The 122926-nt window shown below is 42.2% G+C and overlaps 1 protein-coding gene and 1 long non-coding RNA gene across 2 annotated transcripts; one reads left to right on the top strand and one right to left on the bottom strand.

Annotated features, from left to right (window-relative positions):
* Positions 1 to 16164: 16164 nt before the first annotated feature.
* PTGS1 (prostaglandin-endoperoxide synthase 1) lies at positions 16165 to 106477 on the bottom strand. The gene is made up of 11 exons (XM_056537954.1): positions 106360 to 106477; positions 106200 to 106268; positions 55486 to 55602; positions 51565 to 51705; positions 50434 to 50577; positions 41957 to 42138; positions 38808 to 38891; positions 34432 to 34678; positions 26768 to 27054; positions 21269 to 21416; positions 16165 to 16629 (listed from the first exon to the last, which is right to left on the bottom strand). The coding sequence occupies exons 1-11, from the start codon at positions 106364 to 106366 to the stop codon at positions 16271 to 16273; spliced, it is 1785 nt and encodes a 594-aa protein (XP_056393929.1). The 5' UTR covers positions 106367 to 106477; the 3' UTR covers positions 16165 to 16270.
* On the top strand, positions 55050 to 82584 carry LOC130290383 (uncharacterized). The gene is made up of 4 exons (XR_008847590.1): positions 55050 to 55167; positions 57200 to 57304; positions 80829 to 80942; positions 82335 to 82584. It is a non-coding gene; the product is annotated as an uncharacterized LOC130290383 (long non-coding RNA).
* Positions 106478 to 122926: the final 16449 nt, after the last annotated feature.

Here is a 122926-nt window from a genome sequence, read left to right as displayed (position 1 = left end):
CTGACAGGTTCGCTTTAAACGAACGCCGGGTGCATCAGCGCCAGGACTCCTGCGATCAGACATCTTATCCCCTGTCCTTTGGAGTACCCCTTTAAAGGGGTTATCTGACCTTTAAAACTGTTATCTCATACTGATAGCGTATCACCCTCCCAACAGCCTCTTTATTGTTTACAGCTGCTCAGCTTTCTATTACCATACATTGAGTAGTGGCAGTGCAAAGGTGAAAGACTATGGATCTCCTTCCAGTTATACATGCTTGGATGTAAAGTCTGTGTTCAGGAAACCTTATGGTCCATCCTCACTGGCGGATTTTGCTATGTATCTTCCGCAACTGATATTTAGCTTTGAGTTTAAGCTGCTTATTTTATCATTGACTTAAACTGCTGAAAATCTGCAGCAAAATATGTAACAATCTGCAGCAATATGCCCATGTGTTTCCTGCTGTGAGTTTAAACGGGGATGGGCTCTCTGCGGTCTGTCTGCGGCAGACTTTTGGCAGCGGAATTTCCTCCAGCAAAAATCCCCACAGACCCCATTGACTTCAAAGGGGTCTGCGTTGAAAATTCCGTTACTGAAAATCTACTGTGGAGAGCCTGCCCTGATTCAATTTTGCAGCGGTAGATAAGAAAGTTTAAAACAGGTTTCTTCATTTGTGCATTTTTTCCGTGATTTGTGGTAAAATTGTGGTGCTGCAACTAAACACTCCCTGTAAACACAGCCTTTTACTTCTCGATACGGCACTTTTTAGGCCCTTCTGTGCACACACATTTGGAAAGAGAGCAGCATGATCATTGCTTATTGCAGTGCCATAACTTCCATTACTGACTGATGTAATGGCTTTAGCATAGCAGTCATCAAATGGCCTTAAAACGCTATTTCAGTAAAAAAAAAAAAAAACTTTTTTTTTCATATCAACTTGCTTCAAAAAGTTAAACTGATTTGTAAATTACTTATATTAAAAAATCTTAATTCTTTCAGTACTTATCCGCTGCTATATGCTCTACAGGAAGTTATTTTCTTTTTGAATTTCCTTTTTGTCTGACCACAGTGTTCTCTGCTGTCTCCTCTGGCTATGTCAGGAACTGTCCCGAGCAGGAGAGGTTTGTTATGGGGATTTGCAGAGAGCACTGTGCTCAGACAGAAAGGAAATTCAAAAAAGAAAAGAACTTCCCATGGAGCATATAAGTACTGGAAGGATTAAGATTTTTAAAATAGAAGTAATTTACAAATCTGTTTAACTTTCTAGCGCCAGTTGATTTTAAATAAAAATGTTTTTCACCGGAGTACCCCTTTAAGGCAATACCATTTTCCATGGCTGGATGCAAAAACTAGCTATGGAACATAATATAAATGGCAGTAAACATTATGCATAGGAAAGAATTGCACAGAATTTTTTTTTAATCCCGCTTCTGATAAATTACTGGCCTGCTGCCGCAAGGTGTTTGTCATACTGAGACTGCAGTGTTTTAGACTAAATTAGTGGTTTCCCAAACAGTGTGTCTCCAGCTGTTGAAAAACCACAACTCCCAGCATGCCCAGACAGCCTTTGGCTGTCCGGGTATGCTGGGAGTTGTAGTTTTGCAACAGCTGGAGACACATGGTTTAGAAAACACTGGACTTAATCACATTGCATTGTACAGAGGGAGCTTGTGTCTGTTTTATGAAGCCTATGGTTCAGGCAGCATGAAATAACTGACAGGATCCCTTTCAAGCGTACCCGTCAGATCCAACAAAAAAAATGATCACTCAGTACCTAATCCTGACCATGTACATCTAACTTTTGTGTCTAGCACCTTTTATTTTTTGTCATGTATCAAAAGAGGCATGGACTCAAAGGACAGGGACATAATACTCCCCCTTTATAAATCATTGGTACGGCCTTACCTGGAATATGCTGTTCAGTTTTGGGCACCTGTCCATAAAAGGGACAATGCGGAGTTGGAAAGGGTGCAGAGACGCGCGACTAAACTAATATGGGGAATGGAACATCTTAGCTATGAGGAGCGATTAAAGGAGTTACAATTGTTTAGTCTTGAGAAGAGACGTTTAAGGGGGGATATGATAAACGTATATAAGTATATTAATGGCCCATACAAAAAATATGGAGAAAAACTGTTCCAGGTTAAACCCCCCCAAAGGACGAGGGGGCACTCCCTCCGTCTGGAGAAGAAAAAGTTTAGTCTCAAGGGGCGACACGCCTTCTTTACCATGAGAACTGTGAACTTATGGAACAGTCTACCTCAGGAACTGGTCACAGCAGGAACAATTAACAGCTTTAAAACAGGATTAGATACATTCCTGGAACAAAATAAGATTAATGCTTATGAAGAAATATAAAATCTCATCCCTTCCCCAATATCGCGCCACACCCCTACCCCTTAATTCCCTGGTTGAACTTGATGGACATATGTCTTTTTTCAACCGTACTAACTATGTAACTATGATTACACTTTTAATTTAGCTCACTAGTCTGAATTGCTCTCAAGGGGAGGGGGCGTGGCCCCACTATGCAGGTCTCCGCCCCCTCCCTCAGTATGCTGTCTGCTCACATCTCCCCTAGCATTAGCAAAACTACAACTCCCAGCTTGTCCTCACTGACAGTAGCGGGACACAGGATGACAGTGGGAGGATTTTTCCTCCAGGTATGAGCCCTGCGCTCACAGCTGTCAATCAAGGAAGTGTGTCCATGACATAGGTGATGATGCATGGACACAGCAGGACTAGTATGTGGCAGGGGGGGGGGCAGTTGTTTGACCGGCTTTTTCAGTATGAAATACTGAAAATGTTCTAATGAAAGCAATCAAAAGTTTTTGTATCTGACAGTGTTCATTTAAGGATTTTTATGTTAGTGCTATAGGAGTAAATCAGATCTAGAGTATATAGGTAATACATAATGGTCCTGATTTACTAAGACTGTTGTGTACATTTCTTTGTGGGTTTTAATTCCCTACAATTTTTTTCCACGGTATTTACTAATGTTTCCCAACCACGCCCCCTTTCCTGATGGTCACGCTCCTTTTTTGGGTTTTCTCAGTAAAATGGAGAGTTAGTCGTTTTTTTTTTTTTTTTTCATTTCTGGCACACATTCTGGTGCAGACAGAATTTCCTGCGCACAACCCGGGTTTGCAATAGTAAATGAGGGTCAATGTCCCTTTGAACTTACTGTATGTGCACATCCAGCTGGTATGATGGAGAGTTCTAATTCAGTAAATAGCAGCTGGCTGATCTCAAAGTACTAGAGGATTAAAAAATTAAAAAAAACTTTACCACTAGTATTAGTTAGGGTTTTGGCAGTCACTATCTACCATAAAAATTAATTTATAAATAATCTCTTGTGTTTAAAGTTAGTTTTATTAACTTGCAAGTTTGTACAAGAAAATTCTGTCTTAGCTATTTTGTTTTATTATAACAAAAAATCATAAAAAGAATCATAAATCACTAATCACAGGACATAGCTGTCTGCTATCTGATGCTGTGCCATACAGGACAATTTACATGGAGATCCTGAATTTCGGGGAAAAGGAGCTAAAATGGATGATCTTTGCACTATTTATAACATTATATTAGGTGCCTTGTTACACATTTCGACACACACAGTTTTTTTTTTTTTCTGCCTCTGCAAAACCTCTTTAGATTATTACAATCTCCAGGAAGTGATGGAGTGGAACCTTTTAGCAACCAGGGAGCTGCATACAGAACCTTTCCTGTGTATAGTATTAGGCTATGTTCACATGGTTGAAAATGTGCCGAATGTCCGGTCGGAAAATATGGGCGAACATTCCGCACATTTGCTTGATTTGGCAGCACCAATGGCGCATTAAAATGCAACGTCTCCAAAGATGGCAATGCTTTTTCCAGTGGAATCTACAGAAACCCTGAACTAAGGATGTCCCAGGATTGATACCTAATCGGATACAGCTGGGCATTTACAGACTATTAGGGTACGTTCACACGAGCGGATCCTCAGCGCGTTTTACGCTGTATGCTGCCTTTACAGGTGCAATCTGCTGCACAGTATACTCGCGGCTGCCCTCGGCCTAGCTCAGGGAGCAGGGCATTTAAAGGGCATTTTCCAAACCATGTTTCTCCAGCTGTTGCAAAACCACAACTCCTGGCATGCTGAGGGTTGTAGTTTTACAACAGCTGGAGGCACACTGTTTGGGAAAACACTAATTTAGTCTAAAACACTGCAGTGCAGTCTTTAGGATATTTCATTTAAAGCTAACTTACTGACCCTACTAGGTATCCCATATAGCCCACATAATGTGGCATTATGGGCATTCATGTGCTGATTCCTGCCTGTGCTGGTGATTAGAGATGAGCGAACTTACAGTAAATTTGATTCGTCACAAACTTCTCGGCTCGGCAGTTGATGACTTTTCCTGCATAAATTAGTTCAGCTTTCAGGTGCTCCTGTGGGCTGGAAAAGGTGGATACAGTCCTAGGAGACTCTTTTCTAGGACTGTATCCACCTTTTCCAGCCCACCGGAGCACCGGAAAGCTGAACTAATTTATGCAGGAAAAGTCAGCAACCGCCGAGCTGAGAAGTTCGTGACGAATCGAATTTACTGTAAGTTCGCTCATCTCTACTGGTGATGTATCATCAATCCAAGGATCAGTATAACTGGTATAATACAAATAATACAGTCCGCAGCACTCACCATAAACCTGGCTTTACTCAGCAAATGGTCAGGATAACACAGGTGGCGATTGCATGTAATTAAAAAAAAACATTGCATGAAATCTGTAACATTCTGCAGATTTTATGCAGAGAAATAAACTGGTTACATTCTGTTGATTTCTTTGTGTGAAATCTGCAGCATATGTAGCACTTCATGTGAACATATCCTAAAACACGAGCTGGGGACAAAGTCAAGGAGGCGGCTCTTCACAGACTCCTCCTTGCTCCATAGGGTTTGATTGTCAGGTCTTATCCTATACATGAATAAGGAGTAAACTGTCAGTCAAGTCCAGCAGGGTGGGGAGAAGCCAGCAAAGGAACCCCATTCTTGACTGGAACCTGTGTCATGTTGTCCGTGGTTCCCGCAGCATGCTTTTTCTAGATTGTGGATGCTTTTGAATAGCTTTTCCTATTACTAATTTGTACTTATTATGGTGGAAAAACACTTCATCTCTAGGTCCTTATTAAAAATATGTTTAGTTTCTTTTCTACAGCCTTTTATGATTTGCTTTGTGAGCTCTATTTTCTTTTTTTACATGTACATGGCTTAAAAGATCCTCCCCAGCAGACTGCTTTGTATCTGTTCTCCTCCATGTATGCTCTCCCCCCTATCCACAATCTGAGCTAGTGTGTAACTCCCTCCCTGTTGCTATCTAACACTGATAAGAGCAGAAAATTCATCTGACAGCTTTATCTTATCTTTTTGTGAGAATCGGCTAAATGCAAGGAAATTTTTAATGAAAACTGTTCAGAAAGTTGCTTCATTGTGCATTCAGGTAATAAATGTCTATAGCCCTTAAAGGGGTAAAAAGTGATTTAAAAGTTTCATATATGCAAATGTGGTATTGAAAAAAAAAGTACAGATCACGGCGCAAAAAATTAGCCCTCATACCTCCCCATATACGGAAAAATTAAAAAGTTATAGGTGGTCAAAATAGGGCACATTTTTTTTTGCGGTACAATAATAGAAAATTATGTAGCCATGGGTATCATTTTAATTGTATTGACCCACAGAATAAAGAAAACATGTCATTTTTACTGTAAATTGTACAGTGTGAAAAAGAACCCTACAAAATTAGCAAAATTGTGGTTTTTATTTAAATTCCCTCCCTAAAATTTTTTTTTTTGGGGGGGTTTACCGTGCATTTTATGGTAAAATAAGTGATGTCATTACAAAGTACAATTGGTCACGCAAAAAACAAGCCCTTATATGGGTCTGTAGATTGAAATATAAAAGCTATGGATTTTAGAAGGTGGGGAGGAAAAAACGAAAACGCTAAAATAAAATTGGCCTGGTTCTTAAGGTCAAAATGGGCTTGGACCTTAAGGGGTTAAGTGTTCCCTTAATTTTTTTTGAGCAGTGTAGTATAGTGGAACCCAGGCACTGTTAGAATGGCAATGGTGGGGGATTGGCAAGGTAAATATTGGGAACCCTGATAGTCAGCAGTATGGGAACAACACTGATTTGTTGTTTTTTCCCCACTAATAGTAGAAATATAATATATTTACACCCATTAAAAGCATTCATTGTAAAAGCATTAAAGGGGTTATCCACCATAAGGTGATTTTAGTACGTACCTGGCAAACAGTAATGGACATTCTTAGGAAGGATCTGCGCTTGTCTTGGGGCTAAATGGCTATGTTGCGAGATTACAATAACTCTGTGACTAGCTTTTTGTGAACTAGTATTTCCTTTTTGACTTTTCTTTTTTTTTTACTACAAATCCCACAATTCCATTTTCCTCCCTCCCACACATCAGCCACCCCACCCATTGAAACATAAATGAGCTGCTTCCATTCAAAAGACCTGTGGTTTTCTATCAGGGTGCCTACAGCTGTTGCATTAGTTGCTGATCGATCTTCCTCCACCCATTTAAGCAGACAGGATCCCTGTCATCAGCTGACTAGTGAGTCAGGTCTCGGCCGCATTGCAACCTGGGAAAAATCTGACAACAGTCAGTTTATATGCTGGGAAAAATGAATATTGGAGTGAAAATCACAGAAGGAAACCGTCACACACACAGGTACAGACACTATATTATGAACTACACTAACTTTACAGCCATTGTAGCATAGTCAAATAAAAAAAAATCCTGGAATACCCCTTTAATTTTGCACATAGATGTTAGCTCAGTCAAAAAGGGCCAACAGCAGTCGCCAAGCTTTTGTTCATATTCTTTTCTTTATGTGGGAAAAGAGATAGAAACTACCTTGTTCTGTATTCAAATGCAATGTAAAGCCAAATCGTATTTGCATGATGTTCTCTCCCAGAACGTTGTGTTTTGAGGCAATTGTGTATTACACTCTGTGTTCTGAAATATTTAGCAATCCCATGGAGAATGAATGGAGCGCTGCCCACGAACATATAGAGCACTCCATTTATCCAGGGAACATTCTCATGATTGGTGGAGGGTCCCCGCTGATCAGCTTGTTATCCCTTACCTTCTATGGAGGTATAGATCATATTTGCTTCTTGGCCACCTCTGGCTACTGCAAGCTGGGAAGCCCTTGATTTTGAGCATGTCCTGTGGCTAATCCATAAATGTGGGGAAGAAGAATACCCCTTTAATATTATATTTTTCAAGAAAAATTGAAGCACCCTTGAACTGGTTTAATGGCTACCTCATTAACTCCTAGAAGACACAGGACGTATGTGTACACCCTGGCTCTCTTGTACTTGGCGCACCAAGAGGTACATGTACATCCTGCAGTGTTAAAAAAAAAAAAAGCGTGGGAGCTGTGCTTGTTTCAAAGACTGTGGGACCTGACACTAATTGCGGAAATTAGAGACTATGTTGATTCCCACCATTAACCTTTCAGATGCCATGATCAATACTGATCGGCATTCAAAGTATAAGTTGGGCTTTGTGAGACTCATCGGACCACCCCCAGTAATAGCAATCAATACTTTAGTTTCCTATAGGGACTTTAAAAAAAAAGGAAGTAATAAAGCTTTTAAAAATGGGAATAAGCCCTTTCCCCACAAAAAAAATTAAATCACCCCTTTTTCTCATTTCACTAATAAAAAGTGTGCGTAGATATATAAAATCAGTAAACATATTTGAATATTTGATATCTTTGTGTGCTGAAATGTCCGAACTATTAAAACATATTGTTTATGATCCCATAAGGTGAACAGCTTAAACGTTAAAAAAAAAAGACCCCAAAAAATTCCAAAATTGCTGTTTTTTTATTTATTTATTTTTTTAACATCATTCACATCCCAGTAAAAATGTTATATAAGTGATCAAAAAGTCACATATAGGCAAAAGTGGCCACGATAAAAACTACAGATCACAGTGCAAAAAATTAGATCTCATAGAGCCCCACATACAAAAAAGTAAGAAAGTTATAGGGGGTCAAAATAGGGCAATTTTTAAACATAATGATTTTGTTAAAAAAGTTTCTTTATTTAAAAGCAGTGCAATGATAGAAAAGCGTGTAACCATAGATATTTTAATCATATTGACCCACAGAATAAACATAACGTCAGTTTTACCATAAAGTGCACTTTGTAAAAACTGACAACAGTGCACAGTGCCACAAATATTTTTTTGGGTTGCGGATTACATTTTATGGTAAGATAATTTAAAAAACAAGTCATCATATGGGTCTATAGATTGAAAAATAAGAGTTATGGCTATGAAAAGGTAAAGAGGAAATAGCAAAAATGTAAAAATGAAAATTGCCTGTGTCCTTAAAGGGGTACTCTACTGCCCTGCTTCCGGACATCACGCTCGCCCCCGCCGAGTATTGGGAAAGAGGTATTTTTTTTTTATTGGGGGGAGTGTTTGGTTTTAAAATTTGGAAGACAATTTACTCTGGACTGGTGCATTGGAGTATAATTCTGGGGAATTAAAATTAGGGAAAAATATAAAAAATGTAGTGCTCCGTGGAAGTGTGATGCTCCCTAAAGCAATCTTTAATGCAAAGGCCTGGATGATCGGGGCAAGTGTCACACTGAGTGGTGGTGTCGTTCCGAATCCCCCTCCTGTGACACACTCTGTATTTTTTCTGGGATCGTCCCTTCTTTCCAGTGTGGGACATGCCGCATTATCAGAATAATGCAAACTTTTCCGAATGGCCTCGAACCGGGGATGTGTGATGGCCATACTGTAGAGCGGGGTCTGGTAGAGGACGTCCCCGTTCCTGTACTGCCTGACACTGAGTTTTTTAACTTGGCCCATATGCAGCACGAGGCCCCAAAAAGTCCTCATTTTGGCTGCATTGACGGCGTACAATCCATTGGATCTAGCTAAAAATGAGCCTGGGTTTGCAGCGACGAACTGTTGGGCGTACAGGTTCGTCTGGTCACTGTAAAAAAAAAAAATAAAAAAAAAAATAAAAAGTCAATTTCAGTGAACTTAACAATGTCAATATTGATTCCTGAGTCGCCAACAAACTCAGGAATCACGGGCTAGTAGTCCGCTGGCTGAGTTCAGACAAGTTCACCGATACGGGGCACCAGTAAATGTGGCTGGGGGGTTTGACTAGTATGAGTGCCAGGGGGACTCATACTAGCATGGGGCACAGGGTCAGGAGCAGAGGAGGTTTGATGCCTTGTATGGCGGCGACTCCACCGCCTTGGTGGCTCATCATCAGAAGATGATGAGGAGGACGTGGAAATAAGAAAGGTGGGGTCTTCCTCGTCCTCTGAGGCACTTTCAGTGTCAGAGGCAAATAAGGCATATGCCTCCTCTGCTGAAAACACCCTGTGGGCCATTTCCCTACACTATGTATGTGCGTGGGAAAAACATTATTGGTGTATGTGGTTCGTGTGTGCTTTTACTTCCTGCCCTACCTTAACCCGCCCTAACCCACCACCTAACAGAAAAAATATAAAACTAAACCAAAAAAAAAAAGAAAAGAAACCTTTAAAAAAAAAAAAAGACTTCCAGTGCAAAAAGTCCTGTACCCAAAAAAATTGTTTATCTAATCAGTGGTGTTCGCACTGATTAGCAGTTGGTGGCGGCACGGGGCGCAGAAGTGGGGATGTCTTGCCACTCAGCCCAGAACAGTGGCTGGTGGAACATACACAGACCCCCCCCCCCCCCCCCCCCACACACACACACACACACACACACACACACACAAAAAACTGAAAAATTAAAAAAAAAAAAAACGCTAAAACACGAAAAAAAAAAGCACCTGCCTGGACTCCCAAAAAAAAACGCTGATCAGTGATAAATCACTGACAGCGGTGGGGAAGGCCCCACACACAGGTACAATCCATCCACACAGCACGGGCCTGCTGCTGGTGGCAGGGACCGCCAATAGGCTTCAAAAAATTTAAAAAAAGACGTTTTACTCTCCGAAAAGCGCCTGCACCACAAAAAAAGGCTGGTCAGTACAACGGGACTGATCAGCGATGGATGGGCTTTAGCTAACGGTGGTGGCCCGCTCTTTTATACGGAAGAGGGCCCAGCAACACGATTAGCAAAAAAAAAGTCTGTGCCCCCCAAAAAATAAGGAGGCAGACTGGAGGCAGACTGCAGCGACCCTGTAGGGCCGGGATCATGCAGCTAGAGGTGCGCCGCAAAAAAAATTATATCTTTTTTTTAACCACCTGAAAACTCTCCCTTCCTAGCTTAAAGCTGTCCCTAATTGCACAGAAATAGCGGTGAAATGCACTTCTTTTCTTCTGAGGGGGAAAATGGCAGCACGGGGCTCCGTCCTGCTCACCAGCTCACAGAAGTGTGGTGGGCAAAACGGAGCAACATGCTCCTTCACCCTCCTCCCCCCTCCATATACTGCCATGATTGGTGCAGTCACTACGACCACCCAATCACAGCTGTCTTGGGGGGTTGCAACACTGCCACCTCCCAGTACAGTACAGAGATTGATTGGTGGTGTATATTACACCACTGGTCACTCTCCTTTTCCAGGTCATTCCGGGTCATTCGGGAATTGCCGCAGATCACCGGTCTGAATTGACTGTCGATCTGACTGCCGATATGGGGGGTCTCCGGACCCCCCTCTGATGATATTCCGGGATGCCTGCTGAACTATCTCTGCAGGCATCCTGGTCCGGTCCCCGCCCGGCGAGTGGCAGGGACCGGAGAAACACAGGGCGTACCTGTACGCCCTGAGTCCTTAAGAACTCAGGAACTTATGGGGTTAAATTGGCACTGTCAGATCCCAAAACTTTTTATATTTTGTCAATTAGGAAAAGGTTGTAATATCCCATATCATACATTTTTTTTTTTATATTTAACACAGAAAATGGCTCCTGAAAATCCCACCACCAGGGGTCCCCCATACCTACTGGGACACTAACCAGTCCTGCAGCAGCATCAGGCTTGTCCATGACTCCTGGACAAGAGATGACTCATGGACAAGGCTGCATGAGCAGACACACCAATCACCTCCCACCACCACAAGGAGGGACACGCCCCCTTCCCCTGAGAGTATTCCTAACACTGAACTAATGAAAATATGTATTTGTATAATATAGGTTATAGAGGCATAAAAATTAGATGTACATGGCCAGGATTAGGTACCGAGTAACATATTATAATTTTTTTTTTTTTTTGTGTGTGTGGGATCTGACAGGTACGCTTTAATATTTTAAAGAGCTTGATCTTCAAAAACTCTTAATGTTCAATATAATATATGAATTTAATTACCTGGGAGTTGGCATGGGTCATGTGACCCACCAAGATCTCTGCCAACAAATGTTATCGGCGATCTGTACAATAAAGTAGAGAAGTATTATCTTAGTAAATAGACTGTGGTTTGCATAATTGTTACCAGCTTATTGAACCTCTATGAAAAGGTTCTTAATATAGCCAATGGAAAAGGGAAGTTAAGTGTCTTTCTTTAAGATGCAAAGGCCTCAGTGTGCGGGCCCTTTTACATAGGCCAATTATCAGGTAAATGAGCGTTCCTAGGAAACAAAATGGCCAACTAACAAGCAAATTTGTCTGCTGATCACATCTTGTCTGGCCAATAAATCATCATTATCACCTACACCTCACCCTGTGTAAACAATTTAGTTTGCAATGACAATCTAGTGGCCTAGTTAACCCTTCTAAAGCCTCTATAATCGAGCACCAATTACAGTCAGCCTGGTTTTACATGGCCCAATGGGCTAGAAAAAATGTGTGCTTATCATGATGATCGGCACTCATCATAAGGCCTTCACAAAGCTCCCTCAATTGTATCATTCGTGCAGCCCTTCAAATTCATCATGATCAGTAACTGTAATTCTCGACTTCTGATGGCCTCAACATACAATTGACTTCCCGTGCATTGTCATCACACTGCACGGTAAGTCAGTGGTTCTGGCCATATTGATCAATCCCATTGGGCGGCACTTGTAATGAGAAAGCGCAAACTCTCATTCATCAGCTGATCGCATCTTTTGCTTGGCCGAAAAAAATTGTTACCAAAAATGTTGAATTTGAAGGGCTGCAGGAACAATCCATGGGCCATGGGATAATTGTAGTGTATGCTGTATATTTCTGGTCAACATAAGTAATACCATTTTTTTAAGAATGGGTCTATTGGGGAAAAAAAGAATTTAGAATAATATATTGTGAATAGCTCCATATTTTTGTTTTAGCAATTAAATGGGTATGTAGTTTTCAAACAGAGCAGCAAGGCACGCTTGCATGCCTCCATTCTAATAATTGTCTATTAAGCTGCCTGAGATAGCTGAGTACAGAGTGATTATAATCGTGACTTGTTCCAAAACAAGACTTGGGTCTCCATTCTCTAGATTGTGGGGATCCTAGCTATTGACCTCCCCAAGATCTGACACATATCCCCTTTCCTGTGAATAGGGGGTAAGTGTTTAAACTTGGAATACCCCTTTCCTATCAATACTTTTAGACATACGATGTACCGTATTTATCGGGGTATACCACGCACCGGCCTATAACACGCACCCTCATTTTACCAAGGATATTTGGGTAAAAAAAGTTTTTTACCCAAATATCCATGGTAAAATGAGGGTGCGTGTGTGCGCGTGTATACCCCGATATATCCCCAGGAAAGGCAGGGGGAGAGAGGCCGTCGCTGCCCGCTTCTCTCCCCCTGCCTTTCCTGGGGTCTAGAGCGCTGCTGCCGGCCCTTCTCTCCCCCCTGGCTATCGGCGCCGCTGCCTGTTCTGTCCCCCTGACTATCGGTGCCGGCGCCCCATTGCCGGCGCCGATAGCCAGCGGGAGAGAAGCGGTGCCGACAGCCAGGGGGAGAGAAGGGGCAGCGGCACCTGGTGGCATAATTACCTGGGTCGGGTCCGCGCTGCTGCAGGCCTCCGGCGCGCATCCCCTGCGTCGTTGCTATGCACGGAGCGGCGCACTGACGTCATGCGCCGCGCCGTGCAGTGCATAGCAACAACGCTGGGGACGCACGCCGGGGGCCTGCAGCAGCGCGGACCCGACCCAGGTAATTATGCCACCGGGGATAGGGGGAGGCAACGGGGCAGCGGCGCCGGCAATTTGTGCCGCTGCCCTTTCTCTCCCCCTGGCTGTCGGTGCCGCTTCTCTCCCCCTGGCTATCGGCGCCGGCAATGGGGTGCCGGCACCGATAGTCAGGGGGGCAGAACTGGCAGCGGCGCCGATAGCTAGGGGGAGAGAAGGGCTGGCAGCAGCGCTCTAGACCCCAGGAAAGGCAGGGGGAGAGAAGTGGGCAGCGACGGCCTCTCTCCCCCTGCCTTTCCTGGGGGTGTATCGGCGTATAACACGCACATAGACTTTAGGCTAAAAATTTTAGCCTAAAAAGTGCGTGTTATACGCCGATAAATACGGTATATAGTTATTTTTAAATAATCGCATTTCTGGTTTTACTTTTAATATTTTAACTACCTGATGTGAAGGCCATCTTTTCCTCAAGCAGATACTTTCTAGTAGGTTGTAATTTTTCAAACCAGAAATCACCTTTGTCTAAAACTTTATATTGATTCTGCAGGAAGTATACATAAAAAGTGTCTTCTTTTTATACTAACCAAGCTTAATTTTTGGCTGTTGGTTTAAAAAAATATCCCATATCATAAAGAAAGATTGTTCACGTAGATCTTATAGTGAATTCCATAGAAATAAAGTGTAAATACTAAACATGTATTAGTAACCAACTTTGTAATCACTATACATTTCAAAAGTAAAAAAAATATGAGCATAAAATTACCTGAATTACCAGACAGCCTGGATATAATTTTACAAACTGAGGAGAAAGTAAGGCAAAAGTATGGTCTGGTAATCTCATTATGCCCTAACTATTAGTGTCTACATCTCCGTACCTTGTGACATTTGCACTTCGGGATTTGGTCCCAATCTACTCTCTAATCTGGCAGTTTTATTTGTTGTACACTTGGAAATAATTACCTGTAATAAGTACCTGTCACCAAATAAAACTTTTAATATAGTGTTCCTTGTGTAATTAGCAGACACTTTCCCATTCACTTGCTTTTCAAATTATCAACATAAATATGTTTATAATGTAATAGAAAAAAATGGCCACTAGGTGGCTCTGTTCTGTTTCCTGACACAATTAATACAGTGAGTTTGGTCTCTTCCCGGCCTAGCTGGAGACCAAACTCAGGAAATGTTTCTCTGCGCTGAGCTTGATTGACAGCTGCACTGCACCTCACTGAAAGATACACAGAGCTTGGTCTTCTATTCATCACAGCACCGCAATGATGTGAGGGCAGAAGTGGTCCCCAGCAGGCTTCAGTGATATCATGCCTGCTGTGAAATGCCCACTTTCTCCTGCTGGGAGATGCACTATGTGAGCAAGAATAAAGGTAAGATACACCGCTTTTTAAAGCTCTGATTTTTTTCAAGGGTAGGAGGAGTGTTAGAAGTAGTTAGGGAGCCGGAGTTAGTTTAGAAAAGTTTATTTGGTAACAGGATGTACTTTTTAAATAACCTTGGTATTTTATAGTGGATTTTCCCTTTGATAACCCTGTTGAAATCAACTGGAAAAGTATTAACCATCAAAAGATGGTCTGCAAAAGCACCACAAAACTCTTTGATAAAGGAAGGGAAGGATTGAATTGCACACAATGAATATGTTTTTACCTTTGCCACATTCATTCAGTATGAACAATTATGTTCAACGTAAACAGGTAAAGCAATTAGAATCCTGTATGTAATTTAACCAGTTTTGGTATTTAGGAAAGAGTAAAAATCACACAATGCGGCAGGTAGATTTAAAATGTATGTTTTTCAAGTTTGAAAAAGTACAAAGAATGGGCAAGTAAATAAACCTACCCTCAATGACCCTGCAGCCATTCTGGAGGCATAGACTGTTAAAGGATTAGTAAGGATTAGGATTTAGGAAGGTTATAGGCTACTGTTAATGGCAACCTGTCCTCTGCTGCCATATTCAAGATCATGTCAATATTAATTCATAGAAGTTCACTGCAGTCCTATAAAATGTATATACCACACAACCTGGGGACAGAAGTTGAGCTGTTTTTGAAAGAAATTAGCTCTGTTTTCCTGGATAACCCCTGTAAAATTTTCCTCTGTTAATGCCCTTAAAGAGCTTGTCACTTAAATTAAGAAACCCCCTGCTCAGGAAGAGAGGTGCTTGCAAAGAGTGCCACTGTCTGCCATCTACTCTCTTCCTGAGCAGGGGAATCCATATGCCCATGTGACTATGTAAAAGAAAGAAACTTTTTTGCACCGTATACCTTGTGTGCTGCTGCCTCTTTGGATTTATTTATGTAAAAGAAAGGATATGCAAAGCAGTTTAAATTATGCCACCTTCTCAGGTAGCTTTCCCTTAAAGGGGTTATCCCATAGAAGGGAGGAGGGTGGTTTCAAAACTATGGCCATTGTGTGGACTATAGAAAAATGCACCTTAACTTGCCATAACCACTACCTAAGCTGCAGTGTAATGTATCCGGCCAAGAAGCACCCAAGATCACTGAATCATACCGCTGCTCAGCGCATCCTTCGATGTCCTACTTCGGCCAGTGATTCACTGAGAGACAGCATAACACATTGAGCCCGGAGCTTCCCCGGCCCTACATGTCACACTGCAGCTCAGAAAGACGATCGCATAAAGGGACCAGTGCAGGACACCCCGGGAGTACTGGAGGTGAGTAAAGATTTATTTTTGTAAAACCCCACAGAAGGGCCATAGTTTTGAACCCCCCACCACTGGATAACCCTTTTAACATCAGTGTTTTCTTCTGACTCCAAAGTTTGTAAAAATATATGTATACAGTATCTCACGTAAGTAAGTCCACCCCTCCGTTTGTTCTTTTTTTTTTTTTTTTAATATACTTTCATGTGAGAACACTGAAGAAATGCCCCTCTAAAACAGTGTTTGATGTTGCGTCCCCTCAAAATAACTCAACAGACAGCCATTGATGTCTAAACCTTGTGAGATACTGTATATATTATATATATAACCTTCAATGAGAACTATTGTGCCAGTAGTAAAAACGTAACAAAACAGTATAACATAATTCTTCCACTGCACTTATTGTCATGTTTAAAAGTTTTGTAATTGACTTTATAAAAGTTGTTATAAAAATGAAAAAAAAAATATTAATATTTTTGATGTTACAATCATCCCAAAACAACATATGAAAGAGCAAAAAAAATAATCTAGCCCCTTCTCACAATACAACATTAACTAAAGCTCATCACTTGTCTTTGACCCTGAAGATATAGAACTTTCTTCTTCATCCTTTATCACATGAAAGGCCACCGTGGGGCAATTCTTGACATTGAGACACACCAGCTTCTCTATGGAAGCAGTCTTGACAATATTGAATCCTATTTCTCCACCAAATGTGCTGGGTTTCCAGTATTCTGGAGAACATATAGGATTTCCCATAAGTCCTTTAAGTGAAAATGGTGCTCCTAGTTCGATCATACTCTCTCCAAAAATAGAATTTGGAAGAGTTTTTTCCAAGAGAATGCCAACGTAAAATTCCAGTGCATCTATATCGCCATACAAGGATTCAAGTTGTGACGCAACTTCTGTTTCTCCTATGTGAAGAAAAATAAATAAAAAATGGTTATTAGACATGGAAAACACTTTGGAAACATTTTTTAAGGAACTTTTTTTGAGCATTTCACAAAACTTATCAAAAAGCCACTTTCTGCAAAGGACTGACACGAGAGAATACCAACCATTTTACTTCAAAAATACCTTAAAAAATGTCAACCTATAGAACTAATTTGCATGCAGTAATTTTTCCGCCATGATGCCCCGTCACTATATAACGCCCGTAATGAATTACAGGCATATGCGGGTGCAAATGGGCAGTTACAAAACCCCATAGGCTGCAATGCAATTTAGTCACGGCCGTCAGGGGTTTTGTAACGGGCGGGTTTTGCCGATATAGTGACGGAACTTCTGACGGAAGTTCCTAAACGGAGATATTTCCTAGTGTGAAAGAGGCATAAGAATTAAGCATTTTGAGACTTTGGTGGTAAGAAAGGTGAAGAATTAATCCTAAAAAGAACAGAGTGTCTCCTTTCTAAAATATTCTTTATGACCTAAACTGTAGAACAAGGTACAAAACACATTATAATTAATGGTTAGGCACTTCTGACTGTTTTGCCAGACTACATGGACTATATAAAAGTGTAAGATGAATAGAAGATATAAAAAAAATACAAACACAAGGTAAAAAAAAATAAATAAATAAAAACACGTGGAAAAAAGGAATCAAAATACCTGCACCACTTACAGATAATTTTTACATGCTAAACTAAAAGATTGAGGCCTTGCTCACATCAGTATAGTTTATTTTTCATTTTTGCTATACTAGGAGCAGAATGGAATAAAACAAAAAAAATAACAGTGGCAGGCACCTAAAGATTCCCAATAAACTAAGAGTACCTGTCATTTGGAAAAACTTTTGACACGTCCTAGCCATGTGTTAAAAGTTTTGATCAACAGGGTTTTGAGAACGAGCCGAGAGAAGTCTGCGCTGCGGCGCTTCTTTCCCCGCACGCCCCATAGACTTACATTGTGAGTCTTTCTTGATCACTTGACATGGAGCCGGAAGAGAAAGCACTAAGCAAGAACCTCTTCCAGTTCGTTCTCCTGATCGGTGGAAGTCTGAACACTCAGATTCCTACCCATTCATGCTTTTGACATGTTGCTAGGACATGTCCAAAGTTTTTCAAATGACAGTGGCCTAAGAGGATTTTCCAGGTTAACATGATTGATGGCGCTCACAGTTGTTCATTGTGTAGTGGCGGCACAAGGTAACTGCAGCTCAGATTCCCTTCAGGTGAACAGGAGCTGAACTGCAGTAACCAAGCCCGGCCACTACATCCAATACATAGTATTTAAAACATTTTTAAGGGTAAAATATAGAAATAAAAACACACAAGTACTGTAATTCATGACATTACCTTCATTTCCCATCTCTTTCACTTACATTACTGACCCCCTCCCCCCACACACACAATATATGCTTCCATACTTTATTAACTACATTTTTGTTGGCTTTTCCTAGTTTTTGGGCCACTAGGATTTCTAATCTCCTGGGCACAGTATACTTGGATATTTTTCCTAGGTATGAAATAGCATTGTGAATATTAGGATGTGTGGGACAGACTTCTAAAGACGGGAACTTCCTGCTGCTCTGCCAGGGAACATGCTGCTAATTTGAAATTCTGCCCAGTCCTTTTAAGATGTGGATTCTCAGAAAAGGTTTAGCATATTATGAGAAAATATGCAAATGAACGATAATTCTGGTTTATTATGAACAGAGATCGTCTCCCAACTAGATTGTTTACTGGGAATTTCCATGAAAAGTATTAAATGTATCAGCTAATATAAAAATGTTCGCTTTTAGTCCTTTTATACTTGTTCTAAAAAAAATACAAACAACTAATATAACCTGAAATTATTTTTTTTTTTTTCTCTCAAAATGCAGACATAATGAGGTTAAACTAGCCATTCCAGTTGTCCATCCTATGTGTATGGGGGCCTCCCTTCAGGAACATATTTCAGGAGGACGGGGATCAGGCAGTTGGGTTTTGACATCCCTGATCCTTTTGTTAAGACTTTTATACATTTTAAATACAAGTTTCTCTACTGGATTCCATTGGATGCTATAGCCTACTATGCTACTCTGCTATTTATTTTTTTTTTTTTCAGTATACTGATATATATCGGCCAGAAAAGGGCAATTTTGGCCTCTATTTGACTAATTTTAACCTGTTGTCTGTACATTGAGACCTTTTGCCAGTGTCCATGGTAACCATACCTCACAAATTGCAGTTAGGCTACGTTCACACTGCATTTGCGTGTGCATAAACTCCCCAAAAGGATAAAAACACATATATTTAACCAATGCTAAAAACACATTCCTCTGTAAAATGCCATAAAACAAAATCCTTTTCCCATATGCATTGCATTGTATCCTTTATTTTTGTGTATTGCAATCATTTAGTTGACGAGTTATTGTATATATAGAAATTAAACATAATGAAGCAGGTTAAAGGGGTACTCTGGTGGAAAACTTTTTTTTATTTTTATTTTTTTAATCAACTGGTGCCAGAAAGTTAAACAGATTTGTAAATTACTTCTATTAAAAAATCTTAATCCTTCCAGTACTTATTAGCTGCTGAATACTACAGAGAAAATTCTTTTCGGAGCACAGTGTTCTCTGCTGACATCACGAGCACAGTGCTCTCTGCTGACATCTCTGTCCATTTTCGGAACTGTCCAGAGCAGCATATGTTTGCTATGGGGATTTTCTCCTACTCTGCACAGTTCTTAAAATGGACAGAGATGTCAGCAGAGAGCTTTGTGTTCCAAAAAGAAAATAATTTTCTCTGTAGTATTCAGCAGCTAACAAGTACTGGAAGGATTAAGATTTTTTAATGGAAGCAATTTACTAATCTGTTTAACTTGCTGGCACCAGTTGATTTAAAAAATAAAGTTTTCCACCCGAGTACCCCTTTAAGTCTGGGTTCACACTGTGTTTTGTATTTATATTTCACAGTTTCTATGTGCACAGTTGTTTTCATGGGGCAGTATTTTCAGCCTCATGCAAAATAAAAGACTGAAAATGTAAGTAATTTTTTTTACTGCCATTTGTATTTTGAATTTTTAAACCTTTTTTCAGAATTTTGCCAGACATTTTACAGCTCATAAGTGGGCCAAAAAGTTTCACAAAAGCTGACTCACGCATAAACAGACAAAAAAATGATCTTGCACTTACAGTAAAAACCATAAAATGTAAGGGAATGTTTTTACATTGAGTTGAATGTGACTCAATACTAAAATACAGGATACTTTTGAGCCATAAAGCAGATGTTTTACAGCCTGAAATACTATGTGTGATCACAGCATTGGAAGGTGTTTAAACAGAGCAGTAGTTGAGTATAGGTGCTGCCATGCCATTTAAAGTCCATAGGGAAAATGGTGACAGCCAAGCATTGAGGTGAAATGGGGGGCTCAGGACCTCTTTATAGTGATAATAGCCACTGTAGTGGGCCCCAAAAATCACATATGTTCTTAAAGAGGTTATCCAGGAATAGAAAAACAGAGCTAATTTATTTATAAAACCACTCCCAGTCTGTCTCCAGGTTATGGTGTGGTTCTGCAGCTCAGTTCCATTGTAGTGAATGGAGCCAAATTGTAATACCACACACAACCTGGGGACAGACGTGGAGCTGTTTTTGAAAGATATCTCTGTTTTTCTATTCCTGGATAACCCCTTTAAAAGGAAATCTGTCACCAGTGTCATCTGTACTAACCTTTCGGTACCCACAGGTAGTGCAGGTGACCCTGATGACAACGGTACTTACCTTGTCCCGTTCCGTGCAGGGGATCTCCGATAATCTTGTCCGTAAGTTCAGCTCTGGGCACCCGACTTGGGGCATGGGCGGAGCTTACTGACATCATTGCTGCTGCTCTCTGCTGGGTCCTGCTGCTAGAGAACAGCAGCAGTGACGTCATTAAGCTCTGCCTGTGCCGCAAGCAGGACCCGGACCTGAAGCTAACAGACAAGATTACCGGCGATTCCCTGCACAGAATGGGACAAGGTAAGTACTGTTATCATCAGTGTCACCTGCACTACCTGTCGGTACCAAAAGGTTAGTACAGATGACACTGGTACCGACAGGTTAGTGCAAGTGACACTGGTGACAGATTTCCTATGTAGACAGTTATGACAGGACATGCTATAAGTGTCTAATAGATGTGCGTACCACCTCTGGGACCCACACTTATCTTAAGATTAAGGCCCCCCTGTGTAAACAGTGCAATACTGTGAGCTCTTGAGTTACGGAAAAAGTGCAGCTCACGGTGCTATGCTGTTTATGCAACTCCCATTTACCTTTAAGAGACTTACCAAAACTATGTAAAACAGGCTGTTCCGCTGTTTTTAGGTTCCCAACCATCTCCAGAAGTTGAGAGCAGGCTAGAGGAGGCGGGTTTGGAGGCCCTAAATATCGAGATAGGCGCAGATCCCAGAGGTTGGGCCAACATCTATGAGGCTTTTGTGGAATGTACACAGAATATGCCATAGATGTCCCATATTGGAATAACCCTTTTATTCATCTAAGACTAGAATATTATGTAATTATAGAGCAGAATAATGGGGGTCATTGTTATATGTACATGTAAACACTAAATTTGTTCTGATAAGAATTTTACCTGTTAAATCCTGGAAAGACTTATATGCTTTTAAGCCAAATCTTTTACGATACTCATTGAAAGGTTGCAATCTAAGTTTACGGGATTCTTCAATAACTCCTACAGCAATATGCAAGAGACGTGGGTGCAGGTTATTTCCACCGCCAACCTACAAAAATATACAAAGTAATTAATATTCGGACCTTTGCTGGACAATCATTTTTGGTACATTTTATGATATCTGTATATTTGAACATACAGTGTGTTGATTTATAGTGGAATCTAAGCATTAATAATTTAACATCTACAATAAACTACTAACTACCGCAATCTTTGGGGAAACAGCTCTGGCTGTACGACCTCACAAATTAAGGGTTGCTTTTAGCGTTGTGTAGTTTATCATACTAAAAAAAGTCCCCACCTGCACTTGTGTTCGCTTACCACCATTCGTCTGGACGACTGGTCATTGATGCTTTGCAGCCACGAGGACCTAAAGGAGCTGGAATATTCACCTATATGCTCTTTACATTGTTGTGCAACACTAATAGGTGAGTGGATCCTCACTCCTGCTTTTTTCTTACATTCCATACCATTAATTTACCAATTTTTTGCCACCTTTTTTTTTTCTTTTTCCATCCTTTAACAGCCGTTATCGGGACGTGGCACAATGGGAAATAACGGGTCCCGATGGATCCCATTTACTATAATGGGGTCCTTCTGGTTCCCTTATTTTGTAGCGGGAAAAAAGACTGCGCAAGTAGTATTTTTTCTCCCGCTATTCCCCCCTGGCTACTCCGACGGCTATCACACCGCAATGTCTTAAGGCAGTGTGGAAGAAGCCTAAGTTTAGTTTACTGGAGTACCCATTTAGTTTACCTATTAAGAGTATTAAAACCTTTTTGAAATAATGATAATGGTGAGGTGGTCACTGGGAATCAAGAAAAGGCAGAGCTACTAAATGGTTTTAACTGTTCCAAGTAAACCCCCTCAAAGGGGTCACTCCCTCCCCCTGACAAAGAAAATAAATAAATAAAAGGTTTAGTCTCCAGGGGCAACAAGTCTTCTTTACTATAAGAACTGTGAATTTATGGAACAGTCTACCTCAGGAACTGGTCACACCAAAGCTTCAAAACTGGGTTAGATACATTCCTAGAACAAACTAACATTGATGCTTATGCAGAAATATAGAATCACATCCCCTCCACTTCATTCACTATACCACTTTCCTTCCACTCATTGGTTGACCTTGATGGATATGTGTTTTATGTCAACTGGTCTAACTATTGTATTGCTTGCCCTTTCTGATACAGCAGGGGTAGGAACACGCTGTCAAGCCTAGGTTTGTTACTGACTCCCCACCACAGCACTCACATAAAATCACTTTTATAAAAAAAACTATTAACAACCCTATTTTGACATAGTATATTTTAAATGTGAACAGAGCTACTGCCAAAAACCCAAATCTGCCTCCAAAAATACAATACTACCTGATGCTACATAACAAAAAAATTCTTGAAAGTAAAGCATTGTAAAAGCATAATATGCCATGACTTGATATTGTTCCACACATATCGTTATAACTAGAATTGGAACAGCCATTTCATCTAGAATCAATGGAGGATTTATACATTCACTCACATATATAAGAATCAATTCAGCGGCCTCGAGATTTATAGTGAATTGAGACAATTCATCTCCTGGAAGATCAATAAAACCAGCATTTTATCCATCTGCTCATTTCTCATGATAAACAATTTTTTATAAAGTCATTTTTTTGTTAGAAGAATAATGAAGTTCATCAACACTGCAGAATTATGATGACAGTGCCAGAATTGTTGTGTCAGTGCCCACTTACAGTACATTTTTAAAACACTAGAAAATTGCATAACAGGTAATTCCCTACAATATTGTGATCAGAAGAAGGCACATAAGGTCCATACAGGTCCAAATGAAAATTCATAAGCACGATGGTGCCACTCAGGAAGGTACTATATTCTCTCCTAGAAAAAAGGTTTTTCTTAAAAAAAATTTATTTTTTTATTTTTAAAACCTCTGCATTACGGCATTCTATGAAAGAGTTAATGATTTCATTTCTCATGAACTTCATGTACATCAATGATCCTTCATCCCCCATAGATCTGTCACTGGATCACAATTTGTTTTTCTTTGGACCATGTTGGTAGGTATTAACCATCGCATATCAGGAATAGCCCACAAAAGCTGCTGTTTTGGAGATACTCTGACCCATTTGTTTCTAACCATCACAATTTGATCCATGTCAGAGTAACTTAGAACCTTACGCTTGCCTTTTACTGCTGGCAACATCAACATCAAAAACTTCATTTAACACCTCATATGTCCCATCCCTGAGGCCATGTTCACACGTCCAGAATTTCCGTGCGGGATTTTGCATTGGAATTCCACCAGAGATTCCAGAGCAGCAGGGTCCCATTGGGATTCTTCTGCGCTGTGCACATGGCAGAATGTCCGCGTCAGATGTTTCTGGCACGGAAATTCCGTTGTCTGTGTCCACAGAAAGAATGAACCTGTTCTATGAGACATCGCATTCCTGTGCGGTCTTAGCACCGGCATATTATGCTGGCGCCCGCAGTCTCCTGAAAGGCTTCACAGAGATTTTCCATGCAGACATTTCGGAAGTGTGAACATAGCCTGACAGGTACCATAGTAAGGAAATAAAGCACTGAGAGTTGGTGTGAATAACACTGATTAAAGAAGTATTCTCATTTCACCAAGTTATCCTCATCTCTACAGGACACATGATAACTAGTGGATCAGTGAGGGTCTGTCCGCTTGTACCCCTGCTGGTCCCGAGAATGCAGGAAAATTGTGACTCGGATTGTAATGAACGAACTGCGCATGCGCAGCCAGTGCTCCATTCATTCTCAGTAACACTTCTAAACATTGACAAGTGCAGCGCTATGAGTAGGGGACAACTTTGTGAAATAAGAATACACCTTTAAAGATGTTTACTCACATTCAGCTCTTTTGAAGCCAAAGCCTGGAATCCATCATAAATAGAGAAAATAAGACTAAAGACTTCCCCTTTTAATGCCTTACTATCATTTTAAAAAGATGTCAAAATGTTATGATCTGTTGGGATCTGGGGGTGCTGACCCCCCCCCCCCCCCCTTATCACAAGAATGAGCTAAGAAGCGTTGCTCTCCCTGTGTCTCCCTTCGCTGTATGAGACGGGCTCCATAGACTATCTATAGAAACTCTCTCTTAAAGTGACATCACTTTGTTACCGAGACCGTATGTTCACCTTTTAAAGGGGGCATAGAACATTTTCATTCAGTTCTGATTTGCTCTCTCCAGACTGAACCAGTTCATGTTGCAATGTTAGAAATTCCGCAAGGTCATAAATTGTTGTATTAGGAATCTTTACTATTCATTACATCCATGTTTTATTGGGATGTCATACAATTCACTGCCAAGGGCAATAGGTAACACGAAAAAAGCGGATGATGAAACAAGAGGTTTCCACCCAAGCAGCTTCCATACTATATATAGAATGGCACGTGTATGGACTTGCTGGAAAGAAATGAACATTGAGCCTACAAGGGATAAAAGTACAGCTCCTTTTTTAAGAGCCGAGGAACGAGCTTAAAGGGGTACTCCAGATTTGTAAATGACTTCTATTAAAAAATCTTTACTCTTCCAGTACTTTTTAGCAGCTGTATGCTACAGAGGAAATTCTTTTCTTTTTTAAATTTCTTTTTTTGTCTTGTCCACAGTGCTCTCTGCTGATACCTCTGTCCCATGTCAGGAACTGTCAAGAGCAGCATAGGTTTGCAATGGGGATTTTCTCCTGCTCTGGACAGTTCCTGATATAGGCATCAGGTGTCAGCAGAGAGCACTGTGGACAAGACAAAAAAAAGAAATTCAAAAAGAAAATAATTTCCTCTGTAGCATACAGCTGCTAAAAAGTACTGGAAGAGTAAAGATTTTTTAATAGAAGTCATTTACAAATCTGTTTAACTTTCTGGCACCAGTTGATTTAAAAAAAAATGTTTTCCACCGGAGTACCCCTTTAATCACCCAAGTGCAAAAGTAACTGCAAAACGTGTTCACACACACAAAAAAAAAACATACCCTTCCCCTCTGGGCCAAAAGGCACCTGCGAGGTTCCTGGTTCAAAGTCCCCAATTGCCGAAGCTCAAGGAGGACCAACAATGCTGCTAGCATCCACTTTAACCAGGAAGCCAACAAGGTGACATCCCTGCCAAAGCAAGGACCCGGGATTCAGTGGTGCAGGGGGGGGGGGGGGGGGGGTGGACTGTACTGGTTGATAATCCCAAGCGGAGTGACACCACCAAGCGAGAAGTAATCATCCTGCGGTGTGTACAGCTGGTATCTACCTTAATATGGTCCTGTATATAATCACTTATATGGTATACAGATCTTGTGTAGTACTGTATGCAGGGAATGGTGGTTATATTGTTCATGGTTCTTTGCGATGGATACATTACTGTATATGTGGTCAGAGGATTTTTAAATACATGTGATAGCTGTAAAAGGGAAAGAACTTGGAGGACACTAGAGATGAGCGAACTTACAGTAAATTCGATTCGTCACGAACTTCTCGGCTCGGCGGTTGCTGACTTTTCCTGCATAAATTAGTTCAGCTTTCCGGTGCTCCCGTGGGCTGGAAAAGGTGGATACAGTCCTAGGAGACTCTTTCCTAGGACTGTATCCACCTTTTCCAACCCACCGGAGCACCGGAAAGCTGAACTAATTTATGCAGGAAAAGTCATCAACTGCCGAGCTGAGAAGTTCGTGACGAATCAAATTTACTGTAAGTTCGCTAACCTCTAGAGGACACCTGTGGGGTCAGAAGAAGGGGGGGGGGAGGGGAAATACAGAGAATAAAGGAGATTCACCCTGTCCAAATGCAGCTATTTCAAGGGCATTTTAACTAGTGCAGATCTGGATGGGAAATCTTTAATGACCTATCAACAACGTACAATAGCTAAAATCCCTGGCTCCACACATTGTATGGTGGTGATTTAGGGTTCTTCCATTTACTTAAATGGGGCTGCACTGCAATAACCTGGTGCAGTCACTACACAATGTACAGAAACCAAGACTTCTAGTTTAATTCACTGTTTACATACAGGGGCTGAGGCTGTGCGGAACAGCTGAACTGTAAAGGTTCCAGGAGTCAGATCATCGCCTATAAGATATTGATGACCTATTCTGTAAATAGGTCATTAATGGATTTTCCCTGGAAAACCCCTTTAGGGTAAATTCAGATGCATCAGGATATTTTTACCATGGATCTCGATATGCTTGGAGTTTCCGCAGCTTTCTCCGCATGTGATGTCTAAGGGAATTTTACTGAATAATTCTGCTGGAAATCCAGGAAAATTCCCTGTAGTGTCACTAGCGCTAACACTCCACCGGGTTCTCAGTAAGTTCCAAAGTGTTGTAAGGTTTATATTGCAGACTGCGCCACCAATCCAATAAAGAGGTTTATGTAATGTACTGGCCACACTTTACCTTTCCTGCTATCTGCCGTGAGAAGGATTCCACCAAAGCTTCCACCCCATAATCCGTGAGCATTGAAGTGTTGTAGATAAAGCTACTATAGTTGTAATCCTGTCCCAAAATGTTGAAGTTGTCCGGCATGAGAGGATGCCAATGGTATAACTGGTTAAACTCTACGGCAATACGGTTACGGTACTGGAACTGGACCCCAAACAGTAATTCTGGATCAAATTTCAGCTTTAAGAAATATCCACTTAGATGCTGAACATAGTCTTCTATGACAATCTTAATGGTCTCTCCTACAAAAGAGAAAACATAAAAACACATAACATGCAATTCACCGTGGGTTGGAATGAAAAACTAACTGGCTAAAAAAACAAAACATAAAAACTGCAAAAAAAAAACAACAAAAAAAACATAAGTGACTCCAGCTATAAATTGTTTGTTATAATAGAGTTGCTTTCAAAATAAAAAAAGAAAATATACACACCTGCCCCGATTCTCTGCAGCTGCCATTCCAACAGCTTCTGGTCCCCACTGCTTCCCGCTTCTTCTTATGTGTTGTTCCTGTAGGAAATGCCCACTTAGGCTATGTTCACACGGTGGACTTTCCGTGCAGAAATCGGCCGACAATTCCACCGTAATTTGCTCTCCATTGATTTAAATGGGATTCTGCAATCCTATTAAGACAGCAGAATTTACCAGGTGGCATTCCGCCGCAGAAATTCTGCTTTCCGCATTCCCCAAAAAATATAAGACCAGTCTTATATTTTGTGGAATTCCACTTCAGAATCCCATTGAAATCAATGGGGCTTGAATTTAGGCAGAATTCTGTATTTCGAGAATTACGCAATTCCATTCCATTCCATTCTGCCGTGTGAACATACCCTTAGGCAGATTGAAGTAGGGACCAGAAGCCATTAGAATGGCAGATGTGGGAATCAGGGCAGGTGTGTATGCTTTCACACATACTATATAACAGTGGTCTTCAACCTGCGGACCTCCAGATGTTGCAGAACTACAACTCCCAGCATGCCCGGACAGCCAATGGCTGTCCGAGCATGCTGGGAGTTGTAGTTTTGCAACATCTGGAGGTCCGCAGGTTGAAGACCACTGCTGTACAGGCTGCGGATTTCATTCTGCAGATTTTATGATTGACTGGAGCTTAAAATCTGCAGCATAAAATCAACAGCATATTTGGTATGTGTAAACATTTCCATACAGTTATGTCCGCTCTTTTCGCGCACAGATGAGGTGTAGGGTAACACCACTGAGTACAACATGAAGAAGAATGTCCTGTGCAGGTAGAGGTCAGATAAAATCACTGTCACATATTAAATACTGTATGACAGACACATAAAGTTACGCATATCAGGCGTTTCATATATGTGGACTTGTTTTTGTTGTATGGATTTTTATATGTGCCAATAAAGTTGCGGTGATTTTATCGGACATCGACCTTCACTGGACCTATCTATATGAGAACATTTTTAAGAAATTAAGCAGCAGCAAATTTAGGCCTAAAGTGACAGGAATGGAAATGTACTTTAAAGGGGTACTGTGGTGGAAAACAATTTTTTTTAAATCAACTGGTGCCAGAATGTTAAACAGATTTATAAATTGCTTCTATTTAAAAATCGTAATCCTTCCAGTACTCATCAGCTGCTTTTTGCTGCAGAGGAAGTTCTTTTCTTTTTGAATTTCTTGTCAGTCTGACCACAGTGCTCTCTGCTGACACCTCTGTCCATGTCAGGAACTGTCCAGAACAAGAGAGGAAAAGAAAGTGCACCATAGCGTAACACCAGAGGGAGGGTGAGGGTAATCACAAGTCATGTACCGCTTACCCTGGGTGGATGTGTACCGTCATACACAACAATGATATGTACCTAGTAGGAACAATGTGGGTCACATCTGCAGCTTCCAGCCTTAAAATCGAAGCATAAGATAAATGGCTTCACAGGAAACAAATAGCAGGATTGTTCAGCGCAGACCGGACCACAGAACTCAACCAGAGCAGTAAAGACGGGTTAATTTCACAGAATGCAACGCATTTCGCTGCGCAAGAGCAACTTTCTCAAGCTTGATAGGTTTGCTATGGGGATTTTCTCCTGCTCTGGACAGTTCCTGATATGGATAGAGGTGTCAGCAGAGAGCACTGTGGTCAGACAGAAAATAAATTCAAACGAAAATAACTTCCTCTGCAGCATAAAGCAGCTGATAAGTACTGGAAGGATTGCGATTTTTAAATAGAAGTAATTTGCAAATCTGTTTAAATTTCTGGCACCAGTTGATTTAAGAAAAAAATAGTTTTACACCGGGTTACCCCTCTAAGGTCTGAAGTACTAGTGCCTTCACCTAAATCAGTGTTTTCCAAACAGTGTGCCTCCAGTTGTTGCAAAACTACAAATCCTAGCATGCCTGGAAAGCCAAAGGCTGTCAAGGCATGTTGGTAATTGTAGTTTTGCAACAACTGGAGGCGTTCTAATTGAATAAATACTGACCTAACGATATATATATATTATATAATTTACACTGCTCAAAAAAATAAAGGGAAAACTAAGGTAACACATCACAGATCTGAATGAATGAATGAATGAACTAATCGTATGAAATACTTTCGTCTTTACATAGTTGAATGCGCAGACAACAAAACCACACAAAATTTATCAATGGAAATCAAATTTATCAACCCATGGAGGTCTGGATATGGAGTCACACTCAAAGTAAAAATGGAAAACCTCACTACAGGCTGATCCAACTTTATGTAATGTCCTTAAAACAAGTCAAAATGAGGCTCAGTAGTGTGTGTGGCCTCCACGTGCCCGTATGACCTCCCTACAATACCTGGGCATGCTCCTGATGAGGTGGTGGATGGTCTCCTGAGGGATGTCCTCCCAGACCTGGACTAAAGCATCCGCCAACTCCTGGACAGTTGGTGGATGGAGTGAGACATGATGTCCCGGATGTGCTCAATCGGATTCAGGTTTGGGGAAGGGGCGGGCCAGTCCATAGCATCAATGCCTTCCTCTTGCAGGAACTGCTGACACACTCCAGCCACATGAGGTCTAGCATTGTCTTGCATTAAGAGGAACCCAGGGCCAACCGCACCAGCATATGATCTCACAAGGGGTCTGAGGATCTCATCTCAGTACCTAATGGCAGTCAGGCTACCTCTGGCAAGCACTTGGAGGGCTGTGCGGCCCCCCAAAGAAATGCCACCCCACACCATTACAGACAACCGCCAAACCAGTCATTCTGGAGGATGTTGCAGGCAGCAGAACGTTCTCCACCGCATCTCCAAACTCAGTCACGTCTGTCACATGTGCTCAGTGTGAACCTGCTTTCATCTGTGAAGAGCACAGGGCGCTAGTGGCGAATTTGCCAATCTTGGTGTTCTCTGGCAAATGTCCTGCACGGTGTTGGGCTGTAAGCACAACCCCCACCTGTGGACGTCGGGCCCTTATACCACCCTCATGGATTATGTTTCTGATCATTTGAGTGGACACATGCACATTTGTGGCCTGCTGGAGGTCATTTTGCAGGGCTCTGGCAGTGTTCCTCCTGCTCCTCCTTGCACAAAGGTGGAGGTAGCGGTCCTGCTGCTGGGTTGTTGCCCTCCTACGGCCTTCTCCACGTCTCCTGATGTACTGGCCTGTCTCCTGGTAGCGCCTCCATGCTCTGGTCACTATGCTGACAGACACAGAAAACTTTCTTGCACCAGCTCGCACTGATGTGCCATCCTGGATGAGCTGCACTACCTGAGCCACTTGTGTGGGTTGTAGACTCCGTCTCATGCTACCACTAGAGTGAAAGCACCGCTAGCATTCAAAAGTGACCAAAACATCAGCCAGGAAGCATTGGAACTGAGAAGTGGTCTGTGGTCACCACCTGCAGAACCACTCCTTTATTGGGGGTGTCCTGCTAATTTCCTATAATTTCCACTTGTTGTCTGTTCCATTTGCACAACATCATGTGAAATTGATTCTCAATCAGTGTTGCTTCCTGAGTGGACAGTGTGATTTCACAGAAGCCTGATTGACTTGGAGATACATTGTGTTGTTTAAATGGGCACTGTCACCAACCTTTTTTTTTATATATATTTTGTAGTATGTACTACAGCATATCTCTAATATAGATTCTTTTATTTTTTTTATTAAAATAGTTTATTTTACATTTGAAAACCAGCCACTAAGGGTCTCCCTTCTAGTGTCCGGCTGCAGCCCACCGTGACGTCACAACTGAATTAAGACCTATGCTGGCTGGGCAATGGGCAATAATTCAGTCAGGCTGAGTTCGCTCCCGGCCTGTCAATCATACAGGCGGGAGCGAGCGCTGAGAATACAGAGGATGCGTGCATTGGCTCCCTGGCCTTGCACGCCGGCCCCGCCTCCTGGCATATACACGCAGCTGCTGCTAAGCAGTGCTGTGCTGCTTCTGCTGCCGCCGCCGTTGTCCTGCAAGTGCAGGGTATGTCTTTTTCGGGTGGGGGGGTGGGAGCGGATTGCACGGGGTTCGGGGGAGCGGGGTTTGGGGTGGCCGCGGCCATGGAAAGATATTGTTTTCAACACAGGGTGCCTTCAGTTGTTTCACCACTACAACTCCCAGCATGCCCTGACAGCCAATAAATGTCAGGGCAAGCTGGGAGTTGTAGTGGTGAAAAAGCTGAAGGCACCCTGTATAGACGAGCTAAGGGCGGAAGTCGGCCCCCTGCAGGCATCAGTGATGTCGTGCCTGCTGGGGAAGTATGCCTGGTAAATGAGCACACTACCAGGTAGACAAAAAGGCATTTCTAACATAGTAAAAAAAAATTTAAGGCAGGGAGGGGGTTAGGGATAGATGGGCAATAGGCAGGGACAGAAAAAAAAGGATGGTGGGAGCTGCTCTTTAAAGGGAACCAACCATCAGATTTTACCCTATATAATGCTTGGCAAAGCGTTATATAGGGTAAAATCTTTATTTTCACCATTCCCGGAGGATGCTCCTGCCCCCAGGGATGGTGAAGATATGAAGTTATAAACTAGTCACCGCCGCCGCCGTAAGTAGTCCCCTGGGCGGGGAGCTCTTCTCCCCTACTCCCGTTCTTCGGCCGGCAGCGACGCCCCCTCCGCTTGATTGGCGGGCCGCGTCATCACTCTGCTCCGTCTGTTCAGTGAGCGGAATGATGACGTGGACCATCAAGCGGAGGGGGCGTCGCTGCTGGCCAAAGAACGGGAGTTGGTGAGAAGAGCTCCCCGCCCAGGTGACTACTTACGGCGGCGGTGGTGACTAGTTTATAACTTCATATCTTCACCATCCCTGGGGGCAGGAGCATCCCCCGGGAATGGTGAAAATAAAGATTTTACCCTATATAACGCTTTGCCAAGCGTTATATAGGGAAAAATCTGATGATTGGTTCCCTTTAAGTGTTCCCTTTATTTTTTGAGCAGTGTATATACAGTGTGTTTGTTCTTTTGTAATATTTTAACCCTGATAATGCTACTATTTTCTAAAGATTTTGTTTTGCTAATAAAACTTCCTCGACAATAGTTCCTTGTGAACAGAAGTGAACGATAATTTTGGTACGTCACACAATACTGCTTGACTTAAACCGAAAATGCCCATAGGAGGAACATTATCCGGCATCATCAGAGTAAACTATTAGCTTGCAAATTTGTTCACTTTCCAACAGGACATAAATGTTCTTTCTAATAGAAAACAGATTGAGACTGCACAGACTTGGATTCAGCTACTACTTATGGTATAGCAGAATAACAACCTCTGGCACATGGCTATATTTTATAAATCCATAGTACAGGGACTATACTGTACTTCTTTGTGCTGCTGATTTTAAACAGAGATTTTTTTCAGGGGAATTTGTGAGAAAATAAAGACAAAAAACATTTTACATATTATATAGGCATTCTGCTCTAACAGCATTGTGCTGGATTCACACTGCATTCAGTCTGTGCTTCAAGATACCAGCTTAAAAGTAAAGTGTACCTGTCTCTAAATAAACTTTTCTAAATAAACTCAGGCTATGTTCCTTAACTACTTCTAAAACCCCTCCCACCTTTAAAAAAAATTTAGGAGCTTTAAAAAGCCATGTAACACACCATTCATCTTGCTTGTTCTATGAATGTTTTAATGAGGAACTATGCATGTTTCATTGAGGCTCTGTGCATCTTTCAGCGAGGCTCTGTGCATCTTTCAGCGAGGCTCTGTGCATCTTTCAGCGAGGCTCTGTGCATCTTTCAGCGAGGCTCTGTGCATCTTTCAGCGAGGCTCTGTGCATCTTTCAGCGAGGCTCTGTGCATCTTTCAGCGAGGCTCTGTGCATCTTTCAGCGAGGCTCTGTGCATCTTTCAGTGAGGCTCTGTGCATCTTTCAGTGAGGCTCTGTGCATCTTTCAGTGAGGCTCTGCGCATGTTTCAGTGAGGCTCTGCGCATGTTTCAGCGAGGCTCTGCGCATCTTTCAGCGAGGCTCTGCGCATCTTTCAGCGAGGCTCTGTGCATCTTTCAGCGAGGCTCTGTGCATCTTTCAGCGAGGCTCTGTGCATCTTTCAGCGAGGCTCTGTGCATCTTTCAGCGAGGCTCTGTGCATCTTTCAGCGAGGCTCTGTGCATCTTTCAGCGAGGCTCTGTGCATCTTTCAGCGAGGCTCTGTGCATCTTTCAGCGAGGCTCTGTGCATCTTTCAGCGAGGCTCTGTGCATCTTTCAGCGAGGCTCTGTGCATCTTTCAGCGAGGCTCTGTGCACGTTTCAGTGAGGCTCTGTGCACGTTTCAGTGAGGCTCTGTGCACGTTTCAGTGAGGCTCTGTGCACGTTTCAGTGAGGCTCTGTGCATGTTTCAGTGAGGCTCTGTGCATGTTTCAGTGAGGCTCTGTGCATGTTTCAGTGAGGCTCTGTGCATGTTTCAGTGAGGCTCTGTGCATGTTTCAGTGAGGCTCTGTGCATGTTTCAGTGAGGCTCTGTGCATGTTTCAGTAAGGCTCTGTGCAGCTGTCAATCAAGCTCAGTGCAGAGAAGCAGATTAATACAGTGAGTTTGGTCTCCTCCAGGCCAGGAGACCAAGCTCACTGTATTAATTGGGGCAGGGAACAGAACAGTGCCACAAGGTGGCCATTTTTTTAATTACATTTTAAACATATTTATGTTGATAATTTTAAAAGCAAGTGAATAGGAAAATGTCTGCTAATTACACAAGGAACACAATATTAAAACTTTTATTTGGCGACAGGTACTCTTTAATGACTAGGTCTACTAGTGACTACATTCAGTGCATTTCCCAAACATATACTTTTATTCTAAGAGACTTAAATACGTGGTCTATTTCATCTCTTAAAGGAAACCTGTCATCGGTTTTATGCTGCACAAACCGCAGGTGGCATAAAACTGGTGTAGGCTTTGCAATCCCAAAGCACTAAGAATGACTAGGGGGGGGTCCTAGTGGCTGCTCTTTACCCCGCCAGTGCAGTACTGAGTGGCGCATCTATCCCTGAAGCCAGCAAGGCAGAAAGCAAACGCTGGGATCCACCCCTAGTTATTTGGGTCCCGGGGGCATTTTTAGAGAGACTGAACATGGAGTGAAATTGTCTCTACAGAGAATACACTGCCTTATAGGGGCACACTTGCACAGCACACAAAATGTATAAGGGATAGTAAGGAGGACATGATATACAATACTGTTTTTAGTTACTTACCTATTAGGATAAGCCTTGCCGTTTGAAATAACTGTTCATCATCCCATACGGGATGATCCTTTTTTAAGATATCACACACTCTATTGTGTTCACGAAGCCATAGGGTGGCATACATCATCAGTCCAGGGAGAAGTCCAAAAACCTCCTGTCCCATAGCAAACCTCTTTTCAATAGGGACATTCTCCGGGTAGATCATGTGAACTGGAGCATCGACCACTGTTGGTGGATACATATCTCCATTTATTATCTGAAGTACAAACAGACCCGTGAAGAAAAGCTTTTTTAGCTCTAAGTAAGAATTAAACTGGTAAAAACTAGAGAAATGTTATCAAGACACTGCAATATGTAGGTGTTATTAAAAACCGCTATCAGGACAATTCCGGGGCTCCACAGCCTTTTGGCAATACAAGGAGATTGCAGCGTCATACTGCAACATCCCATCTACTAGTTGTCAATGTGATCGCATTATTGTACCTGACATATTTACAACAAGCCTCCTCATACATCCAAATCTAATAGATTTCTTTTTGAATGTTACTCGCAACTTTGTCCCACAGACCATAATGTGAAAGTTGTGTGCTACCAAAACTTGTTTGCAACTTTATGATGCACAACCAAAATGTGTTGCCCAAAATGTGTTGTCAAGTGTTACGCTAGCCTTAAATGCATGTGATATATTACAGCCCTAGGATAAAATGTACTTCCAGGTAGGTAAAGCGGACCTGTCAGCAGGATGACAGTGGTATAAAAAAGGCCAAGGGCTAAAAACAACGAAATAGTCAGCCAAACAATGAAACACATGGGTGCATGCCACTATGGCAAAAAAAAGAGGTGAGTGGCGTGAGCGTGTTAGGCTGCGATCACACGCTGGAATGTCTGCACGAAAAATCTCTGTGATGACATTCCGAAGTCAGCAGAGAAGGCTATGCATTCCATGCGGACATTCCGGAGTCTGCAGAGACAGCTATGCATTCCATGCGGACATTCCGGAGTCTGCAGAGACGGCTATGCATTCCATGCGGACATTCCGGAGTCTGCAGAGACGGCTATGCATTCCATGCGGACATTCCGGAGTCTGCAGAGACAGCTATGCATTCCATGCAGACATTCCGGAGTCTGCAGAGACAGCTATGCATTCCATGCGGACATTCCGGAGTCTGCAGAGACAGCTATGCATTCTATGCGGACATTCCGGAGTCTGCAGAGACGGCTATGCATTCCATGCGGACATTCCAGACTCTGCAGAGATGGCTATGCATTCTGTGCGGACATTCAGGAGTCTGCAGAGATGGCTATGCATTCCATGCGGACATTCCAGACTCTGCAGAGATGGCTATGCATTCTGTGCGGACATTCCAGAGTCTGCAGAGACAGCTATGCATTCCATGCGGACATTCCGGAGTCTGCAGAGACGGCTATGCATTCTGTGCGGACATTCCAGACTCTGCAGAGACGCTATGCATTCTGTGCGGACATTCTGGAGTCTGCAGAGATGGCTATGCATTCTGTGCAGACATTCCGGAGTCTGCAGAGATGGCTATGCATTCCATGCGGACATTCCGGAGTCTGCAGAGATAGCTATGCATTCCATGTGGACATTCTGGAGTCTGCAGAGACGCTATGCATTCCATGCGGACATTCCGGAGTCTGCAGAGATGGCTATGCATTCCATGCGGACATTCCGGAGTCTACAGAGATGGCTATGCATTGCATGCGGACATTCTGGAGTCTGCAGAGACGCTATGCATTCCATGCGGACATTCCGGAGTCTGCAGAGACGGCTATGCATTCCATGCGGACATTCCGGAGTCTGCAGAGATGGCTATGCATTCCATGCGGACATTCTGGAGTCTGCAGAGACGCTATGCATTCCATGCGGACATTCCGGAGTCTGCAGAGATGGCTATGCATTCTGTGCGGACATTTCGGAGTCTACAGAGACGGCTATGCATTCCATGCGGATATTCCGGAGTCTGCAGAGACGGCTATACATTCCATGTGGACATTCTGGAGTCTGCAGAGACGGCTATGCATTCCGTTCGGTGTCTGCAGAAAGAATGAACTTGTTCATTGTGTGCACAGCACAGCAGAATCCGTTGAATCCCAGCGTGTAAACATAGCCTCAGGGTCCATCCAAAATCAGGCCACCACTGTGAAGTGGATGGGGGACACACTTTGATTAAAAAGTGCAAGAAGAGCCTCCATTTTACTTCTGTGATCAAATATGGAGTGCTGCTGCAAACTTCATTTTGTGAAACCTCGGAGCTAGAAAGAGCTTCTTATCCGAATTTCAGGCATAATTTTTTCATTACCATAGTTCTTTCCAGAGCTGAGATATAAACCTTTTCTTTACAATGTAAATGAGGTTCAAGTGCACGGCATGAACCCAGGTAATTCAGCCCATGTCCTCTTTAACTTATAGTTGTCAGTCAAACAGAGTATGGGGAGGCAATCGGGCCATGGGACATGGGCTGAAATTACCTGGACTCTTACCGTGCTGGGGAACATCCTCTGGGCACTGGAGCCTCATTTGCACATTAACCAATAGGCTTATATCTCACTGATAAGGAGGAGTATAGAAATAAAAAAGAGGTATTCCTGGGAGTCTGATGAGTAGCCCTGTATAGCTTTGCGCTTGCTTACAACTTTAATGCTGACAGGTCAGCTTTACAAAAACTGTCCCCTCATTTTTTTCCTTATTCTTTGTTCTTATCTTCAGTCTTCCAAGTATTTAGACTGCACAAAGGTGTCTACCAACTTAGTCCAGTTTTAGACAAGCGGAATACAGCTGTATTATAGCATCATAGGTCACATGGTAGGGTAAGCTGTTGATCACTTTACATGAGGTCAAAAGGCCCCTTTTTTCCCAGACTGTCCATGAATTTAAGAATGGTTGGCAACCCTGCTGTACAATGTTTCCCAGTTATCTTGTGCCTATAGGGGAGTTGTAGTTGTAACCAAAGGGGTGTAGTCTGGTTGTGGAGGAGCTGGGCTGCTCCTTCTGCAGGTGTTGTGGGATATTTGTGTTGGTTGGTTTGTGGTCCAACCATTTATGTTGGACCACATGTGGCAAATGGGTTTTTTCGGTCTGACCTAAATGTGTACAAAGAGCTTCAAAAGCAGTCTTAAAAAATGTATTTAGGAAGACGATATCACTGTAACGCTTTGTTTTGCATAAATACATGTACTTCACCTATAAGGTGTGTCCTACCTTTTGTACCATTTTCATGTATCATAAAGCATTACTGTCATGAATAACAACTTTTGATGTGTTGCTCACATCTGTAAAAATTTTGGATCGCATTGGGCCTCCCTCCTGGCTGCGATCGTGAGACATAAGCCAGTGAAGCGGGTGGCATTGCGCTCCACTCCCCGGCCGGCAGGTCCGACGTTTTCCATATTGAAGTCTAGGCAGAGAAAATGGTTAGCTCTGCCAGTCAGCTGGGGAATGGAGCGCAATGCCGCTCACTTCCCTGGCCTATGTCTCAGGATCGCAGCGAGGAGGGAGGCCCAGTGCGATCAAAAATTATGACAGGTCAAAAGTTGTTACTCATGACAGTAATGCTTTAAGCCCCATTCATATCATGTTTTTTTAGGTACGTTGTCAGTGTACATCAGGCCTATGCCTATTGACTTTGCTAAACAGAATGTAGTCATCTAGGGAGACTTGAGTAAACTATGGGAAAGATTTATCATACTGTCTTATGGTAAGATTCTCTTTGTTGTCCATAGCAACCAAGTACGGTTCAGCTTTTATTTTATCAGAGCAAAATGAACAATGAAAGCTGAGCTGTGATTGGTGGCTATCAGCAACAAAGAGAATCTTACTATAAAACAGCTTACTAAATTTACCCAAAAACCGTATATAATTTATATAAATTATTATAAACTACTGTCTTTATCTGCATTGCTAATAGCAACCAATCAGGGCTAAGCTTTCATTTTACCAGAGCAATTTAAAGGGGTTATCCAGGAATAAAAAAAACAGACCTAATTTCTTTCAAAGACTGTATCCAGGTATCCAGGTTGGCTGTGTTTCTGCAGCTCAGTTCCATTAAAGTGAATGGAGCCAAGTTGTAATACCACAACTAGCCTGGAGACAGATAGGGAGCTGTCTTTGAAAGAAATTAGGTCTGTTTCTTTGATTTCTGGATAACCCCTTTAAGAAATGAAACCTGTTATTGGTTGCTATAGGCAACAAAGACAGTATATGTTACCATGTATACAGTCTGAATTGGCTGAATTTAATGTTTAAACTGTTTTATGTGTGACTATTATGTTCTAGCGCATACTTAGTTACAGCAATAATAAAAAGACATCAGAAAACCAAATAATGTAATTGACCAGAAGCTTATAATAAGTCTTATTATACAAACCTGATACTTTAATTTTCCGTCTTTGAAGAGTCGCAGAGCATGCTGGCGCTCCAGACCATCTCCATATATATGGCTGAGGTCAACCTAGAAAAGATTGACAGGCGGTTCATCATATTGATGCGACTAATGAGAAGAAAACATCATATTCTGCTCCACCAACCATCACCGATAATGAGTAGGAAACAACTAAATATATCATGTTAATAGATACAGTGTGTCAAGGTAAAATATCTATCCAGACGAGTGATCACATAAATATTTCATCAGCAGTAATGCTGAAAGTTCATCTATAAATCATAAAATGTGTGTGGCCCTCATAAGACATAATGCCGCCTGCAACAACCACAACATCTTGATTTTTTAACTCTAGCAACACAGAGAAATCTATTGTCTATGCCATTCTATTTCCCATTGTGAAATTAAAAGTCCCCAGCCACCCTTAAAGGGGTACTCCGGTGGAAAACAATTTTTTTTAATCAACTGATGCCAGAAAGTTAAACAGATTTGTACATTATTTATGTTAGGAGTTGTAGTTATGCAATAGTTGGAGAGCCAAACACCTGCCCACTCCCTTCAAAACAATGGAAAGAACAAGCACAAGAAGAGCTCTAATTTCTAGATTACATTAAATGCATTTTCAAATATATGTATTTCTATTATGTCCATGGTCAGTAGTAATACAAGAGTAACACTTGTCTCTTCTTTCAGAGATTTGCAATGATTTACAATGGTAGCATTTAGGGACTAAATTACAGTTGAAAATGTTTTGAGGGTGTTTCTATGGTTACTGAGGTAGAATTATAAGCATTTTATGGGATTTTAAAACTTTTATGGAAAACCACATCTCTCTACAAAGACTTTGAAGGGGTTATCCGGCCAAAGGATAGGGGATAAGATGTCTGGTCCCGCCGCTGGGACCCCCCCCCCCCCCCCCCCCCCAATCTGCGTGCAACACTCGCATTCTAAGTGGGGCTGCATCTCCAGTCTCAGAAAGCTCTTTGTTTCTGGGAATGGGGACATGACGTAATGCCACGCCCCCTTGTGATGTCAAGTCACGCCCCCTCCATTCATGTCTATGGAAGGGGGCGTGACGGCCCTCCCGCCCCCTCCCATAGACATGAATGGAGGGGGCGTGGCGTGACATCACATTCCCCAGTCCCGGAAACAATGAGCTTTCCGAGACTGGAGACGCAGCCCCCTTTAGATTGCGGGTGCTGCTCTTTGGCCAGATAACCCCTTTAACTAAATTTTTCCAAACTTCTGCAATTTGCCCTGGCATGCTGGATATCAGCTTCTGGGACAAATTCTGACTGGTGACAACTTATTCTTACCTCTCCACTGCTTTATCACCATTTTTGTGGTTTTGGCTGAGAGACTGTCACTAGCAACCCGGCACTGTGCTGTGTGTGGCTGTGCAGGGGCCAGGAGCAGAAGGAAGCTCGGGCTACCTGTTAAGAAGTCAATGGTGTCTGCGGACAGCCCGCGGAGAGTCCACCCCTTTCATGATCTGCTTGTGTGAATGAGCCCTAAGGGTGTATTCACACACACAGTATCAGTGCATATTTGATGCAGTGCAGACTTAATGCTGTGTTTAGTAATTTAGTTTACATTGAAAACTGCAGCATGCTCAGGATACTGTACTTGTGAATACACCCTTAATAGCCATATGATTTCTACTGCTGCACTTCATGGTACAAAATTTTTCCTTGACCTTCAAATTAAAATAAAAACACAAAACAAAATGTACCATATGAATCCACCCGTACCCCCGACACCTTGCTGGCTTAAAGAATCTTGGTTCAGTTGTGTGTGGCAGCAGCTACATGTGTTCTTACCCTTAATATCATTATCATTTCCCACAGTTCAAAAATCGGTCCAAAATTATTTTAGGAGCCAGTGTACCAATAGAAAAATATCCACACATAGCATATTATATTATTTAGATGCTTATTTCTACTCTAGACATGTTGGGTGGAGACAGTGTTAGAGTTCTAGCTGAAAGAGATTGTTAAAGGAGTACTCTGGGGAACTAAACTCATAGCCCATCCTTTCCCTCTCATCAACCTATTTAATTGTCTAAATATCATTCATTAGCCATATAGAGCTGTTTTCTCTCTTTAGTTGTCACATGCATGAAGTGAGGGAATGACATCATCCAACCATCCACTCTTTCTCTGTCTAAATCCCTTTCTAAAAGCAGTCCCCACCCTCCTTGGAGGCACAGACCATGTGGTTTCTGCCCTGCACTGATGAGTCATGCTTTCTTTAGTGCAGAGAACTGGGAGGTGTGTGCAGCCTTAGCCAATCAGACACTAGACCCCTCTCTGCTGCTCAGAGCAAAAGGATGGGGCTGCTCTCAGAGAGTGAGCTGGCTGGCAGAGCAAAGGCAAAGGGAGGATGGCAAAGAATATCAAGCATCCAGAGAAGACAACAGGGGCCTAATTTTCATGAAGCATTTAGAGTGTGCCGGATATCCCATCCGGCACAGTCTAAATGCTTCATGAAAATATACCTTTCTCGAAAATCATATCCTGACTTAAAGGGATACTCCAGGGAAGTGTGCGTATATATATATATATATATATATATATATATATATATATATATATATATATATATATATATATATATATATCCTGCCTGATATGCATGGCTCTGTGGCCCCTGTTGTCTTCTCTGGAAATTGCAGAAAAGAGGCAAGCACACAAGAAGTTATGTATTTCAGAGTGTGAAGAAGTGATTGGAATGGTAAAAGGGATTCTCGCATTTCTAAACTTTATGCTTCTTTAAATAGGATGCCGCGGCCATACTTTGAAGATGTAAGAGTTTATTTCTGTAGACTGAATTTGTGCCAGTTCAGAAATCAAGGAGTGAGACAGTTCTATATCTCAGAGCTAGGTACTTACATCTTATCTGATGGTAATCCAAGTGGAGCGTGCCAGACTTTTAACTTGTAATTACATCTGACAGACATTACCCCACACCCTTACCATCAGGATGTTACTAGACCAAGATACTCCGGGAACTCACAGAGAGGTCTGACAGTTAAGCGGTGTCAGGACTCCTCACATTACTGTCTATCTAAAAATCTGCCTATCATCCTATAACAATTATTCTAACTAGAATGCCAAATAGGTTGCATAACTTACCCCATGACCGAATCCTTTAATGAAACCTCGTCCCATCCTCCCAAAAGTCTTGAAAAACTGATGAGTAAAATGTTGAGCAAAGAAGGCAAACATTAAATTTGTTTTCTGTGGGTCAGGAAGGAACTTCTCCCTTTTTAGAAAAGTCTCGACCAGGTAAGTGGAATCAGGCAGCTGGAGTTTACCTGAATATGAAGATGTACATAGTTAGTGAGGGTAGAAGAGTAACAATGTATAAGTAAAATGGTGAATTTACATGAGGCAGATTTTTTATTGTTAATATACCGTATAAACTCGAGTATAAGCCGGGTTTTTCAGCACGATTTTTCGTGCTGAAAAGCCCCCCCTCGGCTTATACTTGAGTGAACTCTCCGCCTGTCAATCGCTTCTCAGTGATCTTCAATCTGCGGACCTCCAGATGTTGCAAAACTACAACTCCCAGCATGCCCGGACAGCCATCGGCTGTCCGGGCATGCTGGGAGTTGTAGTTTTGAAACATCTGGAGGTCTGCATGAAGACCACTGTGGCCTTCGTGATGCCTAGTGACATTGCCTTGGCACGGGCAACATCACTAGTCCTGGGCCGTCCCGGAGTGGAGAAGAAGGCCTCCCGGTGAAAATGTACAGCCCGGAACGACTAACCCTCCCCACCGGACGGTCCCTGCAGCATAGATGGCCCGGACCAGCTCACCCTTCCTTCCCACCAAGGGGAGGTGAGTAGATAACTAAAGGGGGGTCTGGATGATGACGAAGGCTGCAGTGGTCTTCAACCTGCGGACCTCCAGATGTTTCAAAACTACAACTCCCAGCATGGGGGGGATGAGGTATTTCCCACCTTAGGCTTATAGTCGAGTCAATAACTTTTCCTGGGTTTTTGGGGTGAAATTAGGGGCCTCGGCTTATATTCGGGTCGGCTTATACTCGAGTATATACAATAATAATAATAATAATAATAATAATAATAATAATAATAATAATATTTATCTCTATTACAAATTCTGCAGCACTTTACAATTTTGGGGGTACAAATAAAGACAAGTATAAGACATTACAGTATTACACAATAAATATACCAAACAAGAAGAGTGAGGACCCTGCCCGCGAGAGCTTACAATCTATCTGTAAGTATTTGTATAAAATTCTATTAATAGTCAACACATGGGGTATTAGGCAAGTTTCTTGATCCCATTTTGGGGGTAGATATCTTTTCATCACTTTCTATACTATATTTTGGAAGGCAGTATTTAAAAAAAAAATTGTGTTTTATTTGTTATTTTGCAACATTAATTGAGTGGGCCAATTTGACACGCTTCTAGTGGAAAAAGGGGAGTGAGTTTTTTTTTCTCTTATTTTAAAAATTTTTGGTAGCATTTTAGTAATCATGTATTTATTTTTTTTATTTTAACATTTGTTTAGCCCCACTTGGGTACTAGACCATGAGATTGCCTGGGCACTCATAGTAAACTGCAATACTTTTGTATTGCACTATATTGTGCTTGCCAGTTACAGTACTTAAAGGGGTCTTCCAGGAATCAAAAAACAGACCTATTTTCTTTCAAAGACCGCTCCCTGTCTCCACTTTGGGTGTGGTATTACAACTTGGCTCCATTCACTTCAATGGAACTCCGCTGTAGAACCACACCCAACCTGGAGACAGACAGGGAAAGGTCTTTGAAATAAATTATCTCTGGTTATCAATTCCTGGATAACCCCTTTAAGCTTGTGGTGCTACAGTGTTTAAAGTAAATGGGAGTTACGCAAATTGCGTAATACAGTTGCCTCAGCTGTTTTTGACTTCTATACCAGAGTTGGGACATCTAGAGTAAATTTCATGCTATTAATCTGAAATAGGAATACCTATTTAATAGGACTACAAAGACTTGGAGGTCTTCATTAGACACCCTGGTTGCCACAATAACCCATTGACACCCTGTAATTGCATTGTGGGGGTGCTGAAGGAATGACAGAGGCAGTGCCCTGCATCTGCCTAACTGCTTAGATGCCACAGCTGTTATTGACCGTGGCATCTAAGGAATTAAGTGGCTGGGATCAGAGTTATCGCCAATCCTGGCCATTGCAGCAGAATGTCAGTTTTATGTTACAGACACTGTCGATGGTACAGGGTCAGCTCCTGAGCCCACACCCTCCTAGCATGAAAAACATATGGAGGTTCATGGTTCTTTGGAACAAACTACTGGTAAATGTACGGTGCAAGGCAGGAGGGAGTTACAAAACCTCATTTAGTTATATGGATAATGGATATATGCAGTGACGTCTGCAATAAATCTAGTAAATGTGAACAAACCTTAAGAAAAGTTTAGAGAATACAGGGTAAAACTTGACAGGTGTCAAGTTTTAAAAACAAACTTTGCAATATTATGTAGCCAATAGGGAAAGGCCCTCAACGGAGATCCACCTCAAAATTCCCTATGTGGAGTCATTTTATGGGTTTTCTGGTTTAGAAAACTTCAAATCAAGTTAATAAATAATGACATGTTTTGTGAGCAATGTGAACATTTATATGAATTATGTAACTGTAAAAAAAAAAAATTAAATGTATCTGATGGTACCTTAAAGGGGTACTCCACTGTCCCAGTGTTCGGAACATTTTGTTCCAAACGCTGGGTGCAGGGGGTCCTGAAGTCACGGTCACGCCCCTTATGACTTCACGCCACACCCCCTCAATGCAAGTCTATGGGAGGGGGTGTGGCAGCGCCACACCCCCTCCCATAGACTTGCATTGAGGGGGCGTGGTCATGACATCACGAGAGGCATGGTCACGGCCCCGTGCAGCCCGCACCCAGCGCTTGGAACAAAATGTTCCGAACGCTGGGGCAGTGGAGTACCCCTTTAAGCCTTTGTCTCGCTTTATAGATGCTTGGTTTGACAGTCTGCCAGTGAGACCTTTATCTTGTATTCAGGTGGATGCTTGTATATTCTGTTATGGAATCAGTGACACCAGATGGTTACAAGGCTGCAATGGAATGAAGGCAAACGTTGCGCTCACTGCGGTTTAGTGATAATGTTGGTTGTTGCTCATGTGTTTACTAGTATTAGACAAGAACATTCAGCAAGAGAAATAAATCACACAACATAGGAGCCAACATACCCTGAAGTCGTGCCCAGACTATGCATTCGGGTAAAGCAATTTAGTGATCTTAATAATGGGTGGATTTCAGGATTGCGTAAATCCGAACTATTCAGGCACTGACAAGTATCACATACAGGCAGGGATTTTATTCTGTAATTCTATTTGAAGGCAGCAAAAAGTAAAGACCAAGACTATTCTTTGGGCAATGAGTAACTCTTTTCCAGTAGTTCAAAATCACTCTTAATGGCAAATTCTTTGTAGTATATAATATTCATGAGATCCCCTTTCCTCCTACCCACCTACGGTATATCTAATTGACAGATTTCTGCTTACGCACTGTGTATAGTTACACAGCGCCTGAAGCGCGGTCTAAACCAGTACTTTATGGTGCCCTCAGGGGGGCCACAAACCTGGTGACAGATTTACTTTAAAGGGTTTATCCCAAGATTGCAACATATCCTTAGAAACAGCATAAGGGATAATTATCTAATCACTCTGGGTTCAACATTAGGACCTCCACATATGAGAAGAGGGGTCTCTTGCCCCCTAAGTAAATTAAGCAGTGTACACAAAGTCTTATAGAGAGTGAATGGAGCAGCACCCCCAAATGCCATTGCTTTATTCACTGGGGGTAAAGGAACCCATTTTTATGATAGATGGGGGTCCCTGTGGTTGGACACCCGTTCATAAAATAGTTATCCCCTAGGTTGTGGATAAATCTCGTAAAAATCTGTTTCCAGTCTTCCAGTCTGTTTTGTGCTTTGTCATATCCTTGAACTAGGAGGTGCTGGATGAAGACACCCTAAAACCCTTAAAGGGGTACTCCAATGGCCAGCGTTCGCTAGTAAATGTTTCGAATGTTGTTTTCTCGCTGCGGGGGTCAGCCACGCCCCTTGTGACATCATGGCCATGCCCCTCAATGCAAGTCTAGGGGAGGGGGCGTGATCACGCCCCCTCCCATAGACTTGCATTGAGGGGCATGGTCATGATGTCACAAGGGGCGTGGCTGACTCCCGCAGCGCAAAAACAACGTGCAAAACATTTACTACCGAACGCTGGCCAATGGAGTACCCCTTTAAAGGGTACCTCTCATCAAAAAAACTTTTGATATATTATAGATTAATGTATGCAGAATAACTTTACAATTGCATGTTATTAAAAAATATGCTTCTTTCTATTTAATTTTCCACTTTGAAGAAATGACCCCTAGGGGTCTCCCTACCAGTCCTGGCAGCAAGCATTTCAGACTCATGCTGGAGTCCTAAACACTACGAGCTGCCTGTCTGCTTTGTTCACAAAGGAGAACACTCAGAGCTGCCAGCCTGCTTTGTTCACAGCCTGTTTGGCTGTGAACAAAGCAGGCTGGCAGCTCTGAGTGTTTAGGACTCCAGCATGAGTCAGAAATGCTTGCTGACAGGACTGATCGGGAAAAATACAATAGAAAGAAGCATATTTTTCATTAACATGCTATTGGAAAGTTATTCAACATTCATTAATCTAAAATATATCAAATGTTTATTTGATGAGAGGTACCCTTTAATAGGTTGGAAAGTAAAGTTCACTTAGGAAGTGTAATAAGGAGAAATGAGAGTCCTCAGATAAACAGAGGTGATACTGAATCTGTCACTACTATTTGGTTTTCCGTAAGTGTTTTTTTTTTTGGTTTTCGTTAAAAATTTTTGTGTTTTTTTTGTTTGATTTCTCAGTAATATTTCCAAGGCAGTTTTTGCATGTCTAAGTTTTCATAGGAGACCTGTGGTCTGAATACAGAGCGCCCACACCTTGCTGCATATCATGGGGGAATGCAGAACACAAGTATCTGCAGATTCCTGGGCTGCTACAAGATCAACAATCAAATGCGATAACCAGGATAATAAATGGTGGAGCTGAAACCTCACAGTCAGAAGGAACATCACATTTTTGTCTCATTGCATCACGCTTGGATGGTCAGGAAATGTTCTCAACACACACAGGAAAGACTTAACAGCCCACAGAAGTGAACTGGATGATACATAAACACCGGTGGGCGTCCTCCTAAGCTTCTGTCTTGATGCTCACACAACTATCAGTCATGGGAAGACACAAAATACTATATAATACTATATTGCAAAAACCTTTACATCTTTGCACATATATAATATGCATAGGCGAAAATACCTGTTTTATGTATCCATATCTAATAATCTAGACAATATATATATATATATATATATATATATATATATATATATATATATATATATATACAGTGGTCCCTCAAGTTACAATATTAATTGGTTCTGAGATGACCATTGTATGTTGAAACCATTGTATGTTGAGACCCCAACTCTATGGAAACCTGGTAATTCGTTCTGAAGCCCCCAAAATGTCATCCAAAAATAGGAAAAAGTGAGGATTAAAGAAAAATAAGAAGATAACTAATACAGATAAAGCAAATCCTTACATATAAAAGTAAGAAAGATCTGCTGGGAGCTGTAAATCACTGTCTATGTCAGTGTTTCCCAAGCAGGGTGCCTCCAGCTGTTGCAAAACTACAACTCCCAGCATGCCCGGACAGCCTTTGGCTGTCCGGGCATGTTGGGAGTTGTAGTTTTGCAACGGCTGGAGGCACCCTCGTTGGGAAACACTGATCTATGTAGAGGACAAGAGCTTCTTCAGGGTCCTGTACAGTACACGCAATGTCCTAAAAAAAAAAAAAGTAAAACGGAGCCGCCCTCACCTGGTGTCCAAAGGAGCAGCTAACCATGGCATAGGTTAAAAGTAGCACAGGACATGTAATACCTCCCTGTACTGTAGGGGGCGCTACCAGACAGCCAGTCAGTGCATGCACTTTAGGAATACAGGGGTTTTACCAGTGAATGTCCATTCTGATTGGTCGGTTCTTCCAGTCATTGACACGTTTCACAGATCTGGACTGTCTGTAGCATTGTATGTTGAGTCTGGTTTCAAGTTACAATGGCCCAGAAAAGACCATTGTATGTTGAAACTATTGTATGTTGAGGCCATTGTAAGTTGAGGGATCACTGTATATTATATATATATATATATATATATATATATATATATATATATATATATATATATATATATATATATATATAAAAATATATATATATATATAATCTGTATCTATTAAATCAGATGGCAAACAAGTCTACTTGAAGGAAGAAACAAAATGACAAGAAATGTCTCCCAAACCATGTCCAATGTACTCATTCAATGGGTTTTTCTGGGAGGGAGGTCCTCCAATGCCTCCTGGTGCAGTAACAAATAAAAAAGCTGCCCCGATCCCGCACAGCTGCTGTTTTGACACGCCCTGTCCCTACTGTGGTGCCCTTCTTCCAGGTACCTGTGACATTTTGTTTGGGCAGGAACTGCCTTCTCAGCCAATCATTAGACTGGATTAGCTTCAATGAGAAAACCGGCTCGCACAGCGCTGACCGACCAGGACACAGTAGGGAGGATAAGAATGGAATTTAATGACCAGGATGGTACACGTTTCGCTGCGCAGCTTCTTCAGGCAATTCCTGAAGAAGCTGCCCATGCGCAGCGAAACGCGTTGCATCCTGGTCATTAAAGTCCATTCTTATCCTCCCTACTGTGTCCTGGTCAGTCAGCGCCGTGTGAGCCGGTTTTCTCATTGAAGCTAATCCAGCATTAATCATCTGTTACTATTCACTGGTCGGTCAGCGCTGTGTGAGCAGCAGGGACCGGGTGAGCAGCAGGGACCGGGTGGCATCAAAGCTGCAGCTGCAGAGGATAGCAGGTGAGTAAAGCTGGAGAACCCCTTTAAACAAAAAGGGAATTCTATATGTTATTTGACGTGTTTTCATAGCTGGACATGGGCATAATGGACCATGTGGTTATTTAGGGGAACCTTAAAGAGGAGGTCCGGCCATTGTTGGTCCAATGTAATTTTAAGAACAAAGTTACCATGCAAATTTTTTAAAAAGGAAAACCTAAAATTTTGCATGGACATAAGTATTCAGACTCTTTTCTATGACATATAAAAATGTATCTAGGGGAGGTCCCATTTCTCTTCATAATCTTTGAGATGTTTCTACACCTTGAATGGAGTCCTCTTCTGGTAAGAACCCATTGGTCTTTGTGGTTGAGATCCAAAGATCCTGTGTGCAGATGGGAGAAACTTCCAGAAGGTCAATCATCACCGCAGCCCCCACTATCTGGGATTCATGGCAGAGTAGTCTGAAAGTCTCTCTTCAGTAACGAACATATAAATGCCTGTATGACATTTAAAGAAAACACCTAAAGGTCTCTCAGACTGTGAGCAACAAGATTTTCTAGTCTGATTAACTCAATATTAAACTTTTTTTGTCTCAATTCTAAATGTCATGTCTTGAAAAAAACAGGAACTGCTGATTACCTGCCCAATACCATCCCTACAGTAAAACAATATGTTGGCAGCATCATGCTGAGGGCTGGAACAGGGAGACTGGTCAGGGTTAAGGAATATCTGAATGGAGATATTCTTAATGAAAACCTTATCCAGAGTTCTCCTGATCTCAGACTGGGCTGAAGTTTCACCTTCCAACAGGACAAAGACCCTAAGCACAGAGCCAAGACAACAGAGGAGTGGTTTAGGGACAATGCTGTAAATGTCATTGGGTGGCCCAGCTAGAGTCCTAACTTCAACCCAATTGGACATCTCTGAAGAGACCCCACCCAACCACCGTCCCAATCCAACCTGACAGAGCTTATGAGAATATGTGGAGACGAATGGTAGAAAATTCCCAAACCCAAGTGTGTAACCCATATGGCATCATCACCAATTGGACTGGAGGCTAAAATCACTACCAAATGGGCTTTAAATAACTAGTGAGCAGTGTTTTAGTTTTTCCATTTGAATCAATTAGTAAAGATTGCTAACATTCTGCTATACATTATCATTATGGGGTATTGAGTGCATATTCATGGGGCAAAACTAGATTTTCTTTTCTTTTAGCACAAAAGAAAAAAGTGAAAGGGCCTAAAGACTTTCTGAAGTGTATTAAAAATTATCATAGTACTGAAGATAATTTATAATACAGACTACAATTTTATTCTCTTTATATAATTATATATTTACAGAACATGTCTTATTGCTTCCTGATGACTACAACCCTTACGATACCTTTTAATCATGTCGGGTGACTCACAGTGGGTCTAGTCAGGTTTGTACAGACATGAACATTCACATCCTAGATTTGTCTATCCATATTATGTCAATTGTTTGACTCTTAAGACATGGCTGCTGTTTACTGAACATTTTGCAACCTTAAAGTGGCAAAGTATAACACTGAACCCACAAAATAAAAGGCAAATCACAACAATTAAACATACCGTATGTTTATAAATGGAGTGCATTGTAGAAAGGCTTATGTGCATCTTACCTTTTGTGCCCATTGGTGTAGGGCAATCGTCTGGCACGGGTGGGAGCACTCTTGTGAAATAGCTGACATTGGAATAGGCCTCCCAGCTGATGTATCCATAGGCTGAATTATATGTTGGAGGACTCGGTATCAAATTGGATCGCACTGCAAAAAAAAAAAAAAATATTTTGTTGAATACAACGAACAAAGATTATTTGTATATTATCCATGTGCCATGAATAGAGGCTCCAAGTCTATATGATAGTTTTTATGTTTAATTTAAAAGAAGAAAGGAACAAATACAACAAGTTCTTGTATTACATCATATCAGCATGGAGTTTATGAGGGATCGGTCCTGTCATATTAAGCTGATCAGCTTTTACGAGGAGGTGAGCTCCAGACTGGACCAGGGGTAAACTGCTGGATGTCGTATATCTTTTTTTTTTCAAAGAATTTGATACAGTGCCACATAAAAGGCTGGTACATAAAATGAGAATGCTTTGGTTGGGGGAGAATGTGTGTAAGTGAGTAAGTAACTGGCTCAGATATACGAAATAGAGGGAGCTTACTGATGGTACATACTCTGTTTGGGTGATTGTTTCTAGTGAGGTACCACTGAGGTCAGTTCTGGACCCTATTCTCTTCAATATATTTATAAATGACTTTTTAGAGGAATTGCATAGTAAAGTGTCAATCATTTCAGATAATACTTAGCTCCGCAAAGTAGATAACAAAATAGAGGACAGGGTACTGTTGCCTTCCTCTGGATTAATACAGTAGAGACACATTTGTCTTTTTTTAACCTCATGAACAATGTTACTATGTGCATTACTTATCAGATTTATAGATGTATCCAATCCTGTGGAAGATGATACATAAAGTAAGCAATATATTATAGGGGTGTTTTGAGGTACTACTTGCACTGCTTAACTGATGTTAGCAACAACTTCAAATATCAAAAAATGTAGTTTTCAAAATAACAAAATTGTACAACTTCTATATTTCTTTCTGCTATCACCACCAATCTACTATCACCAATGAAACCACTGTCCTGATTATTCCTCCCAGAAATGTTCTTATTTGTAGCCTCTGGATGAGGTTTGTCGACACCCAGGAGTCAACTGGCAGATGTTCATGACACATTGATCTTACCTGTTAAAACAAGCTTTACAATGGTATCACGGATGAACGTGTTATTTATTATATCCCAAAACCATTTAAACCGGGTGAGGATGTAGTGGTAAAAACTAGGACTTGGCCGCACAAAATCTCGAATCCTTGTCAATAATTCAGCTGCAAGTGAAATGAAAGAGTTAATGCCGCTTACAGTATATATTAACACATAACTATAAATCAGCCATTTTTTCTTCCAACTATACATCCTACTATGGGGCGGATCCATATGCTGACAGATATCCTTTGACATAACAGGAAAGAATTGTTCACCCTGGTGAGATCATGAACAGTATAGTAAGAATGTACATCTCCTGATCACACTAAAATTAGGAATGTGATAAATACACATGGCTTGAACCTAAATAAAGCATAACATTGATCATTTGTGACATGGCCTTTTGCATAGTTTACACAAAAGATTAATGCAAATCCTTCACCATATTTTATTTAATTATATTTACCCCTCCATGACACAGGACGTAAATGTACATCCTGGTGCCCTGGTACTTAATGCACCAGGACATACATTTATGTCCTGTATAAGACCGCGAGCACTGTAGTGGTGGTTGTGTGATGTGTGGCAGGTCCCGGCTGCTATCAGTGGCCAGGGACCCGCCGGTAATGGAGGACATCAGCAATTGGACTGGTGCCTCCATTAACCCCTCAGATGCCGTGACAATACAGATCACGGCATCTGCAGCTGTGCGGTCGGTAAAATGGACGATTGGATCGCCTGCGGTATCCATAATGGCAGATGAAAGTGCCTCCAGCCGTCTCCGGGGGTCTTCTGCTCTGATCGAGTAGACCAGAGCAGAAGATCACCGATAACACTGATCAGTGCTAGGCCCTATGCATTTCACCGAACAGTATTAGCAATCAAATAGTCCCCTATGGGGACTATTAAAGTGTAAACAAAAAATTAAAAAATGTAAAAAAAAATAAATAAAAGTTACAAAAAGGTGAAAAATCTTCTCCCCCAATAAAAATGTAAATCATCCCTTTTTCCCCATTTTACCCCCAGAAAGTGTAAATTTTTTTTTATTAATAAACATGTTTGGTATCACTGCATGCGTAAATGTCCGAACTATCAAAATATAAATATTATTGATCATGTACTGGTGTAAATGTAAAAAAAAAAATACATAATATTCCCAAAAAATATATTTATTAAAAGTTTCATATAGGCAAATGTGGTATCAATAAAAAGTACAGACCATAGCGCAAAAAAGAGCCCTCATACCGCCGCTTAAACGGAAAAATGTAAATGTTATAGGTCCATTCCAACCATTCCTACTTCCATCACCCTACTTACCCCTTCCCTTTCAATACACTTGTATGGGTAGCTCAGAGAGTCCGTCTTTAAAACAACTCAATACCATCTGTGTTCATGAGAATGAATAAAATCCACATGTTACATGTAGATTGTGCAGCCAATCTTCCTGCAAGTCACACATAGAATGATCCTTTCACTGTGTGGGACAATGCACATTTTTAAATATCTCTCTCTCTGTATCTCTCTGTGTGAGAGATACAGAGCCACAAAAAATGGATCATAGTCATGGGAAAGCAGTAAGGAATTTTAAGGAGAGGTTTTACTGTTTTCACTACAGAATAAAATAATGATTTTGGTACAAAATATGCATTGATGCATTATGCAGGTGTGGACAAACTCCAAGGCCTCAGAGTTCAACCTGTTTCCACATATTAAACACTGGCTCCAGTCTATACGACAACCTCAGTTTGGTTGTGTAACTTGGATTCCTAACTTTGTTTCTATTGGATTTATGATTACTGGTCCCACTAGGTACAGGGATGGATTACGGGTTAGGGGGTCATTCCTGTTAGTTGTTATTGTAAATCCTGGAAGGGTAAATCTCAATACTACTTCTAGATACAGTATTTTACAGCTGTGTTCTTCATTTCAGGGGACACAGTGTGTATTAAAATGAATATCAGTGGGCACAGTGTGAATTAATGTTATCAACAGGAGGATAAGCTGAACCCAACATCCTGTTCCTAACTACATGGACGATCCACCCTAACTGGTGGCCCCCAACTGAGCAATGGTCTCTACAATGGCACGGGGTAAAACAGAATGTAGTCAATGGCCAGAGTCAGAACCAAACAGTAACAACAATAACTAAATCCAAGTCCAGAGAATAACCATAGACTAGGGAGGGGTCAGAACCAGCTTCAGAACCAATACAGAAACTAAGGTAATACCAGAAAACAAGCTGGGTCAGAACAGGAGGTCTCATCAAGTCCAAGTCCGAATCCAGTGACAGAAGTCAGAATAGGCAGCAGTTAGAGGTCCAGGAATACAGCAGTAGACTAACAGGAACACGAGTGATGGCAGAAACTCCATTCACTGGCGCCTAACTGGCCTGACCTTCGCATGCAGAGAGGACTGGGGATACCCACTGAATGTGGCCAGGTTAGTTCCTCACAATTATAATTAATATCTGGTACATGCTGACCCAGATTTATCAGTCAGTCTGAAACCAAAACTGTTTGGTTTTCTCTATAGCAATCAATCGCATCTCAGTAATTTTTACCAGAGCTCAATAAGCTATAAAACCTGAGCTGTGATGAGATAATAAAAATGGAAAACTACAGAAAAGTGCGTCACTGTCATTGGGGGAGATTTATTAAAACCTGTCCAGAGGAAAAGTTGCTGAGTTGCCCATAGCAACCAATCAGATCACTACTTTCATTTTTGAAAAGGCCTCTGAGAAATGAAAGAAGCGATCTGATTGGTTGCTATGGGCAACTGAACAACTTTTCCCCTGGACAGGTTTTGATAAATCTCCCCCACTGTGTATTCTGCCTGGCTGTATCCCATCAGTGCTGTGAGCATTTGTAAAGTTTTCTTTTTGTAGACCTTGTCACCTCTTAAAGGGGTACTCCAGTGCTTAGACATCTTATCCCCTATCCAAAGGATAGGGGATAAGATGCCTGATCACGGGGGTCCCGCCGATGGGGACCCCCGTGATCTTGCATGCAGCACCCCAGTTAAAATCAGTCGCCGGAGCATGTTCGCTCCGGGTCTGATTACCGGCGACCACGAGGCAGGCGGCGTGTGACGTAACGCCTCCGCCCCCGTGTGACGTCACGCTTTGCCCCTCAATGCAAGCCTATGGGAGGGGGCGTGACAGCTTGCATTGAGGGGTGGAGCGTGACGTCACACGGGGGCGGAGGCGTTACGTCACACGCCGCCTGCCCTGTGGTCGCCGGTAATCAGACCCGGAGCGAACATGCTCCGGGGACTGATTTTAACTGGGGTGCTGCGTGCAAAATCACGGGGGTCTCCAGCAGCGGGACCCCCGTGATCAGGCATCTTATCCCCTATCCTTTGGATAGGGGATAAGAGGTCTAAGTGCCGGAGTACCCCTTTAAATACACAACTACAAAAATTCCAAGACAAAGACAGAAATAAATGGTTCCCTTATTAGCTGAAATTACTTTTCATTACGCCATTTCTGAGTGACTTTGTTTCTCCTTCATAAATGTTTAGATATTGGATATGAAAGGACTCTGTAAGAGCTTCTGAGAAAAGATTTATACAGAAGGATTGAGAGAGTAAGTTAAACATATGACAACAGAGGCTTTATAATGTTGTTTCAAAAGTCCAGTGAATCAAACTTTACCTTCCTGAGGAACCCCAAAAAAGTGTGGCGGAAAGTTTAAAAATATACAAAATGTTGTTGAGAAAAATTGGCAGGGTTGACACATTATTGTTATATCTGCAAAGGAAGATACGCCTTATAAACTCACGTCCACCATTCAGTATAGCTGTTTTAACTGAGATAACCAAAGCTGCACAATTTCTCAACAGCGTGTGTTTTAGTACAGGAAACAAGTGTTGGATATGATAAAGACATTTGGTTCAAAACTTACGGATAGTGCAGTTTCTCCCATAATATCCAGTCCGGGTGCAGTCACATTCATATTCTCCCTGTTCATACCTTACGCACACACCCTTGTGCTGGCATGGGTAGTAGCAGCATGGATTCACTAGAATTAAAATGATAGGACACTTAAAATAAGGATAAAATAGTTTACATCATAACTCTACCTCCACAGTAGAGCTAAGCCATTGTCTCTAAGGCCTATGGCTCAATACTACAGACATCTGCTGTCACCATATGGCATTGTATCCCCCCCCCCCCCCTTAAAAATCACAGGTATATAGAGATATGGCCTGAGCCATAGGTGCAGGTACAGGGCTATACAACACAGCTATATGGCCTGTTCTTGAGCCTTTTAAATACCCATACAGATAACAGGTACGTCAGACAAACTTGCCAATTTTCAGTGGGATCAGCTTAGGGCCTTATTTAATTGGGCAATTATTGTCCGAAAAGGCCAATATTACCACGTGTAATAAGTCTAGAGCTCAGAGCGCAATCTCTAATTTGAAACACTTAAAGGGGTACTCCACTGCTCAGCGTTTGGAACAAACTGTTCAGAACGCTGGAGCTCGTGATGTCATAGCCCCACCCCTTCATGACATCATGCTCCGCCCCCTCAATCCAAGTCTGTGGGAGGGGGCATGACAGCTGTCACGCCCCCTCCCATAGACTTGCATTGAGGGGGCGACATGTGACATCATGAGGGGGCGGGGCGATGACGTCACGAGCTCCCGGGGCCGGCTCCAGCGTTCGGAACAGTTTGCTCCAAACGCTGAGCAGCGGAGTACCCCTTTAATGGTGCATTCACAGGAGGCAAATTTGTTACAAGAATAAAAAAAAATCTGTTCCATACATCTTAATGGGGGTAGCATCGTAACATTGTTCATAAGGTTGAAAAAAGACCAGAGTCCATCAAGTTCAACCTATATTTAAATAAGTTGTACTTTCTAATAAAACATTCCCTTGAAAATACTTCTGGGATCTTTCATTTACTGTACACTGAACAACGTGAAATCCCTGCTGTCCATATAGACTAGCTAGCACAGATTGTTTATTGGGTGTAGGATCGTGCCAGGGTTCAGCTACTTTAAAACTGTAATTACAAGAGGCATTTGGTTGAAGAGGCTTCATTGTAGGCTAGAATATGCAATATCATAATTCATTGCAAACAGTAATGTGACACTGCTCTGCACTCATCTATGTGTATTCTAAGAAGAGCCATTTGTCAAAGTAGATATATTTCCTGTTCTAACAGCTGCTAGAAACAGCTGTACAGCTAATAGTCATACAACCCAAATGTACAATCATGTGTATGTTACTTCTGACCGGCTTTATACTACATATGGGATTTATCCAGTGTGAGCCGTACTACACCTGAGCATGTTACTTGTATCACAAAGGAAGGCGACTATGTAGAAAGTGATGTAATTCGTTTGGAAATACATACCGTTGGAGTTAAATAAATAAAAAAAAGTGTGGAAACTTTTTGAACATCCTTCGCAAACATCCCCCTACAAATGCAAAAATGTGCAAGTAGTATCCCAGACTGAGTTTAGCTTTAAGGAGAAAATGAATATGTTCTGGATACAAGTTTGAGGGTCCCAGAGCTGCAGGTTTGGTGCCCATGAGGAGGATAGGTATAGTAGTTTAGGGCACCTCGGGGTAGTAGTCCCTCTAACAGTCTTTTTTTATCATTATAGCTATGTGCAAATGACTGAATCCAGACACATAGGTAACTAGAAAAACAGCAACAAACTACTTTGAATCCTCTGATCACCAGTATGGACCGACTCCGTACAATACAGGTTAGTATAAAAGGTTACACAGTCTTAAAGCTGGATGCATGGGAATTGGACACAGTTCTCTTTAGTTGTGCTAGTAGTTGAAATATTATAGCAAAGACCCTATGGTCCTATAATGGCTTTTAGCATTGCTAGGGATTCCAGACACAGTCCAGTTAGGTCAACTCCACTGAGGAGAACGTTCACAGCTTGGAAATTTGTAAATGACTTTACTCATGTTTAGCTGTGCTATGATTCCCTATGACAGGGCGTAAGTTTAAAAAGGTCTTTATTTTTAAGCTATACAGCACTCTTACCAAAAGCCCACAAAAGATCCAGGGTTGACAAAAGAGCCCTTGCACAGCTTCTGTCTCTTCTGGCTTTAAGACTATTCTTTCTCTGGAGAAGAAACAGTATTGTAGAAACAAATACCCTCTCAGGAGTGACTGGGGACAGTTGTTGGGTAAAACCTCCTGAAACATCACATGTTGACGTGATCACAGTGACTGACTCAGAGGTTAGAATTTAGCAACTTAATCCTGGATTCTCTGGCAGGACCATGGCTAAGCTAACTTGCAGCACATTAGGCTTTGCTGGCAGCTACACACTATAGTAGACGTTGGGTAGTCTAGGAAGAGAGGATTGGACTTGGGAGACTCTAGCAGAAGCCTGTCTGAAAAAAGGTCATGTGACCAAAACCCAATGCATCCTTACACATTTCAACCAGTGTTGGCAGTACAGAAAAATGATTAATCCTTACACAACCTATCCCCTCAGTGTATACAAGTGTAGCAGTGGACAATTGTGATACCCAAGGATTTAATCCCCTAGAATCACTTTACAGCAGCACAACAACCTTTAGACTACAGCAGCTAGAAGATAGGTACCAGGACGCCGCACATGTCCCACTGGAAATTACCAATACGTCTTTTCTAAATGCAGTGTTTGTGGTAGAAGATGGGAATCATTTGAGTATGGTCTTCAAGGCATGTTAAGAGAGTTTATGGGTGAGAGTATAAGAATGAGTTTGTAAATTAAAAGATAATCTAATAGTAATTGAAACAAATAACTCTTAAAGGGGTATTCTCAATTTTTAAAGTTATACCCTATGCACAGGGGAGAGTGAATGGAGCTGCTTTGCACATGCGTCACCCACTGCATAATTTTAAAGGGGTACTCCGTCCATGTCAGGAACTGTCTAGAGTAGGAGCAAATCCCCAAAAGCAAACCTAAGCTGCTCTGGACAGTTCCTGACATGGACAGAGGTGTCAGCAGAGAGCACTGTGGTCAGACAGAAAAGAACAACTCAACGTCCTGTGGAGTATACAGCAGCTGATAAGTACTGGAAGGATTACATTTTTTTTTATAAAAAAGTCATTTACAAATCTGTTTAACTTTCTGGCGCCAGTTGATTAAAAAAAAGAATAATATTCTGCCGGAATTTACTAAAGGGAGACTCTGGTCTCTGTTCTCAAAAGCAAGGTGGGGCCCAGCGGTCCTATGGATAGGGAATAAAATTGCAAGGTGGGGAAACTTCTTTAAAGGGATCATCCAGGGTTAAAAATAAAACAGAAACAGCGCCACTCTTGTCCCTAGTTTGTGTGTGGTATGGCAGCTCTGCCGCATTGAAGTGAATGTAACTAATTAGTAATAGTACACACAACAACATATGTAAAACATATGATATATATATATATATATATATATATTACCTGTATAAGCTTATTGCATCTTTTGTAATTTATGTATCGCTCTTATGCCTGCTGCTATATACATTTATTTTACTTGTTTATATACTATCCCAGTGTGTTGGTTTCTTGCGATGCTTTTTTCCAATATTGTTCTATTTTATTTTTATTCTTTCTAATAAGAAAATATGTTTTAATATGCATATCTTAAGTGGCTCTGCTTCCTTTTCTTTGTGGTTACTGAAGATATGCTTTAAACTGAAACCCAAAGTATCAAAACCAATAATAACCAATGACTTTGTTGATCATTGTGCTTCATAACAGATTGTTATACAGTAACTACATTCATTCTACGCAGGTATATGTACAGTAGGTCTTTTTCAATTGGCTTCACAAGATACTATAAACTATGCACAGCAGGACCCTGCATTATGCAATACATGAATTATTGTGCTAAGATTTGTTAGCTGCTCTTCCTCTGCCGCACACTGGTGCATGGAAACACTGGTAACTTTTGGAAATGAAGAAAGTAAACTCCAGCTCGGCTCAGGAAAATGTGGCTTTATTCACATCAACGAGGCAACAGGTACAGAGAGGAAGTGACGCGTTTCGGCCAGGTGCTGGCCTTAGTCGTACGACTAAGGCCAGCACCTGGCCGAAACGCGTCACTTCCTCTCTGTACCTGTTGCCTCGTTGATGTGAATAAAGCCACATTTTCCTGAGCCGAGCTGGAGTTTACTTTCTTCATTTCCATTGTTCTGGGTGAGGTCCACACCTTCTCCTTGCTCGGGGTCCAGACCAGGGATAGAGCCGGAATATCTCTACTTTTTCACACTGGTAACTTTTGTATGAACCTGAAAAAAAAAATCTCCGAAGAATCCCCCATAAAGCTGGTATGTACAGTCTATAAAGCCGGTATGTATAAAAAAAAAAAAAAAAAAAGTAGCTTTAGTCAATGACCCTCTTTTATACAAACCCCGGCAACGTGTAACATCTGTTTTGTATTTTCATGTCATTCCCAGGCTTCACTGCATTTTCTTTACGTATCATTAAATTGACCCCTTCTGAGGTGTTTGTAAGTGCTCAATTTGTATCATCAAAAAATGACTTATTGTTTTATTCATTCATTCATTTATTTTTGTTTTTCCATTTTCGCCTTCCAAGTGCCCCAACTTATTTTTGCCATCAATAAAGCCATGCAAGGGCTTGTTTATTTATTTCTTTGGTACTTTTGTAATGCCGCAATTTTAGGGTTTATATTTGATTTTGTCAATCATTTTTTTGGCATTTTAAATTTATGCCAAAAATACAGAATGGAAAAAGTATCATAACATATTTATTCTGCATGCCAGTACAATGACAGGGATACCATATTTATATAGGGTGTTACTACATTGCAATAATAGAAACATAAAAAAAAAAAAAAATATATATATATATATATATATATATATATATATTTAATGTCATCACATTACAAGATCCATAACCTTTTATTTTTGCCTGATGGCACTCTGTTAGGGCTCATGTTTTATAGAAAACTTAGTTTTTATTGGTACCATTTTGAAATGCGAATGACTTTTTAATTATTTTATTTTCCTTTTTTTTTTGAGAGGCGGATTATCAAAATACCGCAATCATGGTGGTTTTATTTTTTTACAGTGTTCAACTTGCGGGATAAATACAATATTTTTTTGTTCGGGTCATTACAGATGTGGCTATTTTTAAATAGGTCTCTCAGGTGGCTTCTAAGCCTAACCAACTCCTAGCAAGAGCGGATTGAAGTTCCAGTAAACCAGTGCTTCTCAATTATTTTCTGTCATGCCCCCCCTAGGAAGAAGAAAGCATTTCATGCCCCCCGGGCGACTGTAAATAGTATCATTTGTCTATAAAATTGTTATAAGTACACCTCTGCATAACACTGTATCCTTATTAACGTATATGAGGCTCTGTACACTGACAACAAGCAGGGCTCTGTACACTGACAACAAGCGGGGCTCTGTACACTGAGAACAAGCAGGGGTCTGTACACTGACAACAAGCAGGGCTCTGTACACTGAGGACAAGCAGGGCTCTGCATACCGAGGACAAGCAGGGCTCTGTACACTGAGGACAAGCAGGGCTCTTTACACTGAGGACAAGCAGGCCTGTGTACACTGAGGACAAGCAGTGCTCTATACACCGAGGACAAGCAGGACTCTGTATACTGACAACAAGCAGGGCTCTGTACACTGAGGACAAGCAGGGCTGTGTACACTGAGGACAAGCAGGGCTCTGTACACTGAGGACAAGCAGGGCTCTGTACACTGAGGACAAGCAGGGCTCTGCACACTGAGGACAAGCAGGGCTCTGTACACTGAGGACAAGCAGGGCTCTGTACACTGAGGACAAGCAGGGCTCTGTACACTGAGGACAAGCAGGGCTCTGTACACTGAGGACAAGCAGGCCTGTGTACACTGAGGACAAGCAGTGCTCTGTACACTGAGGACAAGCAGGACGCTGTATACTGACAACAAGCAGGGCTCTGTACACTGAGGACAAGCAGGGCTCTGTACACTGACAACAAGCAGGCCTGTGTACACTGAGGACAAGCAGGGCTCTGTACACTGAGGACAAGCAGGGCTCTACACACTGAGGACAAGCAGGGCTCTGTACACTGAGGACAAGCAGGGCTCTGTACACTGAGGACAAGCAGGGCTCTGTACACTGAGGACAAGCAGGGCTCTGTACACTGAGGACAAGCAGGCCTGTGTACACTGAGGACAAGCAGGGCTCTGTACACTGAGGACAAGCAGGGCTCTGCACACTGAGGACAAGCAGGGCTCTGTACACTGAGGACAAGCAGGGCTCTGTACACTGAGGACAAGCAGGGCTCTGTACACTGACAACAAGCAGGGTTCTGTACACTGACAACAAGCGGGGCTCTGTACACTGACAACAAGCAGGGCTCTTTACATGGAGGACAAGCAGGGATCTGTACCTGAGGACAAGCAGGGCCTGTAAGAGAGAGAGCAGGGCGGCGGGCGCACTGCTCGGTGGCACAGTGAACTCCGACATGGTGGGCTGCTGCGCTTAGACGTAAGTTCCAATCGCCTCTCCCAGGCAGCCACACTGACAACCCAGGGCCGTAAGTAAGATCCAGCCGTAGAGTTGCTAGGCAACCAATGCCGTATGGGACGCCGCTTGTGAGTGAGAAGCACTAGTGAGTAAACTAAGTCACATTGAGTATAACAAGAATGACTGACATCTACATCTAGAAAAAATAGCTGAACAATTGACTCAACCTATTTCTACAGAGAATTTGACTTGACTCATATTTAAACCGGCTAAAATGACATCTAACAGGCTCCTGGAATTCACATTACACTACAGATCACTGCAGACAGAAACAGGAAATACATATCGTGCCAGAAAACCCCCATCACTAGATTCACCCACTAAAGGCCCATGAGCAGCTCTACTGCCGGTAAGTCTTCCATCAACTTCTCAGCATGTTGTATTTGTCTTGGACCAAATAAATGTACAACTCTCAAAACAGCATGTCAAGTGTTGAGAATGGTTAAACTGCAGTATATTAACCCTTTAATGAACGTGGATCTTCAGGTACCATATCTTTATGCATATATATGAATTTGTACAAACCTATGCCAATAAACATATGCTTTTGGCGTCCTGCTTCCACATTATCAGACTAGGAGGTCATACCTTAAAGGGGTAATCCACCCCTAGACATCTTATCCCCTATCCACGCCCCCTCAATGCAAGTCTTAGGGTATGTTCACACTACGGATTGTGAACGGAATCTCCGCTTGCAGAATTCAGCGAGCGGATATTCCATTCTGGCGGCCACCGCCGAAATACTTCGGCGGTAGGACTGCGCGACACAGCGCCGTCACCATTGACGGTTATGCAGTGTTCGCGGACTTCAGCGCAAAGAATGAACATGTTCTTTTTTCGCACGGAACAATTTCAGCGGCGGAATTGTCCACCGCTGAAATTCCGCAGTGTGAACGGATCTCACAGAAACCCATTCCCACTGATGTTTATGTTCTCAGCTCTTAATTCCGTTCGCGGAATTCCGCTCACAGAATTCCTCAGGAATTACGTAGTGTGAACATACCATAACAGCCTCTGTGATAGTCCCAACACCCCCTCAATGCAAGTCTATGAGAGGGGGCGTGACGGCAGTCACGCCCCCTCCCATAGACTTGCAATGAGGGGAAGTGATCGTGATGTCAAGAGCGGGGCGTGGTAGTGACATCACGAGCCTCCGACCCCGCGATCAGACATCTTTTCCCTTATCCTTTGGATAGGGGATAAGATGTCTAGGAGCAGAGTACCCATTTAAGGATAAGTTTACACTGTGGAATTTTTCCATGCGGAGATTCTGAGTGCGGCCTGTGCTGACTCGGTAGGGCTATGCGTACATTTCTGTTTCCATAGACACCAATTTATTCCAGGTGGATTCCGCCAAAAGAATGACCAAGATCATTCTTTCAGAGGCAGAATTTCAGTGGTGGAAACTCTGTCACGGAAATTCAGCAATATGAACTGTGTAGCAGATTCACATTGACAGTGATGGGATTCTGCTGCACTGGAATTTCTAAGCGGAATTACACTCGGATATTCCGTAGTGTGAACCCAACCTAAGAGTTTGTCTCTTATTTAATTCAATGTCTTTAGAAGTAATGCTGTCCCTATCACTGAGGCTGTTAGTTTTATGAAGACACTTTTAAGAAAGTCTTAACAAATCAAAAAGTAGAACTCACCCTATTGATTCCCCACCATTATGGTAGTTAATTGAGTCTCTGTTGTTCTCCATTTCCTGATCCAATCTCAAAACAAGGAAATGCCCACTCAGCCAATCATTTCCTGTGGAGTGTAGTCACTACAGCCAATGATTTGTTGAGTGGGCATTTCCTGCCTGTTGAGATGGGGACAAGTAGGTAAAGATAAGTAGGTACACAGGCACTGCTGGAACAGGAATGGGGGACTGGGCAACCCCTTTAAGAAAGGCACAAGTCTATCAATTCCAACCTAAATTACCAAGTTTATCCAAAGGAAGCAAGAAGCCCTATGAGGAACATGTCATTTGCACCATGCAAGATGAAAAATAATTCATTTTAGACGATGCAGTACATTTTGTAGACTTTTTTGTCATTTAGTCCTTGTCAGGTACCTTTAGTCCTTGTTCATAATTTGAGGTTTAGGGCGTCGTTCACATCACATTTGGTGCCCCAGAGACACAGATACATCAGGAAAATGTCAAAATGATGTGCTGACGTATCCGTGCTTTGACAGGCACGAGGCCCATTCATTTCAACAGCCCAAGCGTAGTCAGCTAGTGACTACGTTCGAGTTATTTTCACAACGTATCCTAGTTTTGTCTCAGACTAAAAATTGCTGCAAGCCATGTTTCTCATTCCGAGACAAAACTTGAAATGAAGCAGATGAATGTCAGCTCACCCCCCCCCCCCCCCCCCCCAACACTCTGCACGGATCCGCCCGGATCTGGTGCGCAACGTCAGCAAACAAGATAAAGATGATCCAGCAGAGCGATGCATATTCCAGCTTTATTATAAATAAAATCAGTACATCATGATAGATGGTGAAGAGAATTCTGGACGCGTTTCGAACGGCAATCCATTCTGTGACAAAGAACGGATTGCCGTTAGAAACGTGTCCAGAATTCTCTTCACCATCTATCATGATGTACGGATTTTATTTATAATAACGCTGGAATTTTCATCTCTCTGCTGGATCATTTTTATCTTGTTTGTAAAACTTGAAATGACCAGAATGTAGTCATTAAGCGACTACGCACGGACCATTGTAATGAATGGTGCCTGTACATGTCCAAGCGCGGATAAGCTGGCATGTCATTTTGACATTTTTCCGACCTATCCATGCCTTGAAGGCACAATTGTGATGTGAACCTAGCCTTATTCAAAGCACACACTCATATTCATCGTTAAACCAGAATTATGGAGCAGGAAAAGTTCAGTTGGGGGACAGCACCATTCATGTATGTAACATTTTTCCATGTAGAGATTCTAAAGTTGGAATTAATCAGATTTTGTCCTAAGTTTACAAAAATCTTTTTTTTTTTATGTTTTATGTTTTGCAGTGTATGCCTCCTGCTCAGTATGTAATTTCCATGACACCATGGTGTAGTGCGCAACAAAAGCTATGTAGAGAGCAGGGACACCTGTCATTTGGACAAGAGTCTCTGCTCTATGCGTTATATGTTATGTTATGCATCGAAACTTTAGGTCTTACACTCCATGAGCTAGGGCTGAATCTGTGTTGAATCTGAAATGAAGTAGATGGCCAAATCTTGGGTGGTTCACTCTTCTTTAATCATAACCTAAATTTACACTTTGTACTAGCTTTTTTGTAGAGACACATCCCTCTTACAAAGTCACCTACTTTTGAATAGGGCATGGAGACTACCTTCCTATATTGGAAGCAATCTACATTTGAATTATTACACATACAGTGAAATCTCCCTTAGTGGACACCTCCCAATGGGGACACCTCCCAATAGTGGACAGTTTTTAATTCCCCAGCAGAGTCCCATAAGAATTAATGCATTTGCACCCTCCGAATAGGGGATATTCCCAATAGTGGATGTGGACACACCCAATAGGGGACAAAACGATCCCAATAGGGAACAATATGGGACAAAACACTCCCAATAGGAGACAACCAGGAGTATGTGCCGGCCCTACCTTGTACACAGAGCCGCAGTCAAGGGGTACAGCCAATACCCCAGTAAGGGGCCCAGTCTCCCACTGCAGCCCCCTGCAGCAGCCCCAGCACAGAAGCAGAAGACATCAGTGGTCTTATGGTTCTATAAGTCCACCAGCCACTTTATTCACCCCGTCCTTCCTGATCCCCATCCCACTTTATTCCCCTTGTGTCAAATCATCCCCCCCCCCCCTTTTTACCCCCCGTGCTATTTAATTCCCCCTTTATCCCCCTTTGACACTTCATAAAGAGGGGGGGGGGTGATGAATTTACACAGAGGGTAATAATGGGGGAATGAAATGGCACAGGGGGGATCAAGGGGAAATTATGTGGCACGGGGTAAGGGGAGATAATTTGGCACAAGGCACAAGTTGGCACAGGGTATAAAGGGTGGATGAAATGATATGGGGGATAAAGGGTGAATAAAGGTCACTGGGAGATTGTACTGTAATATTGCTTTTTATCATGTTTTATAGGTGACTACACTCTGGGGTGAGAACAGTAAAGTATTCTGTCATTTAAAAAAGTTTTTTTTTTCCAATAGGGGACATCTCTCAATAGGGGACACTTATTCCCCGTGAGTGTTCGCTATTGGGCGATTCTACTGTATATACACTGGTATACCAATTACTACTAAATGTTGATAAACGTGATAAGCTGGTGCACATAGGCTGTTTTATAACGATGGCCTTATGTTTATGGACAGGATGCCATCATGACAGGCTGCCACAGACAGGTCTGAGGGTCAAAAGCAGAAAATGTCAAATTATTTAAATAATAATGGAAATGGAAAAGTTTAAAGGTACATCCTGTATTATCTTAAAACATCTGCACAGTCATCTGAATTCCGATGGGGATGTCTTCCCATGGGTGGGATACAGCTGGAAAAGACTTCAAGAAGTCAAGAGATTACAATATCCACAAAAATAAGGTTAATGGAAAGAATACACATATCAGTTTATAAACAAAGATTATTGTGTTTCCTAGATGAATAATTAAGACATATTAATTTTCTGGCGGGTGCTCAGCTTTCAGTAGACTGGGACCAATGCCCAGGATAGTCTAAACACATCTGACTCGCTCTGGTGATGTTCTACAGATCTGATATTTGGTATTTTAAATTTCAGAATAGAAAACTATGGTAATTCCTCCAACACAAAAGGCATTACATGGGCTGTACCAGATATTTAGATGAACCTCTAGTGTGCAAGTTAGACAACAGCTTAAAGGGGTACTCCACTGGCCAGCATTCGGAACACATTTAGTTCCGAATGATGTGTGCACGCTGCGGGAGTCGGCCACGCCAGCTCGAGATGTCACGCCACACCCCCTCAGGTCAAGTCTATGGGAAGGGGCGTGATGGCCATCATGCCCCTCCCATAGACTTGCATTGAGGGGGCATGATGTGACATCAGGAGGGGGTGTGGACGACCCCTGCAGCGCATGCACACAGCATTTGGAACCAAATATTCCGAAGGCTGGCCAGTGGAGTACCCTTTTAAGAACAATTTTGTCCAGTTTTTCTAAAATGTATCACTGCAGGGCCAATGGACTTTAACGGGTCAAACACTGTCTAATTGTGACTTTGGTCAGTCCATTTCCTGAACATGCAACGTGGTCGACCAATCCCGCACAGAGAACGTATACGTTCAGGATTTCAACGGAACATAGTAGTAATTAGACTATGTTCGTCCCATTAAAGTCAACAGGCCCAGAGTGACACATCAGGTTGTACGTTAGTATCCCTTCTTGACATTTTGCCAACTTACAGCTGTAAGGACACTCTGAAATATGATGTGAATGGGGCCTTTGAATGACTTGCAGTACACTGTAATGCTAGAGCTAGGTCAATTATTTTGCCTTACAGTGTGAAATGTAATTTTAACACAGGTGTGCGTTTTTCCTTTAATTTTCATCGGAATATTTACACTTTCTTAGTATATAAATCCATGTATTTACTGTATACACTGACACAGTTTTGCAATGAAATGATAAGCAATCACGTCTACTTTACACTAATGTTTAAAAAAAATAATAATAACACACTTAAAAGAAAAAAACATGAGTGACAAATATAATACATATAGGCAGACTTTTGGCAAAAAAAAATTGGCCTCCTCATAGATTAATGTTTATACCACAGGTTTACATTTTTCTTACTGTTATAATCATTCCAGTTCACTGCCCCCATCATGATAAACCAACCCCTGCCTTTATTTTTATTATTTGTTAGTTTTCTGCCTTGATATTGCTCTGTATTTTCTGCTCAGCCTCGAGTTCAGATTCACAGACTGAGAAGGGGCGTTCCCCAGCAGGCGTGACATCATCTGAAGCCATATAGGGGAGAACTTCCTCCCTCACTCTGCAACCAACTGCATATGGCAGTTAAAGGGGTATTCCAGGATTTTTTTTTATTTGACTATGCTACAGGGGCTGTAAAGTTAGTGTAGTTCATAATACAGTGTCTGTACCTGTGCGTGATACGGTTTTCTCACAAATCTTCTGTGATTTTCACCCCAATATTTATTTTTTACAGTATACAAAATGACTGTTGTCTCAGATTTTTCCCAGTTTGCAATGTGGCCGAGACCTGACTCACTAGTCAGCTGATGACAGGGAGCATGTCTGCGTCAATGGGTGGAGAGATCGCTTGATGGGAGAGGGATCGATCGGCAACTAATGCAACAGCTGTAGGCACCCTGATTGAAAACCACAGGTCTTTTGAATGGAAGCAGCTCATTTATGTTTCAATGGGTGGGGTGGCTGATGTGTGGGAGGGAGGAAAATTGAATTATGGGATTTGTTGTCAACAAAAGAAAACTGAAACAGGAAATACCAGTTCACAAAAAACTAGCCACAGTGTTATGGTAATCTCATGACATAGCTATTTAGCCCCAAGACAAGTGCAGATCCTTCCTAAGCATGTCCATTACTGTCTTTTTGTGAAACGTTTCCTTAAAGAGGAACTGGTTCCAGAAAGTTAAACAGATTTGTAAATTACTTCTATTTAAAAATCGTAATCCTTCCACTACTTATCAGCTGCTGTATGCTCCACAGGAAGTTCTTTTCTTTTTTAATTTATTTTCTATGTGACCACAGTGCTCTCTGCTGAGACCTCTGTTCATGTCAGGAACTTTCCAGAGCAGGAGAGGTTTGCTATAGGGATTTGCCTGACACAGACAGAGGTGTCAGCAGAGAACACTGTGGTCAGACTGAAAAGAACTCCAGAAAGAAATACAACTTCTTGTGGACTATACAGCGGCTGATAAGTACTGAAAGTATTAATTTAATTAATTTTTAAATAGAAGTAATTTACAAATCTGTTTAATTTTCTGGCACCAGTTGATTAGAAAATGTTTTTTTTTCCCCCCACTGTAGTACCCCTTTAAGACATATTTTGGTACAATATATGGCACAATGTGTCAGGTAAAATTTGAGGGAAATTGTCACCAGGGCAGCCCTTTTTACCACAAGGTATGAAACCTACTGAGTAGCCCCCAAACTTCTATGCAAGGTAATCCAATAAAACCCATACACTATTTAAACTGGGCATCCTTGTTGCATCCATGGCTCTAGTATTAGACAGTTGCACTGACAATAGTTATGCCACTGGGTAATTCTACACCATTCCTTATTTTTCCATAGTACAGTCTGTCCGTAGGCGGGTTTGGAGGCACCGGTGTTATCTATGCAGATCATATTAGGAAAATGCATTCCATACATTGCATAGAATTAGGTACCAGATACAGCCCGGTACTGCGCACAGGGGAAAGGCAGCAAGAACAGTTTACAATTTACCTCTACAGATATGTCAGCAATGGAACCATTTTTGAAGGAATACAGATTAGAGGAAGTTTTACATTTATCTTCTCCTGTTGCTATAATTTCCTTTTTCAGTAAGGATTTACAGCCTTATAAATACCTCTATGATCACTGACACTGTTAATAAGGTTTTCTTATAGAAGGCCCCTGAAGGCAGCCATTGCAGATAAGGTTCCTGGAACAACGTTGTGTTTACCATACAGCATCATTTAACTGTAGTGGTCTGTAAGGAGGGGGAAATTGGGGAATGTTGTAAATGCTATGGAAGGAATGTATCAATTAATGGCACCTGCTTTTATATATACAGTCACCCCCCCCCCCCCCCCGACCTACGATGGCCCGGACATACGATCATTTCAACATACAATGGCCAATCGGATGTTAAAGGCAGCATCAACATACGATGCTTTTATATGTCAGGGCCATCGCATAAACGGCTATCCGGCAGCGCAGACTGCTTCAGCTGCCACCGGATAGCCATTTACGCTGCCCCCTGTGGTCCACTGACGATCACTTACCTGTCCTTGGGGTTCCGGCGCGTCCTCTTCGGGATCCCCTGCATCGTCGGCGCTCTCCATCGTCGTCATCACGTCGCTGCGCACGCCGTCCCGTCATCCAATAGGAGCGGCGTGCGTAGCGACGTGATGGCGGCGATGGAGAGCGGCGAAGGAGAGCGAGGATGCCGGGGAGGCAGAGGCCTTGCCGGAGCGTCGGGGACACCCCGAGGACGTGGCGACAGCGATGGAAGGCTACATCCAGGGCAGCGGTGACAAGCGGTGACGGTCCGGAGCGGCGGAGACAGGTGAGTACAACTTCCTCTACCAGTGGTCTTCAATAGTGTTGCTCACGAATATTCGTAATTTGAATATTCGTTGCGAATATTGCGTATTCGTGAATATTACGAATTTTGCGAAAAAAATTTGCTATTACGAATATTCGTCTTTTTTTCAAACTGTTTTAAAAAATGAGCACATTGCAGGGATCTCCTTCGACTGATAAATGCAATGCTTGTATCATTAAAGACCCAGGGATGAGACTGTGAGGCGAAAGGTTTATGCATGCGAATATTGGGGGAAATTCCGCCCTACTTATGCCTGTGAGCCAATGAGAGTTCTGCAAGCACAGTTGTCAGAGCTTAGCAATGTCCCTAGCAACATCCCTCGCATGATGTTATAGCGCGAATGCGCAGACGAGCGACATTTCGCTATTAATTTCGCATTCGCAATAGCCAAATTTCGCAATTCAAAAAAATTTCACGAATATAACGAATATTCGAATTTCCCGAATATGGGATGAATATTCATCCTCATATTCGCGAAATTCGAATATGGCATATGCAGCTCATCACTAGTCTTCAACCTGCGGACCTCCAGATGTTGCAAAACTACAACTCCCAGCATGCCCGGACAGCCGTTGGCTGTCCGGGCATGCTGGGTGTTGTAGTTTTGCAACATCTGGAGGTCCGCAGGTTGTAGACCACTGTCCTATACTTTGCATTGCACGGATCCCTCAACATACGATGGTTTCAACAAACGATGGTCCATTTGGAACAGATTACCATCGTATGTTGAGGGACCAGTGTACTGCTGATTTTACTATAATCTATGCCAGTGACCAGTGTACCTTAAACTTATCTTGTATGTAACTTATCCCCTATAGGAGTGGGGCGTGGCCATGACTTCACAAGCCTCAGGCGCTGCACCCGGTGCTCTAAATGAATACCGGGTGCAGCAGGGTGATCGCGAAGGATAGACTTGCATTGAGGGGGCGTGGTCATAACATCACGAGCCTCCGGCGTGCATCGCCAGTCATCCTTCACGGACCGAAGTTTGCTCTGTGCAATGGATGTCTGGGCCGGGATCCCCTCGATCAGACATCTTATCCCCTATCCTTTGGGTAGGGGAAAAGATATCTCCGGGCAGAGTACCCCTTTAAAAACCTAAAGTTTGTGGCAAAATGCGTGAATTTTTACAAATACTGTCCACAGTCAGTTTTGTAAACCAGGTCAGAGTTGGTATAGACTCGCAACAATAGCGGCACATGGCAAATTAATTACAACTGCAGAAAAACGACTTGATTTTAAAGGGTACCTCTCATCAAATAAACTTTTGATATATTTTAGATTAATGAATGTTGAATAACTTTCCAATAGCATTTTAATGAAAAATATGCTTCTCGCTATTGTATTTTTCCCGATCAGTCCTGTCAGCAAGCATTTCTGACTCATGCTGGAGTCCTAAACACTCAGAGCTGCCAGCCTGCTTTGTTCACAGCCAAACAGGCTGTGAACAAAGCAGGCTGGCAGCTCTGAGTGTTCTCCTTTGTGAACAAAGCAGACTGGCAGCTCGTAGGGTTTAGGACTCCAGCATGAGTCTGAAATGCTTGCTGCCAGGACTGGTAGGGAGACCCCTAGTGGTCATTTCTTCAAAGTGGAAAATTAAATAGAAAGTAGCATATTTTTTAATAACATGCAACTGTGAAGTTATTCTGCATACATTAATCTATAATATATCAAAAGTTTTTTTGATGAGAGGTACCCTTTAACATACCTACATGGTCATGAGAAAAATCGTCCAGATGAAAAACAGTCTAAATACAATTTGTCTGATCATCATTTCCACATGCAGCCTCCATAGACATTAGATTTTAATGGATTGCATCCAAACTATAAGGTGAGATAAGACATAAATGTAGGAATTCCTGATATTAATCATATCTGATTAATCATATCTGTCTAGATTTGGGTGGAATTTAAGTGGGATTGTTATCATTGTTTACAATCTTTTATTTACATTCACTTTACAGTTCTTTACATACTTAAAGGGGTACTCCGGTGGGGGAAAAAAAAAATTCAAATCAACTGCGCTGCGGAATCTGTAGGCGCTATATAAATAAATAAATAAATGAATAAATAAATAAACTGGTGCCAGAAAGTTAAACAGATTTGTAAAAAAATCTTTCTATTTAAAAATCTTAAAAATTATTAGCTGCTGTATTCTACAGAGAAATTTGTGCAGTTCTCTCTGCTGACACCTCTGCCAGTGTCAGGAACTGTCAGAGGTGTCAGCAGAGATAAGTATTGGAAGGCTTCAGATTTTTTTATAGAGGTAATTTATAAATCTGTTGAACTTTCTTGCACCAGTTGATTTGAAAACATTCGTTTTCCCCTTGTTTCCACCGGAGTTCCCCTTTAATAAAAAATGAACAATACGCAATGTGACTAGGCCAGATCCTCAAAAGAAGAATCAACTGGCACTGCTATAACTCATAAACTACCATGTAAAGACCATACTAAAGCAATGATTGATGGGACACAGTCAACTGGTACATAATATGGAGGGAGAAAAAAAGAGAGGAGAGAGGACAGCGCCTCGTGTGTTATCCTAGACACCAGGGTCCCAGCCGGGACTGGAATAGTGAGGTCTCTTTAAATTTGTCGCTCACCAGACCTTTTAGGGTACTAGATGTGGAAAAGGAGCGAACTACAAGGCCCAAGGTCCAATAGGAGAGGATAGGATCTTCTCCCATGCAAGAAAAGAAAGGAGTAGGAAAAACTGAACCTTTGTGATCGCAGAATCCAGACCATTCAAACACCAATGTGTCAGAGAAAAGTGCCAGGAGGCACTATACTTATTAACAAACTTCCAATGATGCGTTTCAGAGGGTATATCCTCCTTCCTCAGATTTGCATTGATGCCAATGTGTTTTTTCCTCCTCCCCTTCTAAAAATCATAACACTTTCAATTTTGCACCTACAGACCCATATTAGGGCTTGTTTTTTTTTGCGTCACCAATAGTACTTTGTAATGACATCAATCATTTAATAGCCAAATCTACGACAAAATCAAAATATATACATTTGTGTGGTAAAATTGAAAGAGAAAAATGCCATTTTATAAATTTTAGGGGCTTCTGTTTCTACACAGTGCAAATTTTGGTAATTGCAATGATCAGTGTAATTGGTGCTCTGCTGTTCTAGCATGCCATCGCTGGCCAGAGCCTTAGAGCACTGATCGGATGGCGAGGAGGCAGGTAAGGGCCCTCCCGCCATCCACTCAGCTGATCAGCTCCACTAAGCTAACCAGCACCATTGACCCCACACTTTAGATGCCGTGATCAACTTTGATTGTGGCATCTAAAAGGTTAATGCCAGGCACCGGCCTGATCTGCAATGCCTGGCATTAACCATGGGTCATGGTTGTCTATAGCGACCGGGACCCACCGGGTTTGAAGCGTTCTCCACTCGTGAAAGTAACGGGATCAGGGCGTACATGTACGCCCTCTGTTCTTAAAGCATACCTGTCAGATCCCGCACACAAAAAAAAAAGTTATATGTTACTCAGTACCTAATCCTGATCATGTACATGTAATTCTATGTCTCTATCACCCATATTTCACTAAAAAATAGCATATTAACATTGCTCACTGTCTTTTCCATCTTGTCAAAGGGAGGGGAATGTCCCTCTTTTGCCTTCACTGTGATCCTCCCTCTCCCTCACTCTGCTGACTCATTGCTCCCGGGAACCTGGCAGCCCTGCTCTGTTTTTATGCTGTACACACACATATACACACAATGAATATTGAAGATTGTACTCTTCCTGAATTAGTGCAAAGGTTTAGTGCTAAAAGTACAGTGGTTTCCCATGTCATTCATGTGTGTCATCCTTAAGCTGTCCTGTAATGCTAGGACTTGTAATTTTGGAATAGTTGGAGGTACAGTGTTTGGATAACTCCTTTTTGCAGCAGTGTTGCCTTCAGTTGTGTGCCTACAGCTTTTGCAAAACAAAATCTCCCAGCATGCCCAGACATCCTTTGAGCACATAGATAATAATAAAATGAAAATGAAAGAAGTTTGGAACAACCAGGCTCTATCCACCACATCAAACTAAGTAATTGAGGGAGGAGGTCCTTGGTAAGAGAGGTGACCAAGAACCCAATGATCACTCTGGCTGAGTTCCAAAAATCGTATGTGCAGATGGGAGAAACTTCCAGAAGGTCAAACATTTATGCACATGGCGATACCACATATGTTCATTTTATTTTGCACAGTTTTTTTAATGGGAAAAGGGGGGTGATTCAAACTTTTATTAGGGAAGGGGTTCAATAATCTTTATTCACCTTTTTTTTCACTTTTTTTTTTTGCAATGTTATAGCTCCCGTAGGGGGCTATAACACTGCACACACTGATCTTTTACATTGATCAATTGTTTCTCATAGGAAACCATTGATCAATGATTCTGCCGCTTGACTGCTCATGCCTGGATCTCAGGCACTGAGCAGTCATTCGGCAATCGAACAACAAGGAGGCAGGTAGCTGTCCTACAGCTGTTCGGGATGCCGCAATTTCATCGCAGCGGTCCCGAACAGCTCCCTGAGCTAACTGGCAGCGTTTTACTTTCACTTTAGACGCGGCGATCAACTTTGAACGCAGCATCTAAAGAGTTAATAGCGCGCGGCACCGCAATCAGTGCCTCATGCTATTAGCCACGTGTCCCAGCCGCTATCAGAGGCCAGGCCTGACCTGCTATGATGACACACTGTGGCCCCGCGTTATAGAAAGGGAGCGGACTAAGGGTGTACAGGTATGCCCTAAGTCTTTAAGGAGCTAAGCACACAGCAAAGACAATATAAGATTGACTTAGGACAAACTTTGTGAATATCCTTGAGTGGCCCAGCCAGACCCCTTGAACCCAATCAAACATCTCTGGAGAGACCCAAAAATGGTTTCCACAGACAGTCCCCATCCAACCTCACAGAGCCTGCAGAGAATATTGGCATAAAAATCTCCAAATCCAGGTGTACAAACCTTGTAGCTTCATACCCAAGAAGACTGGAGGCTGTAATTGCTGTCAAATGGGCTTTAAAAGGGTACTCTTCTGAAAAACAATTATTTTCAAATCAACTGGTGCCAGAAAGTTAAACAGATTTGTCTGACCACAGTGCTCTCTTTTTTGTCTGACCACAGTGCTCTCTGCTGACATCTCTGTCAATGTCAGGAACTGTCCAGAGCAGGAGAGGTTTGCTATGGGGATTTGGCCCTGCTCTGGACAGTTCCAGACATGGACAGAGGTAGCAGCAGAGAGCACTGTGGTCAGACAGAAAAGAACTACACAACTTCCTCTACAGCATACAGCAGGTGATAATTACTGGAAGGATTAAGATTTTTTTTTTTATAGAAATAATTTACAAATCTGGCACCAGTTCATTTGAAAAAAAAAAAAAAAAAGTTTTCCACCTGAGTATCCCTTTAACTCACTACTGACTAAAGGGTCTGAACACATGTCAATGCAATATTTTAGCTTTTCTTTTTCAAAAAATTAGCAAGATGTATAACACTGTATTTTCACCATAGACTGTTGCTCTACAATGCTTCAACATAAAATATCAAAAAAGTGAAAAGGGAAAATGTTTTTGTTTTCTCTTTCATGAACTCCATCTGAGACAGGCAGCACAACACGCACATTGTGGTCAGTTGAACATTAACATTTGTCGTTTCCTCACGGTATTTGAATTATTGGATGTCTTACTCTTTTGTCTTATATTACACTTTGGTAGATCTTATAAAGATTTCTACTGCTCCCTTGAAAACCATAGATCTTGTAGTGTGTGAATTATTATCCATGGGGACAAATGTGCCTTCTAGTTAACCCCACAATTCTGCAAATGGCTAAATAGAACATTTACATAGACGTGCAGAAGGAGGGCAGAAAATACCCTATAATCTGCTGGTAGATTGCTCTGAGAAATTCTGTTTTTTATAAATTAGTATTAGAGACTTGTCCAGACTGCTGCTAATATCCTTTACATAGATGTATTGAGGTATCTGGAGATGCTCAGAACTGGAGAGGTGTGAAATAAAGTAGAGGTCATGGGGGTACACAATTGATGGCAATGTTAGTAATCCAGTAGAAATAAAATGACATGCCAACCTCCAGGGACTGCCCACACAGCCAATCACTGGCCGCAGTGGTGACTCTCCTTAGACAGCGATTGGCTGAGTGGGCAGTTCCTGCAGGGGTGGCATGTCCCAGGAAGTAGGAAGAAGATGAGAGCACAGGTAGCTATCAGAACAGTAGCGGCGGGGGATCAGTGCAGATGAGTATGCTTTTTTTTTTTTTTATATTATTATTTTTAATAAAGAATTTCATTCCCAGATAACTCCTTTTAAAAGTTACTAAAATTGTGTTTAAGAGCCAAGTAAATAAGATTTACAAACAGATAGTAATTATACTGCATAATCTGCAGTGTTCTCAATAGAAGTGCACTTCCTCGTTAATCTTAGCACAGCAGAATGCTTCATATCCAGTGTTGGGAACAGAGTTCTGTTTATACCTTGGATTCTTTCTTGCTTTATATGTATATTTTTTAATAATTTGCTATAGAATTTAAAAAAGCATTATAGTATTTTTTTTTACTTAAAGAGTACCTCTCATGATCTTATTACATTTTATAAGCCTCCCAGTTCACTGCCCCCATTATGATAAACCACCCCTGCCTTTATTTTTATTATTTGGCAGTTTTCTACCTTGATATTGCTCTGTATTTTCTGCTCAGTCTCAGTCAGATTCATAGACTGGTAAGGGGCGTTCCCCAGCAGGCATGACATCATCTAAAGCCATACAGGGGAGAACTTCATCCCTCACTCTGCTACACACAGCCCAGAGCAGTTCAGAGTGTGAGATGAGCTCTGATTGGATAAGGCTGCACACACACCCCACAGCATTTCCTGCTTTTGCACTTCTGCCAGGCCAGCAGGAGTCTAAAGTCTGTGCAAAAGATGAGGGTAAATGTGCCCTGGACAAAAAGGGAGACACCTAGTGGCAGCTTTTTTTTAAACACAAATAAAGCATAGGAAACCATTTTTTTTAAACAAACTACATTAAAAAGATTTTTTATTTACCATAAGTAGTGCAATAGCAAAAATTCGTTTTAATAAGAGTGCCCATTTAAATGGGCATTGTCAGATTCAAAAATATTTTATATGTTGTACATAAGAAAATTTTATTTCCTTTTTATACAAATCGTGGCTCATAAAGCCATGACTTTGTCCAAGCTGAAGCACAGGCATGGATAAAGTCCAGCAAGGCTAAGTTTCTGCCAAAGTCAGAAGTGGATCCATAAGGGAGGAGAAGTGTAAGTCCTTCCTTTATATTTCCTATTCCTTTTGAATACACTTCTGGCTTTGGCTCAAAAACTACAGTAGCAGTATTCCAAAAACTGCCGGAAAAAAAACCAAGTGGAAACTTAGCCTAAATGAGGGTGGGCTCCTCTGTGCACTCCTCTGTCTGATAGCACTCCTTCGAATCTGACTGTGCCAATTTAAAAAAAAAAAAAAAAAAAAACGCCTGGCTCTGGCTGAACATGAAGAGTTAAATTACTCTAGTTGGGCTTGAGCTGCTTGGAGCTCACCTGTGTCGTTTAGGTGTGGTCCTCAGCTCTGCTACCTATCAGGTATCCCTGATTACCTGCCAATATAAGCTAGGAGCAGTAATCAGTTCATTGTCTGTGAAAGGTTATACCTTAGCTGACACCTCCTGCTTACTGGATACTTGCTTGTTTATTGTTTATTGGCTTTTACCTTGACTCTTAACTCTGTTAGTTTGTGAGCCTCCAGCAGGTTCCCGACACCTACTTTTTTTGTTTTTTTATTATTTTGCCAACGCTGCCCCGGCAATTAGCAAAGAAGGTTTATCATAGTGGTTGTCAATCCGTTACTTAGGGCAGATAGGCAATAGGTAGGGACAGTGGCTGTGGGTGAGTTAGGGCTTCACTGTTCCCTGCCCATAATTGACAACTGTCATTTGCCCTTCAGTCATGGTGGGAACACTTTTTGGTGATCAATATCATGTAGGCATATTCTTCACAGATTGAAAGCTGGTTGCCAGGAGTCCAGTCATTGTAATGGCTAGCATTTTGGCATTGAGGTTATGCCCTGTTATAGCCAGTAGAGAGGATGGCAGTGCTACAGCAATGCTAGAGAATAGGCAATAATCATATTGGGGAACAGTGCAATATGAGCCTGTTCAGTGCCAAGGGACATTGCTTGTGGCTGAGAGGGTCATTAAAGATTAAGGTAAATGTTCCATCTATCCCTACGCCACATCAGTAGATGCTTTAAACTAGTGGGTCTGTGGTTGAGTCTGTGAGCCAAGTCATTATCAGTGAAATAAAAAAAAACATGGGAGGCCTGACCCATAGGAAAGGAAAGAAAATATGAGAGGGCTCCCCCTTCTTGATAAAATCCATGTAAAAAAGACTGCTAGGCACAGATGCCAATTGCTAATAGGAACCACCTTCTGGTGAGGCCACAAGAGTGCTGTGACACCTTCATTGTGCTGACTGAGGTCAAACCTTCAAAGTTTAAGTTCTGGAGAACCCCTGTGAGCAAATGGGAGGGGGGGGGGGGGGGATATTCACCGAAAACACATACTTTGTATTTACAGATAGATAAAGTGCAATAGTGGGATTATTTTCCCAGCCAAAAACTATGAATGTATCATAAACATGGTAGACGTATATGCAGGGGGGGGCAGCGGCGTGACGGTCGACACAAGGGGGGGGGGGGGGTGGAGTGACGTCCCATCTTCTGTCTTAGAAACAAAGAGGTTTCCAAGACTGGAGACGCAGCCTCGCATAGAATCTGGGTGCTGCACGGGCCCCCTGTGTTCAGACATCTTATCCCCTATCCTTTGGATAGGGGATAAGATGTATTTAGCTGGAATACCCCTTTAACCAGAAAATCGGGATATGAGGAGCCCAAACTACAGGACATCACAATAAAAAGAAATCCTATAGAGATGACTTGACCCATTCATCTTGCAGATTCCAGACATGAAATACTGATAGCCTCAGTCCCAGAAAGAACCTTATTATTAGTAAAGCAGGTGATCAGTATGTGTATATATGTCATTACTTTTAAGAGAGAAGAATGAATGAATACTTCTGTGTTCACAGATTTATGGCCCTGCCGAACACGTGTCTTGCCATCTGTGATATAATGTACAATATAATTTCCACTTGTTAATGTTGTCCCCAGCTGGTTCTGGCTCCTCATATATTATGTTGGTTTTTTTTAATTCTTTTTACAGAAATTGTTTCCTGGAATATCATGTTTAACTCACTTTTACAGATTCAGATTGAAAAAAGAATGGAACACAGTTTAAAAAGCTTTTTACCTCATGGCAAATACATCACAAATATCACAAAACAAAAGTTAGACTGGGTTCACACTACGATTTGAACTACGGTTCCAGTATACGACTGGGAGGAGAGGTCGACCACGTTTTTGCCTGCGGTCGGGAAACCGCATACGGCCGAAAAAGCAGCCAACCGGAGGCAGCGGTTCACTCCGGTCGGCTCATAGACATACATTAACTACGGTTCCCGAATACGGCTGAGTGCGGGCGCCGCGATTAAGTCCCAGACGTATACGGGAACCGTAGTTCAAATCGTAGTGTGAACCCAGTCTTAACCAGACAAACATTCTAGAGCGGTGGGTAGGGACTAATTACTCGCTGGGCTAAAGATGCTGCAGCCCATGGGCCTCTGCTGCTGGGGAGGGCCTCCCGACACCATACTGATTGATGTGTACTGTATTTATTTATTTTGTTTTTTTAATTTTTAAAAACATTTGCCAGTTGCTCAGGCTGATCCTCTTGTTGGTTTAGGCTGGGGTGGCACTGAGTTTCGCACTGGAGGGGTGCTTTGGGTCAGACCCCCCCAAAGACATTAGGCACAGAGCTGATACTGACCCTTCAAGAGCAGCAGGGGCTATTGGTAGCAGATGTGCCATGTACAGGCCCGTCATAGGCATGTACCTGCTGCAGCTTCTCCGAGCATGTGCCGTAACTAACATAACTAACATATGGTCTGAGGGACAGAGCAGAGAGTTCTGGAGGAGGACAGATGAGTTTGGGAGACAGAATGGTCTGGGGACAAAGGGGTCTGGAGGACATAGGAGTCTGGGGTACACAGGGATCTGGAAGATGAGGACAAAGGGGTCTGGAGGAGGAAGACAGAGGTTTAGAGGAGGACAGATGAATTGGGGGGGGGGGGCAAATGTGTCTGGGAAGAACAGAGAGGTTTGAAAGGGGTCTGGAGGGGGATAGTACAGGGTTGTTATTAAGCCAAACTGAGAAGAAACAGAGTGGGTGGCAGGGTTATACTCAGAGGGCACAGTGTGTGGAAGGTTTAGATTTAGAGGGTATGGTGTGTGTGTGTGTGTGGCAGGTTTATATTCAGGGAGCAGTGTGTATGGCAGGGTTTTAATTATTATTGTCTCCGTATAGAGGATAAGGATCTCCTGATAACGTAAGGAACCAATGATATCTGCATCAAACTCTGCAGAGGGAAGATGTAGCTGGAAGATGTCATGGCAGCCAGGAACAAATGGAGACAAAAAGGTAACAATGCCAAGAAGACACCACCAGTATGTCACTGGATGTAACTGCACTGTAATTACTTATGCAGACTTTAAAACTTTGCAAAGTCTGAAGTCTTCATGCATTTCCATTCACTGAACAGGGGGCTGGAGGGAGGGGTCTACAGTATAATTTGTTCATCCAGCCCCTCCTGTGGGACTTTTCTAACTAAAACCTGTCCATTTGAAATAATGGAAATGTTCATAGAACACCTTAAAGGCAGAAATCAGACAGTGGCCCAGATTTATCCATCTGCCTGAAACCAAAATAGAAAAAAAAAATCAATTTAACCAGATGAAAGAAACCAGGCACAGTGCTGCAATTTTAGAATTTAAAGTTCTGCATAAGTACATGGAGCGGCATTACACTAGTCCACCAATGCCTGCTAACTGCTGGCTGCTACAACTACCACTAGTCCATCATTTTCTGCAATAGAGGACAGGGCATTGTGTATAGTAGATAACACAATAGTAGAGTTCAGTGCACTGTGTATAGTAGATAACACAATAGAGGACAGTACACTGTTACAAATGTATCTGGATAGGTTGGAGGTTTAGGCTAGAAAGTGGCAGATGAGGTTCAACACTGATAAATGAAAGGTTATGCACAAGAGGAGGAAAAATCCAGGCTGGGATTATGTATTAATTGGGAAAACTCTGGGAGCGACTGACATGGAAGATAAATTAGGAGTTTTTAGTAAACAGCAAATTCAACTGCAGGAACCAGTGTCAGACAAATAAAACAATGAGGTGCATCAATAGATGCATAGCTGCCCACAACGAGGAAAAAATTATACCGCTGTACAAATCACTAGTCAGACCACACATGGAATACTGTGTACAGTACTGGGCACCAGTGTACAAGAAAGATATAGTGGAGCTGGAAAGGGTTCAAAGACGGGAAACCAGAGTAATAAGGGGAATGGGAGGACTACAGTACCCAGAAAGATTATCAGAATTAGGGTTATTTAGTTTAGAAAAAGAAGGCTTACCTAATAATTATGTATAAATATGTGATGTCCCAGTACAGAACATAGGCCTGTACTACACTTAGGCCCTGTCAGGTTGAGTCCCTCAGTGACCTGCGGGCTCTCCTGCAGTGTCTCCCTGCTGTTAGTACAATGTTATTTATTGTAATAGGTATATAGTCAGTATGATAATGTATAGACAGTATAAAGGACCTTTGGAGGACTAATGTAATTGTCTAAAGGACCTTTGAGATGTCACATGTTATGTTTATGTTACCCAGAGAGTCATCAGCTTAACACATGACCCGCAGCTTGACCTATGGGCTTTTGGCTCAGCCCCCCTTTATAATGGGGCGGCCATTACAATTATCTCTTCTTTTTTCCTCTCTCCTTCTACTGGGGTACAGTCAAGACCAGATGTCTCAGTGCTAGTGTCCAGCTACCTGGAAGGCCTCAAATCTACCGTCACTTATAGTGAGTCAAGTCTATGTCTGCTGTCGTTACCTACAGTCCAGTAAGGCCTAAAGTGAATGATCTAAAGTCCATTACAAGTATAATTGGCCCCAGCAAGCTGTGAGGTCCTTCTGTTTTCCTGGCCACCTCTCTGGGATTATGACCGAGCTGTAGAGACTATAACAACTGTCTGACTTCAGTAAAGCCTCCATTAAACCATAACCTGGTCATGGACTCTCATTTCACTGCCTGGCCATTGGGATAGCGGAGATATCGTTTGGGTAGTTCCCTATACCCAAAAACCACTCTGGGCACGAACATTAGGGGTTAATAACACCTTGGGGTTAGGAGTTAATAACACCTTGCCCCTGAGGTTAATACCATCTGCCCCATCCACCTACACCGCTACACCCCGTGGTCCCGCCACTCACCACAAATATATCAGGGGACAGTACAGAGATATTTCCCATGATCTATTTATACCCAGGACTGTATCTATAACAAGGGGGCATCCTCTACGTCTAGAGGAAAGAGGGTTTCTATACCAGCACAGATGGGGGTTCTATGAAATTCTTTACATTAGGAAGTTCTCCCTCCTAATATGAGGACAACTAAATTAAGAAGACTATGAATAATACTAAGGATTCTGAGGTGTAAAGGAAATCTGTTATGTTGAACATGCTATCTGATCTGCCAAATCCTACTTTAAAACGAGTAGTCCAGTAATGAACAAGTGGTGAACAACTTATCCCCTATCCTAAGGATAGGGGATAAGTTGCAGAATGTGGGGCTCCGACCGCTGGGGCCCCCTGCGATCTCCTGTACGGGGCCCCGACAGCCCACGCAAAGGGGGCGTGTCGACCCCCGCACGAAGCGGCGGCCGACACGCCCCCTCAATACAACTCTATGGCAGAGCCGGAGTGCTGCCTTCGGCAATCTCCGGCTCTACCATAGCGATGTATTGAGGGGGCGTGTCAGCCGCCGCTTCGTGCGGGGGTCGACACCCGCCATCTGGCCGGAGAGCCTGGCCCCCGTACAGAGAGATCGCAGGGGACCCCCTGCGATCTCAAACTTATCCCCTATCCTTAGGATAGGGGATAAGTTTTTCACCACTGGACTACCCCTTTAACACAATCCTTTCAGATCTAGCTGCAAATGTGGTGCTCCCCCTCCATCCTCCCATGTGTTCACACATACACATCAGGAACCTAACTGGGTCCCACGAGATCAAAAGTAATGTAACATGCATACCTTTATATTAATGCTATACTAAGAAAAAACAGACACGTATCCCTTATCCTCTATATCCTTCTAAAGGGACACAGACAGGAGAGAAAGGGGGAAGGCAGTAACTCCAGACCCCCCCCCCCCCCCCATCCTGTGCCTGTGTCACATGATTCTGGTTTCCATTATATTGTTAGGGGAGTCAAAAATTATACATTTCAGCTTGAAACTTGCCAACATCTGCAGTCAGCAAGTCACCATTGCACTAGTGCATCTCCCTTCGAGAAAGGAATTCTATATGATTTTTTGTAAATTAACTTTTATTATGTATTATAGAAATGTTTAATGAAAAAAAATGTACACTGTTACATGCAGACAGAAGACGTCCGGGGTATGCCTTATAGCTCTAGGCTTTTGGAAGCCCTATATTTTCAATATATCTGCACAAAAAGCTCATTTTTAACCTCCCCTGATCATAATCATCTTCTTTAGGAGCTAATAATTTTCATGTGGTACAGTCATCAACCCAAATAGTATCGGCTTTTATTATCCTATTAAAAGATATGGGTGGTCGACACTCATATGGCCGACCCCCAGAGATCATGTGGGCCACCAGTAAAGCTCATACATCCTGTCAGAGCAATCTAACAATCACAGAATAATACAGTGGTCATTCAACATATGATGGTAATCCGTTCCAAACAGACCATCGTTTGTTGAAACCATCTTATGTTGAGGAATCCATGCAATGTAAAGTATAGGACAGTGGTCTTCAACCACTGGTATAGGAAGTTTTACTCACCTGTCCCCGCCACTCCGGACCGTCACCGCTCGTCACCGCTGCCCTGGATGTCCCCTTCCATTGCTGTCGCCGCATCCCCGGGGTGTCCCCGACGCTCCGGCAAGGCCTCTGCTTCCCCGGCATCCTCGCTCTCCATCGCCGTCATCACGTCACTACGCACACCGCTCCTATTGGATGACGGGACGGTGTGCGTAGCAACGTGATTACGACGATGGAGAGCGCCGACGATGGATGGGATCCGGAAGAGCACGCGCCGGAGCCCCGAGGACAGGTAAGTGATAGTCAGCGGACCACACGGGGCACCGTAAACGGCTATCCGGTGGCAGCTGAAGCAGTCTGTGCTCCCGGATAGCCGTTTATGCGATGGCCCAGACATAAAAAAGCATCGTATGTTGATGATGCCTTCAAGCCTTATTTACTAAGAGTGGAGTGTAGGTTTCTTTGTGGGTTTTAATTCCCTACAATTTATTTTCCACGGTATTTACTAAGGTTTCCCTACATTTTGCTTTTTTTTTTTTTTTTTACACATGCTCTGATCTGTGGGGTTTTCCTCAGCCCAAATCCACCACATTTTATGTGGAAACCATAGTAAATATGTTGGGTTTTTGTGAAAATGTCGGGAACACGCCCCTTATCGGAGACTACGCCCCCTTTCCCTGGCAGCCATGCCCCTTTTGGGGTTTTCTTCGCAAAATGGAGAGTTAGTCAGGGTTTTTTCAATTCTGGCACAAATTCTGGCGCAAAATCTGGCGCAGACAGAATTAGTGGCGCAATGCAACAGAATCTACCACAATGCGAGAGAATCTGGCGCACAACCCAACAAAACATGTCGGGTTTGCAATAATAAATGAGGGCCAGTGGTCTCCATATACTTCCCTTGATGGAGTGCTCTCCCTGCTTTCCGGATTACTTTCTGACCAAAACCCCTGGCCTCAGCATTAGTCTACATGAGACAGCTAAGGCCGGTGTTAGGCTGCCGGTGTTACTCAGATGGTCATCAGGAATGCAGGGAGAGTGCGGCATCCAAATATGTAAGAAAGAGACAGCTGGGAGAACTGCAGTGGCACCGCTTTATTCAGCAAGCAGAAGACAGCCAACTAGAGTGTTTATTTTTTTAAGTTTTTTGAACCCTAACAGGCAGTTATTTTTTTTTTTTTTTTTTTTATAAAACCCTATAAGTGTATCTGAACAAGCACCATGACTCCTTGGGGAGACATCCAGTGGAGTTAAGTACTCTGTAAATCAATGTCTGACCAATAAAAGAGCCTTGATACATGACTAGGGATCATCAGCCACACCAGAATCTTTCCCAAATGAAAGAGTAAACATCTGTAGCGGTAGATAGTATTGAGTAATCAGTTTTTGGTAAGCAGAAGATTCCTACTAACAAAATGACCATGCTCAGTGCATTCCATTAAAACTTCCCAAGCCCACAAGCACTAGGGGAGAAGCAAATATAGATGCCTCCTATGCACAGCAAGAAAAATAAGGATCTGTCAAGTTTCATTTTTTTTTCTCTTGCATTGATGCTCTTATTATGGAAATCAACACCGCTCTTGCAGAAAACCTTTTTGGAATCTGGTGCAAGCCCTGGAGGGAAATCTGTATGTAAACAGGACAGAAGCCAGACTTTAATGGAATTACAAAACCAAGGGCCTGACAGCTCCAATAACACAAATTACTCAAGAGCCGTAATTAAGCAGCGCCTTACAGCAATGTATATGTGGAATTCTTTACATAGATATGCAAAAGAAGGAAAGATACTGTGCCATTTATTGCTTTACTCTCCCTAAAATATTTACCGGACATTGTCACTACGGAGCCGTGGCCTAAAGCTAATTTGTAAATGTATCTAATGAAATCTAATTTGGGATTGCCTTCAGGATGACATTTTAGAGTACTATGGTTTTGTTAGGTTCATTTCAGATAATATTTGAGCTGCACATTACTGCCACAAATGTATACTGATGCTAAGGAATATAGCATTGGGCCCATTATCTTTTTTCTTTTGAGGAACATAAAACTGTAAAACTGTAGTAGACTATGTTTTAAGTCATCCAGAAATGTTTTAATTTTTTACGAGATTTGGTTGTAAAAACAAAGAATTATATATATATATATATATACATACATATATATATATATATACACATATATATATATATATATATATACACATATATATATATATATACACATTATATATATATAAATTGGGTATTGGTATAATCGTGCTGATTTGCAGGATAAAAATAACATGCTATTTAGACAGCACTGTAAACACCGTTAACAAAAAAATTCATAAATAAACTCCTATATGTGTATTATAAATTATAATTGTATCTTTGTATTATCCAAGACATGGGTGACAGGTTATTCAGACGGTGTATCCTTCTTGTGTATTGCATTTTATTGGGGGGTCTGGCTGTTGGTTTACATCTTCTTTGAAGTCAGAGGCTCTTCTGAAGCAGCAGGATGTAAGGGGCACTCTGCTCCCATCATATAATCAAACAGATAAGGGGCCAGGAAGAGAGAAGACCCCCTGGTGGGATCAGAGGGGAGGGGGGAATGGACTCTCCCTTCCAAAAAGGCAGATATATAATATTTAAACAATTCTAGACTCAGTGGTGTTGAAGGCTGTGCCCCAAGCTGACAAGACCATCCTAAGAACAGCACTCTCACTCACTCATGGACTGCTATATCATCATGCTGTAAGAACTTCATCTTTTGTTTTCTGAACTTGTCTTGCAAAACTCTTTCATATATTTTTGTAACTGTATGTCATTTGTTTATTTTTATGCATAGCACTGTGATACCTTTAATCAGATTAAATGTTTAATTAATCAGCTCTGGTCTTTGATCTCTAAATATATGAGCTCACCTTTCTGAAGGCAGCTCTGGTGGAAACACGTTTATCTAAGGGTTAATTTGGTGACTTGCTTGGACTAGTAGTGGATACCTAGAGGTCTGGCGGCTTTAACCCTTGCACCATCACACTCTCTCTAGCGTCTTGGCTGGACCGATAGGGTGTGATCGTGAAAAAACTATAGATTTTTTTTCAATTAAATAAAAATGCATATGTATCTCACACAGTTCCATCAACTAAAAAATACCAATTTTGCCCAAAAAATATTTGTAATTTATGACCTAATTCAAATAAATTCAATGAAACATCTGTTGGTGTCTAAAGCTCATTACCCCCTATATACTGTAAATTCCATTAGGGGTGTTTTTCTGTTATGTTTTAGCTCCTCAACTCTTTTGCAAACCTGATATTTGCTTGATAAACACGTAATTAAAAAAGCCTCTAAAATCCATAGGATGATCTTTTTTTTTTTGTGGCCTGTATGGGGTATTACTAAATACTGCAAATTTGGGTAATAATTTGAATATTTCTGTCAATACCTGCTGTGTTCCAGAAAAAAAAAATTATTAACATTGAGTGACCCACCTAAAGGGTTAACAAAGTTTCTAAATTCTGTCATAAATTCTTTGAGGGGTGCTATTTTTAAAGGGGGTGATATGAGGGTGTTTCTAGTATCCAGGCCTCTCACATATACTTCAGATATGAACTGGTCCCTTAAAAAAAAGTGTTTTGGGAAATGTTCATGAAAATTTGCTGCTAAACAATTTACTGTTTCAAAATCTTGTTATCAATTCTTTGAGGAGTGCCATTTTTTATGGGGTGATATGAGGAAATTTCTAGGATCCAGGCCTCTCACATACAGTTCCCAAATGAACTGGTCCCTTAAAAATTGATTTTGGAAATTTTCACAAAAATGAGAAAATTTGCTGCTAAACTTCTAAGCCCTCTCTAATGTTCTACAAAAGTAAAATGACTTTTACCAAATGATGCCTACATAAAGTAAATACCGTATTTTTCGCCCTATAAGACGCACCAGCATATAAGACGCACCCAATTTTAAAGGTGCAAAATCTAGAAAAAAAAGATTCTGAACCCAACAGTGATCTTCAACCTGCTGACCTCCAGATGTTGCAAAACTACAACTCCTAGCATGCCCGGACAGCCGTTGGCTGTCCGGGCATGCTGGGAGTTGTAGTTTTGCAACATCTGAAGGTCCGCAGGTTGAAGACCACTGGTATAGGAGGTAATACTCACATGTCCCCGCCGCTCCGGACCCGTCACTGCTGCCCTGGATGTCACTCCATCGCTGTTGTCGCGTCCCCGTGGTGTCCCCGACGCTCCGGACGTCTTCTTCCCCGGGATTCATGCTCTCCATCGCCGTCATCACGTCGCCGTCATCACGTCGCCATCATCACGTCGCTAGGCACGCCGCTCCTATTGGATGACGGGACGGCGTGCGCGACGACGTGATGACGTCGAAGTAGAGCGCCGGCCATGCAGGGGATCCCGGCACGGAGCAGACACAGAGGAGGCAGGTAAGGTCCATCCCGGTGTCCTGTTCAGGACGCCGTGATTTCACCCCGGCAGTCACGAACAGCCTGACTGAGCAGCCAAGTTAGTGTCCCTTTCGCTTCAGACGCGGCGTTCAGCTTTGATCGCCGCGTCTGAAGGGTTAATACAGGGCATCACCGCGATCGGTGATGTCCTGTATTAGCCGCGGGTTCCGGCCGTTGATGGCCGCAGGGACCGCCGCGATAGGTGTGTATTCGCCGTATAAGACGCACCAACTTTTCCCGCCCCCAATTTTGGGGAAGAAAAGTGCGTCTTATACGGCGAAAAACACGGTATATTATAAATGGGATCATGTTAATTTATGAGGCATAATCATGTTTCTTAAAACCAGACAATGGAAATTTTTGTAAATTTTTTTACAAATGATAACAGAAGAAATTTACCACTTAATATAAAGTACAATAGTCACAAAAAACATTCTCTGAATTACTTACATAAGTTATAGCTTCCCAAACTTATTAGCACATAAAGTGAGACAGAAGATATTTAAAAAATGGGCCTTATGGGGTTGTAATAAAAAAAAAAAAAAACAGGATGTCTTAACAGGATGAAAAAACATCATGTTAACCAAGCCATAGCCACTTGAAGTAAAATAGTCTATGTGAAGAAAGAGGTCATGAACCTAACTAACATATGAAAGGAAGGGAGATAAAAAAAAAAAAAATCACAATTCAGCAACATTTAAGGAATGTTATACTTTTTAGGGTAAGACTACAATAGCTGCAACAATATGGACAGCAATAAATGGAACAAACATCACACCTCTTTCCCCCAATGTATTTCTTTGTACCCCTTGAAGAAATCCATATTGTACAGCAGAGTATACTTCACTACATGTCTAAAGTAAATGCACTGCCTAGGTGTTTTTATTGCTATTAATATCTTTATTTTTATTTTATTTTTTTTACTTTCTAAAGCTGGATACTGAAACCTGTTCATTTCTTTTTTATTTTTTTTTTAAACTTTCTGATTGTAATTTTATTATTTAAATTTAAGTACATTATTTACAACAAGCCCTACTGACTTAGCCAACAATAAACAGGAGCTGTTCCATTGATATGAATGAAAAAGGTTTCTGGGCATGCTTTGTGACCTGTGCAGAGGTCATTCCCCAGGGGAAGAGCGGTCGAGCTGTGGGCTTCATCTATTGTCCTCTCTATACATTGGTGTCAACTTTCAGAATGAAAAATGGTCAGAATGAAAATCCAGAATTAATTTACAATATAGATAGTAAAAGTGGAAAATGAGAAAAACCTTCACCAAAAATTCCTAAAAATACATGTTTAACATAAAAACTTGATTTAAAGAATAGGTAATTTTCTGATGACACGTTCCCTTTAAAGGTTGTTCCTCCCTTCACCCATTTCTGTGGTGCATTGGGTAGTTCAGATTTTGGTTATGACCATGTAGCTTCACCCACACTTATATTATACGTTTGATCATAGTTTTCATAGGAATCTGGCCCTTCGGTCCAAGAAAAGTTGTGTCCCCTCAACAAGTGGATTCTTATAGGAACTACAAGTTCATCTACATGTTGTATTAGGACAGAAAATGCTTTGTAACCACTGCAATCTGCACCACCAGTAATTGTATATTGAACTGTATGAAAGTTGTGTACCTTAGTCTATTACTGTATTTGGTGTAAAACAGAAGGACTTAGCATAGCAAATAACTGGTTCAGAGCAATGCTGGTGACATCTCTATTTCATCCTATGGTCTGATATGTAAGATCATGTTAATGCAGGCTGGTTATCTGTCAACAATCCTTACATGTTGCAAAACTAGTAACTAGTCCCATCGAGAACTAGTCACTGTGACCTATTGAGTGCAGCCAGAGTCTGACATCATCTGCTCTCTTGCTAAAATCTTGCACAGGTCCATAAGCATCATGTTTTGCTGCAGCTCAGTCACAGTATAAGCATTACACTACCACACATATTGCTTCAAATAAACAGACAATGTTGGACCGAGGCTGCGCTTACAATCTTGCCTCATTAGGAGTGATTACAACCCTGGACACAGTGACTTGTTCTTGGAGGTGCTTACCTACATGACTGGTAGCAGGCAAACCCAACAAACCATACACTGGCATGATCAGCCAACCAGGCATGTATTTTCAACATGGAGAAGGCTCCAATTGCCCAATCCTTCTTTTTCCCCAATATCAATAGTCCCCTATACACATTAAATGGTTGGTTGGTACTTGGAAATTGATGGGTTCAGGTAACAATAATCTAACATGTATGGCCAACTTTACTTTGTAAACTCGTAACCTGTATAAATTGCTGTAAATTGTCACTATTACATGTGTGGTGACCAAATACAGAATCACGTGTTTTTCTGTACTCCTGCCTATCCTGTGTGTCAGATGCTGCTCAATGTCCATCTTGGGTCCCCTCTCCTTAGAACTCTCTATAATGCACTATATAATATACTGTCATATAAGAGTTAATGTATTTGTATTATCTATGTACTTGTTGCCTTAAATCTATTGATGGTAAGGACCTTGTTGTTTAGGGGAGTATGCAGTGGTGAACATGTGACTTATCCAGTCAATGGGATCTCTCTAAATTTCTCCCATGTATAGCGAGGTCAGGGTTCAGCTCTCTCTCTCTCTCTCTCTTGAGCTCCTGCTCTTAGTGCAGAGGTACAGTTAGGTGAGGAGTGAAGTCTGTCTGTGAGGTGGATCTGAAAGGAGGCCTGAGGCCTAACCCAGCAACCCTGCCTCTACTACCAGTTAACCCCACTACCGAGGTGAAAGTCAAAGCCTTGCTTGCAAAGCCTACAGTCTTGGGGATATTATACAAGTCAAGTCAGCAAGTTAGTCAAGTCCAAGTCTCTAAAGTATAGCGTGGCCTGAATCAGTCATATACAGCACAATCAACTATAAGCTTCCCTAAGTTCACCCTGCAACTCCTTCATGCTATTCTGAGCTGTAACGGTGATTATTTGCCCTGTGCCTGGCACAGGTGAGGCTGGCCTACCTTGGGTGGTGTATAGGTCAACCACGCCCTGGCATCATGATAAGGTTAATTACACATTATCCCATCCGACACCACACATGTGCCGATAGGGCATGGTAACAAGCACCAATCTTAATGGGAGTGAGCCATTACACACATCAAATAATCTTACTAGACAAAAATGCCTCTTTTTCCAACCCCCCCCCCCCACTTCTCCTGTTAGAATGTGTTCCACTCTGGAAATCACATTATCTGTGGTCTCTGTCTACACTCAGGGATCAAATTACAAACAATACAAGTCTATGGAGGGGGGAGAAGGTAAATAGGTAGAAGAAGTGCTTGTGAATACATCAGAAGGGCAGAAATGCAGCACTGATAGCTCGGTAAGTAAAAGATTTCACCCCAAGGCTTTATGCACAAATGAGTTTTTTGTTTTGCTCATTGCAGGTTTTTCATGCCTTCCCTATGCACAGAGACACAGAAGTGCACGATCCCCTTCTCTCTGTGTACAGTGTATAGCAGACACTATAGACATTAGGCTCACCAGCTCTATGAGAACTGAAAATTATAGATAAAGGCTGCAGAGGAGAAATTTGCTAATAAAATACCATGTACAAGTTATATAATGACCAGGACTAGTGGTGCTTCTCATGTACACAGATAGGGAAGTTTATCTTGAAATGACAGGCAAGCTTTAAATTACCATATAAAAGATGCGATCAGCCAACAAACTGGCGTTTTGTCATGCATTGGCTGATCAACCGGCCTTTTACAAAGGCCAATTATTGGGAGTAAACATTCCCAAGAAGGATAATTCGCTCAATAATCAGCCTCTGTAAAAGGGTCTTTAAGCACCTTCACAAATTGTACCCAAAAAATACAGAGCATTACAATATTTCATACACTGATATCACAAGACCTGACTGGTTGCTTTTAATAGAAATGTATGGATTTTCGCTAACCTAGTATATGTTTACAAGTTTGAAGTTTTTTTAAGCTTAGAAAGGAGCAGTCGAACTACACTGTACAAAACAATAATAAAATCCTAAAAACTTATAGCCTTATTTTCTAAAGTCCAAAATACAACAAACATATTTTTTAATTCTATTGTAGATAATTATTATTATTACTACCATTCAACCTAAATGCATTAAAATTTATATTCTAAATGTATAAAATAAAATAAGTAAACGTAAAACAAGAATATAAAAAATTATTGATTTACAAAAAAAGTATATATTGGCTTATTTAAGAAGTCACATATTAGTGTCTGTGTGGCCATATTACCACTGTCTGTAGGAGGCTTCTAATGAGTGTTTAGGATTAAGCTGAGTTGACACTTAATAATGCAGATGAATTCTTGAATCCATAATATGGCCACAAGTCCCAGCCTGACCCCAGGTATGTTGACCAAAGTTAACAGCACTTTGCGTCAGCAGACAGATTTATGTGCTTTATTTATTTATTTACTTTATTTTTATTTTTATTTTTAAACATCTTTCGGTCGCCCAGGTTGTGCAGCTGGTCCTCTAGGTTACAGCCGATCTGGTGCTGGGCCACGTACTAGAGTGGGAACTTCCGGACATCTCTGCCTCTATAAGAGCAGCTGGGACTGTTGGTGGCAGATGGGCCTTGCACAGGCACGTCTGCTAGAAGAGGCCCTGTGATGTCATGGACATGTCCCTGCCTTGGCTTCTCCGAGCAGGAACAGAACTTTAATCCTGATCCTCCCTTGTTGGTCCCTAACAGATGGTCTGCCCCCAACTGCTCACTATACAAATAATAGATATTCAGATTTACTGGTGCCTATTTTCAGCATTCCGTAAATGTTTACGTTTTTATCCTTTTCAAGAATATAAAACATATTCCTTAAACATAAACACAAACACAGTGTGATACAGTCAGCAGGGTAAGAATGTACTAACTGAATGGCTTATGGGAGCTGTCAGGCTGTAAACCTGTAAACTAGGTTTAGACAAGCAGTGGCGGGAACCTGCTGTCTGTTTTATGGTGCAGACATTTTTGGTGTGACCTGTCTGACCTCATTGTCATCTTTCCTACAACTACCTACATGATGGAAACTCAGACAGGATAAACCAAACCACAGTCTCCTAAGCTAACAGGCCTAGGAGGACACAACATAGCATGGTTAGTACAGGAGGAGGCAAAGGGACTAGAACTCTGCTCTACTAGTCTGTATGACCGACCAGGACCTGATAAGCCAAGACAGAGGGCATGTAAAGTGGTTTCCATGCTGTGTATATTGACTATACTGTATTCAAGACTGGTTATTAGTAGTGATGAGTGGCAGGGGCCATATTCAAAGTCGCGATATTTTGTGAATATATGGACGAATATTCGTCCTATATTGGCAAGATTCACATATTCGCTATGTTCGCTATGTTTTTTTTTCTTGCGGAAATTTGTAATGTAATGCGCATGTGTAATTATATCTTTCACCTAAAAGAAGGGAGGGATCAGTGTCCTCTGGAAGTGCCGATATTCGTGAATTTGCATATTCACGGACATTTGCATATTTGCATATATTAGCATATTCGAAAAAAATTGTCATTACGATTATAAATATTCGCTAAATTGCGAAGTGCCGATATTCGCAGTAAAAATTTGCATTTCAAATATTCGCGCTCAACACTAGTTATTGGTTCCCCTTCCTTTACATGAATGACAGGGATCTGTATATAACCTCCATATCAGTGCAGTATACTGATCCTGCAGTATATAGATTTCCCTGGTATGCGCTGTACATGGAGTCGTCATTATTTCTCACCTCCAACTCAGCGCTGTATATACTGACCCTGCAGTGTATGGGGTATAAGTCCCCTGTTTGTAGATCTATACATATACTGTATATAGAGTCTAGTTATCTGTCTCTTCCCCATCTTAGTGCTATATTTCTATCATGCTGTATATATTATCCTGCTTTTTACAGGTTATATCATCCATCCCCGTGTAATGATCTATATGTGACCTCCATGGCTCCTCATACCCTATACTGTACATGCCATCCTGGAGCTGCTTTCTATGTTATGCCCTCACCCTCATAGCTGCCTTATGTCTGTATCCTGTATATCCTCTATGGGGGGCATTTATCGTTATATATACACCATTTTCACTGTCTATATTGTGCACTCTTGTTTGTGCAATTCCGTTTTTTGCGTGTATTTTTGTGTTATTTTTTATAGAACTTTACAAGTGGAATTCTAAAGCTGATTATGGGGTGGACATTGATTTATCAACTGCGTCTTTTCTCTTTACACGTACAAATTTTGCGCAAGTCCTGATTTTATTGCGCAAATATACACCATCAAGAAGGACACTTAAAATGTTATAAGAATAAGACCAGCAAGTCCAGCAATATGTAATACTGTCCCAGACCTCAGCAGCAGCGGCGGGTCAGTCCGCCCATGGCACCCCCCTTGAGAGTGGCACCCCTGGTGTGGAGAGGTAACCATATCAGGTATGGCCCCCTGGTGTGGAGAGGTAACCATATCAGGTATGGCCCCCTGGTGTGGAGAGGTAACCATATCAGGTATGGCCCCCTGGTGTGGAGAGGTAACCATATCAGGTATGGCCCCCTGGTGTGGAGGGGTAACCATATCAGGTATGGCCCCCAGGTGTGGAGGGGTAACCATATCAGGTATGGCCCCCTGGTGTGGAGGGGTAACCATATCAGGTATGGCCCCCTGGTGTGGAGAGGTAACCATATCAGGTATGGCCCCCTGGTGTGGAAGGGTAACCATATCAGGTATGGCCCCCCCGGTGTGGAGAATTAACCATATCAGGTATGGCTTCCTGGTGGGGAGGGGTAACCATATCAGGTATGGCCCCCTGGTGTGGAGAGGTAACCATATCAGGTATGGCCCCCTGGTGTGGAGGGGTAACCATATCAGGTATGGCCCCCTGGTGTGGAGGGGTAACCATATCAGGTATGGCCCCCTGGTGTGGAGAATTAACCATATCAGGTATGGCTTCCTGGTGGGGAGGGGTAACCGTATCAGGTATGGCCCCCTGGTGTGGAGGGGTAACCATATCAGGTATGGCCCCCTGGTGTGGAGGGGTAACCATATCAGGTATGGCCCCCTGGTGTGGAGAATTAACCATATCAGGTATGGCTTCCTGGTGGGGAGGGGTAACCATATCAGGTATGGCCCCCTGGTGTGGAGAGGTAACCATATCAGGTATGGCCCCCTGGTGTGGAGAATTAACCATATCAGGTATGGCTTGCTGGTGGGGAGGGGTAACCGTATCAGGTATGGCCCCCTGGTGTGGAGGGGTAACCATATCAGGTATGGCCCCCTGGTGTGGAGGGGTAACCATATCAGGTATGGCCCCCTGGTGTGGAGAATTAACCATCTCAGGAATGGCTCCCTGGTGTGGAGGGATAACCATTTCAGGTATGGCCCCCTGGTGTGGAGAATTAACCATATCAGGTATGGCTCCCTGGTGTGGAGGGGTAACAATTTCAGGTATGTCACCTTAGTGTGGAGGGGTAACCTATCACAGGTATGGTCCAATGGTATGGAGGGGTGACCATCTAAGTGCCTTGGTGTGTATGGTGCCTTGGTGTGAAGGGGTGACTTTTTTAGCCCTGTTCAAAAATGTTGTCCTCCGAGCAAGGAGACTGTGCCTGGAGGGAAATATAGGGACAGGCATATATTTGGTAAAAATGTGTAGCTTTAAGGACACATTCTGATGACATTGAAGTAAATGTAAAGTAAAGCTGTTTGACTGTTTATATTGACTAACTTACATTTTTCCTCATAATCATTCCATCATTTGCATATATCAACTATAGAAATGTTTAGCCCATTTGAGGAATGGGTAGCATTAAATAGTGCTGGCCCATATCTCACCATGAAAAGGACTTTTTAGCTTCAAACTAGTGGCCTAAAAAACTTCTCCATTTATGCTAGAGAAATGTGGCCACTGAGACACAGGTAGAAGGGGTACATCAGAGGGATGACCCTATGTGCAGGGACCCTGGACTGTTGAGACCCAATTAGCTCCTAGCAGGCTATAACTACCCCTCCCCCTTATTACAATAATTAATTAAATAATAACTGACACAACAACAATTCAACTTTTTTATGGGTGGGGATCGGCCACAGCTTTATTTATAAAATTACTTATATAAATAACAATTTAACTGTAACAAAGACACCGATTGGCTTCTTGCCAACCCGAGAGGTGCTGCCACACTGTCCTGTGTGGAGGTCTACCCCGGGTTGACCCCGCTTTCACCGTCTTCTTACCGCCAAGCTGTGACTTACAATAAACAGAGATACAAAAAGGGAGGGAGGGAGGGCAAAACTCCGGGTCCTGGGCAGATTGAGGGGGGGAAGGGAGGCACCACAGCTATAAATACCCAGGGGAGGGCCCCTGAAAGCCCGGGAAACTATTACACCACTGATTGGTGCACTCCTTCCCCCCCACCCATGGGACATACCACTATAGTTAACAACAAGTTTTTACAGGCGGGGGAGGGGGCTAAAAACCTTGCCTGTATATTTCTTAACCCCTTAACTGCTCACCAGTCAGGGGGCAAGCTAGTTATGCACAGCTTGCCCCTCCATGTGCAGGGTCCCAGAAAAAGCTAAATATTGGTCTGTAAGAAAGGTGTCCTGGGGTCGGGTGAGTATTAGCCGAGGGCAATGGAGGGATCAAAGTTGGAATGATTAAAGTGAAAAAACACAGAAAGTGCAATATGTATAATCTGGGTGCCCCTGGGTCATTTGTGTGTGGCTAAGGGTAAAGGTTATCAAGTGCTCTGAAAATTAATGCTGGGTGGAGACCTATATAATGCCTTCAGAGACTATTCCTGTAAATAGGGCTTAAGGTAGGTTTATTCTCATGGAAGAATGTCCCTTTATTTTATCTGTTATTGTTTGGCTTATTGTTGCAGTGATCTTTTTCTTCCTTGTCTATACTCTTCATGTCCTAAATGTCCGTAGTAGGTGATGTTTCACAGGACAGTGCTGGATTTCTTTTGGCATTGTGATACATTTCAGGCTTTTACTCAGCTGATAGTAAATCCATGCTATGTGCACCTGTATGAGTGAATATAGGGGGAGATTTATCAAAACCTGTGCAGAGGAAGAGTGGTGCAGTTGCCCATAGCAACCAATCAGATTGCTTCTTTCATTTTCCACAGGCCTCTTTAGAGGCGGACACGGTGGGGAAGCACGAGAATGAGGATGTTTAGTACTAGTAGCATTGGTGCCTTTATCATGTACTGGCATTGCAATCCAAAGTATGCCACCCCATTATTGCTGTCCTTGGTCTGTATGTCAGACATCTTAAATCCCAGAGGCCTAGCACTTCGTCTGACTGCTGTGCTTGTTTATTCCTGTAATTTAAATAGAGCTGTGGCCATTCACCATGCTAATTCTTCCTGTGTCCTGTTACTACCTCTCAGTACTGACACTGAGATGGTATTTGAGTGGCATGGGACTACATGTCAAATGTATTACACTTATTTTATTTCCCTCCTCTCTCACTGTACTTGGTGCCTAGTGAAAAGCTTAGAGTCAATGGCACTCTGTCCCCACCTTTTACAAGTGACAACGGGACGTGCCAAGGTTGCCCTCTCTCTCCTCCAATCTATAGTTTAATGATGGAGACTATTGTTCTTTATCACCAACTCGAATAAAGCACTACCTAAACTCCAGTATCTTTTATAGAATTCTGGTAGTCTTTCGAACTTTAAGGTCAACCATAGTAAGTCTGAGATGTTTCTGTCCCACATTTCCAGGCAAGGCGGCTGCAAATTACTTCCTCCTTTACCCTTACTGCCCCCTTTACCCTTACTATCTTGGCATTCAGATAGTCACATCTTTAGATAGACTTTACAAATTAAATTATGTTCCACTCCTTACCATTATGAAATGCCTGCTAGATACCTTGAAACTTCATTATCATGGGTGGGAAGGAAGGACTTACTCCAAACATACATTATCCCCTCAGTCTTGTATGTACTAGGTATGGTCCCGATTGGACTACCAGCCATCTATCTTCTTCAGTGGAAATGTCTATTGACCAACTTACTATGGTCTGATCCTATCCCCTGTACACCCTTTTGATTAAGCAGAAGACACAGAGGGGCAGAGGCCTTCCAGGCATTACAATCTGTTCAAGACTAATCACCTACAGAGATGGGTCAAGATAGTTTCCGGTACCAGTTTTCTGCAGAGTCAAACGCTACAACGGGTTTAACTGAAAGCAAGTGGTTTTTCCTATCTTAGGCCTTTGCGGCTCCACTCCAAAATATCACTTTCAGACATCACAAGTTCCTTTTTGAAAGGAACAACTAAAGGGTCGCATCCCGAAACACACTACCACCTACTATACATTACCAAGCACTTAGTCCTGTTTGCAATGCATCCTCACATGCATACCAATGGCTCAGTTTATGACACCCTTGCATATGTCCCTCTAAAGGCCCTTTGTGAAGGTAACCCCCCCCCCCCACCCCCAATCCCCAGATAAGCTCTATTTGTTGGTACCATTCTTATGTTTCAATTTTCTACAATCCCATCTGATTAGGCAGATGTGTGTGGCACTCTTGAAAGTATACACTATTAGGGTTGAACCTAACTTGTTAGAACGGCTGCCATTGACCACCCAATACCCTGAGATAATCCTGTGTCATTAACACAGATTCTCACATTGCATTAAGTATCAAGAAGGCCATTACAAGCTCCTTACTATACTGTACAAGACACCTGACCCATTGGGGTCTCTCGAGCACTAACACATGTTTGGAGGTGTGAAACCGTGGCTGGCTCACTCTCTCCCATTTGGTGGAATTGTGAGGAAATTGGGCCCTTTTTGTCTAAAGTTGGTCGCCGGTTAAACACGGTTTGCATTTGTTCTATCACACTTACTTCCCAAACTAATACTGGGAATGCTTTCTAGTAACCATACGCTTTTACAGATCCACCTTGTTATGCATCTAATGTCCATATCAAAAACACTTTAACAGCTACATTGGAGACACGTCCTACTACCATTGCCCAATGGCTACAAAAAGACTCCGAACTCTGTAAAATGGAGAAGTTGAGTAGTTGGGAAGACCATTTATATGGTCACTACAGCAAACTCTGGGCCCCATGGCTCACCAATAAAGCCACCACCTTCTGGCTAATCTGTCTCAACCTGGCTCCCTCCTTCCCCTCCTTAAACTCTTTCCCCTCTCTTCTGTTCTCTTTCTCTTCACTCTTGGTATTCTACAGTTTGTTTACTGTTAGGTAATACACAATGTGCAATTTCTAACCACCTAGACTATGGAGACATCTATATGCCTTGCCTTCACTGACACTGCAAGCTACAGGATAGTGCACATTATCATATACCACTGGATTATTAAGATCGTGAAGACTACGTGCATTGTCAACATATCTTTGTCTTCTATAAGATCTGACCTGATCATTGCACTAGTTCTGCTACTTTTTGTTACCAAACTGTATGATGTTTCTGTACTATGTTATTTAAAAAAAAAAGGAAAAGAATTGATTAAAAAAAGAAACAAAGAAAAGTGAGGGCCCATCCTATATCCAATAGTCAGACACAACACATTCAAAAAGTTTTCAGACGCTGTCACTTTTTTCACATTTTGCTTTGTTGCAGCCTTGTGCTAAAATTAAAAATATATATATATTTTCCTCCCATCATTCTGTACTCCAAAATAAGAACATGGAAATAACATTTTATTAAAAAATAATTATAATTAAAAAAAATGATATGGACACAAGTATTCAGAACCTTTGCTATGATAATTAAAATGTTGTTCTGGGGTCTCCTATTTCTCTCGATCACCTCTAGGATGTTTCTACAATTTGATCTGAGTCACCTGTGGTAAATTCAGATGACTGCACATGATTAAGAAAGACACAGCCCTGTCTATATAAGGTCTCACAGCTGACATTACAAATCAAAAATCATGAGGTGGAAAGAATGGCCTGTAGAGTTCAGAGACAGGATTGAATGGAGCCACAGAAGATCTGGTGAAGATTGCTAAAACATTGGGGGAATGTATTATTATTGTCTGTGGTAGACTTGTTTTACAGTCAAAACTTTCCAGCTGCGAAAGTGCTGATGTGCGTCAAATTTATAAAAATGACACAGAGCATATGATAAATTTGTCTGTGCAATACAAAGCTCGCGGAAACACAGTCCATTTCTAACTGAAAGGAAAAGTGACTGGTTAAAGGGGTACTCTGGTGGATTATTTTTTTTTTTTTTTTTTTTTTTTTTTTTTAAATCAACTGGTGCCAGAAAGTTAAACTGATTTGTAAATTACTTCTTTAAAAAATCTTAATCCATCCAGTACTTATTAGCTGATGAATACTACAGAGGAAATTATTTTCTTCTTGGAACACAGTGCTCTCTGCTGAATCATGAGCACAGTGCTCTCTGTTGACATCTCTGTCCATTTTAGGGACTGACCAGAGCAGCATATGTTTGCTATGGGGATTTTCTCCTACTCTGGACAGTTCCTGAAATGGGCAGAGATGTCAGCAGAGAGCACTGTGTTCTAAAAAGAAAATAATTTCTTCTGTTGTATTCAGCAGCTAATAAGTACTGTAAGGATTAAGATTTCTTAATAGAAGTAATTTATAAATCTGTTTAACTTTCTGGCACCAGTTGATTTAAAAAAAAAAAAAAAATTTCCACCGGAGTACCCCGTTAAGTGCTGAGTGCTGCTGTATTGCATTGATGACTCTCTGTTGACCCCTATAACTTTCTTATTTTTCATATACTGGGCTGTATGAGGGCTCATTTTTGTGCAATGAGCTGTAACGGTCCCATTTGTATGTATATGAGATGTTCTGCTCACTTTTTTTTTTTTTTACCTTTTAATTTGAGATGTGATGCGAAAATTAGCAATTTTGGACTGATTTTTTTTGTTGGGGGAGCAGCAGCATATTCATATTTATTGAAACTCAGGGCATGCTGGGAGTTGTAGTTGTGTACTATATAGAGAGACATGTAAGGGCAGTGTGTCCTCTAGGGGTTAAAGGGGTACTTCGCCCCTAGACATCTTATCCCCTATCCAAAGGATAGGGGATAAGATGTCAGATCACCGGGGTCCCGCTGCTGGGGACCCCGGGGATCGCCGCTGCGGCACCCCGCTATCATTACTGCGCAGAGTGAGATCGCTCTGCACGTAATGACGGGCAATACAGGGGCCGGAGCATCGTTACGACATGGCTCCGCCCCTCGTGACGTCACGGCCCACCCCGTCAATACAAGTCTATGGGAAGGGGGAGTGGTGGTCATCACGCCCCCTGCCATAGACTTGCATTAAGGGGACGGGCCGTGATGTCATGAGGGGCGGAGCCATGACGTCACGCTGCTCCGGCCCCTGTATCGCCCGTCATTACGCACAGAGCGAACTCTGTAATGATGGCGGGGTGCCGCAGCGGCGATCCCCGGGGTCCCCAGCAGCGGGACCGCGGCGATCTAACATATTATCCCCTATCCTTTGGATAGGGGATAAGATGCCAGGGGCGGAGTACCCCTTTAAACCATTTGCCTGTGCCTAGTCATTCTTCTAAGTATGGTCCCTGCCTGGCGGTGACTTGCACCTAAATTGGGAGATTTGCTACTTTTTTTGCGACTTTTTGTCAAATAGTCGCAATGATAAATTCCTAACAATTGCATCCACTGACTCTGACTCCAATCTGTGCAGGATACTGTGCATGTGAACGTACCTTTTCACCACAAAAAAACATAGTTTCCCCCAATTGAGCTGCACTGAAAGTCAGAGAGCACAGTGGCCTCCATAATGAAGTGATCAAAAACCCAATTGTTCTGGATGAAGAAGATCCTGTGTGCAGTTGGAAGAAACTTCCAGAAGGTCAACCATCACTGCCATACTCCACCAATCTGGGCTTTACAGCAGAGGGGCCAACAAAGAAGACTCTCTTAAGTAAAACACACAGGAAAGATCACCTGGAGTTTGCAAAATGCACCTAAAGGATTCTCAGACTGTTAGAAAAAAGATTCTGTGGTCTGATGAAACCAAGATTATACTTTTTGGCCTCAATTCTAAGCATCATGTCTGGAGAAAACCAAGCACTGCTTATCGTCTTCCCATGACCATCCCTACAGTGAAGCATGGTGGTGGTAGCATCATGCTGTCGGGTGTCTTTCTGTGGCAATGACAGGGAGACTGTCAGGGTTAAAGGAAAGCTGAATGGAGCAAAGTACAAATATATTCTTGAACCTTGGAAAACTGATTCAGAGAGCTCTGGACCTCAGGCAGCGCTAAAGATTCACCATTCAACAAGACAATCGGGAAGATTTATCAAAACCTTTGTAGAGGAAGAGTTGTACAGTTGCCTATAGCAACCAGTCAGATCGCTTATTTCATTTTTCACAGGCCAATTTAAAAATGAAAGAAGCCATCTGATTGGTTGCTATGGGCAACTGCACCACTCTTCCTCTACACAGGTTTTGATAAATGTACCCCAATGAACATAAGCACACAGCCAAGGCAATATAGGATTGGCTTAGAGTCTATTCACACAGCACAATTTCCGCTTGCGGGATTCTGCCTCAACTTAAAGCCCATAGACTTCTATGGGATTTCGCACTCCCATTCACACTTCTGAATTTCCACTTGTGCAATACGGCTAGCGGAAATTCTGCAGTGTGCATAGACCCTTATGCTAGGTTCACACTGTGGAATCTCTGGGCACAAAATTTCCGGCCGGAGATTCCGAGTGCGGCCGGCACTGACTGAATCAGTCGGCGCTAGGACCGTGTGGACACTGCAGTCTCCAATAGACTGCAATGTGTTCCGCGAGCATTTCCGCCTGAAGAATGAGCAACGCCATTCTTTAGGCGGAAATTTCCAAGCGGATTTTCCATTCACATATTCCACTTCACAAATTCCGAAGTGTGAATTTATGAATGGAAACCCATTTACTACACTTTACATTTTAGTAAGCAGAATTTCTGCCTGCAATTTCAAAGTGGAATTGCTGGCGGAAATTCCATAGTGTGAACCTAACCTTAGGGACAACTCTGAGACAACTCCATTAGTGGTCCAGCTGGAGCCCTGACTTGAACCCAGTCGAACATCTCTGTTTGCTTCAGCTAAGTACAAGGTCTGAACACTTACGGTATGTCAATGCTATATGAAATTTTTCCCTTTTTACAGGGGTACTCCAGTGGAAAAAAAAAAAAATTTTCAAAATACACTGGTGCCAGAAAGTTAAACATATTTGTAAATGACTTCTATTAAAAAAAAACTCTTTACCCTTCCAGTACTTATTAGCAGCTGTAAGCTACAGAGGAAATTCTTTTCTTTTTTAATTTATTTTTTTGTCTTGTCCACTGTGCTCTCTGCTGACACCTGATACCCGTATCAGGAACTGTCCAGATACAGACAGAGGTGTCAGCAGAGAGCACTGTGGTCAGACAGAAAAGAAATTAAAAAAGAAAAGCATTTACTCTGTAGCATACAGCTACTAATAAGTACTGAAAGGATTGAGATTTTTAAATGGAAGAAATTTACAAATCTGTTTAACTTTCTGGCACCAGTTCATAAAAAAAAAAAAAAAAAAAAAAAAAAAAAAACTTTTTCCACCGGAGTACCCCTTTAACCTCTTAAGGACGCAGGGCATACCTGCGCCCGGTCCCGGTATTTAAAACAGGCTCACGCTGTGACCCCACATCACACCGGGTCGGTCCCGGCTGCTATTCATAGCCGGGACCCTGGGCTAACAGCGCATGGCACCAATCGTTGTGCCGCGCGTTATTAACCCTTCAACTTTGATCGCCGCACTGAAAATGAAAGTAAGCGCTTCCCGGCAGCTCAGTCGGGCTGATCGGGACTATAGCGATAAAATCGCGATGTCCCGATCAGCTAGGACGCGAGCGGAGGTCCCCTTACCTTGCTCCGTCGCGTCCGATCGGCGTTTGATTGCTCCAAGCCTGAGCACAAGGCTTGAGCAATCGAGCCCATATCTCGCTGATCCATGCAAAGCTATGGCTTTGCAGGGATCAGGGTAAAAGATCAGTGTGTGCAGTGTTATAGTCCCCTATGGGAGCTTTAACAATGCAAAAAAAAAGTGGAAAAAAAAAGTTAACAAAGGTCATTGAACCCCTTCCTTAATAAAAGTTTGAATCACCCCCCTTTTCATTTTTTCTTCAATTTTGTCGCACAATGATTTTTTTTTTCCGTTTCACACTGGATTTTTTGGCAAAATGAATAATGTCAATGGAAAGTAAAATTGGTGGCGCAAAAAATAAGCCATGATATGGAATTTTATGTTCAAAATTGAAAGAGTTATGATTTTTTGAAGGTGATGAGGAAAAAATGAAAATGCAAAAACGGAAAAATGCTGAGTCCTTAGCAAACTAACCAAGATTTCTAACAATCTGGAGTGCAGCATGATTGGGGGGGGACTTGAATTTTTATTTTATATTAGCTAAAGTCTGCAAAATGTGAAAAAGGTTAAAGGGTCTAAAAAACTTTCCGAACCCACTCTGTAAGTAGCAACGATATTATGTAACATGAGCTAAAGAGATGGAAAAGCTGCTGTTCTCCCAACATTGAGACTTCTGTACTAAGCGTGTTCCAACGCTTCTCACTATGGAATGCACTGTGCAGAGCATTCATACATCTTACACCTATGTACTCCTCAGCTCTGTACACAGTATGCACCCTCACCAGCCCCTCTCCGGTGGAGCTTAAAATCGAATACAGTGTTTCGCAACCAGGGTGCCTCCAGCTGTTGCAAAACTACAACTAGCAGCCCCTCTCCGGTGGAGCTTAAAATCGAATACAGTGTTTCGCAACCAGGGTGCCTCCAGCTGTTGCAAAACTACAACTAGCAGCCCCTCTCCGGTGGAGCTTAAAATCGAATAGTGTTTCGCAACCAGGGTGCCTCCAGCTGTTGCAAAACTACAACTAGCAGCCCCTCTCCGGTGGAGCTTAAAATCGAATACAGTGTTTCCCAACCAGGGTGCCTCCAGCTGTTGCAAAACTACAACTAGCAGCCCCTCTCCGGTGGAGCTTAAAATCGAATAGTGTTTCGCAACCAGGGTGCCTCCAGCTGTTGCAAAACTACAACTAGCAGCCCCTCTCCGGTGGAGCTTAAAATCGAATACAGTGTTTCCCAACCAGGGTGCCTCCAGCTGTTGCATAACTACAACTCGCAGCATGCCCGGACAGCCGAAGGCTGTCCGGGCATGCTGCGAGTTGTAGTTTTGCAACAGCTGGAGGCACCCTGGTTGGGAAACACTGATCTAATATATCTATGCCATAGCCTAGGACTTATTGTAATGGAAGCCAAGTAGGTTAAGCATGTTGTCAGAGGGCAAGAGGAAACCAAAAAAAAAAGAATAGAACTTTACTAACCTGTGTTGGAGGTTTGGAATGAAGAGGAAATGTTCAGGATGATCACTAAGGACAGAAACAAGTATCCTCCTGGAATACAGAAAGAGTCCATATGAAGCAGATACATTTTACGTGTGTATCCAGAATAAGCAGCTGTGTAGTGAAGCTGGAGCGAACTTACCAGCCATCTCCACAGTTATGTTATATCCTACATAAAGAACGACCAGTGTGGGACGCTTCACATTTCAGGCAGCAGCACTCTGACTACAACCCCTCCTCCACTCAGACCTTCCTCCTGCAACAAGTAGGTCTGGCATAGTGGGAAAAAAAATGGGGTTAGAAAATGTTCATGCCTTGCAGTGCTCTATAAGATATTATAATAAATGATATTATCATTTCTATACTCACTGCCTGTATTTTTGAGTCCTTTTTTTTTTTCTCATACTGATACCCGTGATAATATACTTTTCTATTACTGTTGCTCTTAAAAAAAATCGCACATTTTTTCACCAAATTAGTACGTTTAAAATCCCGCTATTTTGAAGACCTATAATTTTTTCATTTTCCGTATAAGCGGCGGTGTGACGGTTCATTTTTTGCGCCGTGATCTGTACTTTTCATTGATACCATATTTGCTTGTATAAAACTTTTAATACATTTTTTATACATTTATACATTATATATTTATAGATTATACATTTTGGAAATTTTCTTTTTACGTTCACGACGTTCACCGTACAGTATCATTAACATTTTATTTTAATAGGTCGGATATTTACGCACACGGCAATACCAAATATGTATATAAAATATTTTTTTTACACTTTTTGGGGGTGAAATAGGGAAAATGGGACAATTTACGTTTTTATTGGGGGAGGGAGTTTTTCAAATTTTTTTACTTTTATTTTTACACTTTAATAGTCCCCATAGGGGACTATTTATAGCAATCATTCGATTGCTAATACTGTTCAGTGCTATGTATAGGACATAGCACTGATCAGTATTATCGGTCATCTTCTGCTCCGGCCTGCTCGATCGCAGACCAGAGCAGAAAACCTGTGGAAGGCAGCGGAGGCAGGTAAGGGGACCTCCGTCTGCCGCTCTGGATGATCGGATTGCCGCGGCAGCGCTGCGGGCGATCCGATCATCTATTTCAGTGACCGCGATGCTGCAGATGCCGTGATCTGTGTTGATCATGTCATCTGAGGGGTGAATGGCGGACATCCACAATGTCCGCCATTACCGGCGGGTCCCTGGCTGCTATCAGAAGCCGGGACCTGCCGCGCATGACCCGAGCATCGCTCCGATGCTCGCGGTTATGCATAGGATGTAAATGTACGTCCTGGTGCGTTAAGTACCACCTCACCAGGACGTACATTTACGTCCGGCGTCGTTAAGGGGATATTGTGACTACGGCCGCGGACAATTGCTCGTTACCTCCTGTGGTTCCTATTCCCTTAATTTTTCTTTATCTACCAATTTGTAGATTTAATACAATGTCTATGGCTCATATTCGGAATATCGTCTTGGATCGTCTTTGTTGCACTTCCCTGCCCCTTTTGCAGCATGGTACCTCTTAAGGGTACAGTCACACAGGCATATTTCTTTTCAATAAGCCTACAAATATAGTGACCAATTCAATATGCAAACTCACTATGAGATTTTGAAAACAAGCATATAATCCTACAAAAAGACCTCACTTGGTAAAAAACAACATGCACAAATTCATGATTAAACATATAAATCATTATTGGATACACTAATAAATGACAGGAATCAATACCCCACATAAATCCCATAAAATGACATAAATGCACAAGACATGTTAAAAATACATAGGAGGGGGAACACAAGAACCAGCCATAAATCAATAAGGACTCCCCTATAAGGGATGTCTGGTATTGCACTACATAGCTAACAGTCACAGATCTCCAAGTAAGGGAAATAAATAATGTAAACTGAATAATGAAAGGGTATAATGACCCAATATAACTTCAAGGCAGGAGGTAGAGGACATGTAAACAGGATAAATGCCCATCAATCGATCAATACAAAAATACACCCCCTCACAACACTGCCCTGTAACAATATTGCACCCATTCCCCATGTAAACAGTGACTTACAAGTGCTAGTGCATGTGGCCGGTCACTTGCGTACCCCCCCGCCTCACCATCCAACGTGTTTTGCTGACCTGCTTTGTTCAGGAGCAGCGAGGTGGGGGTGTGGGAGTGACTGTATATAGCCCCTTGAATGGTAGAACACATGCGAATTACCGGGCGCTCCGTGCGCATCCACCGAAAGCGACCGTAAAGTTGGAAGTGCGCAACCGCCACGTCAGAGAGGCCGCATTACTGCGGCGTCTCCGAAGAGGCAGAGACACCCCCCGGCACCTCATCCACACAGAGCGCACGACGACACGGAACCATCTTGCAAGTGGGTAAAAGTATTGGCACAGCATAAAGTAGACCAAAAGGTAAGAAGATGGCATATAAATCAAAAGAAACATGATGAAAATATATATCAGATATCTATATTAACAACCAAAAGGAGTGGTGGAACCCATAATTGCTCATTAAAACTAAATATACAATATATAATTAAATACTTTTATACAACTACCGCCAAAGAAAAAAATATACATGTGAAATGAATATGATAAATTATTTGGTCTAATTACAAAAAAGGGTAAAAAAAAAAAAAAAAAGGAAAAAGGGTGTGCTGATAGTGTGTGGTTAAAAATTGGTAAATTCTATATATGAATGAAAATAAAACTGAAATGTATGTGTTTATACATACATACATATATATATATATATATATATATATATATATATATATATATATATAATGATGTCCAAAATTCATGAATAAATAATATATAATATATGGGCCACTAATAAATTCATATATATAATACAACTCATGAAATAAATAAATGTAATAAATTAACAAATAAATGTAAATGGTCCCAGGAGGGAGTGATAAAAAAAATACTGCACCACAAACGCAAACGTGAGAAAAAATAAATGAATAAAAAATAAAATAAAATTGCAATAAGTTTAAATTCATGGGGAAAGTAGATGAGTTGTTGAAGACATTCTTTCACTTCCAAAGGGCTGTATGATAAAAAAAAAAGGATAAATGATAAAAAAAATATATGTAGTAGCACATATCCATCCCAATACTATATGGTGCCTAAAATTTTTAGAAAAAACTATTATTCATCACTATAATTCCGCCTTATTGCAACCACCTTAGAAGGGACAATGTCACTTATATCAAGATGAGATGGAAAACTTGGACCCCCACTGCTTAAAATCATGCTAAAAGAAATCTATAAAACCTATATTATAGGAGCCAGAGCTCTAGTGGATTATAAAAAAAACTAGTAAAACTTAGTAGTTCATTAAGCCCCTAGGGCGACATTGTTTTCAGCAATTTAATCCACTTACATTCCGTCTGTGCAAGTCTCCTTCACATTTCCTCCTCTGGCACCAAGATGAATTTGGTCAATGCCCCTGAAGTATAGGAGCTTTTCCTGACAGTTCTGACATTTTCTGAAGTGACGTGGTATGGATTTTAATTTCTGCATCTCTTGATAATTATTCAGATCATTTCTGATGTCTCTGATGTGTTCTTGGGCCCTAGTGCGCAACTCCCTTGATGTCATTCCAACATATATTAGGCCACAAGGACACATCGCATAGTATATTACCGATGTCGTTCTACAACGATGTCGTTTATCGGATGGTCGATTTTCTACTCAAAGTCTCCTTTTGAATTGCAAAATGTTGATGTTCTGACCATTTGAGGGCAGATAGAACATGATCCACATGGATATGATCCCCACTTGGGACCACGTGATGAAAAGATAAACTGTGACTTCGGGGATACATAGTGACTCTACAGGGGTTTCAATGGAATAAATGTCCTTAATTCTCTATCTTGAGTTAGTATGGGCCAATATTTCTCTATAATATTCCCCATATCATGCCATTTCGTATGCAAATTTGTAATCAATCTTAGCTGCCCATCATCCTGTCTTGTTTTCTTTGGGTCAAGCAACTTTCGTCTACTCAATGCCTTTTCTTTGGCATAGCCACCAGATATATCTCTTGGCCGATATCCCCTCTGTAGGAAACGCTGACTTATTGTAGGTCATACTCACTTTCGTGATCACAGATCCTTCTTGTTCTCACAAATTGGCCATATGGGATGGCATGGATTGTGTCTGATGGATGGGAAGATTTGGCATGCAGTAAGGCATTGACACTTGTATCCTTGGGGAAGACCGTCGTGTGTAGACATCCAGATTCATCCGTAAAAATTATAGTGTCCAGAAAATCAATTGAATCCCTTTTTAATGACATGGGTGAGTCTGAAGTTTAAATCATTCTGGTTCAGATCTGAAATCGGAATTTTCAAGAATACTTTGTGAGCCTTGCCAAATAAATAAAACGTCATCGATAAATGGCATCCATGAAATAATATGACCATCCTCCATACCTTAATGGGTTAGAACACTTCTTTGTTCCCAATACCCAAAAAATAAATTTGCATATGACAGGGCACACGTCACCCCCATGGCCCCTCCACTTGTCTGAAGAAAGTACCTGTCCTTGAATAAGAAAAAATAGTGATGAAGCACAAACTTCAGTAAGTATAACAGTAATTCATGGAGGTTGGGATCCAAACCTCTCATTTGTAGAAAGTACCGGCTAGCAGTTAGGCCCTGATCATGGTCGATGCACGTGTTTAATTTTTCAACATCACATGATACTAAGTACATATCTTTCTGTAACACAACCCCATCAAGTATTTGAAGGACATCCCCTGAATCTTCTAAATCAGAAGTGTGAATGGGAGTGCGGAATCCCATACAAGAGTCTATGGGCTTTAATTTGCGGTGGAATTCCACTAGTGGAAATTCTGCCGTGTGAATAGATCCTAACTCTTTTATTATGTTTATTCTATAAGTGGAACATGGCTGTACCACTACACATAAATTCTTCATTCAAATCAACCGTGACTATGAGGTCAGAAGGTTCAATTTCTGTGTAAATTGCTTAAAGGGGTATTCCGGCCAAAGACATCTTATCCCCTATCCATCCATGTACGCCCCCTCTCATAGATATGATGTCATGAGGGGGCATGGCATGACATCATGTCTCCATTCCCGGAAACACAGAGGTTTCCAAGACTGGAGCATCAGCCCGGCATACAATGCGGGTGCTGCACAGAGATTGCGGGGGTCCCCAGTGGCGGGCCCCCCACGATCAGACATCTTATCCTCTATCCTTTGGCCTGAAAACCCTTTTAACTCTTAGAGTTTTATCTACTTGATTTATACAATTCCCTAATCTAGTAGGAAATCACACAGTGGGTGCGTCCTCATGATACAATACAGAACTGTGAGGAGCTTTGTCAGCTATAGTAAAATCTGGAGTCCATTGACCATAATTCTATGTCCACAGACTCAGGAACAAGCCAGGCATCTGTAATATGAGTAGTCCTGGTGAAAATGGCAGCAGTAAGACTCATTTACATCACATTTTCATCTACATTGGGTTCACATATATCAGTTGCATTTAGCTGTTTGTGCAAAAGACAATCTCAGCTGATGCCACAACTGATACCAAATGAAGTTGTCTTTAGGCATTATCTTCAGACAAAATTTTCAGGGTTGGATAGGAAAACGCGGCAAGACACGTCTACTTATCTGGCCAGTCTGGTGTGACACCCCAGATGCCCTGAACAATCCCATGATAACAATGAGATCAGTTCTAGAATACCACCCTGGAGGGAATTGGATCATCAGACATGCAGAAAAGGGGCCCTAGTATGTATGCCAGAGGGTTGCATTATCCATTATGCATTAACGAAGGGCAAAATGGCATCCTTGTATATGTAAGTACCCCATGAAAACGCATAAAGTAGTTTATGGTGGGTGATAGATGCCACTTTATGGCATCTATCACAGGCGTCTGTGTAAGAAAAAGATTCTAAAGGGGTCAGGCTGCCTGTAAAGGACAAGGAGTATTTACTGGTCTGATCCCTCGCTGCTGCCATTTCAAAGATGTCCAGGTGTCCTGATCCTGTCTGGACATGCAGGATATTTCTGTCCAGCAATGACCTACCTCCGACAGTGATTGGCATTTCATGCATGTCAAGATGGGGGCCATGAAAAGCTTCTGTAGGGAACCAGGCAGGGGAAGCCTGTATATTTTATGTATATTCTGTGTATTTTTATAATTTAAATGAGCCCTGTCAGAATAAAAAACTTTTTATATGTTGTACATGTTGGCAAAACATTAAAGGGGTACTCCCGTGGAAAACTTTTTTTTATTTATTTTTTTTAAATCAACTGGTGCCAGAAAGTTAAACAGATTTGTAAATTACTTCTATTAAAAAATCTCAATCCTTCCAGTACTTTTTAGGGGATATATACTACAGAAGAAATGCTTTTCTTTTTGGATTTCTCTGATGCCACGACCACAGTGCTCTCTGCTGACCTCTGCTGTCCATTTTTGGAACTGTCCAGAGCAGGAGAAAATCCCCATAGCAAACATATGCAGCTCTGAACAGTTCCTAAAATAGACAGCAGAGGTCACCAGAGAGCACTATGGTCGTAACCTCAGAGAAATCCAAAATGAAAAGCATTTCCTCTGTAGTATACAGCCCATAAAATGTATTGGAAGGATTAAGATTTTTTAATAAAAGTAATTATCAAATCTGTTTAACTTTCCGGCACCAGTTGATTTTAAAAAAAGTTTTCCACGGGAGTGCCCCTTTAACCTTTCTAATGTACTTCATAAAAAGTATGGAAATCATGGCTTATAGAAAAGACCACTAGGGGTGCCCATAACATCTAGGACATAGTCTGTCTGACTGCAGCATTATCTTTGTCCCAGCTGAAGCACAGGCTGGGACAAAGTCCAGTAAATGAGGGCGGGACTAGCACTCCTCTGTGCTCACTCCTGTCCTGTCTATCAGACTGCAGCATGAAAACATAGAGGAGGGGGTTACAGAGCAATCTGCAGTGACTGAATGAAGAGACCCAGCACAGCAGACTCAGGGAGGAAGTGAATGCATTGCGAGTAAGGGTAGGCTCAGTTCTTGCCTCAGACACACCCCTTCCTGAGCAGTGAATATCATAATGAGTGAGCAGCAGAACAGAGGAATTTTAAAGCCAAATACAGAAGCTAGACATGTAAAGCATCTGCATGGCCTAGTGTGTAACATATAAAAGCATCATTTTTTCCTGTGATATGACGGGCACACTTTAACCCCTCATGCACCAAACCCATTTTGGCCTTAAAGATGGGATAAGATGTTTGATTCTGGGGCTCCCTCCGCTGGGGACCCCTGCAGTCTAGCATGCAGTCGTCACACCCCCCTCCCTTAGACTTGCATTGAGGGGGCGGGGCGTGAGGTCACATGGGGGCGGAGTTGTGAGGTCATGATACTCTGTCCCCGTGGTCGGGAGGCATAACACTGAGAGCCTCTAGCGCTTCCAGCAGTGCTGACAGGTGGGTGCTGCATGCTAGATTGCATGGCCGGAGTACCCCTTTAAGGACAAGGACAATTTTATTTTAGCATTTTCTTTTTTTCCTCCTCGCCTTCTAAAAATCATAACTCTTTTAAATTCTTTCTCATTTTTCCGTATATGCGGAAGTATGAGGGCTCCTTTTTTGCACTGTGATCTGTACTTTTTATTGATACTATTTTGTTGATACTATTGTTTTGAACTTTTTTTTTTTTTTTTTTTTTTTTTTTTTTACACTTTTTATGTCCCCATTGTAATAGCACTGATCAGTGTTATCGGCAATCTTCTACTCTGGTCTAAGATCGAGCAGACCAGAGCAGAAGACTCCAGGAGATGGACGGAGGCAGGTGAAGGGGACCTCCGTCCACCATTTTAGATGAATGTATCCCCGCGGCAGCGCCGTGGGCAATCCGATCATCCAGTATAACGCCTGATCTATACAGATCACAGCACCTGAGGGGTTAATGGTGGACATCAGCACGATCGCTGATGTCCGTCATTACCAGGGGGTCCCTGGCTGTTAATAGCAGCCGGAACCTGCTGTGCATGATGCAAGCACCAGTCCGTCATGTACGTTAAGTACTACCGCACCATGACCTACATTTAGGTCATATGTTGTTAAGGGGTTAAAGTGGCGTATAGAGTCTTACAAGCCATGCCGTTTTTCCATGGGAAAAGAATATGTAGACACTTGATCAATAATGCCACCCACTGGCGGTAGCTTCTCTTAAAATCAATGTGCCTGACCCTTACAGAACCCTAAAATGTCATTAAGGCTTATATGCCAAACCAGAATCTCCTCCAGAAGGCAAAGTAACCCATTTGTAGACACTATCGCATAATAAGTAAAATGTAAAATTAGAAAAACATCACCAAAACATAAGCATTTGTTTCTTTACTTCTCTGTTTCATCTTGTTGTGAAATAGTTAAACATAGAATTAGACAGTGTCCAATTTATCAAAAACAGTTAAATTGTCTATGTTGCCCATGGCAACCAATCAGGGAGAAGTTCATGGAAATCATGGAAAGTTTATTGTGAAATATTAAATAGAATAAAACTAATGCAGGTTTTGGTGGCATATTTATTGTGTTCAGTTGCATAATCATAACCCTTTCACTTTTGTACCTAAAAATCCATATGATGGCTTATTTTTTGGGCCACCAATTCTACTTTGTAATGACATTAGTCATTTTACCCAAAAATCTACAGCAAAATGGAAAAAAAAATAATTGTGCGACAAAATTGAAGAAAAAACAAAATTTTGTAAAATTTGGGGGCTTCCGTTTCTCCGCAGTACATTTTTCGGTAAAAATGACACCTTATTATTCTGTAGGTCCATACGATTAAAATGATACCCTACTTATATAGGTTTGATTTTGTCGTACTTCTGGAAAAAATCATAACTACTTTTTATATGTTTAAAATTGTCATCTTCTGACCCCTATAACTTTTTTTTAATTTACTGCGTATGGGGCAGTATGAAGGCTCAATTTTTGCGCCATGATCTGAAGTTTTTAGCGGTACCATTTTTGTATTGATCGGACTTTTCGATCGCTTTTTATTCATGTTTTCATTATATCAAAAGTCACCAAAAACACGTGATTTTGGACTGTGGAATTTTTTTGCGCGTACGCCATTGACCCTGCGGTTTAATTAATGATATATTTTTATAGTTTGGACAATTACACACGCGACGATACCACATATGTTTATATTTATTTATATGTTTTGTTTTTTTTATGGGAAAAGGGGGGTGATTTGCACTTTTATTAGGGAAAGGGTTAAATCACATTTATTAACTTTTTTTAAACTTTTTTTTGCAGTGTTATAGCTCCCATAGGGGGCTATAACACTGCACACACTGATCTTTTACACTGTGTTATCGGCGTTCGATTGCTCAAGCCTGCATCTCAGGCTATGAGCAATCAATTGCCGAACGGACGGGCCAGAGGAAGGTAAGAGGACCTCCGCTCGTGTCCCAGCTGATCGGGACACCGCATTTTCACTGCAGTGGTTCTGATCAGCCCCACTGAGCAGCCGGGAACCTTTTACTTTCGTTTTAGACGCAGCCTTCAACTTTGAACGCTGCGTCTAAAGGGTTAATAGCGTGCGGCACTGCAATCGCTACCGCGTGCTGTGCTGTTAGCCCCAGGTCCTGGCTTCAGTTACATGCCGGAACCGACCCGATATGACACAGGGTCATCGCGGGAGCCGGCCAAGGATATTAATATACGTCCTTGGTTGTTAAGGGGTTAAAAGGGCTTCTCAAAAATGAAAGAAGCAATCCGATTGGTTACTATGGACAACTGGTTGACTTTTCCTCTACACAGGTTTTTAAGCAATTTTTGGTTGTTTTGGGCCAAAATTTTCAGAACAAATGCCATACCCTCAACATGCTGGAATACAGCTTGTATACCATTGTATACAAGGGGGGCTTTTTTTTTTTTTTTTTTTTTACAAAAATGCCAAGTGTAATTCCAGCCTAAATCCACTACAGTGAACATTCTGGTCTTAGTAAATCTCTCCTCTAAATTACTTTCTCAATTAATTTCTAGGTTAAATGTTTCCTTAAAATGGGTGTCCATTTTGTTGGAAAGGTGGCAGGCTATTGCACTGCTGAGACCCCCAGCAATTAATCTAATCTGCAGGGAACCTGATGTCAAGTGTTCCGTTTCTCTTTAGTACCACTAGAGGACAAATACAAAGCAATGAGCTATCTGAGTACTGCATGACTAGCATGGGTCCTCCAGAGTGAGAGATACTCTTTTTAGTCTCACTCCAATCTGGCTAACTGATGGAGGTTCCAAATAAGGGACACCTCTCTATAAAATATGAATATTTGGTAAACCCTTTACCAAAAATATTTGGTAAAGGGTTCCACAAACCAGACCAAATACATAAAAAAATATTGGCTTGTGTACTTAAAGGGGTACTCCGCCCCTAGACATCTTATCCCCTATCCAAAGGATAGGGGATAAGATGTCTGATCGCGGGGGTCCAACCACTGGGGACCCCCGCGATCATGGCTGCGGCACCCCAGTCATCCCGTGCACGGAGTGAACTTCGCTCCATGCCGGATGACTGGCGATGCGGGGCGGAGGCTCGTGACGTCACAGCCACGCCCCGCTCGTGATGTCACAGCCACGCCCTCTCAATGCAAGTCTATGGGAGGGGGCGTGATGCACGCCCCCTCCCATAGACTTGTATTGAGGGGGCGTGGTCGTGACGTCACGAGCGGGGCATGATCGTGATGTCAAGAGCCTTCGGCACTGCACCTGACGCTCTAAACAATCGTCGGGTGCAGCAGAGAGATCACGGGGGTCCCTAGCTGTGGAACCCCCGCCATCAGACATCTTATCCCCTATACTTTGGATAGGAGATAAGATGTCTATGGGCAGAGTACCCCTTTAACAGTGTCCAACATAACATTCTTTGATGCCACCTAAAATCTCTTCATCTTCAGATTTGACCCCGTTTCAGTTTTGTAGTTTTTTCTTTGATGCAAAGTCAGCATTTTGGTTTTCGTTTTAATGAGGTTGTCCCATTGATAATCATTTATGGCCCATGTGATGTAAGCAAAATGCCTGACAGGTGTGGGGGCCTTCATTTATAAAAAAAAAAAACAGTGGCCCAAATTTACCAATTCCCATATTACAGTTCAGTGTGGAAGTGGCCATGCTTTCGGCACGCTTTCAAAAGAGAGCCATGTGCAAGCCTTGCAACCTCACATATATATTAGAGAGGGCAACAGCTGGAGATCACTAAATGGACCTTTATGGAATATCTTTGGGAAATATGTGGCTCTATTAGGTCAAGTTGTCAGATTTTTGGATTTACTGTCGTCTTAGAGCATACCATTATAGTTGTGGAGTACAATTCACTGGCTGTATTAACAAATTTACTACATCATTAATACGTATTATCTAGATGAAATTCACAAAATTTGTTTCTTCTTTTGACTGTTTTGTTTACGGAAACTTTAAGACAACACCATACACTTATCGGCATGTTTTAGTCAGTTAAAAAAATTCGACATCACAGTAAAAGTACTTGGCGAGTGCATTTATGAGTGTGCGTATATAAAGTGGATCTCGAGGCAGCGCACGCACTAATAAGTTGCTTACATTCTTCACATTTTTATGTCTTCCATAAACAAAAGTCTGGCCAGAGACGTGTATCTAGTTGGGATTTTGATTACAGGATTATACTAAATCAAGAAGACCAGGTATATCGTCCACTGCTCAAAAAATAAAGGGAACACTTTTTTTTTTTTTTTTTATAAATCAACTGGTGACAGAAAGTTAAACAGATTTGTAAATTAACAGTGTGAATTCGGGTAGAAAACAGACATGGTGCACATCTACAATCTTGCATAATGATCTGATTGCTTCTCAGCATAATATCAAAAACTAACAGGTTGTTAGTATACATTTTTGATCAAAAAGTACAAGCCCCCTCGCCACGTCAAGGCCACCTATTTAGAGTGGGTCCCTAACGTCCCTAGCATAAAATGGCGCAGCACCGGGCGGCGACCACCGCCGCAACACCAATGCCCACAGGGGGGAACGACCCACCGGCAGAGCAGCCCCAATGCCCACAGGGGGGAACGACCCACCGGCAGAGCAGCCCCAATGCCACTCCAACCAGTCTATGGGCCGTGGGCCGCAGGCCGCACACACCCCCCCCCCCCCGCAGACACGGCAGCAACGGACGCCGCACAGCACCACACCACACCACACCACAGTGAACAAGGTCTAATAGCTCACTTACCATACTCTCCCAGTCAGACTGGGAGGCTGCTAGGAAAGAAATGACCCATGTGTAGCTAACTACTACTTATATAGGGTTGGGCTGAGGGGTTGGGGAAGAGTGCAGCACATGTTAAAACAAAAAAAAAAAGGAGGGGATAGAAATCACAGTGTGAATTCGGGTAGAAAAACAGACATGGTGCACATCTACAATCTTGTATAATGATCTACTTGCTTTTCAGCATAATATCAAAAACTAACAGGTTGTTAGTATACATTTTTGATCAAAAAGTACAAGCCCACTCGCCACGTCAAGGCCACCTATTTAGATTCCTAGTAGCCTCCCAGTCTGACTGGGAGAGCATGGTAAGTGAGCCATTACACCTTGTTCACACTGGTGTGGTGCTGGGCGGCGTCCGTTGCTGCCGTGGCGCTGTGTCTGCGGGCGGGTGCGGCCCATAGACTGGTTTGAGTGGCATTGGGGCCGCTCTCCAAGTGGGTCGTTCCCCCCCGTGGACACTGGTGTCGCGGCGGTGGTGGTCGCCGCCCAGTGCTACGCCATTTTATGCTAGGGACGTTGGGGACCCACTCTGAATAGGTGGCCTTGACGTGGCGAGTGGGCTTGTACTTTTTGATCAAAAATGTATACTAACAACCTGTTAGTTTTTGATATTATGCTGAGAAGCAATTAGATCATTATACAAGATTGTAGATGTGCGCCATGTCTGTTTTCTACCTGAATTCACACTGTGATTTCTATCCCCTCCTTTAACCCCTTCCCGCTATTGGACGTATGCATACGTCCAGGCGAACTACACGTTCGCGCAAATGGACGTATGCATACGTCCAAGCGATCTCCTGCTCTGCCGCGGGCAGCGCAGAAGATCGCGGGTGGGACTCAGCTGTCAATCACAGCCGGAGTCCCACCGCAGCTGCCGGGGCCGTGATCGCGCCGGTCCCGGCAGCATTAACCCCATAGATGCCGTGATCAGTTCTGATCACGGCATCTATGGTGTTTGCAGGGGGAGCGCTCTCCCCCTGCCCATCAACGGCGGCTCCGTGATAAAATAAGGGGGATCGAGGGTGTCCAAGACACCCTCGATCCCCCTTGAAGAGATAGGAGGGAGGTGGCAGGGTTGCCACCCCTCCTATCCCTGCTATTGATCGGCAGAGCGACCGACCAATAGCAGACTGGGGGCGTGGGGGTTAAAGTTCGGTTCCCCCCCGCTATGCCCACCCATCGGTGTCCGGGCACAGCGGGGGCAACCGTGTAGTAGCGGCGGCGGCAGCGGCGGTCACTTACCCGGCGGCGGCGGCTGTGATCATGGCGGCGGTGGAGGTGAGTATGGCGTCGCGTGTCCGGGAGTCTGTTGCCTAGCAACATCTGCAGGGCGACAGTTTGGAGAGTGGTCTCTAAACTGTGGCCCTCCAGATGTTGCAAAACTACAACTCCCACCATGCCTTGACAGCTGTTTGCTGTGTTGGCATGCTGGGAGTTGTAGTTTTGCAAGATTTAGAGGGGTTCAGGCTAGAGATCCCTGACAGTGATCTCTAAACTGTAGCCCTCCAGATGTTACAAAACTACAACTCCCAGCATGCCCAGACAGCAGTTTGCTGTCTTAGCATGCTGAGATTTGTAGTTTTGCAACATCTGGAGGGCCACAGTTTAGAGACCACTGTCAGTGATCTCCATACTGAACCCCTCTAAATCTTGCAAAACTACAACTCCCAGCATTCAGGAACAGCAAATGGCTGTCTCGGCATGCTGGGAGTTGTACTTGCGTGCCTCCAGCTGTTGCATAACTACATCTCCCAGCATTCCCTTTGGCAATCAGTACATGCTGAGAGTTGTAGTTCTGCAACAGCTGGAGGCACACTGGTTGGGAAATACCGAGTTAGGTAATAGGTTCTATTACCTAACTCAGTATTTTCCAACCAGTGTGCCTCCAGCTGTTGCAAAACTACAACTCCCAGCATGCACGTTCTGTCAGTGCATGCTGGGAGTTTTAGTTTTGCCCCCCCCCCCTCCCATATGAATGGACAGGTTACATTCACACTGGCGGCGGATTACAGTGAGTTCCCTGCTTCAAGTTTGAGCTGCAGCCGCAGCTCAAACTCCTAGCGGGAGACTCAGTGTAATCCGCCGTCAGTGTGAATGTAACCTAAAAACACTACACTACACTAACATAAAATAAAGAGTAAAACGCTACATATACACACGTACACTGCCCCCCCCCCCCTACAACCCCCCCTTCCCCCCCAATAAAAATGAAAAACGTATCCTACAGCAGTGTTTCCAAAATGGAGCCTCCAGCTGTTGCAAAACAAAAACTCCCAGCATTTCCGGACAGCCATTGACTGTCCAAGCATGCTGGGAGTTTAGCAACAGCTGGAGGCACCCTGTTTGGGAATCACTGGCGTAGAATACCCCTATGTCCACCCCTATGCAAATCCCTAATTTAGGCCTTAAATGCGCATGGCGCTCTCACTTTGGAGCCCTGTCGTATTTCAAGGCAACAGTTTAGGGCCACATATGGGGTATCGCCGTACTCGGGAGAAATTGGCTAACACATTTTGGGGGGGCTTTTTCTCCTTTTACCCCTTATAAAAAGGTAAAGTTGGGTCTACACCAGCATGTTAGTGGAAAAAAAAAACATTTTTGTACACTAACATACTGGTGTTGCTCCATACTTTAAAATTTCACAAGCGGTAAAAGAAAAAAAGCCTCCAAAATTTGTAACGCAATTTCTCCTGAGTACGGAGATACCCCATATGTGGGCGCAAAGTGTTCTGCAGGCGCACAACAAGGCCCAGAAGGGAGAGTGCACCATGTAAATTTGAGGTCTAAATTGATGATTTGCACAGGGGTGGCTGATTTTACAGCGGTTCTGACATAAGTGCAGAACAATAAATACCCACATGTGACCCCATTTTGGAAACTACACCCCTCACAGAATGTAATAAGGGGTACAGTGAGCATTTACACCCCACAGGTGTCTGACAGATCTTTGAAACAGGGGTCTGTGAAAATGAAAAATATTTTTTTTTAATTTGCACAGCCCACTGTTCCAAAGATCCGTCAAATGCCAGTGGGGTGTAAATTCTCCCTGCACCCCTTATTACCTTCCGTGAGGGGTGTAGTTTTAAAAATGGGGTCACATGTGGGGGGGTCCACTGTTCTGGCACCACGGGGGGCTTTGGAAATGCACATGGCCAAATTCTCTCTCCAAAAGCTCAATGATGCTCCTTCTCTTCTGAGCATTGTAGTTCGCCCCCAGTGCACTTCACGTCCACTTATGGGGTATTTCCATACTCAGAAGAGATGGGGTTACAAACTTTGGGGGGTATTTTCTGCTGTTATCCATTGTAAAAATGTAAAATTTGGGGGAAAACAAGCATTTTAGTGTAAAAAAAATAACTTTTTTTTTTACATATGCAAAAGTCGTGAAACACCTGTGGGGTATTAAGGTTCACTTTACCCCTTGTTACGTTCCCCAAGGGGTCTAGTTTCCAAAATGGTATGCCATGTGGTTTTTTTTTTCTGTCCTGGCACCACAGGGGCTTCCTAAATGCGGCATGCCCCCAGAGCAAAATTTGCTTCCAAAAAGCCAAATGTGACTCCTCTTCTGAGACCTGTAGTGCGCCAGCAGAGCACTTTTCATCCCCATATTGGGTGTTTTCTGAATCGGGAGAAATTGGGCTTCAAATGTTGGCAGGTATTTTCTGCTATTACCTTTTTTAACCCCTTAAGGACCGGAGGTTTTTCCGTTTTTGCATTTTCGTTTTTTGCTCCTTGCCTTTAAAAAATCATAACTCTTTCAAATTTACACCTAAAAATCCATATGATGGCTTATTTTTTGCGCCACCAATTCTACTTTGTAATGACGTCAGTCATTTTGCCCAAAAATCTATGGTGAAGCGGGAAAAAAAATCATTGTGCGACAAAATTGAAAAAAAAAACGCTGTTTTGTAACTTTTGGGGGCTTCCGTTTCTACGTAGTACATTTTTCGGTAAAAATGACACCTGATATGTATTCTGTAGGTCCATACGATTAAAATGATACCCTACTTATATAGGTTTGATTTTGTCGGACTTCTGGAAAAAATCATAACTACATGCAGGAAAATTAATACGTTTAAAATTGTCATCTTCTGACCCCTATAACTTTTTTATTTTTCCGTGTATGGGGCGGTATGAGGGCTCATTTTTTGCGCCGTGATCTGAAGTTTTTAACGGTACCATTTTTGCATTGATAGGACTTATTGATCACTTTTTATTCATTTTTAAATGATATAAAAAGTGACCAAAAATGCACTATTTTGGACTTTGGAATTTTTTTGCGCGCACGCCATTGACCGAGCGGTTTAATTAATGATATATTTTTATAATTCGGACATTTCCGCACGCGGTGATACCACATATGTTTATTTTTATTTTTATTTACACTGTGT

This window comes from Hyla sarda, chromosome 9, assembly GCF_029499605.1.
Source record: "Hyla sarda isolate aHylSar1 chromosome 9, aHylSar1.hap1, whole genome shotgun sequence".
NCBI lineage: Eukaryota > Metazoa > Chordata > Amphibia > Anura > Hylidae > Hyla > Hyla sarda.
Note: the sequence above shows the minus strand (reverse complement) of the source record. Positions and strands in the feature narration are given on the sequence as shown.

Coding starts and splice junctions, on each gene's coding strand:
- PTGS1 (XM_056537954.1), bottom strand. Junction 55,603..106,199: donor ATTCCAAACCTCCAACACAG/GTTAGTAAAGTT, acceptor TTTTAATTCTAG/TGAATCCATGCTGCTACTAC. Junction 16,630..21,268: donor GTCTTTCCAGGATTTAACAG/GTAAAATTCTTA, acceptor TTCTTCACATAG/GAGAAACAGAAGTTGCGTCA.